Genomic DNA, 144,179 nt, shown 5'->3' with positions numbered 1-144,179 from the left:
TGACCTCGTTGCCTGTGCCTCTGTGTACCCACATGCATTATCCTTTGCTCAAAAGCACTTGTTAGCACACCCGCATCACTGCAGTATGTTCACAGGTGCATCGCGCCTACGCTCTCCCTGTGTTGCTAGTGCTGGGGAGAGGAATGTTTGTTAGCAACCATGAGAAATTTTCCCAAAAGGACCCTTTTGAAAGGAAAGCTTGAGAAACTGAGAGCTGCTTAACTCCTGTCTTGTAGGAGAGGTGCAACGCTGCCATTAACAAGTGGTCAGCTTCAAGGCTTGGGGTTCTCAGACCTTGTCCATTTGCTTTTGCACTCTGGACCCTGGCATTTTAATGGTATCTGTGTCATCTAAATTGCTACATCCTGAGTGTGAATCCTCATCACATCAGTGTTCTGACAGTCACACTTGCCAGGTCTTAGGTGTGTTCATCAAATAGTCTGTGTCAGAAGAATCATTATTGGATACAGCTACAAATAGGATACTGAGTAAGTATGAGAACTTAATGGGATTTTTTTTTCCCTGTGTATCTGGTTGCAAAATCTTGGTAGCTCCTCACTGTCTGTGCTTTCAGCCTGGTTTCCAGATTGTGCAGCTTGACTGCCTGCTCCCTCTTCCCCTCAGAAAAAAGCTTTTGGCCAAATTTCAGCTGGACTCATGAAATCACAAAGAGAATAAAATTCCTACAGATTTTATGAAAACTGATGACTAGATAGCAGAGAAAGTCCAAAATTAGTCCCCTAGTGAGAGCAAAATAGGCAGAATTTAGTAATTGGCCACTGTTGGTAGCTCCCAGCCAGCCAGCAAGCCAGCCAAGTTCATAGTTGTGACCCAGCTATTGCTTCTGCTCTATCTTGGTGTGCCAAGCAGAATTGAGATGTGGGAAGGAGATGCTGTCTTTTGGGATAGGGAGGGGACATTGTGCTGGGAAAAAAACGTTTTCAGGGACAACGACTCAAAGCTGTAGAGAGCCAGGCTTCGTTCCTTCTGGTGAGCGTGGAATAACTTGTTTCCATAAGTTGTTCAGAGGCCTTAAAAAAATAAACTAGTAATAGTAACCAGTGCTCCCTAGCAACCCTGCAAACACAAAGCAGTCTGAGCAGCTTGGTTTTCATGAGCAACAGTATCTGCTTCATTACAGATTTCAGCTTGAGACTTGCAAGGGGTTCCCAGTAAGCAGAGAGATTGGGAAGGATCCTGGCCGGGTCCTGTGTGATGGTGTCCAATCGCACACTCCTTGCATAGAGAAGTTAATGGAAGAATTGGGTGTACAGAGAGTTCTGACTTAGGGTTTGTGTTTTATTTAAGGACTGAGCAGCAGCAGCGGTCATGTGTGTGGACATGAGACAATTAAAAAGCTCCTCTGTTTCCTTGCCTTGCCTTGTGCTTTGTCTGTGGAGTACAAAGGATACAGGAACTTTATCTCATATTAAACTGTTTCTTATATAATAATTACCACGAATGTGCCCATGGGATGTTCTAGTTAGGATTCAGTTCAGGTTGCTTGTCTGAGCACAGTGCTCTCAAAATCCTTCTCCTAAGGCTGAACCTTTCTCAATGGCATTTACTTGGAGACAGATTTATCACTTTTAGGAAAATAGTGAGTCAAAGCAGCAGGGTTTGATGATGGACCCCATGCAGTGCAGAAGGGAGAAGGGCAGAATCTCTTCTGCAGGATTTGGTTTGTACCCACGTAGAAGCAGCAGCAGTTTGTGCATCCTGCAGGGCTGGGGTACTCTGACATCTGTACTGTAAACAGTCCTCATGCTTTCTGTGACTTGGCATCTGTGCCCATCCTACATATGGGTGAGGTTAATGCCAGTTTGTTTCTAATACAATGACACCCGGTAGAGAAGCGTCAGCCTCCTCCCTTCCATCCTCCTGAGCTCAGGTCAGTGCTGGCTGACTGAAGAGGCACCCCTTCCCTTTCCCAAGAAGTAAACTGCCAGCTTTCAGCTCCTTTCTGGATGAAAATGAAATGAAATGAAAGCAGTGTGCGCCACAGCAAGGAACTCCTGCATGAAGGCCTGGCCTGTGACACAGAGAAAGGAGCTGCAACAAGTGCTGAGCCTGAATTTCCCCTGGCCTGCCCCCCTGGAGGGTTCTCATGGCATTTGGGAACATGAGGCAAAAGGCAGAGCCCTTGGAGGGGAAGCACTGAGATTGCAGAACAAGAGATTTGCTTGTGCTTGTGTGGCAAAGGTAGCAAATACACATGGGTCTTCACTCCTCTGCCTTGCTTGGAGATAGGGTTAAGATGTTACTGCACAGGACGGACCTGTTGATGTTCCCACAGCATGTGTGTGACTCGCATGGTTGGCTCCTGTCTTGCCTTCCCCTTGCTAGCACTGCCTCTTGCAGCTCACGCAACAACTCTCCCCTTCCATGACCCCACACTCAAGACACTGCCCAGCTGCCTCTGGCATGTGGGGATCTGCAGAAACAGAGTCAAGTGCGTTGTGCTGCAAATAGCTGGAGAGCTGTTTGGCACCCTCAGATCTCAGTGGGACACAGTCCTACTCCAGCTCACCCCTGGGGTCCCCTGCCACATCTCAGCATTGACTTAGAAACACAGCCCCTGTCTTTGTGTGTTGGAGAAGAAGAAACTTCCCTGGTCTGACACACTGATCGTACACACTGTCTTGAAAGAGAGTTTGTTAATATTACTAACTTTTGTAATGACCTCTGGGATCTCTGAACATATTTTGGCAAACCATATGAGGCTTCTTTTTTGGCTGAGATTTATTGTACACAGAGCAGATTCAAATCCCAGCTCAAGAGAGTTTGCAGAGTGGGGTATAATTGAGCAACACACAAGGAGACTCTCCAGTCCTTTGCAGAAGGAAACAGCTGAATTTCACATGCAGTGAGTGGCTACCGTTGTGGGCTGCGAAGGGTCCCTTGAGTTGTAAAACCTGCAAATCCCATCCCTTTGCCCCAGCATGACTTTTCAGTGCCATATAAAGATGCTGCGTCACAGCATGCCTATGTGCCGCTGTCACACTACAACATAAGCATTGCCAGGCTCTGGCTTCGTAACCTTCTTCCAGCAGGCGAACTCCCAAGAGGAGGCATCCCCAGAACACACTCCAAAACAGGCAGCCGGGAACAGAAAGTTCAGCGCAAGCGTTGAGAGCCTGCAAGTTCTGCTGCAGTGTCCTTGAGTGCCCTCCCTCTGCCCCGAGCCTTTGCCTCTAATGCTTTCGGCTCCTACAGCTTAATCCATTTTGCAAGACGTTCCCTTCTTGTTTCTCTCCACCTTGTCAGCTCTTCAGCTCTGCTCCAGCCCCATCTCATACAGCTTTCCCCTTCTGCTTTGCCTGTGCCTTTTGAGATCGTTCTTTCCTATGAGGACTTTGGATCCAAAGCACAAATCTATTCCTTGCGTTGCAGCTCTGCATCACAGTTTTCTCTCATTTTGCTCCCTTGATTGCTTTGACATGCAAAGCATTTGGGACAGTGTGGTTGTAAGATGTGATTAAAAATAGTGTTTGATCTATCTCAATAGGCACATAGGACTATCAATCCTCACTGAAGCTTGGAGCTGTGTGTAGGTTTGAAGGTGAGGATATTCCTGTTCAAATGTACATGAAGCCAATTGCATTTTAAACTGTTTTTCCCTAATGCCTTCCCCCTGGAGTAATAGGGTGCTGTTTGCTTGAGTACTTCCTGCAGTATTTATATTTCCCATTGTTAGTGGTCACTGTATCAGGTCCTCACAGCCTGAGACAGAAACTTAGAGCCTGGGAGCTGATTTTATCAAAAGGCAGTGCAAAATGAGCAGTAGCAGATATTGGGGAATGCTGCTCACTGAAGTGTTTAAAATGGGCAAAGAGGAACCTCTGTACTGCAGTGTTCAGGAGCTCTCTGTGTACTTTTTAGGGAATACTGGGTTCTGGGGGCTGCATGCAATACAAATGGAAGCAGTGTGACCTGGAACAGTGTCCTTTCAAAAGTTCCCCAAAGTTGTAACTAGGAAACGTCATAGTTGGAGCTTTTCCATGAAGGTGGAGGTGTGCCAAGCTCTTATTGATTTTCCTCTCTTCTCTGTATTAAAATTAAGCCAGACTCTGATTGTATTTGCACCAGTGGAAGTAATGAGAGCTGTTAATTCTGCATACTTAGAAAGTTTTCAAATAGCAAGTTGGCAGTTCTATAAATTAATACTATTAAGAACTTAATTCCAGTGCAGTTACTCCACATTGACACAGGTACAAGCAACAAAAGATTTGGCCCTTACTCAGGCAACATTGTTATGGCTTTGTAGTACACATGGAGAGAAGAATCAATTTAGTGGCTTGGAAATCATTCTTTTCCAGGGCTTCCCTAGGTGGGTTTCAGCAAACGCACCCCAATCCAGTTGCACCTGAAGTGGGAGTAGTGGAGATGAATGGTGTTATGGCAAGAGGAGGAGTGAGAATATCAATATGACATTTTCTCTTTTATTGCACCTTAAGCATCTGATCCACAGCTGCCATCCGGACACATAAACTCTGAGGAACTTCAGTGTGACTGCCTTGTGCTATGCAGACCCTGGGCATTGCAGGCTTGGAGAATTCCCGTCATAGGAATGTTCCCTACCTCCCCTCCTGCCTCACCAATGCTGCAACCAAGAATGCTGTAGCTGCTTGGGAGGGGTGCCAAAAAGAACCCCTACAGTATATGGGGAGCTGACCTTGGGCTGTTTGGCTGTGTGCCACAGGCCAAGACACCATCTTCCTGTAAAATAAACACCTCCTTGTCCTTAGCACAGCAACATCTGTGAAGGATAGAGGCCAACCTGACTGCTGATGCTGCCAAACTGTCACCCCATTACGGCGCTGGGGGAATCTCAGCCACTCATCCCAGGCCTGAATGATGTCTCCCAGCCTGGGTAATGAGATGCACAGGCTTTGATTTGCATGCCTGCAGCAGACAGCCCCGTCCCAGTGGAGCAGCCATATGTGCAAACTTCAGGTGTCCTCGCCTGGGCTGCATATGCTTTAATGTGATTTATGCTTTTGGAACTCTGTTGCCTTTGCTGCCAGACCATATAATGTCTTTTCAGATTGTCCCCTGGCATACCTAGATTCTATTTTAATGGAGTTTATCTAGTTGCCCTATAAAATGGGATGTCAGTGGATGTCTCCTCACTTCTGTTAATGGAACAGATAGTGACTTCCCTCACCAGCCTGCAGAATGTCCTGGCAAGGCTGGCTGTAGGTTTCTAGGGTGGTAGGTGGGATTCAGCTTCTAAAACATGGTCCTGCTGGTTTGGATTGAGGAAACACCTGTATCTTGATTTGATTCAGATTGCCTTCAAAAGCTGTACTGGGTGCCTGTAACCCCTTAGAATGGGCATGGGGGGCAGTTCAGGGTGAAGTGACACTGTGTGAAAGTGGCTGTACCATGATTTCTTGGTGAATAGAAGATTTCATTAAAGCCGGTAACATCTGAGGAATCTTCAGTCCTTACGGTTTGAGGAAGGTCTTCTACAGTTGAACCAGTGAAGGGTGGTGGTGTTAATCTAACTAAAGCAACAGCTTGAACTGGCCCTTCTGCAACGGCAGGGTATGTGTCCTGCAACTACTCTGGCTTTTGTGTGCATGCATGTGTGGCAGGACTCGGGCGCTCTGGAGCTGCTGGGTTTGCTGGAACAGGGACCGGGAGGCACGTGGCACTCAGCATTCCCAGGCGATAGTGAAAGGTCACAGGTTGGAGAAGGGACAGATTGTGCGTAACCACTCCAAACCTGGGCACGGGGCCTGGATACTGAATGCCTTTTCCTCAGGTCCTCTAAGACAAATCTTCCATGTGATACCCATGTATTTTCTGGTTTTACGAGACAGCTTTAATATCATGACATGTGACAGCAGCATTGAAATTGCGGTAGGTTCACTGCCACCGATCCTCCTTTCATGTGGCTGTTCTTTGAATAAAGGGTGTTTTATGAATGGTGATGTAAAATGGCAATCACTGGTGACATTACAGAATGTTACGTCTTTTTGAAGAGTAAAACTTGTGACCTGGTGATCTTTCCACAAATTTCAGTTTACCATTTTGTGTGGGTTGCTGTATCCTTTAAGTAGGTGTTTTGTGAAAGGCGCTGCTATTTTGGAGGACAAAAGAGTCACGTATAAAATTAGCATATTTATAGATTATGTAAATATTAATATAATTTATTCCAAAGCATTGTGCTGCACAAATATAATCTCTGCTCCCCTATCACGCCCCATGTAACCCCTATGCACTTCACAAATTACCTGAGGCTTTACTGTGCCCTCAGATATTCCAATCGATCACAAAAAGGATTTGGAGTGCAAAAGAAGACACTGAGCATCAATCAGAAAAACCCCACATTTCCCGTCTTGTGTTTTTCCTAAACAAAAACCTCCCCAAACTTGTAAACTGTGTCAAAATAACACCCATAGAAATGTTTTCTGTATGTGGGTATGTTCATGTGAAGTTTCTATCTGCCTGACATCCATTTATGAAATTAATACAGGGGCTTGTATAGCCATAAAGGGCACAGAAAACATATGCCTTATATGTGCGTGCACACCATTTACACCCCGTTCATTTCCAGCTGTTGTATTTGCAGGGCAGGATGCCGAGGAAGGCAAGTACAAAAAGTGCCAGCCATGCAACATGTGGCTGGACACGTCTTTGGGCTTATTTTCTGCTGTGCTGGGGCTGTTGGCTTTGCTCTTCTCAGCTATGTCTGTGCAAGCTTAAACTATGCTCCTGGCCAGTTAATTTAGCTCCACTAGCCCCAGCCTGGGCTTTGACTTCTGACTGGGGAGCTGTTTGAGCAGACCTGGGGTCTGTTTAGTGGAGCTGCTGTTATCCACTTCCCCGGGATAGAATAAGTGTGAGTGATGCATGTTTTGGGCAATCGCGGGAACTTTTAAGTCTGTTGATAGACTGTGGATGGTACAGTTCTGCTTCAGATAAGTGAGGGTCATCAAGTAAGTACTATGTGATCAAATGTATAAACAACTCACATGTTTGATGGGCTTAAATTAAGGGCACATCATCTTTGAGAGGGACTACTCTGTGGGATGTCTGGACATAGAGGGCTTTCTGTCCTGGCTTGTTTAATTAGGTGGAATAAAACTAGTTAATGAATCTGACTGCATATTTAAATCACCCCTTAAATCGCACATTCTGCTGCCATCTGAAACTGTGGATACTAATCTCGCTGGAACTAGGCAGGCTGGTTTCCTACTATCTGCTGTTACTGCAGTTGACAGCAGTAATGTATGGAGTAGGGAGCAGCCTACAATTTGATTGTATTTTTCAGGGAATTGGGCTCTTATGGCTGGCAGCCGAACACACAGGCCTTCAGATGTGCCAAGACATGTGACAGGCCAGTCACACAGGCAGAAAACTATTTGTTGCCGTGTTTCCATGCTTCCAAGGTACAAGGGATCAAATTCATGGAGGCTTTTTTAAAAGCCGGGTTACCCGAGGGATGCATTTGGCCCAGGGAGGAGGCTATAAAGTGACAAGAAACAACACAGAGGGGGGAAATGAGAGCAATTAAAAAAATGAACCTGCTTGACCCTAATTTTGCAAATCTCTAGCTGTCAAAGAACGTACCTCAACTAATTATGTTTGGATGTGAAATTATGGAATCATTATAGCTCTGATTACACAGGTCCCCCAGCTCTTGCCTGTCATGGTGTGTGGGCTGTGTGTGCTTTCTAATGCACTCTTTCATTTTATGTTTGCTCGCTTCTTTTAGCTGTCCACTTCTCCAGCAGCATCCAGAAATAGGCCTCCAAGAAAGAAAGAACTGTATCCCACATCTGAAATGTGCTATCCTCAACTGTCCTCCCACCTCCTTCCTTTCTCTTTCTCCTTTTAGCCTTTGGAGACCGAAGTCACTGCTGTAGTTGGGCAATTATGCTTCAAAGCTGAGAACTGCACCGAGCTTTGCCAAAACCTGCTCAAGCAAGTGAAGCACTCTGGCTTTGAATGTGTGGTGTGGAAGTGCACTCGCTTCCCAGAGAGATGCTCTTGGGGTAAAAGCAGGGCAGCTAAATCTGAAATAGCAAGCTAATATGAATGCTGGGTGGTTGAGAAACTTTGAAATCTGGTAGAAAATGAAGTTCAGTCTCTCTGACGCAAAATGCGCCTTTGGTTCCAGGGTAAGGTTTGAGGTATACAGATTTGGGATTTCTGGGTGGTTTTGAAAAAAGCATTTTCAAATTTTGCCAGCTCAAAATATACTCCCTGTTTTATTTTTATTTTACTTTCCCATTCTCTAACACTGCTGCTGGCAAAGTCCAGGCTCTTTTTCCTTTAATAGTCAGACTGCCAAGATGCTCATGCATAGTATAAGAATAATCCAAAGGTTTATCAAGGACCTTGCTCTAAGAAATCAATATGACCTGCCATCCCTAAGCAACTCTGAAAACAAATCCTTGCCCACAGCTCTGATAATCAGCAGCAACTCTGCAGCAACAAATTAATGGGCATAGCCTTGCACTTGTCGTTCTGAGCCTCTGCGTCCCTGTTCCAGAAAGGACACTTGAGCAAGGTGAGACTGTCAGGGCACAGGATCTGTAACCCTGTCCTTGACGACAACTTTATGATAATGAATCAACTTTCTGTGCCTGCAACAGAACAGTTGGGAAAAGCAATCAAAACAACCCTCTGCTGCAAAACACCACTCCTGAAATAGATTTTGGAGAGATTATTATATGAAACAGCACAGAGAGGAAAGGATGATTTGGAAAATAGCTTGCAACAGTCCTTTAAGCAGCTTGGGATTGTATGGTAAATAATGCAGGAAGGAAGGGAAACTGCAGACTCTAAATGGATGTGCTGGAAGGTCTCATCAGCACCTGAAATATCTTTGGAGATCTTCCAAACACAGCACAGACACAACTTATTTTTCTAACACCCCCCCTTGGCCTCCTTGGCTCCTTGGGAAAGCTGAGTTTCTGAGCATTTGGGGGGGAGTAGGGCTGAGCCACAAGTTGAGGGAAACCCTGAGCTTCAGTTCAGTGAACCCACTGGCCACAAGTACAAATGCAAAGGGAAAGTTTGGATATCTGTGCAATTCCCACTGCAGATAGCAGAGGTGCACAGAGAGGAGCAGAGGACAGGATTTGGTCATTCGAGACTCAGAGGTGAGAAGTTCAAATGCTTCCCTGTTCACACAGACCAGGATCCTGTATAGCTCTCCTATACTTCCTGACCTTTACAGCACTCTCAGGAATACCCTTTGCAGGTCGGCTGCAAAGGGTATTCCTGAGATTGCTATTAGCTTTCCAGGATTTTGCCTTCTTGGCCTCCCCAGCTGAGTGATCATATCTGTGTCCCAAAATGATGTGATCTGGCAGCACAGTTAATTGAGTTAAGTGAACTGATATAGAACAGGTACCCTGTAGCGTAACCACCCCCTCCAAGACATTGCTGTTTCTAGCTCTTGTTTGTTGGCTGTTTTAGACTTTTTTTTCCTCTTTTAATTTTATGGCTGTGAATTTTTAAAAAAAGGGAATTTTGATCAGGAAGGAGACGAAGACCCAGAGGTTGAGTGTTGCATGCTAAGAACTTAACAGAGTTAGGAACCATATGCCCCTGACCTCTTGCCACCTAGTGTGATGACACTGTAACGTGAAAGCAGCCCTTCACTTGCAATGACAAGATGTCTGAAAAGGAGTTAAAACTTTTCTTTCAAGGCCTCTTTGTCCTTCATTTGCCCCCTTCTAGAAGGTGGTTTTAAAGCAGTGCCTGCATGAGCCTGGAGACCTGCTGTGTTCCTTTCCAGAAAGAATTCGTGCTCATTACAGAAATGGGCAGCAGATTATTTCATGTATATATTTTCTGCATACTGAAAAGTGTTGGTGGGGGCAGGGTGTGTGCTTCATCATCGTTCCAAACAGACACTTGCAAATGCATCCTCACTGAGACATTTATGTGTGTCAGTGCGCGTGTATAAGCAGCAGCGTTTGCATGCTTAGTCGGGCACGTGGCCTTTGTTAATTAGACAGTCAGTTAATGCTTTATGTCTGTGGGTTTGCATGTGCAATCACTTGCCCAGAACCTCATTAATTTTACTGGCTGCCCCTCCTGTTGGAGTTCACAAATCAAGCTGAGAATGCACACAAATCCCTTTGAGTAGGTTTCTTTAATAAAGCAAATCAGGCATCAGAGGAAACTCTCAAAGAATATTGAAAACAACAAAGCTGTAAGGGCTGACCTGATGATTTTTCAAAGTGGCTTTGTGCTACCAAATGAGAGCTGCAAAGATCAGTTGAGAATTCCCCTTAGCAGCTTGGGGCAAGCAGGACTCTTCTGTCTCCTAGTTACTTGCTGTGCGTGTTTATGTATATACACCTATACACAAACATGCAGTCATTGTCCCTGTGAATCTTTTGTGCACTCAGTGTAGATATCCTCGCTAAGATCTCTGCCTGTAGGACGAAGCATCTGACAATTACCACATCTAAAGAAATGGCCTCAGTTAACAATAACCTAGGTAGCACAGACTTGATGTACTACTGTGGATGTGGATTGTGTATATACAAGGGCAAATTGCTTCCACATGCTCATTCGCAGCCCAGAAGAAAGGAGAGCAGGCAAGGGGCTTTCTTGAAAATGGGATTAGAGAAATGACATTATCACTCTCTGTTCTAGACTATGGCCAAATGCAGCAATGAGGCCCCTGGGACTCATGGTGGCTCTGGACATTTGCAAGGGGTGATTTTCCTTCTTAGTGATCGACAGATCAGTAGAATGGAGGTGTAGGAAATTCTTGCTTGCTTTTCTCCATGTGTTCTCTCAACTACAAAGCAAGAAGCACCACTGAAACACAGCCTAGCACTGATCATGCAGTGAAACCCTCATTCCTGCAGACTGCAGCACAGACAGTATTTCACTTAGCGTGTTCTGGACATCATTCCATGTTGCTGTTACCCCAGATAGCCTCTTCTATAGATAGAAAGGTGAAAATGCTTCAGGAATAGCAACGTCTCTTCCTTTCCTCACTGATGGTGAGTTATGCTTCTCTGAGGTGCTCTGCTTGCATCATATACCTCTATTGGTGAAGGCACAGCACGAGTTGTGACTGTGCTTTTGCTGTCTGCACTGCAGTCCCCATTACGGATGCAGAACTGAGCAGCTTATTTCACAACTGACTGAAGACAAGAGTGTAAACCTGTGCGTGCGGGTGAGGTTATGACTTTAATAATTCAAAACTGATTTGGAGGTTGGCAAGGTAGAAGGTTCAAACTGGGAAAAGCTGCTCACGTAAATGTTCTCTGCAAAAATAAAAGGAGTAGTTATTGTTTCTGAAGGACCAACCTTCAGCACAGATATGGACATGATTAAAAGAAGGGTTAGACCTGCACCGTGTAAAAGCCCAGGTGCATGTTTTAGCCACATTCCTAAATTGAACTGTTTGTCTGAACTAACCCTGTGCTGTGGGAATGTTATTTCAGTACTGCAAATACACAAGAATATATGTGGAAGTGTGGTAATCCATGGCTCCGTTCCACCTGTATCTCCAAACCGGACTGTGTTATTACTGTGCTAAGTGATAACTGTGATGTAGCAAGGGAGAAGTGACAGTGAAACTGAGATCTTAAAATAGAGGAGCTATTTTGATTTCCCCCCTGCCCCCAGCTGTGCTTGCATAAATCCAGATTTAGTTCAGATGCTACAGGAGTTCCAATTCCTTTAGAAAAAAAAATCAGTTGTTGTGAAATACATGTCTGTGCCCTGGTCGGGTGGCTGGGGTGAGCAAGAGAGGCTGCTATGTCTTTAGCTGCCCTGAAACTGCTCCAGAAGTAATGTTTAATCAAAGCAAGCTGACATTTGTCTATTGAATTGTTATCAGAATTGCTTAGTCATTCATGTGCCATTGTATTTCAGAATGGAGAGCAAGGGATTTACTCAGCTTGACACGAGCTGCTCCCAGCCATTAGCATTTCCCCAACATCTGACTGCTATCTTCATTGCACACTGCTAAACAAGTCACCTTGAGGCCAAGGTACTGCTGACCCCCTCTGCATGAGGTTTCTTGTTAGAGCATTCCTGGGAGATAGTTTCTCCTTTATTGTCACTCAGCAAGCCAGCTCTCCAGCCTCTTGTGAGCAGCCTGGGGGACGAAAGGGTCTGCCTGCTCTTTGCATGCTGCTTTGGTTTCATGTCACCATAAATAACACTAAAGATCTTCAGTAAACACTACTGGCTCCACCTTTGCTGTAAAAGGAGAGGCTTGGAGGCTCATGAGCCTGGCTGTGGGATTGCTGGCATTTGAAAACAGTCTGGATCAGAAGTGTTTGCCCCCTCTTCTGCTGGGTCTCCAGAAACAGCCACCCTGAATTGTTAGGCTGTGTGAGGGAGGAAGGGCAGAGGTGTTATTTGGAGTGGAGAAGGGATGGCTGAGTGAGGAAAGAAGGATGTCTAGTTTGTGTGCGTGTACGTGCAAGGGAGAGACAGACAGACAAAGTGAATGTGTTGCTGAATGCTGGAGTGAAAGCCAGGGAAGGTGTAGCCATAGAAACACTGTGTGCTCAGTAGTGATGGTTCAGAGCAATACAGCCCATTTCTTCAGCCTGGGGGAACCAGAATATTTCAGTGATATTTAGGTTCGTGCTTGCATGCATCTGCCCTGGGCATGCACATGCATAACTTACACGTGTCTGTGGCTGCTGAGTGTCCCAGTGCATGAATGTCCATGAGGACAGAAAGTACCTGGGTAAGTGGCAAGGTACTGCTTAAAAACCAGATATACTGATATGAGAGGAAGGCTGGAGTAGAGCCCAGGGCTTTACCAAATGCTGAGGAGAAGGGGCAGCAGAGCAGTGGCAAGGGACATGCAAGTGGAGCAGGTAGAGCTGGTAGGTGGTGTCTCAGCGCTACCCGAAACATGTCTGTTCCCCTCTGGAGCTGAACAGTACTGTGGAAAAAGGCTCCTTCCTTCTCAGACAAAGGATCTTTGCATGGGTGGGTACAGGGTGGGTCATGGGTGTTCTCTGCAGGCCTAGGTTTATGCTTGGTTTTAGCTGATCTAAATCCATGCTGCAGGGTGATGTGCTCTCTCTGGTGCCAAAACCAGCTCTCGAGTGATCTGCCAGATTAGGAATCTGATCCCTCTGAAAACTAACCCAGCAGAAAGGGAAAAGACAAACAGATAGGTTCCAGCTGGATCAGTTCCCTGGCTCGGCCGATGCTCATGCCAGCAAAAGTACAAAGGTAGGGACAGGAGTGGGGAGAAAGTGAAAATACCCCTTTCCTTGGCAGTTTGAGCTAAAATCCGCTTAGTTACAAAACCACTGCTCTCTGAGTCTCTTCTGCCTGCACCAAAACAGCCGGGAGCTGGGGTGAGGAGCTTAGGGAGCTAACTTTCCACCTGCTGAAATATTGCTGCGTTTGCTGGGAGCTTAGTGGTGATGCTGGAAAGGAAAGCCAGCCAGCAATGGTGCAATCCCTTACCTCTGATTTTAGGCATGGTTTGCATGAAGCTTATTAGTTAAGGGGTCAAAGTCTATGAGTCTCCACTGATTGCTCCATAGCCCTGCATTCCCAGTGAGTCTGGGAAAGAAGCAGGGTAGTGGTGAATGTCTGTACATTGGGTGAAAAAACATAAAGCTTAATCTGGACAAGAGAGAAAGAAATGATAGCATCTCTCACACAGCACACAACATGCTCCAGGTTGCATCATTTATATTTAAATGGCAAGATGAGAATTCAGGGTCTTCTTGGGTGTGCCTTTCCAGGGAGGAAAAATATATTGGAGTTTGCTCTTTTTAATACAATTCCTGTTTAGACATTGCTGTGTCTCTCTGCTCTCTAGTGACCATGCAGAATTGATAGGTGCCTGTGCAAATCAAATGATCTTGCGTGAACGTGTCACAAACATCAGTGTCTCACGAATGGTTGTGATGGTACAGCTGAGCTAAAGGGGCAATGAGGAGCAATGAAGGGTGAGAGAATAGCTGCAGAGAGCATCACTGCTTCGTGCCTTGCATCCTGAAACCACGGCCTGTGGTTGGGCAGAGGCTCCTGTGGCCGTGCCTGCTTTCGGCTTCTTTCCCGCACCCTCTGTGTTTTTTGTTCCTCCCCTCCCTGCACACTGCAGCCCAAACCCAAAACAATAACTAGAGGAAACCTCTGGCTGCATAGTTCTCATTCCTGAGCTGAGTTGCATATGGCTTTGCTTCGGGTGGAGACGTGCTTGGTTCAAGCTTGGTTTTACTCCTATTGTTTCTAACCTGAGTGAAGCATAACTGTCATACTCCTGCGCCCCACTGAGTCCTGACCCTAACAGCAGCACTGGTGCCAGTGGTGGTAAAATGCTCCCAGCCCTGAAATCTGTGAGGCTGTGTGCTGGCCTCCAAACACAAGCCCCAGCGCCTGTGAGACGGGAGCGTGGGCTGCATTCAGCCTCAGATGTGTCTGTACAGACAGAGAGGTAGATAGGTAACATCAGTACCTCTGTTTTAATAAGTTATTAGCTGACCCCAGTGCACGCACTTGTGCAGTAATATCTGTTATGAGAAGATATGCTTGTATATAAGGATTAAGCGTATATAATGTCAAAGCCTTTTGCATCTGTGCTCAAGATGTCACATTGGAGAGCCTGCTTGGTTTAATGGTATGTATGAGAAAATAATGGACGTGACCCGGCAACTCCGACTTAGGCAAAACTGCTGTTGGGGAATGAATATAATCAGAGATAGGATCTGTGATTCCAGCCTCCGGTATTTAATGGCAGGTTTTCTTTTGCATGGCCTTGCTTTGAAATAATTTGTGTCTTTGTGCTTCTGTGAAATCAGATTTACTTTTTTAAATGCCACAAGCTCAGGAGGCTCTTTCTGAGGGAAAGTGCATAGACAGGACCTTAATTTCTCCTGAGCAAGAATACAGCAAATGTGCTGCTTTGAAATGTCACTGGTTCACCTATCAGGGAAAAAAAATGAACAGAACCAGAGTGGATGACCAAAAAAAACCCAAACTTCAAACTCTGGTCTTCTCTTAATAAAAAATAAGAGTGCCCGCAGAAGCTAGTGTAAGGGATAATAAAGCTGTGCTTGACACAGCCAGGCAAGAAACACTGATGATTTAGTGGGCAACAGGAAATCCTTTTTCCTGCTGCTGGGAAAAAATGTGGAGTGTGAAGCAGATAACTTTGCTGTGTTCACCTCTCTCTAATTGGGATGTTGCAGGAACTTCACATCCTCTTTCTGGCAATGGGATTTACCCAGATTTAATCCCCCTCATTGTGTGCTCCCTGGTAATAGCAATGGGCAGAGAGCAGAGGAAGCAATCCTGCTCCACCAGCTACAGCTGGGCCTTATGGGAGGTTCAGTGTGGGAAATGAGAGGCTCTGACCCACCAACCCCTTCCCTTGGTGCCAGCGTGACCTGGCCAAAACCACTCCTGCCTTCACCCCTGCCCTTCTTGGAGATGTCCAGCCTGCTGAGAGGAGGTCTGTGCAGCCAATTCCTACACTGTGAGGGTTTGTGGCATTTTGAGGCAAACTGTCATCTAATTTAGGTTAATCTTTGAATGCTGGCTGTAAACTGCTCATCAGACACAGCTCCCAAGGGCAGACTGGATGGGCCCAGGTTTATCCTGCTCATTCTCCATCTGCCTAAATGAGGCTGGCTGTGAGATTGGCCTTACAGGCACAACAGTGTGGCAAGATCATAACTGTGACTATAACTGAGATACTGCCTGTATTTTCCAGTGCTGCCATGCCATAGAAGAAACATCAATACATTTTCTATTGCTTTGTTTGTTGTATTTATTTCAGCTCTAAGCCTTTACCACAAATTACTGTATTATATGCCTTGTCCCTGCAGCAGTGTGGCAATATCCAGATCCCATGCAGTCCTGGGCTTCTGCAATCCCAGGAAAAATCATCCCTGCACACTTAATTCAGCTGGATGTCAGACTGGTGTAGGGGAGGGCTCAAAGGGGAGGTGCTGGGGTAGGAGATGTACACCCAGAGAGGAGCCCAGCCTTCCCTCTGAGGCCCATGAGCTGCTCAAGGATGCTCACTTTCAAAATCCCCTGGAAGGGGAAGGTATCACGTGGCACTGTGGCTGGGTTATTCCTCACAGATACGCTGCTTGTTGTCAGTGGGCTTGCAACAAATCATGCCCTGCCTGAAGGCACAGGAAGCCAAAGAAAGGTTTTGTTATCTCACAAGCCTGATGGCTGGAGTCTGGGTCGGATCCTATCATGTGGGCCCTCTGGCAGCTCTTGGGGTGGAAGATAGTTGGGATGTGCTGTTGCACAAGGAATAAAAAACAACCATACTTTTCCCCCCCTCAAACAAGTAAAAAAAACCCCACCAGTGCATGTATTCTCAGAATTGGGGAACAAGTCCCTTGTTTTATGTCTCTTAGGGGAAAAATCTATATGGGAAAGGCAGCTCTCTTCTGCTCCCCCTTAAAGCCTGTACTTGATCATGAGCTTGTTGTGTACAGAGGGTCACAAAGGACAGGGTTTCTGCGTGCGCAGCAAAGAGCAGCAAATGCTGCCAGAAGTTCTGCATCTACAAATTGAGATGTTCCCTTGCTTTTTCATTGAATTACCCAGACTGTGTGGGTCCGGGAGGCTTGGGCTGGATGCTCGATGGGAACAGATGTTCTTCCAAAATTTCCAGTACGCTTTGTTTCCGATCAAATCAGACACAAAAACAATCTTTTGTAGTAGCTGGCACCTCCTGGCCCTGGCCCCTGCCACAGTGCAGGCATACTGAGGCTGATGCTGCAGTGAAACATGCTGAATGGAGCATGCTGGAATCTTCTGGACCTTGAAAATAAGGCTTTAAACCACATGCCAGAGCTTGTACTGGTTCTACCAGTAATTCTCCATCCCGGCTTTTAGCGTTCCAGTTGGGGTGTGTTTTTTAAGAAGACACTGGTTACTAGTGATAGGTCTGGCTCAGGATGGGTATTCTGTCTTGGACTGAGATCTTGGTGTATATTTTCCGATTGGGCTCATCTGAATGTAATGTGTTGAATGCACCCCTTTATTCCAAGTGCGCCTTCATGCTCTAAATAAATATCGTTGCTGGTTTTGCCACTTGAGTCCAGCTTTTCCCCAGTTCTGATTTCCTCCAATCCTTTTCTGCATCAAGACGTGCAGCAATTTTCTCTCCATCTTCTTGTTCACATCTGATGTTGGCAGCATGTAGATGTCTTGTGGAACTGTTTCAGGTCAGTAGGTAGCTAACAGCACTGGTTAGATACTGCTGAAAGAAATTCCCCTTTAGGAGGAAGGTGGTTATTTAAAATCCAGCACAAGTGGAAAAAAAACCCCAAACCCTAAATGCAAACAACAGACCTCCTCTAGAGAAAGCTGCTAAGCACTGAACCATCCGGTTCATTTGTGTGGTCCACCACAGCTGACAGCTACTTAGGACAGTCTGTATCTTCAAATCCTCTGGTTTCTGAGCTCATTCCCCAGGCACAGCTCAGTCTTTTGGAAATGCTTGAAGCTAAATCCAACGATAATCACCATAACTGAGGGAATGCAACAAACCAAAAATCTGAAGTGACCCTGCATTCCTGTGTACGTAAGCTTTAAGCTGGCAGCCTAAGGTACCTCCATACTTTGTACTCTAAGCAGTATGCCTAGTTGCAGCAAGGTGAAAGCCAAGTTGGGCTGCCAGGTCCTTGGAAACTTGGAAACTCTCATGTTCCTTGTTCACTTTAGCTTCTACATGACTGCAAATCAGCTTTAAAACCCAGCTAAAAGTTATATTATTGGCATGAGCTGTAATGTCTGCCATGTAGATATGCCCACATTTAAGCCTTTTCTTCGCAAGATTTTGATGGCCCCAGCAAACACGGGTTACCTTTATGTATGCAAGGTGCAATACAATATTTCTCCTGCTCTCCAGACTCTGGATTTTGCCTCAGAGTGGGGTGGGATATCATTATTGCATCAGGATATGGTCCATAACAGCCAGGCATTAACAGCCTACCAAAAGCCATCAAGACTGAAACATCACAGTTGGTCTTTTTCCCATGTTTTTGCAATTTTATATATATATATATATACACATATATGGCTGAGCCAGATTCATGCTGGCAGGTGGAGGGAGGTACATTCATTTCTCTAAGCCACAGAAGCTACTTCCCTTGCTAAGGGAGAAGCTGGCTGTGTTTCCATCCACCTTCTCCCTCGGGCCCCTGGCAGAGCAGTTCATGGGATAGTCCTTCCGCTCTGGCCATGCCCACTCCAGTCTGCTCCATCTGCTCGGGGAACACGCGCATGGCTGGTCCTCACCAGAGGGCAGGTTAAGACTGCCACGTACTGTTATTTTTGGCATCTTTTCTCCCCCTCCCCTTTGTTAGTGCCATGAGCCCTGCACCCTGCTCCCATTAGCAGAAGCTGGCACAGATTAAAAACAAATTTAGCCTTGGTGTCTGTGCTCTCAGTGAATTTCACCTCGGCTGCTTATTTTTATGGCTTGTTGACAAAATGGTACGTGTGCGCGGGGAGCCTATTGCAGGTCCCTGGAAAATGCCAAATGAGTCACTTTGGGAATGCTAAAAGACATCCCTCCACATGGAACACGCACATGTGCCTGCGTTTGGGAGACAGCGGGGTGAGAACAGGGCATCCACCGCAATTATTTGTGTCAGTAAATGATTTTTTCCTTTTTCTGGTGCGTGTGCTGTAGCTGCTTTGTCATGATAACTGCATCTGCTGTTTAAGGCTCATCATAATCAAACCTCCCCCCTCTCCCCCGTCTCCGAGTTGCCAGGCAGCGGACTGATGGCTTCAACGCCCATTGGGAACCCATTACTCAACTCATCTTGTGCTCGGGATTATTCACATTCTGCTGGTGATATTTACGGTCACAGCTGCTAAAACGGTGTTTGCAAATTTATGCTGATTTGATTAGCTAGTTTAGTCATCATAGCTTCTAAGAGCAGGATCTGGCCATAAAATTGCTTTCTGCTGCATGTGACTCACTAATGGTGTGTCACATGAGAGCACGAGCCTCGGCGCAGTGCAAGGGCTGGAAGAGACCATATGGTGCATCGAGAGTCCCCTCCACCATCTCCACAAAATGTTATACCCTCTGCAACTGCACTGTGGGCAAAGGATTATCAGCTCTGTTGAATTATGTAGCCATTCATACACCTTAATGATATACCAGTAAGTTAACAGGGTTTGTGATAAAACTAGCTCTAAATCAGCCTTGCCACTGAAAGCACTTGGTTTCCCTACTCTGTGTCACCTTTTGTCCCATAGGCTGGTCAGAGGCTTCTCTGCCACTTGCAGAGCTGCAGGGAGTACATGGCAGCAGCCTGTGAATTTGTGCTACCATGGTTATAGCCAACCTACTCTGCTTTCATTTCCGTTGGCTGCCCCTTGAATGAGAGATGCAATCCTCAGTTATACTTTGAACCTCTTCTTGAGGCCTCTGCCTGATGGATTTGGGCACGGCTCACCATCTGGCATTATCTGTGGGTGATGTAGCTTTCTCTGCAGCAGCCACAACAGAAATAAACTCACTCCACCTTAAAATCCAGCTCACTGCCATTTAGAAGAAAAAAAGGCTAAAACCTTGTTTTACCCCAGAGAGATTTCTAAATTACTATCACTACTATAGATATGTTTTAACCATCTGTGTAATTCTGAAGTCTCTCTGGATGAAAAGGAAGCATTCGTTTAATAGAATAAGTACTACATAAGAAATGGTGTGCTTTTAATATTTTTAGGTTTACTTTTGCATTGGTAACGTGTCAATTCAACCTTTCCTTGTAGTGGTTTGTGCAGCCTTGGCAGCACTGTGGTAAATCTGCAGACATATCCTCCAGCTGAACTCCCTCCTTTTAACAGTGTCGGGTCTGTAGCCTGCCATTTACTGTTTCCCTGCCATTGCTACCATTTCAAATTCCTCATTTCCTTCAAAATTACCTTTTTTTTAGGTCTTCTCAGACAGGATCTGCCATGCCTCGGTTTTTTTCCTTGGTTTCTTTGAGCTGGTCCTCTTCTTTCCCTGATCCCCCAGGCCTTTCAATTACTTTTTAATGTTCTTCTGGACTTCTTCCTGAACAGTGCTGCATGCATTTCCCCGCCTGTGGCCCTATCTAGACAGGCTCAGAGCAGGTTATAAAGCAGTTGCTCATCCAGGATGTCAAAATCGGAGTCTCTCTGGCTGTAAGACATCAGTAACGCCATCCTACTCCTCCCATGTGGACTGTAAATGTGAGGGGACTAAATTCAACAGCTGGTTATGCTGTAGGTAAAGTTGGCTTCCTTTACTGTCATTGCAAAGGGGGAAATGGCCCCTGCGAAATGGTTCTGTGATGGGTAGAGGTGAGGTGGTAGCTGGGTGAAGCTGGTCCCAGCTCTCTGTTAAGGAGATATGGGAGGATTGAGGAATGGTGGAGATTGAGGAGAACAAGTGCCTGATAAAATTTTGGGAGAAGTCAGCAGATGAAAGTGAAACCAGCATTTGTAGTGGACATGAGTTCATTTGCAGTTGATGTTTGATTTTAGGAGGACTGTTCTGAAGAGAATGAGGCTGTTGTAATAAATCTGTATTTCTTTAAATGCCAAATTATTTATTTTTAAAAAGTTTAATATACTGATGTGGTTATTCAACTTGTGAAAATTAGGAATTTCTCAGAGTTTTAGGAAATTATTTAACCCTGATGGTTGTCATTTCATTAATATGACAACTGTTGTCTTCATCCCTACAATACGGTGAGGACATCAGTGCTGCTGATTCAGCCCTGGTCCTGGAGGTCCCGTGGAGCAGTGTCCCCGCTGTACCCAGCCAGGGTTCCCTCTGCCAAGGCTCTCCAGTCCTGAAAATGGTGGAATGGCTGAAGGAGACGGCTTGGAGGAAGGAAAGGTTTGATAGAATCAGATTAAGTAGGAGGAAATGCAAAGTGAAGTTTAGGTGAAATCCAGGCACCCAGGTGCTCCTGCTTTGGAAAACGTTGGCAGCTTTAATGAGAAAAAACCCAACAGGCAGTATGGTAGCTTCTGCACTTGTTCAGCTCCTCGACCGTGTATCAACATGGAGGTCAAACCCCAAACCACTTACTCCAAGCTACAGTTTCCCCTCCTGGGATCTGTGTGGCGGTGGCTTAGCTGTTTCTAGAAAAGCCCTGTTGGATGCTTTCATTTTGTTTCATTCCAAGAAACTGTTTTGTTGGTTTTTTGCCATATGGATTTAACACCTTAATCAGGGCTTTGCGTTTTCTATCTTGAACCTCAAACTGAGGGCAGAGGGCAGATTTTGGAGAAGCATGCCCAGATTTGTACCAGGTTTTGATTGCGCTTATCCCTTCTGCACAGATTGCTTGCCTATATGAAGCAATTCCCCACCTTGCCCACATTAACATTTCCTGATGAGCCAGTGTGTTAATTTTGTGTTCCATGGTTCTCTGCTCACAGGCTTCTGCTGGCAGAGCTGCTGGCTTCCCTTCTGTTAAACCACCCCGCACTACCGTGCCCTCAGCTCTCATCGGGCTCTGTTGGGTTTGTGAATCCATCCCCCCTTTCCCTTCAAATCAGGTAGCATGTTTCCTCCCCCAGATTTTATCCAAGAGGAGCCTTTTGTATTATCATCTCTTTCATTAAATAGACATGCTGATTTGAGACATAAAAAGCATCATACAGAAGCTTGCTGGCACACCATCAAGCAGTGTCCCCCATTTGAGCTGATAAACTCAAGGAGAAGCTGCCCTTTCAAGCCTCTGGAAGACTAAATACCAAGCCAAAATGTGATACTGCAAGGCCATGATAAGAAGGGACTAAACCACAAATGCTGATTGCATGGGAAGAATAAAGACAGAAGGGAAGTCCTGCGCTCCAGCAGTAGTGATGCCCCGTGTGCACCTTTTATATAGAAATCCTTGCAGGGAATCAGGTGGGACCACAAGTCTTTACACATCCCAGTATGAGCACTGCTTCCCCTCTAATATCCATCATAAGAGTGGGGATACTGAAGCCAGCAGAGGGAAATGACAGGGAAGATGCACTCAATTAAAAATAGAGAGAAAGTCCCTAAAGCTCTGACATGGTTTTGTCAGACAGGACTTGCAACAGATGATTCTTGTGAGGATTTCTCACTCTTGGGAAATGCTTCACGGTTTGTCATCACTGGGGAGCAGGCAGCAGGAAAGAACAGAACAGGCCCAGGAGGAGTGGGCATCAACAGAGCCATAGTTGAAAAATCAACATGGAAACTGTATTAAAAGTGTTTGCTCTTGATGTTCACAACCCGGACATTGCAGCAGTTGGATGTGGGAAGTGGAAACTGTCTCAGTGCAGCTAATTCCATGAGCTTGAATCTTGTGACTCAGCCCTTCTTCCCCTCAAAATCAGGGGAACAGTGCTAGAACCTCCTCCCTCCCCTCAAACAAGGACACTCTGGGTTTCCTGAGCTTTCGAGCTTTGCTCTGCAACCAGGGGGGCTGTATGCATTGTATAAGAAAAAGGTGAAGTGCAACATTTGCCCTCCCTTGATTCCAGGATCTGGTGCTTTAAGAAACATCTCTCCCACCCACTTGCCCCCTTCACCGCACCTAAAATGTCAGGAGTGTTTCAGTAAACCCACGGGGATTGGCAAAATCGCTGAACAGAAGCGGCACTGTGATACCATGGTGATGGTTGCTACCGAAAATCCTTCACTTAGGTAGGAGCAAGTGTGGAGGGGAGCCTGCTCCGGTGATGGGCTGGGGAGCCATGCCCACAGTGAGCAGCCCAAGTGCTGGCTGCTAAATTTAGACTTTCCAGCTCTTGTTCTCACCCCTGCCCTGGTTTAGGAGAATGTGCTGCTCTGTGATGTGTGCTCACTAATGGCTTTTGTTTCCATATGAACACCTCCAGCAAAGGAGCCAAATGTATTGTCAAAAAGAGCCAAGGAGCCATAATCAATATAGTAGTACATCTGCTCTCTGTGGGGTTAGATTAAGCACTGTGAATGGAAGCCTGAGATTTGTCTGCTGCCTGCTGCAGTGTCCCTCTCACCCCAGCCCTAACCTCCTTATTTCTACGGGGTGAGCCCAGCATTTCCATCCATAAACCATGTGGCCCGGCATGAGGAGCTGATAACACACATTTTAATATGGGTCCTCCTTCCCCATCACCCAGTTACACTGAAGGGCCACATTTGAGTCCTGTAATAAAGGCTGGCTTACCTCCAGCCAGTCACTCCCTCCTCTAGGTGTAGTGTTTTTACTTTGCCTATTGTGCTGCTATGAAAATGCTGAGCTTAAGCAAAATATACTTCTCTATTACTTTATACCACAATTCAGTGAGTTGATGGCTCCATTTTTGGATCACCTCATTCAAGCTGTTTTTCCTCTGCTTCTCAATGCAAATGATGTCTCTTCTCTGGGTAATGACAAGCTTTTAGTGAAAGATGCTATTATGCTACAAATTCTTTGCAGTGCATCAGGACATATTGTTACAGCAGCCTTGTTTCTTATTAACACTTGACTTAAGCCATCCAGACTTCCATGCTGGGGGAAATGAGGGGGCTGTTATTTATTCTGACCTATTTGTCTATTAGTTGCAATGACTATCTGGGAATGCATGGGAAGAAGAGAGCTTCAGATCTTCCTCTGCAAACATGTTGGAGCAATGTGCTGTTATCAGATCAGCGGAGCTCAGATGCTCAGACAGAAAGATAGGGTTGCTTTGCTCTCAGCTTCTTTGCATACCCTAATGAATCTCATTTGCTCAGCCCCGAAGGCAGGTCATCAAAGGAGTCTGTCCCACCGCCCCCAACCTCAGAGGGAGCTGCAGGGTGAGGCTAATAAATGAGCGTGGAGAAGGACTGCTGCACTCCGGCCTCAAGCCGCTGCAGGGTGTGGGATGGTGCAGGCTGGCGTTGGCAGCAAAGGCACCTCACCATGTACAAAGGACGGGCTGGGCACTTGGTGTTAGTAATTACAGTTCTGGTCAGCTTGAGTGAGTGAGCCAAGGCTTGTGTGTACATACGGTTGTGTGTACCTGCCCCAGGAGCAGGGCCTGGGATGAGGAGGGCTGTGCTATGTCTGTCTCCTGGAACAACTGCTTCATTCTTGCAAGCTTTTCTGTAAAATTTGGGGAGTGGGGAAAAAGAAAACAGCCTTCTTCCATTTGCTCATGCCTGCAGGATTTAAAATACAGACAAGATAACAGATCAGACAGGAGGCTTGGCAGGATTTGTGCCACACTTCCAGAGCTTGCACAAGCATTACATTGATCTCTTCAACTTCTGTGCAACGTTAGCAGTGTCCTCACCTCATGTACAGGACAACAGTGGGGAGGATTGTGCTGACCAGAGTAAACAATGCCAAGCAAGCGCTCGCCTTACTCAGAGTTGGGGTCATAGCTTTGGACTTACCTCAACCCGCCTTCTTGTGCTGAACACAGTGAACCCTCAGGCAGTTACTCTGGTCTGTTTGAACACCTCAAAGCTAACTCAGTTTTCCTGGCCTTTGAGACTCCAAGAGCACAAAGGTGATCAGACTCTCTAACTTTGTGGTTGCCCATTTTGTTTACACCTTTGAGAGTCCACCTCTGGACACATATAGAATCATAGAATAGTTAGGGTTGGAAAGGACTTTAAGATCATCAAGTTCCAACCCCCCCGCCATGGGCAGGGACACCTCACACTAAACCATATCACCCAAGGCTTCGTCCAACCTGGCCTTGAACACCGCCAGCAATGGAGCATTCACAACCTCCCTGGGCAACCCATTCCAGCGCCTCATCACCCTAACAGGAAAGAATTTCCTCCTTATATTCAATCTAAACTTCCCCTGTTTAAGTTTTAACCCGTTGCCCCTTGTCCTATCAGTACAGTCCCTAATGAAGAGTCCATCCCTAGCATCCCTGTAGCCCCCCTTCATATACTGGAAGGCTGCTATGAGGTCTCCACGCAGCCTTCTCTTCTCCAGGCTGAACAGCCCCAACTTTCTCAGCCTGAAAGTGGGTGGGGAAGGCTGCAGTTTGGTTTTGAGGGGTCACAGCTTATATCACAGAGCTCTCAAGCTTGTTTTCTGTTTTTAGTCATGCTAAAATTGCATTTGTACCACAGAGCTCATGGGGCGTTTGGGCTATCCACACAACAGGCAATTTGCTGTGCCAGTGCCAGCTCTGTGTGAACTCCGAGCCCAGTCAATTAATGTCATCTCCATAGTGGAGGAAGAAGAGCCACATCTATTGTAGTCTGTCAGCTTCCCTAACCACTCCAAGCCATTAGCTCTGAAGACTTTTCAACTCCATCTATATAAAATGCATCCTGCTGTTCTATTCCTGGTGATATGCTTTAGACTTGTCTTTTTTTTTTTAATGCTGCTTTCAAAGTTCACAGGCAATATAATGATATCAGAGACATACTGTCCATTTATTGGGCACTCTGGGAAATGTCTGAGGACAGCATGTGCCTGATTTCCCCTGTAACTCACCAGAGATTTATGTTCCAGTGTATTGAGAATGAACATTGAGCAGCAAATGGACATCCAAGATGTATAGCTCTGCCTATATTTGAAAGAGTGTGACCTCTGCATCCTTGGGTTGTGCTTTAAATATGTGGATGAGGAGAAAATAACTAGGTAGAAGCAATCTGAAAAGCAACAGCACAGCTCTGAAAGTGAAATAGGAAGTTCAGGTCATTTATAAGACGGGAGGTAACTGATGATGAAGTGGTTTGTGTATATCAGTGCAGCTTCTGGAGCTGACTTTTATGTGAATAAGGAATGATTAGGGGATGTTTCAGCCTGGGACTTCAGTGCTGGCCACCTTGGAGACCCATGGGGTGTGCTGTGAAATGCCAGGAGTGATCAAAATTGCTGTAAGCATGCTAGAGGTGAGGTAAGGCACTTTGGGGAATTTGATAGGAGATTGAGTTATTCAGCTAAACAGAACTTCTTTCTCTCTCCTGATTGTTCTGAGCTTTTGGGTTTGAATCTGGAAGTACTGTCTTTGCTGTATCACTTGCCTTTGTAATGAACTTTCCAGGTGAATACATGTACAGGAGAGAGTAGAGGACTCCTCGTGTATTGTACATTTGTTATAGTGCAGCACAAGCGCTACTCATAGCCCAGAAACCAGTGTCAGCCAAGTGTGAATGATGCCAGGGATAAGCATTAAAGCAAATTCTGCTACAAGGGGAAGCTATTCAACCTGAAATATTTTTTCCATGATATTTAAAGATGGAGCATGTGTGTGCCTTCAGGCATATAATGGAGAACATAATTCCACACTGGACCTTGCTACCACTTACCAAAGCTTTTAAATAGATTTAAAGGTTCCAAAGTGGACCCTAGCTACAGTTAGTTATATTGCCAGCATTGCCAGTACACCCACCACTTGGCATTTGTGCTGCTGCACAGGAGGGACATACACTGGTTCTGTCCTGTGGACTTATACCCCTATTTGAACTTTACTTAAAAAATGCCTTGGGAAACCATTAAATGCAAATCCTGGTCTTCTCACAGCAGTTCTGTGCCTAGGTAGTAGATGCCACAAAGCATCAGCAGATAGGGTATAATTTTAGCTTCCTAAGTTGATTTCCAAGTTGGAAATAGTCTATGAAAAGCCTGTGTGTAATAAGACATCTGGGACTTACTCATCTGTGGTCTTGCATGGGTCCTTTTGGTGCTGTGCTTCCTTTCTAGAGTGATAAAGCAGAAGTCATGGCTATTAATTTAATGGAAAGTCCCAGCACCCTCTTCCAGATGTATAAGCTACGATATACTAAAGGAGGCAAAAACCAGAGCTGTAATATTCAAATGTAGAAACATATGCCATATGTGTACGTTGCTAACTGCAGCCTCCACCAGCCATATCCCGTAGGTAATGGTATACCCCTTGGCATAATTAGCGATTACGGCTTTGTGCATCTCTAACAGATGATGTGGCTATGCATGATTTATGCAGCACGGAGGCAGCTTTGCATGCGGCTGGGATGTGACGTTGGTGGCGCTTTATGTGCCTCAATAGCACAAGGCAGAAGCTTAATGAGGATGTTATTCATGTCTTGTCTGCACTGCTGATTTTTCTGCTGCAGGTATCTGTAGGCCTATAGAAATGTTCCTGGCCCTATGTATGGTGTGAGCTCTCTCTGGGTGTTCCTCTATGAAAGGGAGGATGAAGAGGCAGCCAGTGGTACAGTCTGCACCCTCCATCCTGCCACTTCCAGACATGTTTATTTCTCCTTTCCTACTCAAGGTATTTGCCTCGGGGCTTGGCTTGCCTGTTGCTTGCAAGACATGTCCTTACTACTACATACTGGCTCTATAAAGGTGCAGTGTTCTTCAGAGGGTCCTCATTTAAATGTTCTCCAGTCCTTCCAGGTGTTCAGCACATCTGACTTCTATGCTATTACAGTTATTACAGTGCTGACTGTAGCAGACTGATACAGATAGAATTCACCTTGGCGTATATGTGAGTTCTTCAAAAATCCTCATCACCTGGACTCTGTGGGCAGCCCTCTTCAGCAGCACCATCTGTGACCTCTTTTCCAGCTGTATGGGTCCTGAGCATCCTAGAGAAAATAGGCGACCCAGAAGAGAAAATGTAAAGAAAATGTAGAGATTACATCTATGTATGTATGGATCCCTATTTAGAGGGAAATACAGGGAACAGTGTCTTGGACTCATGGTAAGGGTGGTCAATGTTTTATAAATATTGAGAATGTTATTTTAAACTACAGTTAGGTTATCCTGATGAAAGCTCAATTGGAAACATGCACAGAGACACACAGAAGGTGATACTGGAAGGCATTAGGGCAAATCCTCAGTGAAGACAGTATTTGGTCCAGTAAACTATATCATCCCGTTTTAAAAATGAATGAGGAAATATGGTGCTTGCAGAACTGAGGATGAAATGAGTCTGGTGTGCACCAGATACCACACAGCAACCGGTGGAGTTCATGTCCCAGTAGACACCCCTTTGCCTGAGGACTCAATGGCCAAGCCTCTGGCATGGGATAGTCACTCTCCATAGGATCCAGCATTCACACTCTGTGCCATGGTAACAGGAAAACCTCCAGTAACAGCAAAACTGAGAGAGTCCCAACAAAAACCATTTTGCCCTGTGCTGGAGGAAGGAGGCACCTGGGGCTTTTGGGCAGGTCTTGATGTAGCAGAGGCAATTGAGAGAGCTGCCTTGGCTGCCTGTGGATGAAGGTTTCCATCTCGGGACAGACAGGGATCAGCTGTACTGACACATCCATCACTGCAGCGCAGCACTGCGGGAGAATGGGCCCCTTTGTGCATTGCCAGTGTGTCCTGCCAGAGACACACCGGGGATCAGATCTCATCTCAGCTTCCCCTTCCTGCCATGCCCCCTCCGCGAGGCTCAGACTCTCACCCCCAGCTCTTGCTCGCTCTGTGCCAGCAGTGTCAGGTCTATGCACTTTGTGGCTGGGGAGAGGCTTGAAAAAGCTGGGGTTAGTGACACTGGTGAGCCCCATGGCCAGGTAAGGCTGCTCCTGGTGCTTTGCCTTGCCTGCTCTGCTGTGGGGAGCCAAAAGAGAACCCACCTGGAGTAGGCATAAGCTGTTACCCTAAGGCAGAGAATAGGCTGAGACCACAACAAACTAGGTTTGCATGTTGCTGAGTGCCTTGGTGCCCTTGGCTGCACATGGGCTGGGGAGGGGGCTCTGATGCAGGTAGCCTCACATTTGGTGCAAAGCAGGAGTGATGCTGGAGACCTGGATGGCTGCAAGCGTGTTACCCCAGCTCTCTCCTTTCTGTGTGCCTGCTGAATGAAAGCATTTCCACATCTCCTTTCCCTGTTTTCCTGTTTACTGAGGTCCCAACACAGGTGCTTCACCTCCCCAGCAGCTGTCAGGCTGCCTCCTACACACTTCTCCTTGAGGAATTTCACAAATAGGTGGCTGGGGTGGTCTGGGATTGTGCCCAAGGAGCCAGCAGTGTCTGGTGCCTGGCTGCTGTGCTGGGCTTGTTGTTTTAACCTGCTGATTTCGTTCCTTGGTGTGTGTTTGGGGAGGTTGCTTTGGTTTGGGTTTGGGTTTGGGTTGGGTTTTTTGACACTGCTTAAAAATAAACTCCAATCTGCTGAAAATTTGGCATTTCACTCCCACTGGCTGTGCAGTGATGCGTGCCTCTAAAAGGGTTTTGAATTCAGGAATCTGGGGTTTGGGAAGCAGCTTTTGATCAGGCAAGAGAGCCTGGCTTTGGTTTGTGGCTGCTGGAGGGTGCACTTGGATATTGCACCCCACTCTGTGAGCATCACTCAGAACATCCTTGTTCTGTGGGAGAGCAGGGACCCGCCATGCTGTGGTGCTGGTGCTGGCTGAGGGTGCCTTGCAGAAGGGCTGTTGGGTATACAGCGAATGCTTTTCTACAGGGATAGGAGCAGAGATTAGCCTCCCAAACCTCTGTGAATATCAGATCAGACTGGGTTTCCCCAGCTCTGGGCCACAGGTTGGAACTGCAGAAAAGAAACTCTGTGCCTGCTGGAGGGATGGCAGTGAGAAGCACACGTCCTGTGGACTGAGGATATGTTCATGGATATGCTCAAGGTACAGCTGTGGCAGGAATAAGTGGATCTGGGCTTGCTTTTATCTGCTTAGTGTGACTATCTCTAGAGATGAAGCATCGATATGATCTTGTCTTGCTCTGGTAAATACGCAGAGCCTTGTGATGACCTTTGGGTCAGTGTAGGATACCTGCAGGCTTCATGCTGGGCAGTGAGTCTGCAGCATTACAGGATGGAAAAGCTCTTGGGTGAAATTTTGGCTCCCAGTCATCTAATACCTCCTGGACCATCCAGTGAACCAGGCTTTCACCCCTGCTTCTTCATTTGGCAGCCTGGAATGGAGATGCAGTGACAGTGACAGTGACATTTTGGTCCAGCTGACATGCTTGCTGCCTCTCTGCCACCCTTGCTGCTGGCAGCAGTGGGGCAGCTTGGCTGGTATCTGCCAGGTCCTGTTCTCTCTGGGGTGGAATTGCTGGAAAGGCAACTTTGGTCCAGCTCTTTAACAGCCATTTACGTTTCCTTGTCTCATCTCTGAAGGTGTATTTCACCCTGCCTGTTCCTCCTCACAAGTGATCCCAGGACCATCTGCAAACACCTCTGTGCTTGCTTTTTCTCTCTCATGCTTTCCCTGCTCCCAGCACTGGGCCAAAACAAGCAGTCCCCTGCCTGAATCCCTGGGCCCTGCTCTCACTGCCTTGCTCTGCAGCATGCATGGCACTGAAGCTCCCCATGCTCTTGCTGTGGCACAAATGCAAAATCTATCCCAGATGAGATCATCTCCTCGGGACAGGGCAAACTATCTCCTTATTGATTAACCATTGCATCAACAAAGGGAGCTGACCTGGTACGAGGAATAAATGTGACTCTGGCAATGTGGCCTTTAAACCTTTTCTGTGCAGAAGGAGGTAGTTTCCTGGTGCACATGGAGCAGTGGGATGTGTCAACGGTACGGGCATTGGGGTGGCATTGTCACCCCAAAATCCCATTGGTGATGGAGCAGGAGGAGTGCCAGGGAGGGCTGGATATAGTCAGCAGTTTGAAAGCCATGTTGCCATGGCTATCAGGAGTGCGCCAGGAAAATAACGCTGCTTGGCACAGGAATGCTGCTGTCTGACTGGTTCTATGCAGCTCGGTGTGGAGTGGGGGACAGAGGCAGTAATCTCACACAAGGACTAGGCTTAAAACAATATCGAGTGAATGTGCTGACAGGGTGAGAGTGATTGCAACAAAGGAAATTACTGAATCATATCATGCTAATCTAAGCATTGGGAGAGAGCTTATGGTTTAGCCTTTGTGAACAGACACCTTGTATCAGGAGGAGACTGGTTTGGGCATCGTCGGATAGAGCACAAAGAGGATTTTGCAGTGGAGAGAGGTGCCATATTAACAGCTACAAAACACAAACTCTTCCATCTGTCTTCAAGAGGGAAGTTACATGTGAATAATAACAAAAGGCTCCTCTATACCATCCTACCTCAACACAGATTGGGGACTGAAAAGCAAGGCTGTTCCCCTGACACATTCCATACACGACCCTGGGTAGGAGTGCCAACCAAGATGACAGTAAATGCCAAATGTCACGGTGTTCCTGAGATGGAGACAATTGCCCAATGGAAACTGGATTGGAGCCAAACTCATTTAGCATAAGCCATCAAACAGTCATGAATTAATTGTAATCTTTGACAGGTGCATTAGGAATACTTTTGGAGAGACTGCTCTTTGCCCTGGGTGCATCTGGAGGTCTGTGCCCACAGCGACAGCAAGGAAATGTTATCACACAGTATGCAAAGGCACCTAAACAAACAGAAGTTTCTAGGAAGCGACTCGAATGCTTGAATCCCCTTCTAGCAAGCCATTTGTGCTGCACCTAAATATACATATGCATGCACACATGCAAGATCACTTCCATGGCACCTGTCTTTTGCTGGTCATGGGGTGACTTCCCAGTCTAAACCTCATTCCACAATAGTTGGCTTCATGGCTGAGGGAACTGAGCAAAGTGATTGCAGCAAGGTGACACAGGAAGCCTGTCGAGAGCCAAGTATAAACCCAACCTCTCCCGGTGCTCACAGGAGCTTTAACCACAAGACTCCTTCCTGCTAGATGTGTCAGCTGGCACTGTCAGCAAATGCAGCACTATAATTCTTTGCCCTTTTATGCATGTGCAATATTTATGAATGGTACACATATGAATTGTAAACGCAAGTATTAGCAATATGCAAAAGGTTTTACATTAATATTATTACTGCACATGTCTAAGCAAATGTCTGTGCATTGTGGTTTTGCTTTCTTCGTGTTTTTATACTCAGCTTCTCCTAGGGAGGTGTCTGTTGATGTGTTTGGAAAACTGATGCCTGTTGACAGGCTGTTGATCAGCTTTTGCAGGCAGATCTGAATTGAGCTGGTTTAGTACTTGATGGGAAACAGTGTTTGCATGGCCATACTGGAAAAATATTGACATTGACTGATGGAAGGAGCTGTGTAAGACTGGTGACAGTGGCCCAGCTACAACTTACTGGGTGTTTGCACTGCGGTGGTTGCTAAATCTACCATTTGTGGAATGTGACCACATGTGCCCCAGGTGCTGTAATTACACAGAACATGAAGATGCTTCCTAAACTAGACCCCACACCATATACAGTTAAGCCAAGAAACAACACTTGTGGGCAGAGTGAAGGCTCGCTGGGATCATGCAGCAGCAGAAGGGGATGGATTCAGGGAAGTTTATGCTGCCCTTTCAGGGAGTTCAGCTGCAGTCCTCAAAGCCACTTCGGAGCTGCTCCAATGGCTGGTGGAGTTCAGAGCCAGGATTTGAGGAAAGCAGGCACATTTGCAGGGCCCTCCCCTGGAGCAGACACCTGCTCCTGGGATGGGAGTAGGGCATGCTTGGAAAATGGAGAAGGAAACGGCAGCAAAGGCTGCCAGCACCCGGGCTTGCTCAGCAGCTGCAGACTAAACAGCATCCAGCAACTGCGAGAGAGAAAGGAAGCATGTCAACAGCACTGCCACCGGATCCCCAGCGTTAACTAGAGGAAACTGAAGCCCTATTTCCACTGGGCTCAGACTGATGACTGGAAAAATGTTTCTCTGTTTACAGGAATCTGAAACCTTGTAATTCTCCTCTTTCTCTTCTCCTTGCCCTTGCTCTCTCCCCTGCAGCCAGCCAATTGGACACATTTGGAAAGGAAGGTTTCTTCCAACTTGAAACCTCTGTAATTTAATAAGAAAAAAACAGTTTAGGAACAATAGGAACCACAGAAGCAAGATAAACAAAACACTTAAAAAGTCTGGGGCTAGAAAAGTTTGGAGAAAGCACCCTGAAATCAGAGATGCTGGTCTCCCTGGGGACCTGTAATGAGAGGACAACCATCTGATACCACCAAGGGAAACCAGCATGTAGGAAACCAGCATCTAGAGGACACAGCAGTGCTGGGTGCTTTCCTGCAATTGTCTGTCTTGGATGTGCCAGCAACAGAACCTTCAGATATTCCCTTGATCCTGAAATCTGGTTAATTTCAAAGCCGAAACGTGGGCACCGTGTTGCTCCTGACTACATGGGCTGAAACGCAGCATACCGCTGTTTGCATCTGGATGGTACAGAGGCTGTGACTTTGTGTATACTTTCCCTGTGATGAACACAAGCAGGCAGTGAAACATTCAGGTATTATTAGAACAGAATTCATATGAAATGCAGTCTGGATTCAAGAAAAATTCAGATACTACCAAAAAACCCCATAGGCCTCTTCTTGTCTTTACTAATTAATTTCCCACGTCACTGTTGACTCTCTTGGGTCCTTTCTGTGTTGCCTTCTTTCTCAATTCTTTGGTTTCAGGTAGATGAGTCTCCACTCTGACGAAAGGAAAATTCCTAAAATTGCCATATCAACCAGAGGAACAGCTTGTTCTTTTCTTTGTAGCTGTAAATCTAGCAGTGTTCATGGGGTAGAATAGAAATGTTCAATAAAACAGGAGGAGGATGTTTGGAAAGGCTTCTGCAACTCCATCTTAGACCTGCTGTGCTGTATATTAATTCACCTTGCTTTGAGTTCAGGTAAAGTAGGAGCTGGATTCAAAATTTGGATCCAGGAGGCATTTTGTCTAGACCAGCAAAATCTAGTAGTTCAAATGAAAAGCCTTCAGCTTGCCCCCTCTCTATGTGATGTGCATTATCTTTATTGCTGCTTACCCATCTTGCATCTTAGATGTCATCATTATTTAATGTCTCAATGCAAACATTTCCTTCTTAGTCACATATAGGTTACTATTGTTTCATGTTTTGTACCAAAGTTCGTAGATGCTGAATGCAAAGGTCTGCTACAGAAGTCCAGGTCATGTTCTGATGATTGTTTAAAGTCTTTCCCCGGTGTCTCTGAAGTTATGTTCCTGCAAGGGGAAGTGGATGGGCCAGAAGCGTGGCTGCTGCTGAGTCTGTAGGTCTTGCCCTGTTACTGCCATGGGCCGGGATGAGGCTAAGAGCTGTGGCTCCAGGATAACCCATTGCCCAAAGAACCCAGTTTATTACAGGGTACTTGTGCCAGCAGCAGGACACAACAGCAGACATTCCCCCTTGCAGAAACAAAAGCTCAAAATGCTGAACATTGATGAACCTTTATTTTCCCTTATTTTTATTCCCCCTGCGGAATCCTATTGCGAATTATTTTGTAGGCTAATGCTGAAACCTGTGTGCATATGGCAACTGCAAGAGAGGCCAGAAATTTTAGCACCTAAAGGTAAAGGTGAAAATGGGAAGGACAGAAGGCCCATGCAGCTCAGTAGGAATTTGCCTTCCCCAGACCTCCACCTATTTCAAACCCAGCAGTGTTAAGTCTGTAGTATTAGTTGGAGATCTTGTGTATTTGAACACCAGAGATGCATTATTTACCAGCAGAAAATTCTGGCAGGTCTGAAAATACCCTGAGATGCTAAGTGAAGCAGGAACCTTTTGCATTATTCAGAGCTTGGATAGACAGCAATCATTGCTGCTCTTGTAACAAGTTTATTATTTTGAAGTATTATTTTCTGGTACTCTCTCATGTGCACACCACTCCTTTGGTTTTATGTCTTCTTTCTTTTTACCCCCCTTTATTCAGCAGTGACTTACAAACTTTCGCAGGTGTAAGCATTGTCAGAGCCCCCCCTTTCAGCTAGTTTGCTCATGAGGAGTAACTGGTTTTCATATAATATTTTATTGCCATCTGACTTATGCAATTCCTGGTGGCTGGCATGGGCAAAGTACCAAGAAGTACATGCACCTTCAGACAGGCTGAGCCTCTCCCAGAAGAGCAAGCCGCACCTTTTCAGTTCATTTTGTATATTGAGGTCCAGGTGCTGGAAGTTTTCTTCTAAGAGATTTTCTTTCTTCTTCCCCTTTAAATCTTGTAAATAGGCTCCTCTGCTTCTTGGGTAATTACAGTTATTTTTGGAACAGTGAATTCTCATTAGGCAGACAGTATTTATTGCAAAAAGCATAAATGCAGGTGGAGACGTTCCTGCACTATGGAGAATGTTGCATGGAGAAATGTGCTGTGCCCTGTGGCGCATGTGAAGCTGGCCAGGGTTGTCCCATGCCCATCCATGTGGACATGTGGCTCCTCTGTGCAGTGACAAAGCCTTGGGTACCTTAAAAAAGGGCCATGCTGTTGATTTCTGTGAGCTCTGCTTCAAGGAAAGTCAGTTATAAAGTGCAAGGAGTGGCCAAGGGGATGTTGACTGATATGTGTCCATCACCATATCTTACATTCTTCTGGTGCCAAGGGACCAGAGTTACCCAGGAAACAAGTGTCAGTGGGGGTCAGCGTATCTTCAGAGCTTGGGGGCTTGAAAAGGAGAAACAGTCCTTCCAGGTAACTTTGGCTTTTTCCAAAGCACTGTGATACCACCAATAGCCTGCTCTTCCCTCCCAGCCTCATTATAGAAAGAGATTTACCTTGGTCCTGCTTTTGTACAGAGATATCCCTCCATAATCTCTTGTCTCCATTTCTCATGGCTTTTAAAAAGTGAATTTGACAGGAGGAAATGCTGCTGTTGTGATAGCTCTGCAGACTGAACTCCTACAAGAAAAAAAACCCTATTGTCATTAGAGAAGAGCTGAGGGAGCACTGTTTGGATTGAGTTGGATCAGTCTGGGTGATAGGATTCAGCACTCAGGGCTGAATTGGGGCTGAGCCTCTTTTTTGCAGCCATACAGTCCCATGAGCTGTTCCCCTGAGGATTCAGCTATGGATACCAGACACCTTATCAGGATTGCTATAGCCTCACAAGAGCTGCATTTTCAGCTGAATCTTTCAAAGAAGTGCTTTTAAGATAGCTTCTGTATTTGAGCTTTTTCCAGAAAATCATGGAAAAATTTAGGTTGGAAGAGACCTCTGGAGGTCACCTAGTCCAACCTCCTGTTCAAAGCAAGGGCAGCTTCAAAGTTAGATCCAGTTACTCAGGACTTTGCCTGGTCGTGTTCTGAATATCTCCAAGGATGGAGACTGAACAGACTCTCTGGGCAATGCAAACCCCATTATGATTTTTTTCCTATATCCCGTCTGAATTGTCCTTGCTGCAACTTATGGCCATTGCCTCTCATCTCTTTACTGTGCATCTCTGAGGAGACAGGCTCTGTTTTCCTATGTAGGTTTTAGGAGACTGAAATTAAACACCCCTTGAATGTTAAAAACCTTTGGTTCTCTCAGCCCATGCTTGTGTGTTGTGTGTCCCGGCTCTCTGGTGTCTCAGTGCTCCTGTGCTGCAGTCTCATCTGTCTGTCTGTCTCTTCTCTATCCTGGGGAACCCCAAACTACACCCAGTACCCCAGACACAGCCTCACAAGTACTGAGGAGAGTGGGATAATCCCTTCTTTTAGCTGGCTATGTTCTTGCTAATAGAGCCCAGCAAGGTTAGCCTTTATTGCTGCAAGGGCACACAGCTAATTTATGTTTAACCTGATATCCATCAGGATGCCAAGTCCTCTTCCGCAGAGCTGTCATGTAGCCAGGCTGAAATAACTGCTGAAATAACCCTTTACCAGTGTTAGACTGGTCATGTTCACGCTGTGATGGGATTCTGGATTCAAGGCTGCATGGCCAATATACCTTGGAAGTTCACATTTGAGGGTCCAGCTCCAAGGGTTCATGTGACAACCACATCATGTGGCCAGACCAAGAGATTTTTCTCCACTTCCTGTAAAGTTTGCAGAAGGATACAGTCACTGGAGAAGAAATGGGAAACTTCAGGCTGAAGCCAGATGCACTGTTGTGGCTGCTGCTGTCTGGCTAAGAGGTTGCCGTCCCTTTTGACGTGCCAGCATAACTGCAAGTTTAATTGTTTCTCAGCCCAGTTCTGCCATAACATTTGTGGTTAGTTTAAACACAGGGAGGGAGATGAGGATGTTTGTGGAGAAAAGATAGGAAGGCGACAAACAGACTGCAGTTGGCTTGGGAATGGCAACTTCCCTGGCACTGCAGGCAAGACAAACTGCAGCTTTTTGGGAGTTTCTGGCATGCTTGAGTTGCTGCATTGAGACAGATCTGGAGCTCCCCAAAGGAGCTGCTGACCAGGTACCTTCACACAGCTTCCCCAGTATAATCTGGTCTGATGTTAAATGAAGCAGCCCTCCAGAGCACACCCATGACTATGTGGCACTGTGGGGAGAGGATGCTGGTTCCACACTGGCCCAGAGGGACCTTGAATGGGAGCTTCAGCATGAAGGACCAGGTCAACCCAAAGTCTTTGAGAGCACCAGCCCACAGTCCTGGTGGTGTGGCAGGGCCTTCTGCTTCAAAATATGGCAGCACTGGTAAAGACAGAATGCAAGGCATCGGCAATGCCATGGGAAGGCTCTTGTGCATCCCAGGTATTCATAGGTCCTGCTCCTTCCCACGTGAGTGCTTTGAAGAGGCTAGTCAAAAGCACAGATGGTGGGTGAAGCTGATTCTCACTGATTTTTGAAGGGCACAGAATTCCCCTGGGCATCTGAAAAACGTGCTTAATTAAATTAGACCTTCTCTAGAATTGAGTGGAATGAAAGATTGTTGTGGGTAGATGGTTGGACTCTTTATTGCACAAAAATGGTCATTTTGCTTAGCTATTTCATGTGGACTTGGAGTGGAAGGGGTGCATTTGTGTGTCTGAAACACCAGCTTCCAATCCCTTTATTGGTCTGTGGTTGTTCTGGGATTACAGTGTATTTGGGATGCTGTGAACAGAAGGCAGCTCAGGGCAGTGTTTTATGTAAGGTAGCACTCTGCACTATTTTTAAATTTTTATGATATGGCAGGCTTGTTCTAGTGTTTTAATAAAATGAGACATGCTCGTCCTTTCCTACAACAGCAGCAAAATCTAGTCTAGGGCTGCCCTGCTTGACAGCTTGTGGCAGGATTATAAAAGGGAGTTTATTCTGGGGCTATATATAAATGTTATATGTGGGTGGAGGCTGGAGAGAATTGTCTCATGGGTCAGATTCAGCATGCAGAGCACCCTTTGCCCAACTTTCTTCTATAGATGCTGGCTGTCGATAGCAGGGATTTTTTCTTTGTTTCTTTATTGTTTAATTTCACAAAACCAGGGTTTGTTGCTTTATCTGCCTCGGGGAAGAAGAGCTGGAACAACCTAAAGCCTGGCACCTGGCAGGCGTGCACTGCACACCTTGTGGGGTGGATATCTGTATCTCAGCATCCCTTCTGCCTCACAGCACACGTCAGGTATTTCCTGAGAAAAGCCTGGCTGATTTATTTACCTGACAGAGGTGCAGGCAGATGGAGATAGGTGGTGATGGTTTCTGCCTTCCTGTCCCCACCACTGCTGTCTCCCTCACCCCACACAGACCATGGTGATTACCTGGAGCAGGCTACATGCTCTCCAAACACAAGGAACATTTGTGCTTGAGGCTGAAGCTGTGCTTCATGTGTTACGGGCATCAGTGTTGCCATCTCACTACTTCTGTCCTCAAAATAAACCCAATTTCTTTCCAAAGGAAGCAACCCCCTTCGCTTGAGCTGCTGATGTCAGTGTAGCACATTTTTCCTCTGGCACCTCTCCAAAAACTGTTTTGTTTGTGACATTTTCCCCCCAATTCTGCCTTCATTATGTCTCCATTCGGCATGTTTACAGGCCTGATTCTCCATAGGTTCTAAGTCCAGAGCCACTCTGTTAAAGTTAAAATAAACACGTGCTTGCTTTATTTGAGCTCATGTGTACACGTGTAAACTTCTTAAAAGTTAACTAGGGCTCGCTCAGGTTTTGATAGTTTAACTGTAGTTAAATGGATTTTATCAGATTTCCATGAATGGTTCACCTCTGGGCTAAAAATACAACAGGAGGCACTTCGGGTAATTTACAAAAGAAGCATACATGAAAGCAGGGGTTTGGAATCAAAGCTTCTTCTCTGGCATAGTCACAGTATTGCACGACAGCACTGATAATTCTGTGTAAACAGTCGGATGCGGGAGGAACAGGGAGATGAGAAAAACAATGAGGGGCAAATTTGGCAGATTCATGGGTTTTAGTCTCTATTTTTACCGTAGGAGCTGATGATAAGCATTGAGCCACCAGGGTTTTAAAAATTCAATAATGATTTAAAAAAACCCTCATGATGTAGGGAAGGACAAGGGAAAAAAAAGAAGACCTAAAGACAAGTCATTAGAGATGCAAGGAAATGCTGCTGTTGTCTTCAGGCTAAATCTATCGGAACAGAACACCATAAACTGAAGATTCATTGCTCCCTCTGCTCATTAGCTGTGTGAAACTGTGACTAAGCTTGAAGGTTAGTTGGTGTAGCGCAGTATTATTGTTCTTATTGCCTTGCTCTGAATCAGGCGCGTCGGCAGGCAGCCATGATTCACACATACTGCCTGCCTTGCTAGATGCCAGATTTCCACTATTTTTTTTCCATGAGGGGGAAGATTCTGCAGCCTTGTGTGTCTTCTGGCTTCATTAATTTTTGCCTGGACAAAGGCAAAATTGAGTAGAACCCTTATTTATTAAAGGAGTTGAATTTGTTCACTAGATTAGACTCAGAATGTATCAGGCAGCAATGTAAAGCATGAAGGGTACAAGCCCAGTGGACATTTTTATTTTAACAATGAAAATATGCAATCTGTCTCAGAAAAATACAGCTGCTGAGCAAATTAACTTGTGTTGAATGCTTATTGGGGGCCCACAGCTCATGCTTTTGTTCTTCCTGTTCAGCAAACACGTTTTTCTGACTAAGAAATAATAGATTGTGGCTCTATAGAGCCTTTCATCAGATGATATCAAAGTACTTGGCAAACATTAGTGGTCTGCTTGGGAGAGACTAAACCTTATAGTGTATCCAGTGGATGGTACCTAGAGAGCAGGGTGAAAAGTCCATTGCAGCTACTAGAGAGGGCTGCAAAACGTTAGGCTAATATGACTAACAAATACCAGCTGGTGTTCTCTGACTGGTTGTTTGGTATTCAAGCTGAGGATACTTCTTCTTGTATTTATGACATCATTAAGAGGATATAATAATGAGGTTTTAATTTATTAACTTTTTTTCCCAAGCTAAGGTGCATGTGCTTACCCAAATATCCACATAACTTTATTGTAGTGTCTATGTCCTGGCTCCCATCCAGGTCTTTGTTCCCATTTCCCTGTGCTGCTCCTATGGAAAGTAGCCCATCCCACCTACCAGCTGGGAATTTCCCTGACACATGGGCATTCTCTGGGTAATATGAGATTGGCAAATGGTGGTGTGTTGTGAACCCCCCCTCATTTAAGCAATGGAGTATGTTAGGAGTGCTGAATATTCAGTATCAAAAGACTTTGAGCGGCAACCTCTCTGTGAGCTGTCTCATCTGGATTGCAGTCTGCAGGCATTATAGGAAGTTAATTAGGAAAACCCTGGAGTTTTGGTAATTTGAGGTAGGGACTGGTGTGGTCTCCAGTAAAGTCCAGAATTAGAGCAGAGACAATTTTCTCACGTCTTCTTTTCTGCTCCTGCTTTGCTGTCTTGACTTAAAGACTATAGTGACATTGCCATTCCTTGCAATTGTTAGACTCCCGCTGCTGTTATGCTGTTCTTTCCATCTACCATTCAAACCCAAGTTTACAGAATTTCAGCATGAAATCAAGTATCTGCTCAAATGTATGTGTTGTACACAGGCTTGGACAGAGTTCTGTGTTCGGAGCTAGACTGGAGATAGAGCTGCAAACCTGATGCTCCATATATCCAGCTGTCTGAAATTCACAGAGGGGGAAAATACAGACTTCTGGCTTGAAAAAATTTCTGACATACTCCCTAACTGCTGAGAGCACTCTTTTGATGCAGGAAGTAGAATCCTTAAATAGACAGTAGTGAAAATACCACCAAAGAGTCACTTTGGAAATACGGCCTTACTGAGAACACCTCTGAACTGTGTTAACACTGGACCTACGCATGTGTTCTCTTTTAGACCCAAGCATGAATTCATTCATAATGGAATGTTGTTATGAAGATCTGAGAAATCTGCACACCATCATCTTTGACCCAGCTCCAGACAAACCCTTTTTCTTACATAATTTCATGTGGTGCTAATATAACCCAATGGAGCAGAGTGATGAGAACAGAGTAGGGCTGAGAGGAAGCCACTGAGTGCAGCTCCTGAGAGAAAAAGAAGACTTCAATTCTATGAAGAGATGTACATAAATGTCAGGAAAAGTGATTTAAATGCAAATAGCCTGGCAAGATTGTGAGAAATTTTGCAGTGGCTCTGGCAGCCAGGTGTATCATAAAGAGAATAAGAGCTAAACAAACGTTTCCTTCCCTCTGTGAGTTCATTTATTCACAACCCAGGTTCATTTCTTTGGCAGGTGTATTTTCCCCTTCATCTGAAGAAACCCGAAACAAACAAAAACCCCAAAGAAGTCTGGCTACCCTCCCTTTCCTAAACCCACACCTTTTGCATTATAGCAAAACACCCACCCACCTGCAGGCAGTGAAAGTCCTCTCTAGGTGCTATGTAATACATATATTTATTGAATTTGCCATCAAGTTCTATAAAGTGAGGCAGACACCAGTATTTTAAAACAATTTCTCTTCTACCTCTTTCTTTGTATCATTTGCTAGAGACAAGTTCAGGTATTTGGGGAAATTAACAAATACCTTTTTAACTCTGCCTGTGTTGAAGATTTCACAAACTTTATTATGAACTTGCAGCAGAAGTTCAGGATTTGCCCTTCTGAAATGGCCTTTCAGAAAGCAAACCAAAGCTGTGGCGTGGTCTGCAGGGGAAATGCCCCTTGTGGTCCATGTGTGCAGTCGGGGGATGCAGTAAAAGCCTGAGAGACATCTCAGACTGCTGGTGAATGCTGAAAGCAAAGGGGGCTTTTTGTTTTTCCATTAGCAAACTTCCTGGTGGGATTCTCTCATTGCAAAAAAAAAGAAACTGAATAAGCAGAAGGAAACATTATTTTCCCCATCAGGCTTGTGGGTGCATGTTTTGGATTAGGCATCTTTGCATTTTCAGTGTTCAGCTTTGGAAGAACCTAATGTACTCAGATGGAAAGTAGGGACAATCTGATGCGACACTGCCGATCTTGCAGCTACAGCTTTCTAGAGGTCACAGGTTCACTCTGTTAAGACTTTGGGAAGGTCATTTAAAACTCCTAAGGGTAAGCCTTGGCTGCACTGAGATTCAGAGATCTTTTTACATTGATCAGCACCAGCTAATGTCTTCATGCCTCAATTTCCCTTGCTGTAAAATGAAGATACAAATGATTGCTAGAAGTCTGCAAGGATCTATTTGTTTGCTGCTGGTACAACTGTGATTTGACGATTAATCCCTAAAAAAAACAGGAAAGAAAGAAGGATACTATTTGTATTAATTAGTTACCATTCACTATCAAAGCAGTACTAGGTGTTCTGTTACCTTCATGCTGCAGCTGCTGTAGAGGATGTTTGCAATGGACCCTGTTAGCGGAGAGCTGGTATGAGCCCTACACATCAAACATTTCATCTGCTAGACCACTCTCTTCATAACATTGCTAAATGTGAAGATGTCTGAAGATAGGGAGTTAAACCTCCACCTCACTGATGACTGCATTTACCCTTAACAGTCTTTAGAGCTGCACATCCCTTTCCTCTCCCTTCCTGTAGATCCCAACTAGATTTTTCCCAGTCAGTCCTTACTGCCCCCCTAGGACTAGAAAAAATATCCATGAGATCCGCAGCATAATATGTGAGCACTAATCTAATCTAGCAATTATCTTTACTTGTGAGGGCAGATGAAATTACTCATCATGAGAAAGGTCATAATAACAGAGATCAGCCATCATGTGGTGTTTACACACACTGATCGTTGGCTTATTGCAAGATACTAAGACACAGGAGAAAGAGTTATCACAAAGCTGATGTGATTATAGGTATCTGATTATTGTAATTGGATTTCTCCTGGTTAACAGAAGAGTGTTTGTTAAGGAATCCACATTTGATGCTGCACTTTTGCATGCTCATATAGTCATATACTTGCTTTGATCTCCAATGAAACTATGATATTAAGAGTAGTAGTTTGACCTTTGTTAGCTCTCGAATTGAAATAGATTGAATTAATGATCTCATATAAAATCTTGAGACAAGAAGATCATAAAATCTTGCAGAAAGAAGATCCTAACTTTCCTATTTTTAAGCATTAACATAATTTCTGTCGCTGGGATTTGAGTGCTCAGTAGGATTTTATAGTATTTTATGTGCTTGTGGCTGGATCTGCTCCCTCAGTAATGGAGAAGGGAAGAGGAGTGACATACTTTTCTTGGTAGTAATCTTTATGAATTTTATGTGCTTAAATCTACACAGAGATTATCAAGCAAACTCTAAAACTCCAGGCTACATATTGGAGAATCATCCTGTGTTTAAAAAAAGAAAAGAGGACAAGTAAAAAATTAGTCAGGAGCAAATCATTGAAGAGGTAAGTTATCATCTTAGGAGAAAGGTCTTCCTACCATGCTGAGTGAACTTGTATAGGTATAGTGCTGCTGGCTGAGAATGAACAAAAATACAGTATCTTTAGAAAGCAACAGTCACTCACTCGTAATAAAGGATGTTCTGCTACTCCTAACCCAGATCTTGCTGTCAAATAGGTTCTAAAGCTTTGCTTTCTTTCTTCTCTCTAATTCATTGTTGCTTCCATCAGACGAGTTGATCAATACTCTGAAGTCTATTTTTAGATTCAGTGACAAGTTGACTACACCCTCAAGGCAAAGTGAAAACCTTCCAGATCTCTCTCAGCCCCTGGTTAGCTTTCAGAATGGCTTTGCAGGAGAGGGAAAGTAAGACCTTCCAATAGCACAATACTTTTAATCTTGGTTTGCTACTAATAAGCTGTGCTCCAGCCTGGCTGCCCCTTGGTTGCCCACCTACTGCTGCCCTGCAGCTCCAGCTGCCCACAGGCTCATCCTGGCCCCAGCCTCCTCTGTGCTCTCCAAGCTGACCAGGATGCCTGCTGTGAATCCAGCTCTGATTGGGGCACAACAGGGTACCATTGTGGTTCTCCAAAACCTAACCTATCTGCTATTTTCCCTCCATGGTATCAGAAGATAGGATGCAGGTCCAAAGTGTTGTTGCTCTAAAAGACAGGGGATTACCATGTGGCCGTGCTGCCTGTGCTGTGCCTGTTCAGTATCTGCAGCCACAAGTTTGGCAACTCTGCAGTTTCTTTTGTCTTTAACCTCTACCTGTTTGCTTGGCTGGGATTTGAACAGATCACTGCATCCTTGTGCTAATTACAGTTTAATAATTAGTGCCTATCAAAACACTGCCTTTCAACTGCCATTCATTTAGCTCTTTGCTTGCCAAATGACTTCACCTTTTCCTTGCTGCAGCCACTGTGTTCAAGGGTGGCAGAGTTAGCATTTCTTAATTTCACATCCAGTTCCTTCTCTATTCTGTATTCCAACCCCTCAGTGGTTTCAGTTTTACTGCCCAAGCTAAAATATATAAATCACTTTCAACTTGCTTGTAAAGAGCAGAAAACACGCTGCAAATAAACTGAGCCCACAGTTTGTCTGTATAGCTACAGCAGAACAAAAGCAAAAGAGATGGCAGTCTGGCTCTTCAGTGGCATTTTAGGTTGTAGAGATTCATTCAGGTTTAACCTGGTTTTGTAGGAATTACAGAGAGCCAAATGTGCAAGAGGCTAAAGGGAGCCAGCTCTCTATTCCAAGTATTTTAGATGCACTAAGGTGGAAGAAAGTGGCTAAGGAATTGTAAAGTCAGAGGAAAATTATTTCCTGACCTTTAGCCCAATGAGTAAATTGGTTGGCAAACCCAAGAAGTATTTGGCACATGAGCTAGTAGCTTGGTGACTTTGAAGCATGGGTAACTGTCCATTCCCATCTATTTGAATGTCAGTAGCAAGGTTCCTACGTTGCTGCCTCTGCAGCAAAATGCAGTTGCTGCTGAACAACAGCGTGAGTGTATTGAGGAGGGACTGTGCACCACCAGGAGCTGGAGAGAAAACTGATTTTGCTTGCAGTGTAAGTAATGGATCAGAAAGAAGCTGCAACTGTATTTGTACAGTTCTCAAGGATTTTTATGCTACATCTCATTAGTGTTAATTACAAGCTTATGCCAGTGATTAATCAAACATTAGAAATGCTACAGACCAGAATCTATGTCATGTGAGCTTTGAACACCTTCATCACTTCTTGCTAGGGGATATTTGATCAGTTCCTCCTCATTTTACTTTGTTTTAATCAGCACAATCAGCCCATCACTGACAGTAATGCTGTAAAAACCCCTTTATACTTCCAGCAGTGGATCAACACATGTTCATCTCTCCCTGCTTTCTGCCCATTCACATTTGTCCTCCAGAACTGAAGATGCCAGGACTTCTCCCCAGGGCTGCTGAAGTCACAGCAGCCCAGAGTCGTGTCTGCCCTGTCAGTGATAAACAGCCAGAAGAGCTGCAAATAGTTACTGTGCTGTCACTTTCTGTGCAGTTCTTAGGTTAAAAAAAGATTTAAAAGATGTTCCAGCAGTCATTACAAGAAGACAGCGTCAGTGGTGTTACAGCAGTAATGTGGATGTGTCAGATATAAAGCCAAGAACTGAGTGGGTGCCTGAGGCAGCATCTGCCTCCCCTTCAGGCTTCGAAGGGCAGTGGGGCTGGATAAGCTGGGCATGCCATGCTCTGCCTTTGCTCTGCTGGTCCCATGGGAAAATGAGTCTTGATCCTTCAGATTTGTCTTTCACCAGCACTTGAAGCTACAGAGCTCGGCCACCTTGGTGTAACTTATAGCAGATCTTACCCACAGGGCATGAAAAGGCTAGAAATCAAGGCTGGATTGACCAGGCTTTCTTGCAGCTGAAAAGTAGCACGTGATATAGATGTGGAAGGGGCTGGTGGTTGACCCAAGCTTTGCGACATCTCCTTCCTATCTGAGGCAAGGAGCCGTATAAATTGTTCATGGACCCATCTCTGGGGGCTTGTTTTCTCTTTGCTGCTTTTGCAGTCAAATGAGATTTCCTACTGAAATAGATATAGTTCAGGTTAAAAATGTAATGTCTCCTCAAAAGGTTCATACCTCTGACATACATATGCTAATCTGATCCCTCTGCTCTCTTCAACCACCATTGTGAACATGGGAAACTTAAAAAAAGGAAAAGATGTGTTCAGATCTCAGTCTGAGACAGGGCATTAACCAATTCACCGATTGCTCTTATCAACAGGGGATCGCTCAGCTTCTGCCTGGTCAGCGCTGCTGTCCTAAGTTGGATGCAGAAAGGGCAGGCCTAACAAAATACAAATGATACATATCTAAATAATCACACCAGTAAATACGAAGGTGATAGCTTAAGAAGCTCTCTGCTTCCTGGAGATACCACACTGCATTAACAGAGCAGGACAGATAAGAGCTGTGAAGGGAAGCAGGAAGCTCTCCCAGGGCTGGTACCCCACATCAGCTCACAACTGTGTGACCTGGTGCCTCCATGCACCACATTGGCACCTGACCTGACCCCTTCTCTTTTCCTGCAGCTCTGATGGGGCTCCCTTCTATCTCAGACACTAAAGAGCATGGAGGGACAGAGAGAAGAGAGTCCCCAGCAAAGCCAGGCTGTTCTGCAGAGGGAAACAGGCTTGGGGGCAACACACATGTACTTTTATGATCCTATTTTTTCCTGCAATGTTTGTTCTCACATTAACATCAACAAACAGGCTCTGACCTTGCCTGTTGATGCTTTAAATGCCCTGTTACACAGCAAGCATGGGAATGAGTTAGTCACATGGAAAGTACTTAGTCTCACATGGGCTGTTCATGTGCAAAGAGGAAAAAAAACCCAGTCTCACAAATACAATAATCTCTGCAGGAATCTCTCTCTCCCCCCTCTTTCCCCCTTTCTATAATGATGAAATACAGGCTGGATTTTTGCTTTAAGGCAGAATCAGATCACTGTTTCAAGTCATTATAAAACACAGACAAATCGATACTTTACTCTTCTTAACAACCATGGCATTAACTTTGTCACACAGGCCTGTCTTTTAAGAAGCTACCTTTTTTAAATACACCGTGCTTACAAACCTCAGCTCAGGGTAGGGTGAGAGTCTAAAAGATGAAAAAACCAAAAGACCCTGAAGGGAGGAATGGGTAGAAAACAGCCCCAGTGCATTTCCCCTCCTGGCTGGCTGTTCCCAGGCCAGAGGTGAGCTGCCAATGCATCTGGAATTCATGGAAATGCGAGAAAGAGGTGGGTTTTCTGGCTGTAATGCCTCATTCCCAGAAACACGCACTCAGCACAGACCCAAGCCAAAGCCACTGTAATGTGCTCTGAAACGTGCTCTGCTACGCTCTCAGACCCTTCCCTCACTCATCTTTACCAAAGAGACCTGAATTTTCCCAGAGATGAGGCACTTAACCATAAATCTACCTTAACCATAAAAATCTGCATGAAGCAGATTTGGGTTTGGGTGTAGGTTGCACAGGCGCTCTTGCTGAGCGGATCAGTCTGTAAAGCTCCATCAGTTCTCAAGGATTTCATTCACCTGTGACAGCTCTGCCAGGTAGCAAATTCACTGGTGACACCCAAAAAATTCTTTCCATATTTTGGGGAAGCGGCAGCAGGTGTAGGGACAACATAACCTTTCCCCAACCAGAAACCCTTCACGAGCAACTGCAGAGGTATTTAGTTGTGTCGTGAGAGGATACTCTCTTTTGTTCCACCTCCCAGAATAGCCTCTTGCAGTGGGACTTGGCAGCTGAGGCACACGTGTGGTGTTACCCCTGTGTGATGCTGCACTTCACGGTCGGAGCCATGCCAGCCATCCCTGGGCCTGCCTTTGGTTTTGCTCCTTTACCTCCATGCTTGTGCCTGTCTGAGCAAAGCCATGAGGCTGAATTAGCCTTGGTCTGCTAACAGCCCCTGTGCACAGGGTATGTCCCTGCACCTCCCCTGGTGCCATGTGTCCGTGTGCTTCTGAGTTACAAGAGTCCCACATCATTATTCATTCAGCTGCATGGCTGCAGCCCTCCTGCTGGAGATAGATTAGTTGACCGATCTTCCCTAGCCGGGTTGGAGCCCATAACTCCAGCAGCTCTGGGCACTAGTGATGTAATTGCTCACAGCCAAGCACCAACATCAATTGCCCCTGTGGGATTTCATGGTAACCTTTTGTTTGGCTGCTGTCTCTATGCCTCATTGCTACTGCTGAAGGGACTCCTATTTATGAGCTCTGCATGCGTGTGCCTCTTCCCTCCGCCTTTCCCATTGCTGCACCTCTGAGAAAGCCCCAGTGCTTTCTTCTGCCTGAATATGTACCCACTGCTGCCAGGGAGCTGATGGGGGAAGAGAGAAGCATAAATCCACAGTCCCTACTTTCATTTGATGAGAGTTTTGCAAGATTTCCTGATGTATGTGTCCTTGCAAGGTCTTTGTGTTTTAAATCCCTGGAAGAGTAACTTCCTTGGAAATGTGTAGTTTGAAAGTGCCTTTACCTGCAATTCTTGGTGCTGATTTTTCTTTCTGGAGCACAGAACCACAAAACCGCATTAAGCAGTGCAGTGGCTGACACAGTTCAATGCTGCAGTGCATTAGAGAACTGTCAGTAGCTCTCGGTTTCCTATTCTGTCTAATGCCAGCTGGCCTACAATGTTGATTTTTTTTATGGTGATAGAATATGATTTTATGTGGGTGTAGGGCTTGCTCCTGCTCCTCAGTGCAGATCCTCATTGATGAGATGTGTGTGGAGAGTGCACACAGGCATGCATGCAGGTTTTGGCTCTGTCATGGCTGGGCTCATATCGAAGGCAGCAGAGCTGTGATACCATTATCTGCTAGAGCAGCCTGGTTACTTGCATGTACTTTTTTAGGAGCTGCTGGGTCAGAATTTCAGCCTTGCCTTCACAAGCATTTATTCAGAGATTGTCTCTTTCCACGCCAGCACTTGGAGTGATTACACCATGTAGCAGAAGTGAGGCCTGATCAGTTTTGACAGTCCTCTAAAAGTGGTTCTGACTGTTATTTCCCTTAGCAAAGGATTTTCCCCTACACAGGCTTCTTCAAAGAGGTAGATGGTTTGAAAAAATGAAAAGGGGAATCTAATCCTTTATTAACAATGCTGCTCAAAGGTGACGTGCAACTCCCCTTCCTCAATACGTATTTATATAACATAATAGAGCAAATGCTGAAAATACACCTGGGACCCCATGAAGAAAGCATGACAACTGTTGCTCATTGCATTCTTCTCTTCTCAGGACAGTTGCCATTCAAGCAAAGAGAATCCAAAGGGTACTTTAGGCCCCTTAAAAAAAAAATCTGACATTCTAGTACAATTGTTGTAAAATCAGACTATTTTTTATACTGAACTTGCAGGGTACCACAAAATAATGAGCTCATATAAATGTGTTGCCTTTCATACATGGTGCTCCATGTACTCAGAGAGGATAATCTAAATGTTAACAAAACAGGTATTCACCAAACTGGAAGAAGCAAAAAGCTCTTTTATTCTGGGAACATACAATGCCAATATACTCTACAATGAAACAAATCTTCACTTTTCATTTAAGAAGGAACAGTTTTCTGATTACACATACGAACTGAACCCAGTTTCTGACCCTCTGCCAGCTATCTGTAATCCACAGCATTGTGTCATTCCTTGTTATACTGTTCAGGGCATAGGTGTTGCTTTCTGTGTAATTACTGATGAACATAATGTGAAGCTATACGTGGCTTTCCCTGCTCGTGGACTGCAGAGGTAGCACAGTTCTGCTCACGTGTGCAATGCTGCTCAGTTGCTGTTAGCCAGTCTTGACATTTAGCGTCGCCTTGGTGATTTTCTGGGCTCTGCAAAGTTAGCCTGAGCTTATAAAACATTGCCTTGGAAGTGGAAAAAGAAATTTTGTTGGGAACTACTTGCTAAATAAACCTTCATTCCTTCTTATTGCTTTCTCCTGATCCAAATCTGCTTTCCAGATTCAGCTGCTAGGCAGAAGCGTTTCCTGAATAGCAGCAAATACATTTCAGCCTATGAATTGTTTGCAAATTGGGTGCTTTGATTATCTGTGGTGGGTGATGGGCTGACAGAATCTCAATGCTGCTCCCAGAAAAAGCATCTAGAGGCCTTAAACTGGAGAATCCTATTGGACTATAGTAGGTGACTGATGCAGAGGGTAAGTCTGTCTCAAACATATGAAGGGTATTGGGTTTTGATAGTTATTTGTGTTATATTTTGTGCTATACTAGGTCCCAACAAGCCTAGAGGCTGGAATTTGTGAGTATCAGCACTATATGAGGAAGTAGCTAAAGATAATACCTGTGCTTGAGAAGCAGTGTGGAGTGGAGGATATATATGTATGGTTAGAGAAAGGCGAGGTGCAGCCCAAGAACCAAGTGGTCTAGGTAGTACCTGAAACCCCACCAATAAACTGGAAATTAAGCGTTGGACAGTAAAAAACACCCTAAAAGCTGGTGTTTCAGAGGAGCAAAAGCTCTGTGCTATTTGACTCAGCCCCACAGAAGCCCCTGTGCAGCCAGGAGGTTCTTCTCTGACCAGTGCCTGTCACGGGGACCACCAGGAGGTAAAAGAGCTTCTCTTGGATCTTTTCCTTTTATCCTTCAACCTGTCATGCCCGATTACCAAAACACCTCATTATGCGGACCCTCCAGTTTGCTCTGAGCTGCACTAGCAGCCTCAAAAGGGCCAAGGCAAACACCCTTGAGTGAGCTATAGGGTCAGGAATTAGGGAAGACCGGTGCCCCTGTAGTCATGCCTTAGCTGTGCAGAGCAAAATCTGGTGAATTGCCACATGAAGAAAAAAAACCCCACAGTATTTCTTTGCCTGTTAAATAATATGTATTAATTAAGAAGCTTTTGGTAATGAAATCACCATCCCCATCTTCTTCCCATAAAACAGTTCTCTGTGCCTTGCCCCCCACCAGGCAGAGCTCCCCAACTTGGAGCGCGCTTAATTTCCCAGGGAACCTTTTGTACACATCCTAATCACATGCGTTAGTGGAAGAATAAAAACTGCTGTTAGCCTGTTTCAGAGGCTGTTGGCATCCAGAGCAAACTCCCCAGCATGCTGCAGAACAAACAACAGGGTCCTCAGTAACACTGTTGTGATTCTCTGGCTGTTCAGTGGGGTTTTACCTCAACAGAACGATTCACTTGCTATCTCCTGGCCATGTTTATGTTAAGTGACTGTCCCTCCAGCCCCCTCATCCCTTCTCAGAGAATCTTATTCACTACTTAGGCTTTTCACTTGGAACCATTCAACCTTGCTGCTTTGATTTTGTAACAGGACAAACTCCAAGTCCTAGCAGGATAAACAAGATTGCATGGCTAATGATTTGTGAGCTTAGCCTGAATGCAATTTACTGCAGAAATTCCAGCCTATGAGACTTTGTGACCTGCTAATAAAGCACTTTTGGCAGAGGCTGTACAAATACAAAGGATTTCATAGCCTTTGATTCCGGGTTTGTATCACTCTCCCAACTTGCAGAAATGCTGGTTTAATGTATGGCTTAAAATCTCGTGACAACTGCTGGAATGAGGCAGGGTTTCACCACAGTTTGATTTCACTTCTGAGGTGTAAGGGATGTTCATTTCTTTAGTTTACAAATTGTCTGCTTGTAGCCAGAGTCCATAGATGCCTCACTAGTGAAATGGGATCCTGTCCTTATCAAGCAAAAGGTAATAATAAGCATCATTACATAGTAATGCTGGACTAATCAATGTTAGGAACTGTGACTCAGCTTCATCTCAGTTTGGCTCCCTGGGCAGGGAACACGGGGCACCAGTGCAGTGTGTCACATGAAAGCAATCTGCTGGGGCAGCCCATTGGATTAGGCATTTCCTTGAGTCTGGATTTGTAACTGTGGCTCTGTCCATTTGGATTTGACCTTGGACATGTCAGTATGCATGGAAAGAGGAGATAATCATTCTTCTTTGTGAAGAGGAGAGCCTCGAGAGTCTCCTAGTCATTACTTTAAGTGGCGGTCCGTCTCCTGACCTCCTCGTCTGGTGAAGTTCCCACAGGTGCCAGGATTAAAAAGCGGCCCTACAGCCAAACTGCAAATCATCAGCCTGTCTTCTCTGCTTCCTTATAATGTGAAAATCTGAGGGCTGACCTGGGATCACGGCTTTGTTTATTTGCTGAGATTCAGAGGCCAGCTTCATTTTATTGATTGCAGAGTCTCTCCTTTCATTCATGAATGCCGTCCACTCCCAGATTTTTAGATGGGATGATGAGGAAATGTCTGGTTATCCATTTCTTTGTCAGAGTCAGAAACCTCTTCCAAACACAGCATTAGCTGACACAGGCAGACTGCTAGCTAGACAAACACTGGTCTGTGTGTCGCGTTCGAGTAAATACCTGCATTTGATTCCAAAGGGCTCCATTGATTAAAACTGGCTCCCCCCACAGACCCAGGGAACAATCATTACAATAGGACACTGAGCCATTAAACATTACTACACAAAAATGCTGCTGGATCCTTTCATGTTTGTTGCTGTTCTTATTATTGTTGCGATCTGGAAAATTACCCATCAATCACTTCTTAAGCTGCTTATGGAAGTTTTGCTGAACGCAGGGTCTGAGTTTGCTGCTGAATTTGTTAATACTTGCTTCTGAAAAAGAAATAAAGCCATGGGAAGCCTATTAGGTTGTCTCAATAGCTGTTATTACCAGCCTGTTTCAAATGCACTGATACTGGCGTATAAGGCACATGATTTTGGATTCTTAAAGATTTCCTACAATGCAATTTTTTCAGCACTTTGGGTAGATTTGCATGATGTCAGTATTGGTTAACTTTTTCAGCCTTTTATTGCTAGGTCATATAACAAATACCTTTATAAAAACCTGAGAATAGAGTGCAGTTTGGATCAGACCAGGTGTTTATCTAGCCTAGTATTTTTTCAGCAGTGGTTCAGAATGGGTGTAATGTACAGAGAAAAGTATATGAACAATGTAAAGAGACAGCGATACCTCCCTCGTATATTCTTTTAGCCTCAAGCAATTTGTGGCCTAAATATAAATCCACTGCAGTTGGGATGGTTTTGGACTATAAAATTGAAAACCAGAATAAACTGGAAAGACATCTATCCTTGAAGTAATAAGTTTATTAAAGCTTTTACTTAGCTTGTATCATGCATAGTGTTATAACACCTATGGAACTCAGCAGAAAGTAGTCAGGGAGTCTATCTGGCAAACAAAATGCCGGTGGGATAAGACAGTTAACTTCAGAGCCAGACCTAAGGCACTGGAGTGCTGATCTTTTAGGACTTAATCTTGTAGTGGGTGGCAGGTAAGATAATTATTGGTAATGACAGTTAATGCTAAAGGAGACTCCACCTGCTGATTGCAGAATGATAAACTGGACTGCAGTCCCTGCTGGTGTACAAAACCCAGGGAGGCTATCTTGGAGAGCCAGGGAAAGGAGGGACTGGCCACACAAGCACAACAGTCATGCTCAGGAGAGGATGAATGAAACCGGCCAGAAGAAACTAAAAAAGATTGAAGGGAATAGGGAGACAGTAGCAAAAGGGTTGGCACTCATTTTCCTAGGCAGTTTTATGCACATGGCTCTTCTCACTCCAGCATTCATGATGACCTGAATAGTGCTGGAGCGGCTGAACAGTTAAACCCGGAGATGGAAAAAGCCCTGCAGTTGCTGGAGTTTGGATCAAAGGGAGACATTTGCTTTATAGTCTTGAGATTTGATTTTCTCAGTTCTGGGTTAAATCCCAAAGCAGAAGCTGCTTATTTCCTTGTTTAGTGTGGCCAAAACCTTGTAATAACAGCCACTCCTGCAAGAGTTTTACGTACGATATTGTGGGACTTAGGAGAGCAGTGACTCGTGTGAGATTTCCATCATTCTTTGGAAGGATCTCTTAGATCAACTTTTATGATAATAACAGCGTTGAATCTGAACATGTATTTTATGCTAGATTCAGTTCCAGATCTTTTAGTCATTCTAAAATTAACTTCCCTTTTTAGCTCACATGAACGTGCAGGGAGTAAAGCAGATGAATAAAACCCCATCATAAAATGTTTGCTAATGAAGGGAATGAAGCACCTGTGATCTCACACGTATTATTTCTATTTTCAAAGACGAATGCAAAGTCCACTGGGTGGAATTTAAACCGCTGTCGCTGAGCTAACTGTAGGAACATGGTGTTACTATGGAAAATTCCCGATTAAAGTCTGCAAAGAATTTCCTATGCAGAGGCTGTTTATTAATAGGTGTCTCAGCCTTGCATCTGACATTGACAGTTTTGCCCTTTAAACGCATCATTTTGCAAGCAGCCTGATAAAATGCTGCACTACTGTTTTTTGGGGGATGAAGAGAGAGCCTGTCCCAGCCCTGCTTCTCAGGCCTCTAGCTGTAACTGCTACAGTTTGCTTTGCTAAGCACAGGAACAAAAACTGCAACCATGAAATTATTTTAACAAGACCATAAGAAAAGAAAAAAAAGGAAAAAAAAAAGACAGCAACAACAACAATTTGCCCAAGTGATGCTTGGAAAAAAAATAAACTCCTCTCTCTAAACTAATTAAACTGTACTATGTGTCCTTGTGCAGTTCCTGGCTGTTTTCTGGTTCACTCAGTTTCAATAGATGCACAAGGACCGGAGCCAGAGCTCCTGAGTGACTAGCTCAGAACAAAAGCAGGTCTCCTGAGTATTCTTGAGCAGCCAGCAAATTGAGGGAAAGTTATTTTGGGTTAATCAATGTACTTCAGTTGCAATCACATTTAGCTTCTAACAGAGGAGCCTGCAAACAAGGAATTACTGTTCTGAGCTCAGCTATGGATGGGACTGGAAAGTGTTACTGGCTAGACTGTGTTCTTCTCAATGCCTGGTTTTTTTTTCCTCTCCCCTCCTTTTTCCTTTTGCATCCTGAATTTGGTTTGGCAGTTTTACGTGTCCTCTCCATTTGCATTTCCCCCCCTGTTTATTTATTTATTTATTATTGGCACCAGGAGCATGGGAAATCATTGGCAGTTGCTTAAAAGTCCCTGCAGGGGAGAATTCTTACCGTGTTCTATCCAGACCTACCTTAAGGAGCTAGAGCAATTGTGATCAATGCTCAGCTTCCCAGCAGTAAATCCCTGATTTATGCAGGTTTACGAGGGTTGGCAATCGAAATCACTGAGGTGTGGCGAAGCAGGGGGATGGGAACCTCCAGCATCCTGGAGGACAGGCAGGGTGCAGTAGAAGCTCTTTTGATGAGGCTTCCAGGTGAGTTTAACAGCCTATATTTAGGTGTGTAAATATAAAATTATTTGACAATCATTCTCCTCTGGTGGATCCTGAATGTTGGAAAATGACTCCCTTCCCCTACCTACTTTTGCAAATCTGGATACTGGTTATGAGGTGCGAAGTGTCTGCATGGAGCCGGGTGAGGGTCCCAGCATAAGGTGTGCTGCAGGGCACTGCAATCTCACCTGTCCTCTGCACCAGTTTTGGGGCATCAGTGTACCTGGAGTAGCCCTACTGAGACTTTCTGGCCCTGTGACCAGAAGCTTTCATAGGTATTTACAACCCTGAAAGCCATCGTCTTGTTAAATGGACTCCTGAATTACTGCTCTTGCTGCACTGTTTTATACATTCAGCCACTCCTTACTATTCATGTATGTGCTATTACACTACAAAAATGACAGGAGTCCAGGCACTCAGGCTGTGCTGGAAGAACCAGTTCGATAGATCTGTATCTATCAGTTCAAGCAGAGCCATTGCTCTTGGTGCAATCCCTAAATCCAACTCTTGCTCCTTTTCAGATTCCAGACTCTCATACACTCAATGAGGATCCTGCCTGTTCCCATGCCAGTGAGCTCCCATTATTGATGTTTCATTCACATTCTCAGAACTTGGCTGGTAAAAAGGTTGAGAAGCCCAGACCCCCTGAATTCATGCAGGAGTTTGAGGTTCCTAAAGCATAAGCAAAAGGTCTGCCTGTTACCTCATCTCTTGCTGTTAAAGGTTTACCTGGACAAATTTCCGGGCAGCTTCCCAGACAAGTCTGAATGTTTCACATCCCATCTGTCCTCCTGGTAAGATACACTGCAGTATGTATCACCTTAAAGTATTCACTTCACAAGGCTGCTCTTCAGGTCAACAGAATGCTGTTACTGGGGAGCCTTCTTGAACTAAAACATGTTTTCTTTCTGGTGTGCACAAGCCTGAGCCCTAGTACAGCATTATTGTGCAACAACACAGTGTTCAGACACCTGGCTGTGTCTCTTTCCTAACCTATGCATCCCCAATCAACTCAGTAGGCTGTCTAGTGATGGTCTGGTTCTCTCTGAATGGAAGAGGTGATTTCACCTCCAAATACCAATGAACTCTGGATCTAAATCCCAGTTTTGCAGCTTTATGTACCAGGGTGACAGAGGCACAGTGCGCATAGTCCCACTGACCACGACCATGGTCAGGACAGGATCCCCCATTAGGCATGTGGTCCTACAGAAGACCTTTAATCTGACTGCAGTCAGGTTTACGTGATGTACTGTATCACAACCACAGATCTGCAAACCTGGCAACGCTCAACCCAAGGAGAGTTAAGCCTCCCAGTTTGTGCAATGAGACTCATAGTCTCATAGAGGTAAGCAAGCACAAGCACATCCAGATCTATAAACGCTGCTTTTGTTGTTGCTCGTCCTCCAAAGGATGGGTAGGAACTTCTGTGGGTGAGACCTTCTGTTTCAGAGACTTACAGTCCATCTGCTCTGGAATTACATGTGAACATTTTCTAGTTCAGCTCCTTCTGTTAATTTTTGTTTTGAGGGGCTGTTTAAAAATGTCTTTATCCGGGTTTGCTTGTGCCATGCTTACAGGATTCTTGGGTGTAAGCCATGTGTTGGAATCCCATAACTTTCTCAGGCACGTTTTTCAGTGTTTACCGTGTTCAGTAAGGGTTGTCTCTGCTGCTGTCAAATTTTTGGCTTTGAAATAAGTTTTTTTGTCTTTTTTTTTTCCATCCTTTTCCTTTAGCATCTTTCCTTAGAGCAGGTTTTTTCTAGTGCCCTCAGTTAAATACATACTCAGACGTCCAGCTTTCTGGAGCTGCATCTGAACCAGGAACGTAGACCTGAGCGCTAAGCGTCAGGCTGACACAAAACACTACTTTGTCTTTGGCATTCACATTTTCTGAGACTGTTTTGTTGAGACCACATCAAAATGCGAAACAGAGATCTGGACCTGTAAGTGTGAAAACTTGCTTACTTAATTGCAGGTGGTTTTGAAGGGCTGTTTATAAACACTTGAAAATTGAGTGTTACAAAAGTTGCTCTGATTTGTTGTGCCAAGTAACAACTGAACTTTGAAAAGTCTCAGTGATTGAGAGAAACTAAGGGTTTTGGCATGGAGATCAAGCTTTAGTACCTCTAGGCAACTGTATAAGACCAAATCTGTCTGGCCTGAAATTCACCCCCTTGGTTTGGGTTTTTTTTTTTCACTACTTGCACTGAAATACTTGGTCTGCCAAAGCAGTATCGAGCCTTAAACATTCAAGGCATTTTATGGGGTGTTAACCACACCAGCCCGTTTCTTTTACACAGCAGGAAATAAACACAACCAACCCCAAATACTGTACACACAGATCTGAAAGCAGACTTGAAAGTCTAATTTGAGCTGTGCGATGAGAGGAACTGACTGCAGAGAGCAGTTGCATGTGCTCAAATGCTGCCTCCCAAGCCAGCGCATGTTGTGCTGGCTGCAGCAATGTGCCAGTGTCAGGAGGGACTCTGCTCCCACTTCTGCCAGTGACTCACTGGGTGATGGTGGAACAAGTCACTTCACCTCTTTGAGCTACAGCTTTTCTAACCTTAACGTCCTAGTGTGAACCTTAAATAATCAATGCCAACAAAGCTATCCTAGAGCCTCAATGAAAAATGCTTCCCGAATGTGAGCTGTTATTACTGCTGTGTGGAGTGGTTTTGTGCGTGGTCCAAGAGGCAGGAATAGCGAGCGGAGGTGTCTGTTCTGCCTGTGAACTTGCAGTTTCTCACCTTTAGCACTTTAAGTCAGGTCCCTCTTTTCCTCTTTACATTAGCTTCACACAGTTGTCTGTGAGTCTTACTACAATGGGCATTTATTTTATTCCAGTAAGTAGCTCTAATTTAATTAAGCTGCTTCTATGACCAACAGGTCAAATTTCTCAACTACAATTGACATGTACATTCTTATTGTGTCTTCCTTATTGGATTAAGTGTTGATCAAAGAAAGTCATGTATAGGGGCAGCATCCACTGAGGGGCAAATAAGCATTCTGCAGCCTGTTCACTGCTTGCGTGGTTCGAGAGGCACCACGAACTGTAGAGGGATACAGGGCTGTTTTCTGCAGCCGTTTGCCAACTTGCTGGCCAGTGGTCAACAACGATTTTTCTTGTTGTTAGCTGTTAGCATTCAGGTATATTTATTGGCTTGTGTGTTCTGACTGTGCCATGTTTGTGTATTTGGCTCCTCTGTTCTCTCCCAGAGTGTCCTATTTTGTTGGCAGTTTTCACAGAGGCCAAGGGGAGACCGTGTCTTGACAATAAATTCTCTTCATAAACTAGGAGGGACTTGCAAGGTTGAGCTTAAATATATATTATCTTACGTTGTATTATTTTTACATGCAATACATATATATTGTAAGTGTTGAAAAATCAAGACTTGGTTCTGCAGCCCCCAGCTTCTCCCTGCAAAAAAAAAGGAAGAGTTCTGGCTAAAAAAGATGCCATGAGCTCCTGTTTCTCTTTATTTTTTTTTTTTTTTTTGTCTAATAGGGATGTTTGGGCTGAGTTTAAAAAAGAAATTATTTAACTTCTGATTTATGGGGCTTAAGGGTCATGTTTTTAAGCTTTTCTTTGCAGTCATGAGACCTAGGAAAAAATGAAAGCTAAGACTTTCAGTTAATGAGAAGAGTCCAGGAGTTTGGACTTCATGAAAAATACTAAATTCCACAACGCTTGCAGGAAAATTGCTAGTGTTGTCAAGCCCAGCCATCCCCTGGGGAGGGTTGTTAGGAAACACAGCCTGGGCTTCTACTCATAATAAGTGAGGATCTTTTAGGGGAACAAAGTGAGCAGGCTTCGTAACTCCCAGGGCAGGAATACACCCCAAAGCTTTCTGTCTCTGTAAATGAGGCTGTATTACTCACTGCAGCGTCATTATTCCATCTGAAGGAGAATGCAGGCTCTCAATGAGGTTATAGGCTGGCACCAGTCCAGAGGCAAATCTTTCTTATACCAAGGGTGGAATTTAAAGCTCTCGGCCTTGCTGTGCACATCCACGGTCTCACAAGGTGCATTTATCTGCCAGTCTCCCACAACCCTTCTCTATCCCCTGGTGCTGTGGCAGGAAGCAGGACTGGTGCCCCAGCGCCAGCTCTGAAGCCTGTTTCCTAGATGGCACCTGAGAGATCACTCTTGCTCCTCCACTAAAACTTTTCTGACTGTTATCAGAGTTCAGTATCAGTTCTCCCAAATGGCACCAGGAAATAACTCTGAGCAGATGAACACCTGCACACCCAAAGGCACCACCACCCTCATCAGAGCTCGAGGGCTGAAGCAGCACCCGTGGCAGGGATGCTGATGTGACAAATGATGCCTGCGCAGGCAGCTCTTCATTTCTATGGTAACGCTGTTCCTCCTCCTGCTTATGTTCATCCGCTTGTGCACACACAAGTCTGGGTTGTTTATCCCCATCCACAGCAACAATTGCACCATTCTCAGCCCTTCACCAGTTAGTCCAAGGAGTTAAGTGTGCCCCTCTCTTGCCATGCTTTAAAGTCCTGTAACAAAGGGGAAACATGAACACCTGGGACATGGGACTGCTCTGAATTATTAATCGTGGGAACAAAGGAGCAGGAGGTTTCCTTGCCAGGAGTAGGGCAAGCGGAGCATGGCTTCTCCTTGGGACTATGCAGGAGGAAAAGGTGATGGCTCTGCTACTAATGGACTGGTTTAGCCAGCTTTTGATTGTTTTGGATACACTCAGGGATGCTGCAATGACTCAGACAAAATTGCTGCTTTGTCTGAGAGACACGTTTACTTCTCAGGGTAATGAGTTGATCTCCGCTCTGATTAGATTTCACTGCAGTACTTGTTACCAGTGGGTGTTGGCAGGCATGGGAGTGGTGGAAGGTTTAACTCAAAGGAGAGAATAGAGAGGAACCTGCTCTGCAAAGGGATATTGAAAAAAAAAATAAAAGGGAAAAAAAAGCATTAATTGCAGCATAAGCTGATCATGCACAATAGCAACCGCTTCCCACCTTCGTTCAGCTTCTTCAGCTTGCAGCAGACTGATCTCTGGCAGCTCTGGAGATCGTCAGGAAGCAAAGGTGATTTACAGCCCCACCAACACCTCCTTCTGCCCTCCCACTCCAGCTGTGCCGGGAAGATGCATGGGTCCTACTGGGTGGTGATATTCCCAGCACAGAGGGTGCAGAGAGGCTCTCCCCTTTGCGAAGGCGGCGTGTGGGGTGCCTGCCTGTCTCTGAGCACAAAAAGACCTCGGGAAGCTTAGGACAGGGTCAAGTTGAAGCACATCCAGCTGCAGCTGGGAGAGGAGCCCGGCAGAGCTTGCCCTGAGCTCCAGCCGCTGCAAGCCCCGGTGAATGTCAATGCTGCTCTGTATTCATCTTAAATATTATGATTCATTACAGTACATGGGAGAACTTTGTCTCAGGCAAACATGACATAAGAGTACGGCTGGGTGAATAATACCAGTGACATTTTCTACAGCAATTAATTAAAACTGAAATTCCAGTTTGCTCCGGTCCTCTTCAAAGACCTTCTCCAGGCATTCCCACACAGCTAAGTAGTCCTTGCACTGGTAAGGGTGGAAATACTGAGTTACATACGCAAGTGCTTGTGGAGAAACAAACTTTATATGGACTCACCATGAGTCTTCATGGTGGGAAAACTCTCCAGAAGTTTTATTTTTCATATTACAGAGGAGGAATGACTTCCAGCCGGATACATGAATATCAAATAATGATTAGAGGGTAAAAAATAAATAGCTTGTCAAATGATTTTGAATAATAGGCAAAAACGCTGCCTACTCATGGGCTGTTTCAAACAGAGGGAGAAAAGAACTTTGCTTGACAAGGTCTCTCGCAGCCCATGTGCAACATGCCAGCACTTCTGTGGGTGCTCATAGTTGGGTTTGCTGGCTCCGGAAGAAACTGCCATGGCCTGATCAGACCCTAGCACTGGGGCCAAAATTGTTGGTCAGTGCCAACTCCCATGCAACACCCAAATTACCTCCCCCTTGGCCTACATATATTGCAAGTTCCTCTCCTCTCTCCTGAACCCTTCACACCATAGCTGGGTTGTTCATCCTTCCCTGCCCATGTGCTGTGCTGGGCTGCTATTCCTCACTGTGTGCAGAAGGGCAGAAGATAGGAGTGGAGCAGGAGGGTGCTGAGCTCCATTTGGGGCTGTGGTGGTGCCCATCTCTACCAAGGAGTCCCTCTGGTCCTTCCTCAGGGCTCTGGATTGGAGCTGTGATTTGTTCTAGCAGCAGCATATCCACACGGGCACACAACGTTCCTGCCATCTGTCCCAAACTTGCCAGGTGAATAACTGATCGCAAATGCTCTGCAAAGCAGCCTTGTGCCTCTGGTGCTCCTCACCCTGGCACACATCCCTGAAAAGGGTCCACTTCCCATCCCTTACAGAAAACATCTGGTGGCATCACTTGGTCTTTTCCAGGCCTTGAGGTAACTTTTGGTCAAGGCGGTTGGTGCCTCCTTCTTCACTCCCCACCATTGGCCAGGTCAGCTTTCTGTTCTGTGCTCTATAACACTTTCCACGCCAACCTCCACAGCCCCCGAGAGGTCAGATCTGAGCACAAGTCACATACTGCTGGCCGGTACCATCACTTCACATTGGAAATGACTTTTAGTCTCTTAAGCTTTCTGAGGTGCATGTATTTTAGTGGCAAACCCTGCAAGATACAGGGGTCTGTTTTTTGGCTTATAACCTGGGCTGGAGCATCTCTCACCTGCCCCCCCCCCCGCCCTCCAGGGTATCCCAGAGAAATTACTGCCTTCGTACACTATCCCAGTCCTACCTGTCATATCTGCTGGGCTGTAGAGTGCTTAGATCCCTTCCATGTTTTGCCTTCCTCTTCCATTTTTAAAACATTTCTACCTACACCCCCATCTTCTTTTCCTAGAGCATCTCCTGTGCTGGTGGGTACCTTCAAGGCTGCCCTCTCCCCTTCCACAATTCTTCCTCAAAACCTTCCTCAGCCCAGGAGTGCACTGAAAACCTCAGCAGTGGTTTGGCAGCTGATATGCTGATAACCTGGCTTGTTTCCATGTAGTCTTTGCAGGGCACATGGTGAAATGGTTTGCCTCCAGCTCTGCCATTCCTTCTGGCAAGAACAGAAGATTTGGCAAAAATCTAAAGATCCATTTTGGTTTCATGTTGGAAAAGGCACAGCAATGTCCAAACCCCATTTCACCTGATGTTTCAAACAAGGCATTTTTCTATTTTCGATCCTTCTGATTCAGGCTAACTCTTCATTTAAAAATGTTCTGGAGTTTGGTTATTACAAAGTCCAGTGGGAAGCATTTCTGTCCAGTGCCAAGCTGCCTCTTTTTAACTTCTAGAATCTCGGACAAACAAAATTATTCACGTTCACAGAATTGTCAGCAAACTGAAAGCTCATTTGCCCTCATGCTCCCTTGCCTGGTGGGTCTGTATCCACTTGTTCCTCTCATTTGTACCAGCCACATTTTTGTTGAGAAGTGCTGATACACAGCTTAGTGCAACAGAGCCTTTCATTCTAAGGCCTGTTGGGCACTGCTGTATTGCAATAAGAATATTAAATTGTTTGATCCACTTCCCTCTGAAGACAGTGCATGTCCAGTGTAGGGTTTCTTTCAAGTTACACAATAAAAGACATCAGAAATCCTCTCTTTATTGTGGCTTTTCTACACCTGTGCTGCCCAGTGCTTCAGCACAGAGCTCATTAGCTGCTACCAGAGAGGAATGCTGACCAGGGAAAGGGCTGAGTGCCAACCTGTCAGATGGAAATGGTTTCCAATAATTCTCCAGAGGGTATTTTCTGGGAGCATGTGGTTGTTTGCAGTGGTACACTCATTTCAGCCTGTATCTGGAATAGTACATTACCATGTCAAACCTTGCTACTGGCTCCTCTGGGCCAATGGGGTTTTCTTCTTCTTTAGCATTTATTTAAGAGTGTATCCAGCAAGCTCGACCCTTGAAGCCAATGAGAAAGAAAACAAGAAGTTCTACTAGGGTCAGGGCAGCAGAGATGATCCCTTTCTATCACAAAACATATGTAAGTTAGGGTGTTCCCCCAAGCTCAGTATTGCTATGTGCCTGGGTAAGCTGGATGAGCATAAGATGGGAGAACTGCTGAGGGCATGTTTCTCATGGTAGGGAAAGTGTTTTCTCCGTCTCCTCCTCTCTGCATGTTCTCCCTCAGCAGTGACAAACCCAACCATCAGCCTTTCCCAAGCGAGTTTTGTGTGCTAGCACAGGGGATGTGTTTATTCGCCTGCGGAGTAACAAATCTGTGACTTAATCACGCTTCTATTTCTTTCATTGCCTGAGGAAAACTGCAAACTTTAAATAGCTTTTCTGGTCTTGTTCTTTACATTCTAGAAGGGATTTTTACAAATCACTGAGCATTTTGCTTTGGTGGGCAGGTTAGTTCATGTTGCAGTATTACTGGCTATTACTCTTATGGCAAAGGATCGATAGCATTTTCCACTCTTTCTTCGCTGGCCTCCCCCAGCCTTTCTGACTTTGTGGACTTTGGCTGCAAAGCAAGTGGCTCCCTTCACATTAGGAAGCAGCATCTTCTCCCACATAGAAAATTAACTTAGCTTGGGATTTTCAGTGTAGCCTAAGATATATAGGTGCACAAACCCCAAAATTAGATTAATCTAAATTCCAAAGCAGCTTTGGAAAACCTCTGTCCAGGTCCCTTTTATTACTAAGGGGCTTAAAAGCAAATTAAATTGATGATGACTTCAGATGCCTGGTTTAATGTCTAGAATATTATAGTCGTTTAGTTTTTATGTATTTTGGTGGAGTGGATTGATGATGCCTCAGCTACAACTGGATTAACCACTCAGTCTGCCAAGACAACTGAAAGCAGCGTTCAGACCTATGCGGATGTTGGGACGACAGTGTGAGAATTCGGTGGTACTGGTGTTTGGTGGAGTTGGCATTGAGGGTTGGGTCTGCAAAAAAGAAAAACTGAGAGAGAACGGGCAAAGTGTATCACCTGGTTCTCTTTCACATTACCATGTCCTCAGGCAGATGGGAGACATGTCAGATGCTGCCACTACCCCTCTTCTGCTGGACACAGACAAGAGTGGGTCAGACCTCTGCCAGACAGGCTGCACAGTGGTCTTGTGGGAACCCAAGTTGGATGCAGAAGTGCAAAGCAGCAAGAGATGTTCTATGGAAAGACATAAAAGCTTATTACATGGGTATGGCCAGAGGCAGGTGAGGGAGAGCATTACTGTCCCTAGCAGAAGTGTTTTGGCACTATGGGAGCTGGGAACTGGAAGAGCAGGTAGAGCCAAGCAGGAGCTCAGGGCTGGAGCAGCAGGTACCTCTGCAAGGCTGAGCCAGCCCCTGCTGCCAGCAGTTCTGGGTTTCACTGCCCAGAAAGTCCTACCCAGCACCCTGTCCTCACCCTGCGTCTTTCACCTTCTTTTCCATAAGCACTGCATGCAAAGGGAGGGATGTGAGGGTGTAATCAGTGGGAGGCTGTGGAGCAACAGGAGGAACAGTCTGAGTGGCTTTGAACTGGTAATACCGGCAGCGTTGTGGCAGAAAGGAGAAGTTTGCTACAGGCAAGTCACAAGGCGATTTGTGTTTGGGTTGGTTTTTTCAGTGTGGGAATAGCAGAAAGGCTAAAACTGAACATAGAGCAGAAGAAATTACAGGCCTTTGACATGAAGTTGAGTCAAAGACTGAGTCAAAGAGGAAGCCAAGGCTCAGACTGGTAGAGGAGGGACATTAGTACTTTCTGGAAAAGAGAATGTGAGAAGAGGAGGTCTAGGGGAAAAGACCAAGCACATACTTGGTTGCATGATATATGGACAATTGTCCTGTGCTAAAGCTGTGTGTCACTCAGTGAGGTGAGCCCTGGTCTGGCTCAGGGTAAGAGGTACATGTTGTTGAGATGAGTAAAAACCAGCAATGTCCTAACATGGCGCCCACAGCTCAGAACTGAGAGAGGCAAAACCAAAACCTCACCACTGAGCATCTCCAAACACAGTCACTCACAAAGAGCTTTCCAAGAAGCTCAGAAAGTGATTCCCAAAGGCAATATTCCTCAGGGGACTGTCACAACACACCCTCACTCACCAAGTTTGCTTGCACATAGTAACAGGTAAGGAATGCACAGAGTAATGTTTTCTGAAGATAACTGCGAAAAGGTGAGTTTTTTCAGTGGGGATCCACAGTTTTTCAGCCATACCAACAAAGCCAGCAACAGGACCTGAATCAGGACCATCCTGTTTTGAAAGATGGGCCCTGGGAACAGAAACAGGTACATCACCAAACTGGAAATCATTACAGTACCCAGTTGCATGCGTATGGCTTAAAGAAGGCATTCAGGTCAGTCTCCACCCAGGAGCAATCCAAGCACACTCTGTACTGGGAAGGGAAAAGTCTGAGCCAAGTATGTAATCATTCTCCACCTTATCATTGCCCCAACATGACTAATGAGCTAGGGACAGTCTGAGGGAATGAGGAACATGGAAGCAGCAGCAGCAAAAACAAAGTAGGTGTTTGCAACACCTTGTTCTGAACAAGTGCACTGAAATTATGCAGCAGTCCTTCCTGCAAAGCAGAGAAAATGGCTCTAGATTAGATGACTTTTTAGATGACTTTTTTTAATTTCTCCCCCAAATTAGTAGGTTTGGTTTTGTTTGTTTGCTAGTTTTGGCAAGGGTTTTCTGTTTGGTTGGTTGGTTTTTCTTCAGTTAGAGGAGTGAGAGTGGAGAGTTTTTATTTTCTATTTCCACTTTGATTAGATTTTCCCGTCTCAAGGCTTCATTTCAAATTCTCATAGCAGACCCTAGAAGTCAAAATGAGACTAGTTTTATAACCAGGGTGGCATGTACATCATGTGCTTACTACGTAGACATGGCCCCATTGCTTATTGCTTTGAAGACCAGGTCTGAGCTAGGTAGATTTGTGTGAGCAATCTGCAGGGCAGGGACTGCCAGGCATCAGTACTCATCATCTTTCTTTTCAAGAGGTAGATTCCACAGGTCAGGGGTGAAGATCCTCCTATCCAGTTATTTATGAAGTGTCTTTTGACAGAGCTGTGAGGGAGAACTTGGCTGTATTGTCAGTGACCAAAGCAAAAAAAAAAGCACTTGCTTTCAGGAACACTAAATTAACTGCAAAATAAATAAATAAAATGAAGAGGTTTTTCTCGTTATTGTGCAGCAGGCATCATTTATTAGATGCTGCTGTACTGTGGAGTCCTTATCTCTCCCTCCAGATAGTGTAAATCAGAACAACTGTTGCTGACACCCTGAGAGTGTTCTCATCTGTCAGAGATGTAGCTGCCCTTTTCTTGTATGTTTTCCTAGAGAGTGATTTTTTATTTTTACTTTAACTCTCAGCATACTCATCATTCATGGCTTACACACTCAGGAAATAAAGGGCTAAGGAGAGATGCTCCAAGGTCTTTTGTTGCTGTTGATGAACGTTTCTTTCTGTCCTTAGTGAGAGGATCTCTGTCAAAGGCAGGTGCTTTAGCCATGCTAAATACGTGGTGCTTTGTGCAGTGTTAAGAGTCAGGGCTCACAAGCTGGTTTCTCCCTCTCTTCTCCATCCAGCTGCAGTCACCAGGCTTCACACCCCCCCCTCCCCTTGCACCATTGCTTTCGGTATTATTTCTTTAGTTAGGCTTAATGATTTTTCCGCTTCTGAAACATTAACTGAATATACAAATTACTCTTGAAGCTACTCGGAAAAAGCTGTGATTTTATTTAACTCCAGTGACTTCTCTCAGTGGTCCCTCAGACAGAGGCTGCAGAAGCAGTGGAGGGGTGACCCCTCTCAGCAGGCAGGAGATTTGGTGATTCATCACTGCTTTACCTTGTTTAAATGCACTTTTCATTTGTCCTGATGACTTACTGTGGAGATGGGGCCGAAAAATCTACTTTTAATTAGTTAGCTGCCCTCAGACTACAGTAGGACTCTAGGAAATATGCTGTCTTCCCTGCCCAGTGGATCCCTCCCCAGCATTAAAGGACTGTGCAAAGAAGTCCCTTTCTTAATAGGGCATGGACTTTATGTGGTAACTATGCTTTTTTGGTAATATTATTTGAATACTTGTATGGATATATAACTTTATGACCATTCTCACCCTTCTTCCCTTGTGTCTCTCTAGTTAGTGGGTCTCTTGTGCTTATTAAACTTTATGTCTTTCTCTGAAGTCACTCCAGCACTCATCCCTCCCTTAACCATCATGCTTCTATCATTCATAACTTCTCTGTGAAAACTGTCAACAAGGAAACAGTTGAGTTCTGAGGAAAAAAATAGTGCCTTGTCTCCAATAAGACTGTATGTTAACTGTTTGGGTAACCCTCCCCCCCCCCAGATTTTTGCAGCAAACACATGGGTTTAGTTTTAGTCTTATTTTCAACAAAGGTCCCAACCCGTTTTCAGTCTGTCAGTGAAACAGAGTTGCCCTTAGGTTCTACTGTTCAGTCAGTAGAAGGAAGCTTTCTGAAGGGCTCAAACAAATTAAAGTAAATGTAACATGTTAACAAACAATCTGAGTTGTGGTACAGACATTTAAAAGTGTAAACTGATTGCAGGGTTTTGGGCTGGTGATCAAAGGCTGTGAAAACTTAAGTGGTACCTAGTTCTGTTGCAAGTGTTATGACAGCTAAATGTGCTATATACATTCTGGACTGATATTCTGCTCCAATCTTAGTACAAATGAACAGTATCAAAACCCCCAGGTTTTCATTCTTGAATCTTTCAGAAACAGATTCAAACAGCTGGTTTGTGCCCAGAAAATATTAGTCTCAGGAAACGGAGGGTCACCAAATCCAATTCCCTTTTATGGTGATTTTGATCCAGCTGTACTTAGCTTTCAGAGGTTCTTACAAATCCAAACAAAGCACTTGTCATTTTAGGAGAACTTCAGAAAGCAGCTCTGAAGCCTCCTAGCAACAACTGCTTAATTATCTCTGCAGGTTCATGTTCTTGTTTTACGCATAGGTAAAGCAATCTGTCACCAGCCTGAACACTCAGTGCTGTAATTCCTGGACCAGTTTCTGATGCTCAGCAGGAGTTGACTGTTGCAACACATTTTGTACAGAGAGCAGAGTTTGGCTTGAAGATCTATAGAATCTTGGACGAATTTCAGCCTGCAGCCTACAGTAGCAACTGACTCTGGGAAAAGTCACATACCCCTCAAGAAAACTGCCAGAATTAAGTCAAGGCTGCACAAGTGGAAATAAGCTGGTGGGTTTTTACTTGCTTGATGGTTCAAATCAAGCCAGTAAAAGTACCACTTTTACTATCCTGAAGAACCATTTATTATGATGCCTAAACCATCCCAGCAGAAAGATAGCTTATTATTTCAGGTGCTAGCAGATGACCTGGGGACACCTGAATTGCTTTGCTACAGATTTATTGGGTGAACTGTGTCCAAGTCAATTGGGTCAAGGTACTAAAAGATGTTTAGATGCTTGAAGACTATTGATACCAAGACAAATTAGATTCCCAGCTCTTGTTTAGGTGCCCACCTCATCTGCCTCCACTCCTACTTGTCAAATGTGTCCTGCTCCATTTCCCTGCTCATTTTTCAAACAGTGCCAGGGATAAAAGACTGCAAGGCACCTGCTTCAGTGATAAACAGCCATTTAGAAGATGTATGTACTTTCCCTCATAGGTCTAAATTGATATAGCAGGAGATCACAAAACCACAGGTTAAATTGGGCTGTCTGATAGTAGATTGGTATGTAGCTACCTTTCCTTACTAATTTTGTCTTGTACTGTAGAATCTGTTTTCCTTTTTTTTTAATCTATCTCCTTTTTTTTTTTTTCAAATTATGCCTTTAATGCTATGATTAAAAGATTATTTTCAGAATGTATTACATGTGGTAGGGTTGGCCTGGGTATGTTGAGGACTTGAAAAACATCTCAGAGCCATGCTTATGGAATAGACCAGTATACATAAAGAAAGTATCAGGACACCAACTCTGAGGATGGTGCAAGTACAGTGCAAGAGAAGATCTGCCTCCACTATATAAAATTGTGTTGACACGGAAGCTTAGCAAAGGTATCTGTAAACTTGTCAGCATGGTCTGGCTTGTATGATTAAATACTCGTCGGTGTGTCCTGCTGTCACCCCATTAAACTTCAGCAGTTACTGATAATTGTTGATTTCCAGATGTTGAATTAGGTATATTCTGGAGTTAAAAACATGGATTAAAGTGGAGGAAGGATTCAGATGCAAGAAGTCAGCAGTCAGCTGTCTGTAATATAACCTGGAAACACAATACGGCTTTAGAAATGGGCTTGTGTGGCCTGAAGGATATAGATAGAATCTTTTATCTCTGTCAGATATAGGCCAGAGCAGTAAAGTTCAGATCTAGTTTTGGATCACTGAACTAGTTCAATCACATCCAGCAGGAACCTGACCCCACCACCACCACCCTGTCTGGTTTAGAGGTTTTGGAGATGTGCTTCTCTTGCTCACTTTTACTTCCATTAAACCAAGTTACACCCATGTAAAATGTAGAACTGGGCCTAGATCTACGATCCACAAAACTGGGGAACACAGGAAAACCACAGAGAACATCATCTGCCTTTTTAGTAGGGGGAGTTCAGACTGCAGCAATGTTACTGAAGGATTTAATTACTGTATTTATTGTTATTACTAATGGCTTTTAGGCCACCAATATGCTGTGGGGTACTGTACAAACACAGGGGAAGAAATGGTCAGAAGAAACCAGAAGGAAGTGAAGGGTTAGAATGAGCTGAGAGATCCTCCAAAGTAGAGAGGATATGGAAGTATGCAGGATAGGAGATTAGTTAAATGGAGCAATGCGTGAGGCTGTGGCAGAGGACACTTGAAATTCCAAACTGTAGGACTACAGATACTGGACATTTCACATTGCTGATGGGGTTTCTTTGCTCTCCTCCCTTTACATGGCACCCTTTCTATTTGTTTTTCAGCATTTCAATTGTAAACTTCAAATTCTCCTCCTCATCCTGACTTATTTACATCCAGGAGATTCTGTGCCTCTCTGAGGGCTGGCATCCCCTGGCTTAAACTGCAGCTGCACTGAGGATGATTTTATATTTAGTAGCTTCTTATGAGCTGCTCTAATTTGAAGCAGCTCAGACTGCCCACTGCAATATTTACTGCAGAAATCTTTCTTGCTTCTCCTGATCACAGTGGCTGAGCTTGAAGGGGCCAGGGCCCTACCCACAGTGTGCCTGGGTAGCAGACCCTTGCAGGGCACAGTTTGTAGCCCCTTTTTTGACATCAGAGTAACCCACATGGTCTGTGGTAAGGAATGAAATTCTGTCCCACAAAATCTGTTGTCAGGAGAGCACAGTTATAGGCTTGTATTATTCAGAACACACCTGCATAAAAGGCCTAATCTCTGACTTTCCTCCCTCATGGTGGGGGGGAATATGAGGGAGGATACGGGAGGAATCCCCCTCATATATGGGGGGGGAGAGGGTGTCTGCATTTATTACAAGTTTGCCCCTTCTTAGAGGGGTATATTGATTTGAAGGGCTTAAGAGAAATTCTTCTGCAGGAGTGATACAAATGCAAAATCACCTGGCTTCTCCCACTCTCTGGGTGCCAGTTTTTTGTCAGGGAGCTTTCAGGAATCCACTTCTCAGTTTTCATACAAAGCTCCCAGCTTTGGTATCCAGGTGCTCTGATATGACCACTGCACCCTATGCCAAGTCCTTGTGATAGCATCAGGGTGAAGCTCTGACCTGCAGCTTTCCTCTTTTCAAAGGAAAAGCCAGCAGTGAAGGTTTGTGGACTGTGAAAGACCCACAGCTCTCCCTCCAAATACCCCAGTGGGCTCCAGCCTGCAGCAGACAGGCCAGTCCCTTTTAAAATGGTCCCTATTTCAAGCCTGTGATGCTTTTAAGTGTGACAGCATGTGGGTGAGAAGTGGTGTATCAGATGGAGCACTGCCTCAGCTCCCAGCATCGTGAGCCTGCAGAATAAAGAAATGGCACAATATTGCCTCTGTGGAGAGCAACCTTTCCTGGAACATGACTGGAGTGGCAACGTGGTAACACAGGCTCTGGTCTCTCTAGATTGTGTTCCTGGAAAAGCTGTTCAATTATTGATAAGGGTCACACTGACATCACCAGAAGACAATGAGGCTCTTGCTTGCCTTTAATAATTTCTTACTCAGCAGATCTTTCACTTACAGCTCAGCAGAATCGGCATTGCAGGCTGAAATACAGTATGTGTGCTGGAAAGACAGGCGACAGCCCAGCTTTTTATTTGCAAACTAGAGAGGAATATAGAGCCCGCACCCCAGGTCGATTCTGCTCTGCAAAATGCTAACTGCCATTATGGAGTTGGCACTAGCAGGATTTCTTTCCTGCTGATAACATTTGGTCCTTGTTCATTGTTCAGAGCTGCTCTTGAGTTCCTCCTCCCCCACTTATCACATATGCTGGAAAGCAGGATTTCCCAATAAAGGTAAAGAGAAGGGACTGATACTAGTGCTCCAGATCTAATTCAATTTAACAAGCACTACTCTAGCTAGTAAAGCTGCTGCTGTTTTGTTCAAAGTATAGTGCTGACAGCTTATGCAGGGAGGAGCATTAACCCTATGTGCTCCTGTTTGAGGTTTAGCATTCCAAGACATTTTTTTAATTAGACAGAAAGCTTCAAGCCTAAATGTCCCTTTGAGGCCTGGACTGTCTTGGGTATTTCTGTAAACATGCCCTAGAGAATCCAGTGGGAAGCAGGACGAAGTTCTGAAGGACCCTCATGAGATTCTGGCACTCTTACACCTGAACCCATAGCCAGTTTGGGCCAGAAGCTGAACTGTCACCTAAAATAAATGCATGTGAAAAGTCCCTTTTTTAGCCTGTTTTACCGTTCATTGACATTTCTGAGTCTCCTGGTAGTGGCTGCCATTCACCTAATAGGATCACTAGCCACTAATGATTGAGACTCATTAGAAAATGGAAGAGAGAGACTCTCGTATCAGCAGATCTGAATGTCAGGCAGGAGGGCTTCCCATCAATTTGAAAACAGGAGACCTTTAACTTCCCAGAAATTCCACTGGTACTGCAAAATCACACCCATGCACCAGTATCACCCCTGGGGAAGGGTCAGCCTGCTATGGAGTTTCACTTTAGCACTTCCATTTCATCTGAGGTTTCTGCAGCTGTCAAACCAACGGCTTTTCCACTTCCATTCAGGTTTAACAGCAAGAGCTGTGTGCTTAAGGAACCTGTTTACTGTGCAAACGTGAACAGCCAGGTTCCATTCTCACAATTACTCCTGTGTTGGAGGTAGATGCAAACATTGGGTTGCCAGCACTACTGTGTCACAGATGCAAACAATTTTCATCAGGGTGAAAGCCCGGATGATACCACCATGGCAACCAATTTTAAATAGAAATAATAGGCCTGCTCCTTTGCTGAAATAAAGGCACAGGATGTGAGGATCTGGTTCCATATTCCTACAGTAGATAATATGATTCTGAGCATTCATATTTCCTGTGTTTTTATTGTTTCTTTCCTAAGACCATCTCAACATGCTGGTTGCAATTTATGGGCAGTAAGTACTAACAGAATGAAGCCATCTCTGGGGTGCTAGCAGCAGTCAGAAAACAGCATGGTGGATAGTTCTTGCCAACTTCTTTATCTTTCCAGTTACAGAATCCTTAAGTCCCATGCAGAGAAGTCAGTCCAGTTTTTCCCTTGCAAATCTCTAAAAAATAAACAACAAATCATTAACATTGGAAAGATGAAGTGCTGAATCATGCCTCCCACGCTTTAGAACTTGTGTCCCACTAAGTCTAATTATTTCACACTTGATACATAAATCCATGATCAGTCTCTTCCAAAAATATTCACGGTGAGGGTTGAAAAACAGGAAGTTCTGATGAACAGTCTAACGCGGGGACAATAGTTCTGGTCAAGCTCACTGGAACGTAATGTTGACGTATCCCATAGGAATGGGATTTTCTTTGGCCCTAAACAACCTCAAGTGAACTTGGAATTGCCATGAGAACAGCACAGTCAATGTGCTGCTGACTGAGCGTATAGAAACTGCAAGAAAAAGTTGAATATTCTTAAGCATTTTAGCCAGTGTCTTTTGTGTATCTGAAACAAGGTGAAAACATGTTTAAATCCTACCAGATCTCTCTCTCCCTTGTTGCAGCCAGCACGAACTTAACAGTGTATATAGAAATAGGAAACTACTTTTTGCTTTTGCTTGGCTGTTGGGGATGGGGACTTACTACTAAAAAGTTACAAACCTACAGCAAGTTCAGGAAAGGAATGTATCAAGTACTCCACAGCTCTTAATTCTGAGAAGGAACTTTAATGCTGTGATTGTTTTCCCCTGTGCCATTCTTATCTGACAGGTAGTATCAGTTGCCAGAAATTATGTGGGTTTATTCTGTACTTTATATTCTAATATAAATGGAGCTGAATACTTGTCATAGTCCTTTGGGCAGGGCTCCTTACTGCTGCAGATTTTAATATTGAGATTGGCAACACTAGGTTAGCTGATGTAATCTGTTCCATTAAAGATATTTACGGCATGCCACATTACAATACAAAGGCAGAGGTTTAGACACTAGAAAGATGTGACAAGCCAAAAAAGCCAACCCATTCAAAACTGAGGCTGACACTGCAGGGGTTTATTCCCCTCACTGTACATCAACAAAAATGCCTTTTAATGCCATTAGGAGCATATGCAAAATTCAGATCAGGCATAAAGCAAACAGCAACTCCACTGATGGCAAACAATGTCACTTATACACACCACATCTGACTGTAGATCTGTCTTTAACATTAGCCAGTGACTCATGATCACCAGCATGTATTGTCCAAAATCACTCCTAGGTTTCCCCATTCTTTGGCGAAACATCACAAGCCTTGGCTTATTGTAATGCAGGGGGAGGGAGCAGCATAGAGGAGTGTTTGTTCCTCTTTCTAGCAGCTTCTTTATACTCCTGCAGTAGCCCAGGAGCTGATACAGTGATCTGTGAGTTATTACAAGTCAGAAAACTATGTGCATCTTACTTATGCTTTCACAGCCCTGGATATTTCCTTCTTGAATTTCTTGCTTCCATCTAAGCCTCATCAAGCCTCATCAAGCAGCTCTTTCAGATGTGAGGGTAGAAGCTGAGTGACTCCCTACCTGTTTAAGAGTCCATTTCTTTCCTACCGCTCTCCTGGAGGATCTGTGGTGTCTGTTGTGCAGAATCAGCATTTTCATTAGTCTTAACACAGCCTCTTCTTGTGGAAGACACTGGAGAGGTTTTGCATGTAACTGAGACATTTCTATTGTAGAGATATACACACCACACTGCCTGGTGCTTGTGATTTGAAGTGAAAAAAATACTGATAACATGTTATAAATGTAGTGCTGTGTTTCTGATACAGATGGGCCCAACCCAAGCTCTTGTTTCCCTGAATTCAAGGGAGGCTGGAGCTAGAGTGCTTAGCTGAACAGTCTTATTTTGTGTTTAGTTTTATTTGTCATGTAAGTGGCAAAATTGGCTTTATGGAACAAATGTTGTTTGCCATTAAATCAGCTTCTTGCCTTTTGCAACGGCTTCTCACTGCTGCTGGTAAAAATAATGTTGTTTTTCCAGTATATCATGTAAAGTGATTTCAGCTGCACTTTTTTCCATTCCTGACCTCTGCAATGGTTGCATTTTAGACAGTTTTATACACTTATTGATTACCTGATGTACTGTTCTAATTTCTAGGAAGTAAGAACATAGCCCTTAAATCATCCACTCTTTGAAATGTTTTAATTTCCTCAAGTAAATAGAGAGTATTTTGCCAGGAATCTTAAATGTACGATACATGGATCTGATTCCACTTTTACACAGGTCTTGTATAACTCCCTTCCCTTCACTGAAATTACTCTTGATTAGCATTGAGAATCAGGTCCAGAATCAGGAGAGGAGAGTGGATTAATGCCATTTTTTCTGACACTGAGTGCTTTAAAAGCACTTTGAGACTGTAAACCATTACCATTCCTCAGTAAGTGCCCTCAGAGAGGATTGGGAAGGATTGAAGAGTTTTTAACCAGTAAGTCGCTTCAGGTCTCCCACATAACATAAAGATTTAGCCATTTCTAGCTCCTGGCTATTTTGTGATTATGTATTGTCGGTAGTCTGGTGGTCTCAGCCACCACTGGACAAGTGTCCATACCACAACTGCTGCTATTGAATTAAATCCCTTGCTGGAAATCTGGAAAGTGGGAGAGTGGAGCATGGGTCTGGTTCTCTTTCCAGGCTTCACAAGTTTTCCTGTCAACCAGGAAGGAAAGTGTTTTATAGAAATGGTTTACAAAAGCGTATTATTTGCTTCATCTAGAATTGTCACGCTCCAGTGCCTAAATACGAAGGCTGATGTTCTCCAACAACCCCGTCAGACTCCCACAACGTGGATGACTGCTCCAAGTTATAAGCACTCCCAAAATAGGGCTGGATTTTCAGAGTAGAGTGATAATTGAAAGCCATAACTTTCCACCAGGGAGGCTGTGTAGGTGGGAGCAACAGCACAGACAGCAGTATCAACAGAGCTGAGGCTTCTTACCACAGTGTTATCTAATTTTATTATATACCATAATCCTATCAGTGTACAGTCTTTCTTTAGTGACTGTGTCCTGTACACAGTCACAGACCCATCTTTTACCAGTGTGAGCAGAACCCTAGGGGAGCTAAGAAAAAGACTTTGTCCTTATGAGTGACCTAAGCTCTGGTTCAGGAAAATGTTCACATTCAGGTTTGTGCTTATGCTTTGTGGACATTGTTGAATAGTGCTGACTTCAGTGAACTGAGAAGTAGAAAAATAATGTTCATGCAGGGCTTTGTTTTCTTTCAAAAGAACTCAAAAGGTTACTTAGAGCTACCACTAATACAGAAAACAACTCATTAGCTCAGTTCTGATGTAAATATCAGAACATTTAAATGCAAGTTAAATAAGGAGAATCTGAACACTGCAATGTTCTCAGTCACTGTAAACAGCAATTGTTCTTTTTGAGTTATATGACCAGAAAGACTGAATCAAAGAACACCATACTCTTATCTGGTACATTGTCACCTCAATCAAGTAACGCCAGAGTTGCACTGCAGCAGTTGTTGTTGAGATAAGAATCTGCCCATAGACATTCTGCCTCTCAAGTTCTAAAAGTACTCTAACATTTCAAGTCAAAGAGAAAAGAGAGAACAAATAACACAATTTATTGCTGCAGATTATTTTTATGCCTGTGCTCCATTTAAGAGAATAATCTGTAAATGACTTATTATCAAAAGTTATTTGTTTGCACTAATCAAGCCTTAAACTTGGAAGCATAATATGAAACTAATTATTTTTAACTAACTAATCAACATGTTTCATTCATAAGTTGGGATTTATCAATATAGCACATGAAAGGAGAGAACATATTATTATTTCAATTTAGATAATATGCAAAAAGCGCTGTGTTTGTAATGACCTGCTTTCACTGAATATAATCAAGCTCCAAAGCTCTATTACAGGCTGGAAATAGCAGCAGCTTACTTTAATGAGATTTCTGGCTCTGGGCCCCAGCTGTTCTACGCAAGGCTCTCCCTTTGCTCTATGACCTACCAATATGTGCTGTCACCAGTAATGAGACAGGACCTATTTCCTAACATGGGGAAAAATTGGAAAGCATGAGTTCATTCTACTCTGTTGCTGGAAACACACCCTCTTTCCCCTGCAAGGCAGAAGGAGGGGAACACTGAATATGCAACAGTCACCCCTCCAGCCCCTTGCCAGTGGAAATATGACATGAAACCCATAAGGTAGGGAACTCAAAGGTAAAACTGAAACTCTTCTTAGCTCATCCCCTTAGCAATAGAAAACCAATATCCATTAGGTATATGCAGAATATGTCCCTCCTCTGTGAAGTATCCCAACAGAGGACTTTACATTACCTGCAAGGCATGGGGAAGGGGGAACAGGGGCAGTCTTGTGCTCTGAATTTTATGGATTTTGTGGAACTATGCTCATCTCAGAGGCGTGTTGGGAACATGCCAGGAGCCAAAGAGCTGCACTTGATTTGCCTAAAATGGAGCAGATTACCACTGCTCTCCTTGTTAATAATGGAGATGCAGCCTGGAGACTACAGATTCCAGCAAGCAAAGCTCCAAAAGGAGCCAAGCAGCCCAGGTGCTGTGCTGGAGGCTGAGCACGGCACACTGGTACCCAGCCCCACAGACCAGGATCTGAAATGCTGCAGTAAGGGGTGCTGTGACCCTCGGGTGGAAAAAAACTCCACAATCTCATTTTGGCCACTCTGAATTAGGCTTTTAATATTGTTCTCTTTGCTCTTTTATTATATCCCAACACTTTCCAGAAATTCTGTTCTGAAAATGTTTGATTAGGTAATATTTAGGGGAGTTCATGCTATTTTTATCCTTAAGCCGTCAGTTGGATTCAGTAATACTTTGCATGTGAATCTGTTTTATTTAGGACAAGAAGACAGTATTTTTTCCCCTGAATAGCATTGTTAAGTATTTCAGGAATCTAAAATCCACAAACTATTTCTGTGCCCTGGATACAAACCTCTTTGGAAAAAGCTGATGAACATTTTAGTCAGAAAATTGGAAGGTGTGTGCTTAATGCACTTTGAAATTAAATGATTTGGTGCTTTTCAATTTGTCTTTTTGCCCTTCCCAAATACCCAAAGGCACTAGCCCACTTTGTAAATGAACAGGCTGTGAAATCTTACTTTGAGAAATGAAGGTGTCAGTGAGTTGTAGTAAAAATTATACTCCGCGCCAGTGTACTTTGTAAGCCCTAACTGGCCCTTGCAGCAGTCCTGATGCATTCTCCCTTCATGAACAGGAATTAAATAACCAGTTACTTTAATTTGGAAGTGGGAAAAAACCTCCCCAAATCCAAGAGATTGAGAAGCTAAATCTCCAAAGCATGAACTCACTGTATGATCACTGCCTTCCAGATGCCTCTTCGACAACTGGTGGGTGCCTGAGGACAGGCTGTCCCAGCACGTTTAGTGCTGGCTCACCCACTGTACTCAGGATCAGCTTCCCAAATACCTGGCAAAGGGTGCCCTGGCTGTGCCCAAGGCCCTGCTTGCAGGCTAACTGCCTTCATGGAAGACAAGTCTGGCTGGAAAGGGGTTTTGGGCAGCCATTAGCATACAGACCAGAAGCCACAGAGGTATCTCCTTTCTGCTTTCCCATGGATGCAATGCTGTTACGTCGTGGTGATCACAATTTAGGAACCTTCAGCTTCAGAAATCCCATCTAAGCATAAAGACAGGCGAGGCTCTCTGCAAAAGCCTGATGTGGGCAAATACCTCTCATGTGCTTTTTTCCGTCTACAATTTCAGAAATAAAATTACAAAATTAGTTTTCAAATTTGCATTTTAAAGCTCCATACCTGTGTGGATTTTTTTTTTTTTTTTTTCCAGATTGAAGAAGCAGAATCCCTAAATGAAAAAAGAAAACCACATTTCCAAAGGCCACATCACCAGATTTTGAAGTACAGTGGTAAGAATACCACCCCCTTTGCAACACTACCTATTTCCTCCTCTAAATTATTTCTGTATTTATTGTATTTTACATGGGCCATGGAAGCTAGAGGCATTTCTGCAGTGTCAGGTCATCCTAAAGTACATTCCATACAAAGAATGGGCTGCAAAATACAGTTGTACATAACATTGTTCATTAATATTACATAATTACTGCACACAAAATAGTTCTCTACGCAATGATAGGGATTATTTTCATAAAGACTAAAGACTCCAAGGCAATGTATCCCATTAAGGAGTGGCTTAACCTATGAGGGTGTATCAGTGTATATTGCCTTCATCCAGCTGCAGAAAAATGACGAAGCCAGCTTAGCCAAATGAAGCCATTAGCATGTATAATGTGTTTTACACAAGAGTTAAATGGTTTACCGGGTTTATAAAATCATACTTTGATATTGCAATGACCAAGCTGAGATATATGATCTAGCAAACAGCACTTGCAGCTGCATCAGCACAAAAATGAACTGTTGGATTTTCTCTGTGGCCTAGAGAATATTTTCTGCAGTCTTTGAAAATTGCTCTGAAATAATAAAGAAAAAAAAAAAGTAATTCTCTACCTGTAGGCTAATATTAGCTACTGACAGCTTGCCTAGAGTTTTATCTCAGCCTTCCTGGAGTAATTGTTTAGGATAAAATGTTGATGCAGCTTTTCAGGCCTGTTAGTTGCCTTTATTACCACTGAACATGTGCAAGTCGTGAATCTAATGTGATACATTAGACCTAAAGTAATGTGGAGGAACATCAGAGTGACTAATAATCACATAAATGATCCCTCTGAATTTTAGTATAACCCAGTGTAAAATTTTTAAGTCCCTGTGCTGTCAGTATAGTGTTAGTTTTGACTTTGATTTACCAAATTGTGTTAATATGCTGTAGACTGATGTATGGACAAGATAAAACAATTATCAGTGTAAAACTGGAGATCTAGATATCTTGATAGGGCTTTCGATATTCGAGAAAACATTAAGAAAACTGTACAGAAAACATACGGAAAACTGTAACGTTCAGGCCTTGTTACAGTTTTTGATACATAAGATGCAGTTGATGATTCAGCTTCTAGAAAAGAGATTCTTATCCTCTTTCTGCTCCTTGTTGATTTTAAGGCAGATGACTTTGAATGTACGACAATGAGCCCTGAATTCTTATTTTCCCCACCAACAGTGCATCAGCCTGATGTTTCTGTAATTGGCAATGTGTGCTGTGCTAACGTTTGAAGTTCGTGTGTTGAGTCACCAAGGGTTCACCTTTCTTTCCAGATGACACCATGACAGCTGCAATCAGCAGATGCATGAGAGCTGACAGTCCTTTGATTTAAAAAAAAAAGAGGGTTGCTGGCAAGGCATTTTCCACAAGGAGTTCCTTCTGAGCTCTGTAAGTCATTTCACTTCATAGCTCAATAGGGCCTTGATTTGATAACACTCAGGGCATATCACAAACCACACATCTGCTCTCCCAGAGTCTCCCAGGATGAGGGGTGTGACTGAGCTGGAGAGGCTTCTTGGGATTCCATTTCCTTCAGGTTTAGCTTAGCTGTGAGCCAACTCTATGAAATTATTGTTAACAATTCACATCTGATGTCTCATATGACCTTACCAAGGCTTTGTGGTCCACTGGACAAAACTGCTCAATTTTGCCCTGAAGATTTTGCCCTTTTCTGTGTTTCATGGGGTGTATAACACTGAAGGGCTTAATGGGCTCTACACCTGACCCAAGCAAACCACAGAGCTCAAGACTGTTTCTGAGTAAAAGTGAGCAAATCGATTTTTCTACACCAGTTCAGTCATCCCAAATTTTTCCTGTGACCTGAGTCACAGTCAAGCACTTACTGGATGACATGTTTTGGTGAGTCTGTGAGAATAAAAGCAGGCTAAGACATCTAATCCTCAGAGGAGAGCAGTATGTTTCCACTTGTGATTCAGTCTCACAGTGAAGAGGTTGTCAAGGGGTTTGTGATCCTGAAGAGTAATTCTGGGGGGGAGCCTGGTTAGTGCACAGTGCAGTCATCAGCTCAAGCTGCCTAATGATGTCAGACGGAACGGCTAGGGGAATCCTCTCCTGTAAGGTAACCAGAAGAGTTAAAGTGCTTCCAGAAATTAATCAGTTTGATGCTGATAGTGATTAGTGGAAGGTACCATGATGACTAAAAGGACTTCAAGTGTAATTCAGTCTCAAATCCCTTTCAGGTGAAAGGTGTTTGATACATCACAACTGAGCTGCAGGTACCTGTTTGGTGGATGTGGCAGCAAATCTGGGCACCGAGTCTCACCACTGTGAGCAAATGCTATTAAGAAAACCTTCCCATCGAAAATATTATTGGATATTTATTTTGGGGTAGAGGGAAATATAGAATGTAATTTCTAAATTAGCTAGATACACATTATTTTGATGCTCAAAGGTTTGGTTGTTTGGTGGGGGTTTTTTTGTTTTGGGTTTTTTTTTTTCATTTATTTGGATAGAATGTTTCAAGTTTTATCCAAAAGTTGGATCACGGCATAAGCTACAAGAAAATCAGTGTACAACTCACTACTTGATAAAGCATTAATTTGACTGTGTAAGGATTTGAGCTTGTAGCTTGAGTGATTTAAAATATCTTCCTTATACTGTTAGCTATTTGTTGAATTAGAGCTGTAAGAAAATTTTTAGGAATGCTTGTACTGATTTTAGTGTGTCTGTAATGAAAAGCAACAATATCTTCATTGCTCCATGGAAACCAGCTTGGTTTTGCGGTGTTAGACAGCTGGGGAAGGAAGATTCTCTCCCATAAAAGAAGGTTTTAAACAAAATTTGACTGCTATTAGAAGTAAGTAATTTTAAAATGTTGGACAATTTTTTAAACTAATCATTTAGTTGATTTGATTATTACTTTCTGCAAAAACTTATCTGGCAAATAAAAGAAAACCTGTTGGATTTCCAAATAGAGCTCAGATACATTACAGAATCACAGAATTGTTTCAGGTCAGAAGGGACCTTAAAGATCATCTAGTTTCAAATCCCTGCCATGGGCAGGGACACCTTCCACTAGAGCAGGTTGCTCCAAGCCCTGTCCAACCTGGCCTTGAGCACTCCAGGGATGGGGCAGCCACAGCTTCTCTGGGCACCCTGTGCCAGTGCCTCAGCACCCTCACAAGGAAGAGCTCCTTCCTAAGAGCTCATCTCAGTCTCCCCTCTGTTAGTTTAAAGCCACTTCCCCTTGGCCTGTCTCTACAGGCCCTTGTCAAAAGCCTCTCTCCAGGTTTCTCGTAGGTCCCCTTTAGGCACTGGAAGCTTCTCTAAGGTCTCCCCGGAGCCTTCTCTTTTCAAGGCTGGACAAGTCCAAGCCTCTCTCGTGTCTTCATAGGAGAGCTGCTCCAGCTCCCTGATCATCCTTGTGGCCCCTTCTGGACTCACTCCAACAGGTCCGTGTCCTTCACATATTGGAGGCCCCAGAGCTGAACACAGTATTCCAGGTGGGGTCACAAGAGAGTGGAGGTAGAGGGGGAGAATCTCCCCTCTAAAACCTGCTTGGCACACTCCTGACGCAAACCAGCGTATGGTTGGCTTTCTGAGCTGCAAGCTGAGGGTGCACTCAATCCTATGGTCCATGTGCTGTCAAAGAATGTTGAACACCATGAGTCTCAATACCAACCCTGAGGAACTCCACTCGTCACTGGTCTTCACTGACATCAGTCATTGATGTCCAACAGACATTGAGCTATTGACTGCAACTCTGAAAGCTACCATTCAGCCAATTCCTTATCCACTGAGTGGACCATCTGTCAAATCCATGTCTCTCCCTTTTAGAGGCAAGGATGTCGTGTGGGACAGTGTTAAATGCTTTTCATTATTTGAGACCCTTTTCACATCATCCAGCCATCCAAGTGGCAACTTCCTCACAGGCTGCTAAGTATAGATTATACTCACTTTCTTCAGAGATTTATTCTCCTTTTGCAACTAATGTAGTAACTGCAATCCGTGCATATTGTTCAGACATTTTTCCTCAATGGGATTTAATACAATGACACAAATCCTGCTGGGCAGTTGATATCATCAAAATGCTAGGTTAAGAAACCTCCATGGTTTCAGCAAACCATGTTTGTCTAGCAAAGTGATTAAAGTCAGATTTTGGAAGTTCTGTTCATACCACTCTAGGTGATCTGCATCTACCCTAATGCACTGCAAGGGTGTGCCAGAAATTAAATTCAGGCCATCTACTCAGTCTTTCCCAAACTATTCATGTAATAGCAATTTATTGCTGGAGCCAGGTTCATAGCTTCATGACAGAAGTGCTTGTTAACCCTGGATCTGATGGTGATAACAGTATGACTAGAAAAATTACAGAGGAAAATAATACTTAGTATCAGATGTACTCACACAGGTTGAACAGTAAACAAAGGGAGAAATTATAACCCAGTAATTACATGTTCACGAAGATGTTTCTCTGTATGTAAACAAGTCCATTTTCACACATGGAAACAAGGTATACATGATTGCAAAGAAAACTGATTTAATAAAATTATTAAGAAATGCTGGGTTTGCTAAAAGAATCTGTATCATCCAAATTTGCCATCAGGTGGCTGCGTACTCTTGGATGAAGAAGTCGTCTTGGACACCCCACTACTAAATAAAAATTATTCAGGAAATGTGTCTGCATGTTTCCTTTTCCACTTGATTGTTCTACTAGTGTATCCACATATAGCTATTTCACAGGGTTTTGTTATTTACTTTTGAACTATAATTTCATTTGCACATTTTAATTAGTAGATGTGCAAAAGGGCACCCATCCCAGAAATGAACTGTTTTACAAAATGGAACTGTAGTAGATAAATGTTCTGATGCTTGCCCTTGAACAAGCCACATTCCTGTGCAAGAATAAATTTTACAGTGAGCATCAAGTTTTGGATCTATGATTGTGCCCATAGACCACATACATAACTGAATATACAAAATCAGATGTGTAATGTGTGGTGTTACCCATCTGGTAACCACAGTTGAAGTAAAACTGGAATTTCACTTTGTATGCCTGGCAGCTGGGGACAACCAAGCCCATCGTTTTTATACAGATTTGCTATGCGTGATGAAGTAATAATCACTAAATGTTTAATAAGTAACAGAGCTATATAAAATACATGCCGAATGAATAGTTTATGCTGTGATATGCATAATCATATCCAGAACATCCTAAAGCATGCCATAAACCTTAATTTTTCGCCATGGCAATCCTGTCCCGAGGTACCACATGCTTGAGACAGTTGTACAAATGCATCTCTGTAATCCCCCTCCCCATAAACACCTCTATTTATAGTGCTTAAAATGTTGTAATGGCCTCATCCATCATCCTGAAAGATGAGACTTGCTGGCTGTCACAGCTCAAACCTCTTGTCCCTTCATTGGCAAATATGCCTGAAAATCAGTGAAAACCTCCCTTTAACCCACGCAATAGGAATCAATTTCCCTCGTGCCGGATGGGGAGTACCTGGCCAGCACAGCGTGGGCCCTGCAGCATAAACCAACCGTGAATAACCTCTATTTCAATTTCCAATATGACAATCTGTCACTGTATCACAGTTCCATGTTTCAAGAGCTAAAACCCAAACAGAAGTCAGGTGCTGCGGTATTTTCTACACAGAAGTTGCCTTCCAAACATTTTGTTACGTTATTTTGCTGACTTTCCACTCCATGAGGAAGATGGCCCTAACGCATTTCCCTCAGGCCCAGAGGAAGGTTCACTAGAGCTCCAGACCTTCGGTGCTAAAGGGTATTACAAACCTACAGTGTTTGGGGTACGATTTTATTTTGAGATATTACCCATGATATTACAGCAACGAACGCCTGCCAAAGGACACTGGCTTGGGGTGCCCCCAACCTGCCCAGCCTCTCAGGGGCCAGCCGCCCCACCAGCCCTGCATTGAGGAGGACGACCTGCCCTCCACAAAGATGGCGGCCCGCAGGGGTAACTGCGCTCCTCAGACCAAGATGGCCGCCCCGCCGGTACTCATCGGACCTCTTGCCCATACTTATGATGGCTGCCAAGCTGCGGGCTACGTGCCAACCACAAAGGTGGCCGCCCCAGCCAGGGTGTTCCCTGCCCTTACCAAACATGGCGGAGCGGAGCAGCAGCCGGCAGGCTGGGCGGGGCGTGCCCGGGGGCGGGACAGGGGCGCGCCCGCCGCCGAACCGGAAGCGCAGCGCTGCCTCCTCCAGCTGGTTGTCATTTCGTGCGGCAGCTTGGTCCTGAGGAGACGGGGCTCGGCAGCGGCCGGGTGGGGAGGAGGAGGGAGGCACCGGCTGCGGCACCGAGGCAGGAAGCGGCGGCCGCTGGGGGGGTGGGGGGAGGGGAAGGAGACAGGAAAAAAGGAGAAAGAAAAAACAACAAAAAGAAGTAAAACAAGGCAGCGGCGGCAGCAGCGGCAGCAGCGGAGGTTCCGCTCGGAGGACCCGTCGCAGCCAGGCTTGCGGCTACCGGAGCACCTCCCGACTCCCCGGAGCCGGTGTTGTGGCAGGCGGCCTCCCCCGCTCTCCGTTCTCCCGTCGCTCTCGCCCGCGGAGCTTCCCCGCTCCTTACATCGCCAGCAGCAGCGACCCCCGCGGCGACCCTCCCGGCGCCCGGCCGGTTTACATGAGGGGGAAGGAATCCCGCCTGGAGCCGAGAAGACGCGCAGCAGGGGAAGGACTGCTCCGAGGAGCCGCCGCCGCCGGACCCCGCGCCCCGGTTAGTCCGCCGGTCCCCCCCTCCGCTGCGCCCAGCTGCCGAGACCCCGTCCCGTAATCTCCGGGAGATTTGGGAGAACCGGTTAAACACCTTCCATGGGGGAGAGAGGAGCCCGGCCCCCCGCCGCCAGTACCTTCCCCTCCCTGCTGGAGGCTGCTCCTCTCCTGAGGTAAAAAATCCCCTCCTGCCTTCCCCGACACCAGGACTCTTGTGAGGGAGGGGGGACACCGCGGGGGCACCCCACAGAGAGCCGGGGCCTGGTGAGCCGAGCCCGCCCGCCCCTGCCCCGCTGGATGCCGAGCCCTTGAGGAGAAGGAGGCACAACACACACACACTCGCACATCCACCGGCCTTTCAGCCCGGGGCTCGCTGTCTGCGGGGAACGCGCGTATCTCGGTGGAAAGAAACGAGCCCCGCACCAGAACCCACCCTTCCAGCAGCAGTGAGAACAAGAAAATCTCCTTCCCCTTCCTCCTGCACAACTCGCTGTCCCCTCCCTTCCCTTTTCCCAAACTGTGAATGCTGATTTCTGAGATGAAAATCTTCCTCATCGGACAGCCAGGACTCATATGAAGGACACGCAAATACTGGATCATAAATAAGAAGCGAGTCTGGCGAGCTCAGAAACCCAGCCCAAAAGGAGCAGCATCAAGAATCCACCCTTCTCCTGCACAGCTCACTCCCCACCCAACACACATAGAATACTAATTTCCTGAGATAAAATCTTGCCCCTTTAAACAACCACACACACGCGCATACACACACAGTGTATATTATTACTAAATATAATAGGCTAAACCCAACAGCACGGGGGAAAAAGCCTCTTCTGCAACTTGCTCCCCCTTTTCACCCTTCTGAATGCTGAGATCCTGAGGTAAAATTTTCCCTTACCCACAGCAAAGACTCTTTTTGAACAGGACACAAATATATATTAGATTATAGAGATGTATTAAATTATTCCAGATTTAAATCTATTTTTTGCTGCCAAGGGGTCAGGGGACCAGACGTCATTGTATTTTCTTTTTTTTTCCCCTTCCCTCTTAACTCATTTATGGGTGAGTCGAGGCTGCTGAGGAGGAAGAAAACAGGATAGTTACAATCCCTTTATTCTTATTCCCCAGAAGCTTTTTCTCTTATTGCTGTGCATTTCCTTTAGAAAAAGGAAACCTCTTATTTTGTGAACCAAAGATTTATTTTTCCCTTCCTCCTGGCCAAAGGAAGGAAACAGACAAAATTGACAACATTTAAATAGTTGGAGAGATCTAGCTTTTGCAAAGAAAAGCAGGTATCTTTATCCAAATCTGAAATAGTGTGGAGGGAGAAACTGGAATATCTAGCTAAAACCAGGATACTAATCTCGCCTCAGAAGAGGACGAGGTAAACACTAAACATCAACTTGTTCTTAAAGGGAGGATTCAAACCCTAAATATAATAAATGGGGGATTACGGGTTTGGAGTGTTAGTGCAAAACAACACTGGAAGTAAGTCAGCTTTTCCAGTCAGATTTCATCCACATCTGCAGCCCCCACACCATCATCAAAATGCAACCCCCAGTCCTGCTGCTTTTATAAATAATAACACAGCTGCCAATGGCAGTAGTGCTGGGTCAGCTTGGCTTTTTCCTGCTCCAGCTGCCCATAATATTCAGGATGAGATTCTGGGGTCAGAAAAATCTAAAACTCAGCAACAGGAAAAGCAAGAGTCCCTAGAAAAACAGCAGCTTTCCCCTGGTCAAAGTCAGGAAGCAGGAATGCTCTCTGAACCTGAGAAAGCTAAAACTGAAGAGAATCAGGGCGATAATTCTTCAGAGAACGGCAATGGAAAGGAGAAAATAAGAATAGAATCACCGGTGTTAACAGGATTCGATTATCAAGAGGCTTCAGGGCTAGGTACTTCGACGCAGCCCTTGACGTCCACTGCATCTTCTCTGACTGGTTTTAGTAACTGGTCTGCAGCTATAGCTCCTTCTTCTTCTACAATAATCAATGAAGATGCAAGTTTTTTTCACCAGGGAGGGGTCCCTACTGCCTCAGCTAATAATGGTGCTCTGCTGTTTCAGAATTTTCCACACCATGTCAGCCCTGGCTTTGGTGGTAGCTTTTCCCCCCAAATTGGACCCCTCTCTCAACACCACCCTCATCACCCCCATTTTCAGCATCATCACAATCAGCATCAGCAACAGAGGAGGTCTCCTGCAAGTCCTCATCCACCTCCATTCACACACAGAAATGCTGCTTTTAATCAGTTGCCTCATTTAGCTAATAATCTTAACAAGCCACCTTCTCCATGGAGCAGCTACCAAAGTCCATCGCCTACACCATCTTCATGGAGCCCTGGTGGAGGTGGATACGGTGGGTGGGGTGGGTCCCAAGGTCGAGACCATCGCAGGGGACTGAACGGAGGGATAACACCCTTGAACTCCATCTCGCCCTTAAAGAAGAATTTTGCAAGTAATCATATCCAGTTGCAGAAATACGCTCGACCCAGCTCAGCCTTTGCTCCAAAATCGTGGATGGAAGACAGTTTGAATAGAGCTGACAACATTTTTCCTTTTCAGGTGAGCACACTCTTATATCCATACAGAAAATAACATGTAAGTGTATTAAAATGCCCCCGAAAGGGTTGGGGGTTTGAATAGCACTAACTGATTGTATGACTTCTGTGCTTGCAACTAAATATATATATAATTTGAAAAGTCATCGTGTGAATTATGCTCTGAACTGTGAGTCATGTGGTTTATTTTTTATTGAGTTTTGTTTTTTTTTAATAGTGGTGATCATATAAGTATCCTTTGCCCACCAGACATATGTATTAGCCAGTTTCCTTCAGTTTAATACTTGCATTCAGAAATAGCTGATAAATTCAGTTGCAAGTAGTGAGTATATTTACCAAAAAGAGAAAGGAATAAAGTGCTGCCAGATGAAGTATGAAGATATGAGGCCTTTTTAAGTACTCAAGAATGTACCACATCTGAGAAAAAGTATGAAGTGTTATTTTCATTTATAGTGTCAGATGGACTTGTAGTGCAACATCATTTTGTAGCAATTTTTGGAAACTCTGCTTTTTTTTGTTACATGATGGTAATCAATGCAGTTTGCTTTCCTCAGTAATAGTGGCAAATTTTACTTACAAGCCATTAAACAGTCATTAAAAATAGATCTAGACAAGTGGTCTCCTATATTTTAATGTGGCTTTATCCTGGCAGGAGCAGGTTGTCTAAGAGTTCGGTCTTTCCTCCAAGCAGACGTTTTATGAATTTGGAAAGAACTGTATAATGTTGAACCTAATTTGCAGTAAAAATGGTCCTAGAAGTACTCTTCCTTTCACCTGACCCGTAGTTAAATCTAGCTTTTATGTTTGTCTGTGCTTTTTGTAAACTCCTTTAGGTGAACCAAAAAACCCAAGAGTTCTTTTACGTTTAGAGGGCTGTTTTTCAGGATCTTCAAAATGAGGGCAAAAGTAAAAATGTCAGAGTGATTGCAGTATTTCTAGCCATGCTGTAAGAACCAGGGTGACCTACTTTAAAACAATTTGAAAGATCTGAAGATAAATACCCATATGTTTCATCTTGTAAACAACCCTAAAGAAACAGAAATCTATTTAATAATGACTTTGTGGATTCGGACCCAGGAACAGTTCAGTTCTGCTTCCTCTACTGTTCAGATTCTGTTTGGTTTGCAGGGTCTGCCTGTGCAGCCTTTTGACAACAGAGCAGCTGCTGGCAATAACTTTCCATTAGAGACCTTTATTCTACTGCAGAGGTACTAGCTGGTTTGGTGTCAGGTAGAGCCCTTGTAAATTTAGAATGCATAGTAATAATTGATTTTAATGTCAGGATTTGTAATTAATATAATGAACCTGTGTTCAGCATACCAAATTTATACACTAAAACCATTAGAAAAAGGGACACAGCTGGAGTTGGTCTTTTTTCAGCCTCACTGCAGCGAGACTTGGCTCACAGTTTAATTCATTCTCTACCCTGACACATAGCTGATGTTCAGAGTGACAGAATGAGATCAAGTGTGTCCTTGCTGCTGTGTATACAGCCCAAATACATACACAGCGATAGAAATGTGCTTGGTTTGACATCAAGGAAATTTCAGGAAATTGGCAAAGTCAACCTTGACTTCTGGGTTGTGTTCCAAACATAAAATAGCAGACCCATGTATTTTGATCATGGTAAAGAAATAGTTTTTGTGTAGCATGTTGGTATCTGTTTACATAAACACTAAGATGAAGCTGTACATGTCAAGACCAAGTCTGACACTCCTTCATGCCAAGAAAAAGGAAAGTGTTGGAGTGAACTGCTTTCCAGTCTGTTACTATCACTTCTGTGAAGAAAAGGGCAGGGCAGCAAAACAGGACTTCAGCACTGCAGACCTACAAAGATGCTGATTGATTTTGAAGCCATCTTGGACAACTGCTTTTTATAACCTTCTTTTTGTATAAAATCTTTAGCTCCTTTGGTCCCTCAGTCATTTGTGTGTCGAAAGCATACTGAATTTTTGAATCGCTGGAAACAAATGATGTAAAATTGGACCTTTGATGTCTTTTTATTTTTTTTTCTTGCTTATGCTGATTGTATGCCTGACTTCAAGCAGAAATAAGGACTTTTGCTCATTGTATATTTGTGTTCACGCATATATATTTGAAGTATCCTTGGTGATGCAATAATGTACTGGATAAGGCTATTTTGTTACTGGAATCTTCTTAGATTCCTGTTTAGGAAATAATTGAAAGCTGTCTTTGCTGCAGCAACATAATGGAGTAATTTGATACAACTATCCCTTTCATTTAATATTTATGTTTTGCTGCTTAAATCATTAACAAGTGTTGCTGCAATCTAGTGAAAATTAGTTTCTTTAGAAGGCAAGATACAAACCAGCAATTGCAAATATTTGGGGATCACTTTCTTTTTTTCCTCAAAGGTTGCCTCTGCTTCAGCGCTTGGTGAAACACAGAACTCTTGTGTTTTGATGAAAATCTTAGGGTAGCCAAGTGTAAGTGCTCGTTTCCTCTTCAGAGAGGACAACATTGCATAATGTCCGTATAAGTCACTAATGTGAACTACTGCTCACTTCAGATATTTCTGCCCATGGCCCTTAGACGCTTGCAATGAAGTGGGCATTCCAAATGGCACAGCTGAAAGGAAAATAATGTGTTGATCTCTTTGATAATCTTGCAATCTGATGATTGCTTGCTCAGTATTCAGAGCTCCATGAAAAACATTGTGCTTTTTGTTCTAAGTGTTTTTCCTTTGGAATCCTGTCTCCTATCATTTCAGAAGTAGCATGTCTGTAGCAACCTCTTGTTGCAGAGATGGAACTGGAAGCAAGGTCAGAGAAGACTGTTACCAGATCTGCTAATGAAATTAAGTTTTGATATTGTGCTTTAGCCACTGGGCAGGCTTCCCCCTTCAGATCTTTTGAAAAGAGAAAAGCCATTGTTCTTTGTGCATTCATTTGAAAAGGAAATGGTCTCCAAAAGAAAAAATGGTTTCTGAATTAAAAAAAAAAAAGTGTCTTTTGGATAGAAGAGCCTTCCCTGAGAATTAATAAATGAAAATGCTTTGACTGTGACTATTGCATCTTAAAAAGTTACTGATTTTTAAAAATAATTCCTTCTACTTCTCTCCCAGCAGCACTGACAAAGTAAGTGCTCAGTAATTGCATTTTACTGCAGCATTGCCCTCAAGATTGTTTGGCTTTCCTTTTGCTATGTACTTGCACTTCCTCATGAGAGTGGAACATCCTGCCTGTTATGCAATGAATAAATCTTGCTTTGATAGGCATTTCCAGGTTTCCAGATCTCATCTTCAAATGCATGATGATGTTTTTCAAGCTGGTCTTTGGAGGCATAAGCAAGTTAAGCAATAGTGTTCAGCTTTCTGTAAAAATGCTTAAAAATAATTTGTGTTTCTTCCTGGAATCAGCCTTGAAAATAACTGCCCGTTTCAAAGGGTTCTGTCCATGAGAGCAGTTCATTATATCCACTTGTTCAAAATGTTTTTTCCTTTCTTCTGCAGTGGCTAGTTTCCAGGTATATCACCCCTTCAAATCCACTGAGGGTCTGTGCCAGGGAGACTTTCTCTTTCCCCAGGCAGATATGGAATGTTTAAGAAAACACATACGTGATTACAGAATGTGTTTGAATTCTGAGCCATACATCATGATTTGTTTGCCCATAGAAATGGGTTGATTTAATAAGTGTGTTAAACAAATTCACAGAGTACTAGAAGTAAAAAATAATCTCTTGAATGCATTTGCCGATCTTTCCTCTTGAAGGAATTTTGCAAATAAATTTCTTTACCATGCCTCTATTTTACTATTTGTTCTTTGTTTCTGAAGAACCTTTTTGGGAATCATGATGGCTGGTTGTATAAAACCAGGCTATTTATTTTGCACTAAGTTTTGCAGAATTTTATTCTAGCAGCAGCAATTGTTCCAAGAAATTTCAAGCTATCATTTTAAAGCAGAATAAACACTTGAAGCTGGATTTTTAGATGTCTGTTCACCCTTTTCTCTGTAACTACATCAGCTGTGTAGTAATTAATGTTTTGTGTGCTGTTCCCCACAGCTACTGATCTATGGAATTAGAAGCAGTCTAATGTGGTATGACATGCACAAGTTAAATACTGTGGAAGTTAACACTGTTCTTGTTTTATAAACTTACTACTGACGTTAATACTTAGGCTTTGGCCCTCCTGTGTGTTTTTGACCTCAGGGTTTCTTTTTAAAAAGAGCTTTTGTTAGAAGCTATTTGAATTATGTTTGTATTTTCCTAAGATTAAAAGGAGTACTCTTATTAAGCATTTTGCTTTGAAAATTGCATACTTAGCAGCCCAGCTAAAGATTCAGAACACAAGATACTGTGGAAAATAAAGATAAATAAGAAACTTAGTACGTGGCTAAAATAGCATCAGACATGTTACTGGAAATTTTTATAAAGGTCTATAATTTCTAACACTTAAAAAAAAAAAAAAAAGTTCAAGTTTACTAAACCAGAAGTGCTCCCTCCCAAAAAAACTCCTATGCTATGCGTCATTTAGCTTTTCCAGCTTTTTCTTATTGTTCCCTGGTGAAGCTATAAAAGATGATCAGGGCAGCATACAGCAACATCCTTTCAGGAAAAACCTGTTTATTCAAAGCCTTTAATTCACTGGATACTGGACTGGAAGCTGGAATACAGCATTTGCAGTGTGGTGGGAAGGAGGAGAAGCTTACCCAGAAGCAGAATCAAGTCCAAATTTGCTTTGCAATTAAAAGAAAAACGTGGAACTTGCATTTAGTACCTACAATACCACCTCTCCCTAAGTGCTTTGCTTTGCCTGAGACACAAGGCTTTTGAATTGTGGGAAAAGTTTACAAAGTTTCAGAAAGTTTCAGGCTTCCCAAGCTATAATGAAGGTAGCAAACATAGTTGTGAGTTTCCTAATTTTCACAAGTATTCTGGTTGGACAAGATTTAAATACATAAAATAAGCCCCAGTTTTACAACTACACCTACTCCATAATGCATATTGCTTAATCACCTGGAATAAATCACTTAACGTGATGGCATGTTTTGCATGATTACTGATGCCTCAGTCTTCAGATAAATCGGATTTTATAAGATCATGCATACCCTTAGCTACCAGCCAGTGTTCATACCTTGCCAGGCTTTACTTGTTGTACAGTTTGGGGTTTTAGCGCTGGGAGGCACGGAATAGAACCTCTTGGGTTCTGGACCTGTAATTATTCAAGTGATGATAATGCTGTGGGTGCAGATTAACTATAATGAATCTGCACTTTAGTACTTAAGTTAGATGTATATTTTTCTAATGTGCAGTAGAATTTAGATGTGTGATTTTTAAGTGCAAAGTACGATCATCCAGTGCATGAAAAATTAATGTTTAATTTCTTCTGTAGATGAGGCTGTCCCTGTATATGCAGTGTATATGCTTAGCAGCAACTGACTTTTTGGAATGACATGTGTTTGGACTTTGAAAAATAAAATTGGAATAGGATTCAGAATTTAGTGATTTCCTATTACAAGTGGCTTCATTGTTTTACAAGAGCTCTGATCTGTCTGGGTGCTAGTGGGGAAACCACTACAGTCCCAGAGGTAAAGTGGTTTGCCTGTGCTGTCTGGATCCAATGACAAAGTTGTGACATAAGTCCTGAGGTCTCCTCTCCATGCTTTAACAATGAGATTGCATTATTATGAGCACTGAACATACTCACAAATGATTTCTATGTGGGAGGAGAATCAGAATAATTTTATTTTTCTATAGACAGGGGTGGCCAGTGTATAGTTCAAAACTTTTGTGCTTGCTGATGTAGAATATTTAGTTTTGACAGCTCTCTCTTAACCAGATGGGCTGTCACTTCTTGTATATTATTACAAAAACAATACTGCTTATTCAACATTATGGTTGATGAATGTCTTTTGAAATGTTGGCTGACATTTTCAACATAGTCATGTATTAAGACTGCAGCCTCGTTTCTTTCTTTTTGGTTTATTTATTTGTTTGTTTTTTGTGGCCTTGTGTTCAACCTGATGTCTTTCTACCTGAGTTCTATTTCCCCAGGATAAATGTGTGTGCCCTTTGAGCCCTCTGATAAAGCAAACTTTGAGATGCTCTAAACAAACTTGCGTAAAGCCAAGTTCTTGTGATTAACCTGGGTAAATAACAGCAGGCTGTAGTTAACCAATTTTGTTCCTGAAGTGTACATACTCTGCTTTAGTCCAGTCTGTCATTACCCCTGTATCTTTATAAATATATCAAAAAGTTTACAGTAAGCAATCCAGCTCCATGCAAAGCACTGCAACTCTGTGAACTGATCCATTAAAAAAGCACCACTATAGTGTTACTAATTCTGTCTACGTGAAGTCTTTTGAAGGAACCATCACTTTTTTCCCCAAGTACAGTGTGGTTTATGTGCTTTACAACTCATAACTAACATCTGTCTCACCTTTAGTTGCCAGTTAATGATCAGTATCTTGATTGTTACAGCTTTTCTGATGTTATGGAATTAAATTTATAGTTACAAGTTTGTTCAACAATATGGCCACCACCACTAGCCTGTCATCAATCTTTATGTTGCTTATATAATACATATATGCATTTCAGATATAAGATGTGCTTCTGATAAAATGTGCAGGTCAATTTGGAAGCTAAGACAGGCACAATATGTGCTACTTTTTTCAAAGCAGTCTCACTATCAAAGGCCTTTAAGTAATATAAAAGACTCTGAAATTCAAACTACCAGTGGTGACTTTCTCCAGCAGCATGAACCCTTTCAGCACTGGGGCAAGTACTCAACTCCATTAATGGAGTTCTTTTAGAAGCAGCACTGCGCAAGCCTCTGAACCAGATAGGCATAGCATTTTGGCTGGTCTTTATTTAGGGTATACACAACTGATATATTTTCATAGGATAGAGGTATTTTGTTTATTTATATACCAAGTTCTTGAATTATGCTGCATTTCCAGACATGTGGATTGCCGCATTCATTTCATATATTAATATATCCAAATTCAATGTAACAGTAAGTGGCTCTTAGTGTTGTGCTCAGCATGATTTGCCAACTTCTAATTGATAAGCAGAGACATAGATGAGCAAACTGTTTCAAATAACCCAGGAAAAAGTGATCTTCCCAAGGGTGCTGAGGCTGGGGCAATTCAGCACCATGAACTGACAAAGATGATTAAATACGCTGTAAGCACAGAGAGCATTTGTTGGAAAGACAGGCAAGAAATGGATAGTAGCATACCAGTGTGTTGAGGATGCTGTAGCCTATGGCAGTCTTCCCCATTGCTGTACAAGTTATGGGAACCACTGGAGGGCCTGATTATGAATGGGGGCCACAGTTTGGCCTTTCACACTCCTTTTCATGTAATTGCTAATAGCTGCAGGTAGGACTATGACCAATTAAACTTCTGAATCAGTGTGGAGGGTTGTGTTTTAAAATGTTTGTAGTACAAGTAGAATCTTAGTGACCTTATACTACAAAAGTAACAACTAGCTGGTACACTCAGAAGGGGAAAACCATAAACTCCTCACCAGAAAAAGCTTCCATTGGAGATGTGGTGTTCCTATCAGCAAACCAGTTCAATTCAAATTTCTTTCTCAAATGTTTGAACTCTCTGTTCTCAAAATCAGAAACTTACCACTGTAGCAAACCTCCCTGTTCATTACTATAGCTCATCTGATATGAGTATTTTACAGAGAAGAGGCTATCTTTGGGCTTATCATACTACAGCATGTATACAGCACAATGAACTAGAAATGACTGGGACTGGGTTTCTTCCTTCACGTCTCCTGCACAACTGAAATGTTAAGTGCCACAAATTCAACAAAGACTTGCGACTACCCAGGTTCTGCACTTTGTGAAATAACAATTTTGTAGCTGTTCATGGCTTGGACTGGAGGTCACTTCCACACAGAGAAACACACTACACTTTTGACAGTCGGAATGGAAGAAGGAGTAGCTACTGAGGGATGTCAGGTTTTCAGAAAATGCTCCTACCTGTGTTTTAGGCTATTTTTGTCATGCTGTGAGGACTGCTAAAAATGTAGAGGTTGTTTTCTAGTACCCATTCCTGAGTTACACAGCTGCTGGACCCTAACGGGCCCAGGATGCAGACCCAAGGATTTTTACTCCATCTTGCTAAGCTATTTAAGTATAAATAGAGTTGGAAATAGTTATGAACTAGTAATATATAAACCAAAACAATAAACTAAGTTTTACTGGGAAAGGAAGAAACCAGTAGGAAATGTGTGAAAGTAAAGCACAGAATTTAAATGCTTGTGGTTAAGTTTCTGTAAGGTGTGGCAAGCGACTTTGTAATATAAATGACCAAGGAAAGAAATGCTGTGCAGAGACAGGGCAGCACTATGCTTTTTATAGCAAATTTGATATTGGGCTGGACTAATAAAGCAAATGGTTCCAAACTCTGGTCTTTGTAATGCTATTTGAAATGCAGCATATCCGGGTAGAAATACTTCACCTGTTCTGTATCAGTAATAAACTGTTCTGAAGAGAGGAAAAGAATGTTAGAAAATGTAACTGAAGAATAGCATTTTTAGAGGTCAGACTGTAACTTACGAATTTGGAAATGGACCAGAACTCAAGAATTAGTGGGTTCCTGTCCTTAAAATTGTATTAGGTGTTTAAAGTCTGAGATGACTGATCAGTGTCTGATATAAAGAATACTTCTTGCAACACTGTGATCAATACTGCTTTAGCACGTCATTACTGGAAGTAAAGGGCATTATAACTTGATGCACAACAGTCTTTGTGTAACACAGTTTTTTACTTCACCACTGGTTTAAAAATGCTCAAAGCTGGGTGTGTGTGCTCTGAAGAAATTTCAGCTTCACAGCTAGAGTTAGGGACAAAAAACATATATTCACTGCTGTAATAACAACAGTTGTAGAGAAACAGTTTAGAGCAAATGCCTGTCTTGAATTGCTCACATTTTGCTTTCTTATTTTGAAAAGATACTTTCCATGCTTGCCCTTAGTTTAGAGATTAATCTGCCAGAACAGGAAGGAAATCTTTGGATGTATTGTTAGAGTTCTTCTTTCAAGGTTGATTAATATAAATGTATCAAATTCTGTCCAAGTGTTCCCACAAATGTCTAAATGTATAAATGTATAAATATGTAGATAACATGGGTAGGTGAATAATTTGGGGAAGGATCTTTTTTTCCTCCGTTAGTGACCTTTTATGATACTGTAAAGGTTTCAAAGTTTATATATGATATCAGTTATTCTGAATTTGCTAATTAAAATAATGCAGTGCTAGGATATTTTACACTGTCTTACACTACATAATGTCAGATTTATAAGACATGGGACTTATTGTTTTAATTGGGAAAGTCTGAACCGTGCATGTGTTAAATGATGGCTTTGGTTAAAACGAAGGAAAATATTTGGTAAGTATACATCAAATGGCTTGAGATAATGAACCAGTAAAGTACATGAGACATCTTGCCTCCCATTTGTTGGGTCCTCCTTCAATTCTAGCAATGTTTGGAATACCAAACTTATGAATTCAATACATTAAAAATGAAAGCAAAGTTATCACCTAGTAAACCAAGCTATTTGGAGCAGTACTAATTGCATGGAATACTTAGAACTGCCTCTGCAAAATTTGATTATTTCAGTTGTTGAAGTAGTAGTTGAGGTGAAGGAGATTCTATGTGTTTCTGGAATTTAGGTTTTTTTTCAATTTGGGCTGAAATACATAATTTATGATGTCTCCTTGCAATTGTGTCTCCTGAGACATAATCTTTACTTCTTAACTGTGAAATTATTTTTAACAAAGTTTAACTGTAAAGCACAGAATCCAAACTAAGAATTGGGGTTCTTGAATGACTGGATATGATAGCTGTAGATCAGATTCGTATTTCAGTATGTTCTAATTTTTAATATTCCTATATCAGACTGACTTCAGTGGTGTGTTTTTACTTATGCCGTAGTAATGTAGAACAAACCTTAAGTTTTCATGTTTGAGATGGTCTTGTTTAACAATGTGTGTTGCCTAAACAACTTTGTCTGTATTTGCTTGCAGGATCGAACACGGACTTTTGACATGCATTCACTGGAGAACTCCCTAATTGACATAATGAGAGCTGAAAACGATTCACTGAAAGGTAAATTTAGAAAGAGACTATTTCCTGCAGTAAATAATTGGGAAGACCTGCTTACTTAGAATAAGAAACTTCAGTTTGGGTTTAGGAAAAGTACAGGTTAGGCCTCCCCTTTTTTTTTCTTTTTTAGTTGTCTCTACATGAAGCTATTGCAACACATGAGCACTTGAGTGTGGTTTGTCTTTATACAAAACAGTGGGAAACAAGCATAAGCTGATCTTTTGTGTAAGTTGCCAGTGTTGTTTGTAATAGATGCAAGGTACACAGCCTGTAAGAATGATCAACTTCAGCCATCTTGAGCAGCAAAGTGAGATGTAACTTCTTGCTTAATAGTGTTTTCCTGCTGAAGTCATAGTTCTTTCTGCCTTGGGGAAGCATGAATTTTGTCTATGTCATTTTGAGAAGAACACAGAGAATTTCATCACTTTCTTCTTTTTTTTTAGTCCTTTGCCTCTCTTTTTATTGTGGCCTTCAATTACAAAATTCTTTATAGCATTGGGAAAGGGAGGTTCAACTGACCTGCAGTTAGGATTTATCCTTTTTTTTTTTTTTTTTTGACAAAGGTAATCTTTCTCTGAAAATATGTCAACTTACAAAATATTCAAAGCATTGTCTACATGTTTTATCCAAACCTGAATAGAAACTGCTTATGGTATAAAATTGAGAAGTCTAGTTTTATATAATGAGTAATCTATTTCAGTTCAGTGGTTACTTGTATAAGTAAATACTTAGGCTCATTATCTAACCATTCAGTTTTGTTACCAGTCATGAGACCACTAAAAAAACAAACCTGCATTTGTGGTTTCTTAAAGTAAATTTATTTTCAAGATACCAAGGCTTGTAGTGTTAATGTAATCTGACTTGTTTTAATAGCAACCAACCTTTGATAAACTGGCAATACCCTGCATTTGTTGCATTCACCATTGTCTGAAATGCAGCTTGCATTTCATATCCTCAGTATACCAAGAAATACACTTTCCTATTGAAACGACAAGGAGAGCCTGGTATAGGTAACAGCAATGCCACACGAAATAAAACCAAAAATACATTCTCTCCTTATGTACTGGGGACCAGGTAATAGCTTTCTTTTGTTTTATGTGCTGTCTGGCAACATCCTATGCCCCAGCATTGTATCTCAAATCAAGAATTGGGTGCCCTTCCTTGACTGCAGCAGCTGGGATTTGCCCTGAGACCTTCTATTCAACCATCAGGCAGGCCCAACCCAGCTTTTAGCTGATGAAATCTGGCAAGATAACAACCCAAGGTGACATGGCTGTAGAGCAAATAAAATTTCCCTTTAGATATTAATTCAGCAGAGTCAGATTCATATGTATTTATACTCAGTAACTAAACAAGGGTAGTTCTGCTCAGTAATCAGACTTTTAGTTTAAATGTTCTGAAAAGATTCTTTGCAGTTGAAATATATTTTACGTGCTTAGCATGTTTAAAGAATGATGGAATAAGTGTGTCAGCAAAGAAGATGTATAGTTGTGATACATGTTAATTCCTGCTTAAGCTTGATTGTTAATCCCCTCTGCAGAGCCACTTAGGGTTTATCTGAAGTTTTGTATGTGTTGTATCCTACTGATCAAAACACAGTAATATCAATCAGGTATTGCTCTGGGAATTATTTCTTAAGTTCTTTATAAATTATTCTGTTTATAGTTAATAGTTATAAAACTATAAAGAAAAATCCTTAAAACTGAGATGAAAATTTTATGTGGTCCTACGTGAAGCACTCTGTTGTGAAGTCTCATTTTTCAAGGATTTCCTTGGCAAAACCATTAAGTTTGCTTATAATGAAATGTGCAGTTTACTGAATTTGCTGCTTATCTGGCATAGCATACAGTAACTTAGTTGCTGCAATACACTTCGGAATGGATCTTTACTCACTAGCATCTGCTGTGTTGTGGTAATGCGGCAGTGATCGTCCGTAAGTAGGGCAGGATTTGGAAGGAGAGGAAATAACTTTAGTTAAAGCAACTTAAAGCTGGAAAAGAATTGTAACTTGGTGGTAGCAAACATATTACAAGTCAAGTCTGAAGAAATGTCTGTGATCACAAACCTATTTGTTTTTATTCATCTGTATTGGTGTATGTCTTAACACAGATTCTCTCCTGTTTTCACTTTTCTTGCCTCATCTTTATTTAAACTGATTGAAAGGAATCTTTAAAAACCTTGGACCTAGAAATATGACAAATTATGGTTGTCATTTCAAATCTTTCATGCCATTTCAAACACCTGCAGCTAAATAAGCTGATCTATAAGATGTTTTTTGTTGTGCTTTTTAAATGGGTTAATCAGTGCATACAGTGCTTTTAAACTAAAGTTGGAAGCTCTCAGAAAGGAAAAGCTTCTGGGTTTGAGACTTTAAAAATAGCCTGGGCAAGACACTAATAAAACATACTGTAGAGAGCAATCTCAGAATGGCATGGATATAATTTAGATGATCTAATAGGTCTCACTCCTATCTTGTGAGTCTCTGAGAGGCTTTAATATTGACTCAACATTAGTTTAGTATGTAACGCTAACACCACCCCCTTTCATATTGTAATAGACTTCAAGAGAGAGGTACAATGTTAAAATACACCTTCAAAACAAAGTATGGATATGATAATAGATACCAGTTACAGTTTGGAACATGCTGTCTCTTGGAAATAATTTCTATCTTTAAATGCTATGTTCAGAGCAGCAGGTTTTGGATCCCGTAATAAAATTTTAAGTAGGAAGTCTTCAAAATTTAACGAAATCCCTTCACAGTGTGTTCTTCTTGACTGAGCTGATTAGGTTCTGCTAGTTTTGATTTGTTTAAGACAGTAATAATTATGGTCTTGAGTTGTCTTCCTATATGAAATAGTGTTTCCTGCTTGAGGTTCAAAGGTGATTCTTAAGTATCATCGATTCAGTACATTCAGTTTTACCTTTTAATGCTTTTGGTAGGCATTTTACCTCCTCCCCCCCTCCTCTTTTTAAGGTGTATTTTTATCCCTGTTCAAATCCTCTTCCTTTGCTGAGCAGCTGCCATTTCAATATGTTATTTTTATCTACACGAGTGAGTGTGCTGCATGCTGCACAGCCAATGACAGCCTGCAGAAGCCTTTCCCTGGAGACTAATTGCATCTTCTTTACAATGTATTCGGCCTTCATGAGCTGAGCCTGGGATCCAGAGACTGATTTCTGAATCTGGGTCTTCTACATGGCAATTTGAGCATAAAACTGTAATAGTAGTAGATTGACTAAATATTTCCTTGTTAAGTGACACTGAACTGTCTTTAAATACTTTATAACCACAGACGGTTTTATTACTGAAATATCCTATGGTTCAGTTCAGAATATAAGGTTATTGCCTGGAAATTATGCAAAGTGAAATGGATTAAAGAACCAGGCCAGTACATCTGCTTCTGGCACTGCAAAGCACTCCTGCAAAATTTGGGTGTGAATAGCTCAGTATTTGCATGAATGCTGTGAAGTGAAATAGTCTCTAAAGAAATGTACTTGCACACAAAAAGGAAGGTTTTGGAAGTAGCATAAGGTTAGAGTATACATGCAAACACTGGGAGAGACAATTGAACAGCAGCTCTAAATTTTATGGCTGCAAAGGTAGAATGATGAGAATTGGCACCATTTAGGATTTCTCTGAGCAAGTGGATCTACTTAACTATTTTTAAAGCAATCATCAGCTTTTTCATATTGATCTGAAAAACTGTCATCTCAGCTGTGAAGAAAGTATGTAAACCTCATAAAGCGTTCTTTGATGAAAGGAACCAAAATAGTTTTGACAGTGTTTTCTGACTATCAGATAAGAAATTGAACAAGTTGTTTCTTTTCTAGCTGTATGGATTATGTAACATGTTTGTGTTAATTGAGTAGAATGGGCCATTTGGTTTCCTATATGAGCCAGAAAATTAATGAAAATCTGGTGAGAATCAGTTCCAATTTTGCCAAGGGCTAAGTAACAAAGGCTGAGTTTCCTTTTAGGGAAGTGGTCCTTTATCTATCAACATGAGCTATTTGCAAGTGTAAAATAATAGATTTTGAGTTTTTTCTTATATTTTAAACCCAGCTTTGTTTTCATAGCAATGAAGAATTGACAGCAAAGTTTCAGGTTGGTGGCTAAGTTCAACCTTTCTTCCCTGCTATTGGTCTGTATGAGGTTATGTGATGTAGTTACTGAGGTCTGAAAGTCAGGCCCCTGGCAAGCATGCACACAGACCTGTACTGGCACTGTCTCATCTTCATGCCTCTGGTGCCTTCTGCACGTGAGTGAGCTTTCACAGGGGAACTGTGCTGATCCCACCTCAATTTCCTGAGAACAGCATTAGTAGGTGATTTCTTTTTGCTGCCTTGTTTCAGAATCATAGAATAGTGAGGGTTGGAAAGGACCTTAACATAATCAAGTTCCAACCCCCCTGCCATGGGCAGGGGCAGCTCACGCTAAACCATGCTACCAAGGCTCTGTTCAGCCTGGCCTTGAACGCCACCGGGGATGGAGCATTCACAACTTCCTTGGGCAACCATTTTACTCATTACTCATTTGTAAGTTTTTAATGTATCCAGCTTAGGGTAAAATGCACAGAAACTCTTGCTTCTGCTGCACCAGGCTGTAGCCAATTTTTTGTAGACAATTCAGATTTGCCCTATTTGTTTTTGGAAGCTGTCGTAAATTACTGTCTTGAATGGTTCCTACTCAGGATCTGCTTGAATTTTACCTTCTATCCAGTAACCAGGAAAGGCTAATGGGATTTACAGACTTGAGTGGATATTAATTAAGAGTAAAACCAATTGTTGTACTATCTCATAATATTGCTGAACTGGGTCTAATAGCAATAAACTACAACTCATGCTGGTGGAGCTGTGATGGGGATAATGAAGTCTATGTGAGGCTTATTTGAAATCAGCAGCTCCCATTCCTTTTGCAATCCACTATTTCCAGTTGGGTTAGAGTACTATTAACAAGTGAGGGCATGCTTTCTTCTAAATGCAGCCAATATTCACCATTTTGGGGTAATGCTCAGTATTTTTAGTCTTTTGGTATGCTTTCCTCCCTAATTCCCCTCTTGGCAGCTGAAGTGTTTGCTGATTTAGCTTTGATGTTTGTGTTTGCCAGAGCCTTTGGAAACAAACAATCCAGTAAGAAAATGGAATCACCTGGGAAGCAGGAAGGAAGAGAAATTTTATATTAATACATACTGCAACCAGATCATTACTTAGAAGTAATCACAACCTTACACAATGTAAGGTTTTACATCCATTGGCAATGATCTGATAAACTCCCAGCTTTCTCTTTTAAATTGACATTTGCTCTTGTGGCTTGAAATAACTGCTTCTTTAAGAGATGCCTAATGTGATGGGGCTTAGGAAGGCAAAACTTGATTTGGAAGGAAAAAACTCCATCCTCCAAACTTGCAAACAGTATGAGGAGGTGAACACAGCCCATGCATAGTGAAAAGACAAAATACGCACAGCAAACGGGCTCTGTTCTGCACAGCCCCGTTCCGGTGCGGCCCTGGCGCCGTCAGCCGTCCCGCTCGGCGCTACCAAATGCTCCCCGCGGAGGTGAGCGCCTTGTGCATCCCTGGCAGGGATGAAGAGGAGTGTTTCTAAGGTGGCAGCCCACTGACATATAGATCAAAGCAATGCAGCTCAACAGCCAGCCCTCTCTGCACTGCCGAGCTCTGGCTTAGACGGGCCCGTGGAACAGAGGGAGATTGGAATTCCCCCTGCAATAGCTGCCTGCGTGGACTATCCCGAATACTGTCTCTGTGCCCCTTCGGCGGAGGTGCAGCTCCTGCGCCTCTTCTTCCTGCTCCTCCTCCTGCTCCTCTTCCTCCTCTTCCTCCTCCCTGGCGCGCCGGGCCCGGGGCGGTGTGCTCTGGCAGATGACGGTTCAGCAGCGCGAGGTATCTTTGCTCTCTTAGCGGGGTTTAGCTGTGCTCAGCGGTAGGCGTTGCTTCGTGATAGCAGCCGAACCTCTGTTGTGTTTTCAAGCTGGTGCGAGTTGACCAGAGTTGTACGGGGCGGGGGGGGGGGGAACACTGCAGAGCATGGCCCGCAGCTGCAGGTTCCAGTGACTGTTTGGAGCGGGCTCTTCCGTGAGCTCAGATTTAAAGGTCATCGTTTGTCTTGTGCTTCCTGGAGGCACTGCTGAAGTCTGCCTGCTCGTCCCTGTTTGTGTAGTACCGGGATTAAACAACAATAGGGGGTTTTAATATTGCTGTGGTCTTAAAGTCACAGGCAGGCTCTCTCTTCCCTCCCACAAGACTCTCCATAATTCAGGATTTTGATTCCTTCCCTACAGACCCCACCAGGCTGTAAGCAGTGGGAATGCCCTCAATCTGGTTGGTTTGTGTAGCAAGAGAAAGAACACTGGTGTATATAGGATGTTTTTGACAGTTAAAGCCTTTAAACTAGACTGATTGCTAACTCATAAAATGCTTGACTGGCTTTGTGGCACTGTGTATCATAAGAAAATGGGGTCAATTAAAAAAATAAGAGGTTTTAAATTTATAGCAGTTGGATTGGCAGCGTTTTGACGGATGTAAATGCAACGAGGACTTGCCCGTTCTGTGGAAAAATGTATGGACTGGAACACAGGTTGCAATGAGGCAGCGTAGGTTATGATTTTTACTTTGGCACCTTCATTTTCTGTTATGAATTGGGAAAAGCCAAGACCCATTTATATTGTCTCAAGAAACATTGTGTATTATTGAGTAATACATTTGGATCCATGTACACTGATGCATATGATTTAAAAAATAAAGCAGTAGTTTCTGCTGTGCATCTTACTGTTTGCTGCAGAAGCTCATATTACAGTGAAAGCTACAAAAATCTCAGGACAGGGATGCAACATTATGATTGAATAATAAACATTTTTGCAATCATCTGGAATAATTTAGGAAATTGTAGCACAGTCCAACTGATGTACCCAAATGTGGCAGTTTTTTGTTTTCAGTGATGGAAAAAAACTCATGGAAGAAGTGAATGACTGTTGTCATTAAATTAATTCCATTGGATTTATTGATATTCTTAATTTTCAGTGTGTGGCAAGTAGTTTTAGGTTAATGATGCTGCTCAGAGTTAGGGGAATATTTCAAAACTTTGACATTTATGTGCCTTTGGAACTGCATTCAGAACTTGAGATTGACTTATGTTAAATATGCATGCTATAGTAGTAGAAGAAAATAAGGTAAGGAAACCGGTACTGTTGGCTACCTCTGCTAGTGCTACTTTGACACAAGAATTACTGACGAGTTTCAACTTTGTAATGATACCTGCGTTTTTATAGAAATACAGGTCTTGACAAAGTAGATACCAAGCAACTGGATGCTTGTTCTTCACTACTGGAGGATTTTGAGGTAGGGTATTAATTCAGCTGAGGAAGAGCAACACCTTGATTTATGCTATCTGTCTAAAACGGAGCCATTGAGCAATGAGCAAGAGTGTATTAATGTAACCACCCTTTGAGGCCAGGAAATTCCTTCCCCTGCCACCACAGAGCAGTACAAATATCCCAGGGTTTTCTGATCCTGGTCCAGCTTTGAAATGAGTTAGGATTCCTGTTCACTTCATTAGAGTATGAGACCTACGTTTTTTTTTGTCCAGTCTTAAAACATTTCTTGCAGCCCCTTGCCATGCTGTCCCATCTCCAGAGCCTGTATGGAAAATTAAATGCCTTTCATACTCCTTAGACAAAATGCTTCTTAGGAATGTATGCTGGAGATTATGTGGCAGAGATTTTTAAAACACAACAAAGCACTGAAATACTGCTAAAAGTTTTGATGTCTAAGTCAGTGATTTGATCTTCAGAAGTATTACAGCCAACAAAGCCATGCTGAATTCCAGGACAGCCACCTGATCTGATTAAAACCTTTCTAAGTTTTTTTGCTTTCCTTTTTTTTTTTTTTTGTCTTTGTTAAAATAATTCTATCCCTTTTTGCAAAAGTGTGTTTAATCTTCTGCTTTGTTTAGTATCACTGTCCACCAAGTGGGTTTGGTTTTGGTGGTTTTTTTTTTCCTTTTCTGAGTTCTTGCTTTGATAATCTCTGGCCATTCTGGATCATCTTCAAAGCACTCTTTAATTTGGAGCTGTATTCCATGAGTAGTGTCTGTTCCTTATTTTAGAAGACAGAGAGCTTGCCAGCCTCCCCTCCCAGACTCTATAAACTACCTGTATTTGGTCTTTTTGCTCACTTTGTTCACTTTTTTCCTTGATGTTAAATTGTTAAGTCTTTGAGTCTTTTGTTAGCCCCGGTTTGCATATTCCCATCGTGTTGATCAGGCTAGAGGTGGCATGAAAGGAGCAGAAGGAAAAGCCTGAAGTGCTTTTCTTAAACTTGGAGATAAAGAAGAAATGTGAGAATGGGGATGAGTTTGGAGAAAAGATAAGGAGGTGACAAATGAGGTGTAAGCATAAGATAACAAACTCCTAGGAAAGTCATACAGAGAGTTTTTAGTAGTGGGCAGTCTTTGCATATGCCGAGGAGTGACTGTGCAGCAGCCTGAAATTTGCATCAGTTACTTAAAGATACTTTGAAATCAAAATGTGATGTATATAGGGTTTGTGTATGCAGTGTCTACTTACTTTAGTTCAGAATTAGGTAGAACGAGTACTATTGATGGGACATATCTGAAAATACACCTTGCAATAGATTTAGCCATACTTGGCTTAATGTATTGTTTGTTGGAATGCAGATTGGTGGTGCTAGTTTTTTGATAGTTGGACTTCCAGGTGAGCGGGACAGCCACTTACTGTCTCTAAATATGTAAATGGCGAGCGTCTTTAGAGGTAGTGGTATCCTTTCAGCTTCAATTAGAAATCCTGTTAACAGGAATCCCAGCTCAGCCATCAGATTGGATAGGTATTAGAAAAAAGTAAATTTTTGTGGGTAGAATGTGGGGATAAATACATAAAACAATTTGTGATACATTAATAAATTCCCAGTAACTTACAGTGGCGTTACATACAATTCTTCATGTTGTCATTAGTGTCATTGCACAAATGCTGAGGGAGGTGTGGATAACTTTCTGAAGGCATTCTAAAAAATGTCTTGGTTGTTCGTGTGTCATTTGAAATTGCTAGAATAAACTGTTGATGTCTGACCCCATATAGCATTTTGAATCTAGGCAGAGGAAATGAAGTGCTGCCTCTTTTAAAACAGTTTTCTGTTTCTCCTCCCATTTGGATTGGGGGTGGGGAAGTGTATAATACTGGGGTTTTTACATATATTACTGGGAAAATTAATGTCTTTTCTGTGTTCTTTTCATGTAAAAATGAAAAATGGGGAAATGCTACCCTGCAGAGACTTGAGCTTGCTTGATATTAATATTTCTTTATTGTTTGGGAGTGAAGCCAGAGGATGCTTAAAAAGGAACAAAGCCCTCATGTTGCATTCCAGGCTGTCTTGTGATCATTCCTTCCACAGACAAAAATAAGTTGCTTTGAACCTATTATTGTACTTAAGGAACTCTGGGTTTAAATCTTGCAGCATGGGAGTATATGCCAGTGTAAATCCAGCTCTTGGAAGTCACGTGCAGGAATTGCATTTTGGGTTATTTCATTAACCATTTCATTATTTGTTAAAGTATGGGCAGAATTCATGGTATAGATATGATGGCATAATCAGATACCAGCATCTCTTGAGGTGAAATAGTGTTTATAAAGAGTCCAGGAGCACAGTGCATATGAACCATGACTGGGAATGGCAGGTTTGTGAAGTTCTTGCTCTTTTTTCAGATGTTTTAAGAAGTTGCTCAGTAAGTTCTGTAATAGGCTCAATAAATTGTTCTTGTCACTTAAAAAGCCCATCTAGGAATATTTAGCAATGACATTCCATTCTTTCCTCTTGTCAGAAGGTCCATCATTAGTATATATTTGGAATTTACTGAAGTTGCTACATTTGAAATAGTTTTGTGGCTGAGCACCTGATTTGCTCTTTGCTTGCAAAGCTGTGTCATGCTTTTCCTTCTCCCAGTTGCAAACTCTGCCTTTCTTTTTCTGTTTTTAAAATTAATACAGTAATAGTTTAAGTGTTCAAAAGATCAATGGTGCCAATTATCCCATGGCATAAACTGGAAAACGTATTGATGGAAAAGACTGAATGTTTTTGTAACTTCTGTCTATTCTCCACTAGTCATACATTAGCGTCAAATAAAACTCCGTGCCCCCAGCAGTAGGGTGCCTGCTTTTCCAAAATACATGTATAATTCCAACTAATATCCGTTCTTCAGCAGAGGGTTGGGCTTCGTTGTATGTTCTTCTGCTTTTGGTTTCTTATCTCTGACCTGTGGGGGTTCCTAGAGGAGGAAAAAGTTATATTCAAATAGGTATGATTTTGAAGGGTTTCACTTCAGTGGATTTGCAGTGAGCCAGTGTAACATCATTGGAATTATAGAAGAAGTATTGATACCTTGTAGATAAAGCTATGGCTATGTTTGGGTTCTATAGCAGCTTTGTTTAGGAGATTTCTCTGTATTCTTCTGTTTGATAGCGAAGAATACTTCAAAGTCAGCTTTGAAGCTTCTGTGTTTTTCAAAGGAGTGAGACTGAGTTTGGTTTGTCACCTTTCCCGGGTAGCTAAGTGGCTGTTGAAATGTATGAAAGAGCGTCTCTTGGGGTTCAGTCTGCCTGGCACTGTATTAGTGTGTCAGGCAGACTACGTGAGAGCATCAGCAGGGAAGGAATAATGATGGCGGTGGTTCTTAAAGCTCTCACACAAACTACACTGCAGTCTTTTCATAGGTAGCCTTTTTTTCTTTTTCCCATTTTTTTCGTTTCCCCTTCAGACTCACACTTAAAACAGCTTCCTGGAAGAGTGTCTGGGACTTTTTGTCTTGGTTTCCCAATCTGGAAGGTTAAGCTTGAGCTTCTCACATATGTGGATTTGAACGCTTGCTGGGCTGGCTGAGCTGGAAGCACGTTTGCCTTTCTGCCCTGGTTGTGCAGTGGTGCCACTACAGTTGGGTTTGTGCAGTGCATTGGAATGAGAGCCATTACTGCATTTTCTGCGTATAACTGCATAGCCTCTTCAGGTAGGCAGTTTTGTTTTGGGCAGGTTAAAGCCCTAAGAACTTGGAGCTCATTGCACAAGCCTTGGAAACAGTAGCTTTCGCTTTCACTGGTTCTCAGCTTCTCTCCCCATCTGTCCTCCCTGGTTGTTTGATGTATGAAGTGAACAATCAAACTATCAGAAGTTGCTATGCTGATAATCCGCTTTGTGCAGTGTGTAGGGTCTACGTTTTTACCATGTGAACCCAATTAATTCAACATAATCGCAGGTAAAACAGAGTTACCATAAGAAGAGCCAGAGCTAAAAGACTTTTGTATGTAGATTCTCCTCAGGGTTTTAGAAGAAAAGAAACCTAATTAGTTTTTTATAGGTTGGCTGTAGTTTGTGGCAGTGACCTAGAATTTAAAATGACAGATTCTAGTCAGACCTGCACTCAAATGCTACAGAATACCAGAAACTGCATTTTGTTAGTGTTCTTGACAGAAGGAATGGGTAAATACTTCTCTTCAGGCATCTGGTTTTATTTGAAAGCATAATGCTTCCATTTACAATAGTACTCTTGTTTTTCAGCATTTGTTTGGACATTTTGAACACAAACTAGCGCTATATTTCTCATAAGTTGACTTTTTTTTTTTTAACATTGTGCTGCTTTTAAAATAGGAGGAAAAATTGCAGGTTTTGGCATCTCTGTGGCTTAATTTTGCAGGATCAGTACTACAAATGTGTTAATCCTTGATTTTACTGTGCAGCCAAATGTAGTCTGCTTTTCTGATTTCATGCTGACTTTGACATTGCTGAAAGTGTGGTAAATACACATTCTCCAGATGTATATATAGATAGAGGTGTTTAATTTTTGTAAGATTATTTTAGATTAAGAAAATACCATCTGAATGCTTTAAATTTTGATCAATTTATTCTGTATTGGCAGAATTTATCCTGGATCAGGTATCACGTGTCTGCCATTCTGCTGTGCAGTGACTGTTGTTCCACAGTCAATGTATCATGTGTGGGGGGTAATTTGGCAGAAGCAGGATTATGTGCTTGAACTGGGCAAGAGTTTTGCACACATGGACGTGTCTTATCTTAGCAATCATGGAACTGTAGCCTGATCCTTTTGTCCTCAGTATTTTAGAACTAAAATCAAGGAATGCATAAAATACTACTTTCTTTGCCTGTCATGCAACATTTTCTGGTGCTATATGCTTTCCTGTGGAAAATGACATATAAGACTTAAGTTTTAAGGCTCTATTAAATAGGAAGTATTTGTGTATACTTCTTATTATACTTAAATAGGAACCTTTGTGTATAATACATATGGGTAAATACAATTTCTGTATTGTAATTTGAGAAAGTATATATACTTCTCTGAAAATACCTGCCATGGTTTCCGAGTTGCTCCTTTATGCACAGATATAATTTAACCAAAGGTAGGTTTGATTATAGATGTTCTGTATCATTTTAATTTTTCTGCTTTTGATTTGGTTAAGGATACAATCAGATTCTTCATTAGTGATGACCTTACAGGACTTCTTGTGAAATGTACTGTTACCTGTGGTAGAAACACTTGGTCCATGCATTCCATTTGCAGTGCATTGTGAAAAATTAAGTGATGATAAAATCAAACTCTGGAGGTACAATCAACCCTGCTGGCCCTCAAGTAATAGCAGGGGGAAAAAGGTAGTATTTTAATGGCCTTGTGCACAGCATTGTCAATCTTGCTACAGTTACAAAATATGGTTTAGTGCAGAATAATTTAGAAATAAGGCTTTGCTGTTTTGAATGGCAAAACCAGATTGTACTTCTATTATTTTTCTGTAACTTATAAATAAAACTCATGAAAGCATACATGTTTGCTATAATAGATTCAGGGATATCTAGCTCACATTTAGAAATAAACCTGTGAAACTTTGGTACTTTGCATCTCTAAAAGTTAAGTTCTTCTAAGTGAAATAGAAGACAGATCAGCACCAAATTACCTCCTGTCTTGTGTTTATGAGAAGAAAATGATTAGCAGGGTAAACAGTTTCTATGTTTGTGTATTGATTGTATTTGCCTTCCACCATAAGAAACTGGCTACTGTGGAGCCTCACTGATGAAGCTGGTTTGGTTTGGTCTTTGAGAGGAAATACATGAGAGCATTTCCATGACTAATATGTAAAATGGCAGTATGTTATTATATTCACCTCTGTGCCAAGGTAGAGGCCAGAATCCCTGTCTTGAGGAGCTCTTGGAGTAAAGACATGAATTAGGTACAGAACTGGACAGGTATTACGTCAATCTAGGCTTTGTGTGCTGAAAAACGATAGTAAGGTAGTGAGAATGAAGGTATAACTGTAATTTAACTTTGAGCATTCTGTTCCTCTGTCCATTCCAGGTTTCTGTGATGTTTCTATTAACTGTGCATGCTTGTATAATTCTCCTAGTTGTAATGTGGTCTTAGAAAGCTGGGATGACATTCACTGGAGATACAGATCTTGCTTGCTGGTCCCTTTAAACAGTCTGCTCTTGAGCTGACCTTTTTATGTAAATCTTCCACAGTTAATGGCACAAAATAAACCTGAAATTGCTGCTACCATCCTGCAAACTGGAAGGCAGCAAGAACAATTAAAGAGCATTTCCAGGACAATCTTCTTGTAAGTTTGGGTTTTGAGTGATTTAGGACTCCTGCATACATTTTTTCTGCTTCTCCAGCAGAGTATCATAGTCATTGGGAACTGTGTACTTTATGGAACAGCACATGTGATTTACACAATGTGCTGACAGTCTTTTTGATGCTTCCTATAGAAGAAGAAAGCTCAACACATTTAATTGGAGCTATGTTAAACACAAAAGATGTCATTTCTTAAAACAGAGAGGAAGATGGCCAGGGGCCCATTATATGTCTCAAATGAAGAGAAGGCACAAGAATTTGAGTGGGTTGCTTATTCACTAAGTTCCTTAAAATGAAAGACAGCAAAAGCAGCAGATTTTTGCAGATCATTAGCTTTCTGTATGGATTTATTTTTTTTACCATAGAAACGAGTGTTGCAGGGAGGGCTGAGGTGACAAAGCAATTGAAGCAGCTGCTAACAGCATTTTAAATTTCAGACTAATTTTATCGGGAAATCTCTCTCCATAGGTTATTAGTGAGCTGTTGAAGTGGTTGCATAAGCGCTTTGTGTTCTTTAGGTTCTGTAACATAGCAGTTACCTTAAGATGACATTTATGTTGCAGCTTAGCTGGGGTACTTCTATAGCAAAGATGTCTCTTAATATGAAAGTATGAAAGCCAGAGACAGGATTGGTAAGTCACAGTTAGCTGTCCTTCTGGCCTGCCAAAAGAACATTCTTTAGTTTCCATGTTGTGTATTACATTGTGTGAAATTAATGGTGTGTGATGAGCTCTGAATTCAGTGAGCAGAGAAAGTTTGTATCTGTGCTGTACTGGGGTAGTTTATAAACTGTGGCTTCTGAGAAATGTTTTGAAATGTCAAATGTTGGTATTTTGTGGGTTAGATGAAGCAAATGCAGAAAAACAAGCAAATTAGGAAGAAAAAAAAAATCGTAGTATTTAGTTCTCAAAACCTCTTCTGTAGTATTTGGCACTCAAAATACTTCCTAGCTGGTGGCTGAGCTTTTTTTGTCATTTTCCGCACTGGTAAAGGAGAAAAATCCTATTGCCTTGGGTGACACAGGTGGCAAAGCAGTGAGGAGCCTGCTGACCTAAATTGTGGTCACAGATCCACAGTGGGAACCGTATCTGTGCTGCATGCTTTGTTGCCAAGAATGGGTGTACCAAGTGAAGGCATTTGTGTGGTTTTGTTAGTAATTTAGAAACCACAAGCAAGTTTTTTATGGCTTTATAGGCAGAGCTGTTTTTGAAAGTGCTTATTCTAAACCATGCCTGCAAAGGCTTCTGAGCTTTGTCAGAAACGCAGTGAGATTTGCTGATGGCTTTCTGTGAGAGACGAGTTCTTTGAAACTTTGTACTTTGAGGACCATATGTGCATCTCAAATTTATAAATCAGAATTACCCTGGAAAAATTATTGTAAAGGCCTTTGGCCTTTAATATTCTCCCATATAGCCAGTGCCTGTGTGAAAACTCAAGAGCATATGCTTCAGTCTGAAGACTAGGGCTTTGTTATTTTGTATTCTTGGTGTTAATTATAAGTATCAGCAAAAGATCAGAGAATAAAATGAATGTACAGATATTAAATAATCATTAAGCAAATTGGATTGATATAATTTTTATTTTGAAAGAGGAAATTACTCCTTTCTTCTTGTGGTTTGCTAATGTTGAAATGCTTAAACCAATTGTCAGTCTCAGTTTTGAATGAGGAAGCAAAATGCACGATGTGCTCAGAGTTTCTCATAGCACTTGCCAGGAGAACCCAAGTTTTGAAAACAGTTGGCCTGCTTTCAGACACAGATTTTAATGAGATTAAAAGAGAAAGAATGTGCAAGGTTGGTTAGAAAGCTTGGACATATTCTGACAATGGGTTATGGAAGCCATCAAAGAAAAATGTGTTTTTCAGTGGTAGAACCCATTTGTTAAACGAAGTCAGAAGCAGTGGGTAACTGTTGAATAGTTAACAGCAAAGTGTACTAAGTTTGTATGAGAGAATCTGTACTGTTGTACACAGATTGCAGGAGGGCTGAAAGGCAGTTTTGGTGGCCCAGACCTTTTCTTCTTGACTTTTAAGTTTTTTGGCTAATTAATTTGCCAGTAATAATTTCACCAAGGGTTTGTGTGTTGTGCAGAGCTTTTATAGCAGCCTAATTTCAAAGCAGAAAGTAAGACAATAGGCCTTCACTTTCCTTGTGTTAGGGCTTTTCCTATGGTTCAGAGGAAGATCAGTGTTAAAGAGTATGCTTGAACTTGGCAAGGTAGAGTGTGGTGCCTTGCAGAATGAGTCAGGAGGCCTGGTGCATGAGAAAAGATCCATTTACTTATCGTCATATGCCCAGCAGAGGGTTAAGGAATAGATTGAAAAATAAATGTGAAAGTTAAGAACTAAAATGTTTTTAAAAAAGTCTCTTTGACTATATGTATATAGTTTGTGATCCACATGTTTTATCAGTAGCAGAGATGGTTCAAGGATGGCATGGTATTGTGGGTGGTGGGGAGGTCAGCTTGTGAACACTATTTTAAATGACCTGAAGTATGAAAAGGCTTGAGAATCACTGAGTTAGTATAAAGGCAATAAAACAAGGTCTTTTGGTCCTTATAACAATGATTGAAAGGCTGTTTTCTTTCTCATTTAACATGCAGCAAGGACATATGGGAGAAGGCGAGGTAACAATATTCCTATTTAATTTTCTAATGTTGACAATGTCTCATGGGAGAAATAACATTAAGTTGTTACTAGAGGGCAAACTCCAAAAGTTTAAGATTATAAAGGATCAGTTTCACATACATTGACATAGTTTGCATGCTATAAATAAACATTTGAACTGAATTAGGTAGTACTCCACAGTAGCACTATTGAGGCTGCAATGATCACAATCCTTACAGTGGACATCATCTATGTGATTTGTTACACTGGAGGGCTGCGTTGTGTTTGTGTGTATGTTATGAATGTCAATGCTGGAGTTTATTTTGGTTCTTTTGGGTGATGTTGGTTTTCTTGATGAAGCGTAGACTCTAGTGGATATATTTCCTGGCCTGCTAGGTTAAAGAACCAGATCCTGCAAGCATGCATGTTGAATCATCTAACAGCAGTGGTAATGCTGGTGAACCTGAAAAGGCTGCTTAGATATGGAGAATTGCTCCCTTCCAACAATACCTGCAGGACTGGGGCCTTAAAGAGATGCAACAAAAGACACGGGCATCAGTTCAGTGGGGGAAACCAAAATGACATTTAAGTCTATATTATGGTATGTTGATCATGGTAGGAACCAGGTTTGCCTTGCTACAGAAATAGGCCCGATTATAGTTGATTTTCATTTTAATTAAAGGTGTATAAAGATCGTTGAAATTTCAAACGAAGCAAGCTGAGCAAGCCTTCCTTTACTTTATTTGCATAAATGCTACGGACTATGGATTTTATTGTTTTGGTGGGGGGGTTTTTTCAACTTGTTAGCTGCTTGATTTGGCTTTTTTTTTTTTTAATGGAAAATGTCTGGATATTGGACTGGATCAAATTTTCTGTTCTCTAGATTTTATTTTATTTTATTATCAATTTATTTCAAAGGAAGGAAGCAAGAGCAGGATAAATTAACCTTACCAATGCGTTACTCTGGTAGATTGTAATGAATGCTGAAAAAGCAAGCATAGTGTATCACATCATAGGCAAAAGGAAATGAATCCTAAAACCTGTAGCACACCTCAGTTACTTGCTTACTTTCCCTATATATATTTATTTATTCCAAAAATGCTTCTTAAATGAGTAGAAGTCTATTCAGTTTGTTGTCTAGATGCTGAATGCTGTAACTAAAGGGTGAATTAATGGAAGAGATCAGCTTGTGTGCTCTTTATTATATTGTACAGTTGCATTTATAAATCAAAAAATTTATTTAAAATATTAGTAAGGAAATGTATGATAAAGGATTATCATAGGAGACTATTGGGTTGTGAGGGGAAGTATGCTTACAACATTTTGGCTTAGGGTGAGTCCATTAACGAAACTCTGTTGTAACATCTAAGTAAACTTGCTTCTAGGAATGACACAGTATTGCCTACTTTTCAGTCTGCATTTGCAGTAAATTACAGCGGATCTTTCTGTTTTTATCAGATTATTTTTGTTAATAGCAAGTGAGTGGTTTATGGTATGTTTTGATACCAGGTAATTTAAATGTGTAATACATTTGGCTGGTAGAGTTCTTGTTTTCCCGTCTTCACTGTGAAATTGTATCTGCCTATTGTGAGAAGCTGTTCACTGGAAAATTACGTATACAGCTTAAGTTCTAGTGATGTCTGCTGTTGGGAAAGTCCCAGGGGAAAAAAAAGGCGTATATTCTCTTCTGTTCTTACACCTTACTAAAATAAATGTAATTGGAAGCATGAAATGTTATAGAAAATGGTCAACTTGAGCAACCAGTAGAAATACTGTTTTGTTTTAAATCTTCATTAGTTGTAGTGCAGTTATGAAGCGGGTAGCGACCTTTTCTCTGAAATAATGCATTTGAGTTACTGAGTGACATTGAAAACTAGAAGGGTCATAAGAAATTGGAAACATAACTGTTCATTGAAAAGGAAGATTGCAAACAGTTCTAATGCATCATCTAGTGCATTTTAAAGTATTACTTAAGCAGTGCGTGCTTTGTTCTGTTAGTATGTTTTTTTCCTTTTTTTTTTTTTTAACCCCCTCTTCAGGTCAGTCATCACTGTTTCCAATGGAAGAGGGGTTCTTGGATGATGGACGTGGGGATCAGACTCTTCACAGTGGTTTAGGATCACCTCACTGCTTCTCCCATCAAAATGGAGAAAGAGTGGAACGGTATTCCCGTAAAGTCTTTGTTGGGGGACTGCCGCCAGATATCGATGAAGGTATGCCAAGAAAATCTTCTGCTGAAAATCTTCTGGCCTCTTGACAACACTGTGGTGTCAAACCTTTTCTTTGTTAACTCCTGAATGATTGTTTTCCAAACTCTGTGGAAAGGTTTTGATATGTAAATGGATCTTCTCATATTAGCACCTTCAGTCCATGGCAAATGTGAGATAGTTCAAGCTAGTTTAGGCTATTGTTCTGCTGTTGAATAACAAAAACATACATTACCACACATTTAACTAACATCTACGGTATATGGTGCAAATATAAACAGCATCACCTCTTGAAGCTTATAGCTATGCTGCAATCACTGTATAGGCACTAGAAGCCTATAGTAGGAAAAGTATTGCTAGCAGTTTTCTGAAGTTTCTGTAGCACAGTAATAAGTCAGTATAGTGGATTGTCAGTTGCTGTTGCATTAGCAATGCCATCAAAGAGTGTAAGCAAACCAAAAAAGGCATACTTAGCAACACCTTTTCAGATTTCTAACTGAATTTGAGGATTGGGAAAGTCTTCTAAATTGTGTATTAGGAACCCCCAACAGCATCCTAGTGTAGAAAGCTCTGTAACACCAGGAGCAGAATACAGCTGAGCACTGTACCAATATAAGTGATACTTCACATTGTGAAGTTTGTTCTTTTGTTTCAATTTCTTAATGAAAAGTTCTTGCCCAGAGAATTTCAGCTAGTGACAGTTCACATGTATTTGTAGAGAAGGAAAAGAATGCTCACTCATTTCCAAGAACAGAATTGCAACTAGGAGACTTCTATGGGACTAGCATACGCAAATTTATACCAGCAATTAGAGGTCAGAGGCACAATTGAAATGGATGCAAGAATTTCTTCTTGATGCAGTAATATGTTCTTGCTGTCTCTCCTAAAAAAATATATAACTGTCCTGCAAGTTTATTCTATTTTAGTTTGAGGTCAAGGTCACATCGTGTTTGAGCATGTGGTACTAGCATGTGATACGAACAGACATGGCTGTGTCTTGTGTTAGTCCATTCTTTTTTTTCCCAGTGTTTCTGCAATTATAAGGCATATTGACGGAGCAGATTGCTTACTAGCAAATCAGCAAATTGTCTCTAGTCTTCTTGTGAGAGAGTAGTTGAAGCTGGGTTTGGCATTAGCTGTAGGAGATACAGTGACTCCATTTCTGTGAATTAGTGGGTTATGAATTATTTATAATAGGTAGAAAGAAAGGCTTGATCTTTGACCTGTTGTGTTTTCTAATTTGTGTTCTGACTTGTCATAAAAATACCCCATCAGCTAGTAAGCATTGCTATGAGCTGCTGAGCATCTGCTGGTCACAAGAGTGTTTATTTGTAGAATGAAGCTACCTGAAATCAGTGTTCTTCAAATGTCTTCCATACAATTTATTTTAATTCAGTTTGTGCCTTTTCCTTCCTCTCTTCCTAACAGATGAGATCACTGCTAGTTTTCGTCGCTTTGGACCTTTGATTGTAGACTGGCCACACAAGGCAGAGAGCAAATCCTATTTTCCTCCTAAAGGTAAATATCTAATAACCAGTAATGTATAAGCATTTTAGAATATTTTTTCTTGATAAGACTTCATTTTAGACAAGCTTTTTGTGACAATGACCCAATGTTCAGGAGAAAAAAAGTTGAATCCTTGGGATTGTTATGAAATGGTGGAATTTAGAATGTTGCTTTGCAGTTGTTCAGCACCACAAGAATAATTCCTTATTCCTTACAAGGTTTTAACCTTATTCTGATATCCTTTGTCTCCCCATGTTGTTCTTAATTTTTGTAATAATAGTCAAGACTAGTCTTTCAAGGGACTAAATTACCTCCATGGAAGTTGGGAAGGATTTGTGCCTTATATTAGCAACCAACATGGCAGGTTTATGTCTACAGCTGTGGCTTTTGTTCACTCCATCCTGCTGGTTTATCCTTTCCAAAGGAAATGGGAGAAAGAGCTAATCAGCAAGCTTTTCTTCATGTCTCTGCAGAGGACTTGCAGGAGGCTGGGTTGGAATGTGTGAGGGCACCTTAAAGCTTGTGCCTTACTGTATGGTAGCATGATGACATGGTGTCAAGCATAATTCTGGATTCAATTATGATCCTACAGGCAATAGACAAAGGAAGTTATTTGCTTGTTTTCGTTTTTGTAGGATACGCATTTTTGCTCTTCCAAGATGAAAGCTCTGTACAGGCACTGATTGATGCATGTATTGAAGAAGATGGAAAGCTCTATCTTTGTGTTTCCAGCCCCACTATCAAAGACAAACCGGTAGGTAGAATTGTCAGGGCCTGCAGAATAATCAGAAATTGTTCCTTTCAAATGCCTTTTTTCCTTCTTTTCTGTCTTCAGATTGCTAATGTTTAATTCCTTTAAGATGTCAAATTAAGTTCTCAAAGAGAAGACCAAGTTATTTTTAAACTAGACATGATGAAATTTTTTAGTCTAATTACAATTCATACCTCTGTTAGAAAAAGGGTTGCTGAATTTTGGCATTGCTGATGTCTGGAAATATATTTATTACAAGTATTTTACGCTTATAATTGATTACAGAATTCATATTGCCTGAGTAATGTATGTAACATGTTTTGACAGAGACAAATCCATCACGTGACATTGAACTGTAAATTATAAGTATGAATGGTTTTGGGGCTGATGCAAGTCTGTTAACAGTTGGAGACCTGCTCTATTCCTGTAGCTTAAATTTGGCCAGCTGTAGGCGAATATAAAGCAGCTAGTTTTGCACAGTAAATAAACACACCACTTCGTGCACTGGAGCCTGTTGCATTGAGATAACGCTAGTCTAGTGCTCACACTTGGCTAGAACAACGCGAGTAGTGTAGATATGAATGCACCAGTGTGGTTCATACAGGACAGTTCAGACATGATTAAGAAAATGTGTAAGTAGAGGGCAAGTTTTTTTTCCCCAGAAATTTGGGTAACAAGGAAGTGGTGAAATTCAGCATGATCAAGTAGTCTGTCTTAACAGAGCTTATTACCATCTCATTTTGGGAAATGATTGCTGAACAAGTAGAAAACAAGTTTAGAAAGCACAGCCGTTTAAGAGGTTTTCTTCTTTGTAGGATACTGTTTTAATTTATATTACTGAGATACTTTGAATTGTGAATGGTTAAAAAAAAAAGGCTTTTTGTCCATAGGTTCAGATCCGGCCTTGGAACCTTAGTGATAGTGATTTTGTTATGGATGGTTCACAGCCTCTTGACCCACGAAAAACCATTTTTGTTGGTGGTGTTCCTCGGCCTTTACGAGCAGGTACACTGCGTGTTCCGCAGCGCTGGGCATGTTGAATATGCAGTCCGATTTGGGGAGCAGTGGGGGAAACAAGTTATTTCAGCAAGGGAAGTATTAAGTGTTCTTGACACTTATAGTGGGGGACATGAATACAACTGGACTGTTAACTTGATGCTTTTACTAAAAATTACGAAGCCTACACCACTGTTTGATTTTCCTTTCTGGTTTAGTGGAACTTGCAATGATAATGGATCGGCTGTATGGAGGGGTGTGCTATGCTGGAATTGACACAGACCCTGAGCTGAAGTACCCAAAAGGAGCTGGGCGGGTTGCGTTCTCTAATCAACAGAGTTACATAGCTGCTATCAGTGCTCGCTTTGTTCAGCTGCAGCATGGAGAGATAGATAAACGGGTAAGGTCTTCAAGCATGTCCTATTTTTGTTCAGTGCTTTCTCTAGAAATGCTTTTCCATGTAAATGTGTGTCATTGTGAAGACTGTAAATGTTATATCAGATTAATTGCATATTTAGGCCTAGATTGTGCCACTTAGATACAGCACAGAATAAAATGAAGGAGTGGTGCTTCTGGAATGTGGGAGGCAACTGTGAAGCAGACTTGCTCAAATTGCTTAGCGTAATGGGAAGCATGTCAGCTGCCTTGCCCTTTTATAAGAATATTGTGCTCATCATATTCTCCTGCTGCAAGTATTTGCACTTGTAGTTTTTGTATAACGTGAGGAAGTAAGGTATCAGCCAAGGATGGAGCAGTTCTTACTCCTGTTCTGCATCTTTTGAGAATGGGCAGAATCTGGCCCCAGTGTTACACATTGTGTGCTGGGTTTTCTTAAAGAGCATCGTAGCAGTGCATCATTAACTCGTTAGTGCACATTACAGCCTCACAGTCATGTTCTGTGGCTTACAAGGCTGTGTCTGGTTATTTTGTTCCTTTATTATCATAAATTAAAGGAATATGCCAAATGGATCTGCAGCTTGCTTGACTCTGCAGTCTCATTTATATAAAATGTGGCTTTGCCAGTAACAGTGATCTTCGGGCCACAATTTGGAGAAACATGGATCCTTAAATCTACCATTGTAATTCATGCTTTGTCTCTGGATTTTTCTTCCGTGATTGTCATTATTAATCTTAATTTTGTAATTACTACAGAGGAAAATCCCAAACCTAGCTGATTATCATTTCACTTCTGCTTTGGCTGTAAAGCTTTGGTAGAAGAACTGTAACAATAATTTGACTGTGGGCCTGTGAATTGGAATGTCTTTGTTCTAATCTTGGCTCTGAAATAAGTTCTGTGCAGCTTTGAACAAATAATTTGGGCCGCCCTTGTGCAACTTGCTTGCATAAGCAGACACTTGGGTGAATAGGTCTATTGAAGCTGGTGGGACTACAAATTTGAGTAAGTACTTGTGAACTGTAGCAAAGATTTTTGCAATCTATTTCCCTTTCCTTCTCTCCTCCCAACTCATTTCCCCATTTTGTGTGAAGTTCAGAAGAAATGTGGGGAGGTAAGTGCTTAGGGGGATTCATTGTAGGAGGGGTTGGGTGCATGAGGGAGTTAAAAGTGGCAATACTACTCTTTATTAATAAGGTACTATTAATAATTTTTCTTATAAAGCTTTTCTGCAAAAATAAAACTAAAAGTAATACCAAGAAGGGATTTCCTGTAAACTTGGGCAAGGGGTGCTGCTGAAGGGTGTGCCCTGCAAAGAGATAATGTAAATTAAATGATCAGCACCCTGCAGCACCCATCACTGCAGAGCTGATGAGTGCTGCCACCCTAAGCATGCCTGATGAAGTTTCTGTAATTTAAGGGTTTTCTCTGTAGCTGGGAAATCCTGCTGTACCTAGCACAAGTAACGGTTGCAGGCCATATTTGGCACATGCACTTCAGCACATGCTGAATAAATGTGCTGAGGACTCTGACTAATACCTTGCACAAAACCCAGTGCTTCAGTAACAGGCTTAAGCAAGCAGAGGTATAATTACCTGTGCTGTAGTTCAGCCTGTAAATATGTCTGAGTAAACATAATAGAGCAGCAGAATTGCCACATTAAGGAGCCCTGCATAGCATTTTTATAGATTCTCCTCTTAGCACTTACAGAAGACAATAAATAGCCAGCCTTAAACTAGATAGAAAACTAGGTGATGAAAGCAGAATGTTAGTGTTAGGAATATATGTCTCCCTCTGCTCATTTACAAATTAATTTCTCTGAGCTGGCATGGAGGAGGGTGTTTGAGAAACACAACTCCAGCAGTGGAAGAGGAGAAAAATCAATTAAAAAAAGTAAAAGGCTGCTCTGCTGTCTCCAAGTAGTTCGTATGTACTGTGAGCATGACATCAAACTACTTCAGTGCTCTGGCTGAACTGTGATAAAATGGGGTAAGTTTAAAATCACAGGAGCCTGTGAGTGTCCTTAGTTGAATGAGCTGGCCTGGCATACCTCTGAGGCTGTGGGATACAGAAGGGAGCATCCCTAAGCCAGATGCAGATTGAACAGTGGAGACACAACTTGCAGTCGGTATTTGGAAATGTCTGTGAAAATGTAATTAAAGGAGCTTCAGAGAAGGCCCATAAACACTTCTAGAAGAGGAACTTGTACCTATGCTTTTTAACATGAAGCTTTGTATTGTGCTTCTGATGTGTGACACAGACCTTCTGTGGAGCTAGGGAATGGAGGTGATTACTGGTTTGGAGGTGAATCTGAGCCTTTAGGGGATAGCAGTGCTGCAGTTGTGATTTAAACATGTAGGCATGTCTAAACGAGCTGTACTGTAGCCAGCTTAGATACTGCAAGCAGTAAGCTTTGCTTTAAAGCTGTCACAGAAAAAGCACTCTGGAGTGCTGTGAGCAGAGGTTGTAGCTGACAGTACAGCAGGCTTGGGTTTGGTATGCAAATTCCTAGATTAAAAGCTAGTATCCTGCAGATGTTGCATTGTAGATGTATGGTTGGAGCACCAGCTGGTAAGTTCCTGTGAGTCATGATCAGTTAAGAACTTGAAGAGATTTTTCCTCTCCTTTCTTGTCTGCTGTACTGAATTACTGCTCATCATCTGGCCATTAATGCCAGCAGCGTAGGTGGGCATTGGTCCCATGTTCAGCTGCTCATTTGATCCTGTCAAGATTAGGTGGGTTTCCTTTTGCTGAGGAGACTAAGCCACATAAAAAGAAACCATAAGTGTGCTGTTTATTAAGATAATAAATGCCTTTTTTTTTTTTTAAAGCTGGAAATTCAGGGATTGAAATTTGCAGACCACATGTATATTTAATCTGCAGTTGGTGTTGTGTAAACCGTTTACATTCCTAACTGAAAGAGTGGGGGCTTAATTGTGCATCACCATACTTGCAAATAGATGTGCAGGGTTTTGATGTGAGTCTGTGTATCAGTTCTGTAACAATAGGTTGATTGGTCCTTTCTGTAAATAAGTGGTGGCCTGGTGGTCAGCATTGGTTTCTGTTTTTTTGTTTTAAGGCTCAGGGAGGACAGTGGGAGCAGGATTATTCTCAAGTGCCTGTAGTTTTGGTTGTTTAATGGTGATGATCATGTGTAATGAGAGGGAAAATTCTCGAGTGTGATATGTCCTCCTACAGAACTGTGATCACAGTCCTGCTAGAACACAGACAGTAAATAGTGTGGAATTGTCATTATCTGCATTGTCATTAAGAATTATAAACTTTCTTCTCATTTTCTGAATACAGGTGGAAGTTAAGCCATATGTCTTGGATGATCAGCTTTGTGATGAATGTCAGGGGGCCCGTTGTGGTGGAAAATTTGCTCCATTTTTCTGTGCTAATGTTACCTGTCTGCAGTATTACTGTGAATATTGCTGGGCTGCTATCCATTCACGTGCTGGCAGGGAATTCCACAAGCCCCTGGTGAAGGAGGGAGGAGATCGCCCAAGACATATTTCATTCCGCTGGAACTAAATGATCACTGCAGTGCTCATATGCAGGCCTCAAATTAAGTGCACTCTTCTGTTATCCTGATTGTCCCTACCCCTCCCTACCCTTTCTCTTATTCAAGATAGCATGCCCTTTTGTAGTAGTCTGTAATTTAACAATAGTATAATGAAAGAATGACCTATAATATGGGTATTTTGTAGAATCTTGTCATTGAAAACTGTATTGGGAACTCCTTTTCGTATTGATAACATGTTGCAATGAGTTGCATTCTCTTGTCTTTACTACCAAGAGAACACTTAATTTCATGCAACATTTTCTTAGAGGAGAGAAAAATATTAAGAAAAGAGAATTGAAACAATAGAGTATTTTGGTTTTTTAATTAAATTATTGTTAATAAAGAACTTAAGAATACTTTTATTAAAATAACCGTGTAACAATAACACTATCAGTCTGTTCTGACACTTTTCCCCCAGGGAAGCCTGTTTTTGCCTCTCTTTTTGTTTCGACTTCAGATTTTTCCAGCAACAGATGAAGTTAGCATTTACCTACCAACAGGAAAGAGCATGTTTAAAGCAACAAAAATGCATGAGCAAAGTTGAAGCAGCATTATAACAATTTTCTTTTTCTTTATTTAATCTGTTAAGGGTTTTGAGGCTGAAAACCTAGCTCAGTAAGTATCTGACTGTGCCTCTGACTACCACCCACATCCAAATTGCTAATGAGATAGGCAGAGCTTACTATATTTTCATCAAAATGATTACATTTTAAGAATTCCTGAATGTAAAAGTTGACTAAAGTTACTACTGAGGGGGGAGTGCACTTTTTTTTCTTTAAGAGAACTCAATTGTCTGGTTACAGCCCTAGAAATCCTACCAAAGCTAGAGTAATGACAACTAGTTAACTGGCATTTCCTCTCCTGAAGGATAAATATATAGATTTTATTTTTGATGGCTATATATAACTCTATATCCTAATCTACTAACATTCATCAGGGGCCAGCCTTTGCTCTCCATTTTGACGTGAAAAAGTAGAAAACCTAAAAATACCTCAAGGATATCACTGATTTTTCTGAAGTTTTGATATTCCGTTGTGTCACACAAATTAAAATTGGCTGCTTATTTGTTTCCCATCTTGGATGTAAAGTTAGTTTTAAATACCCTCTAGCTTAGTTGTAACAGAAGGCATGAACCTAAGTAGTTTCCAAGTCTTGGTTTGCACTATTTTCTGAGTTTGTGGATGAAATGGTGCAAGTGTGCATATGCCTTTCTTACTGTTCCTGTAGAAAGAATCCTAAGATTCCACCTCTTCAGAACTTAATATGGAGAAAAAAAGAAACACAGGTATTTGAAGTGCCAACATTGCTAAGTTAATGCCTGCTTTATTATAAATAAGTTCTACCTTGAGAAGCATTAACACAGTACATGTTAATTGAATGGTCAAGAGTGGGTGCAGGGGTTTAGTTTGAAATAGTTGAATGAAGGAGTAGTTCTGAAAATTTATTTTTTATTACTTTTGAACTAATGCCCTGGCCAACTTCTCAAATGGTTATTTAGCAGTGTGCAAACAAACACATTCAGTGGCAATCTTCTGAAGTGCCCAAGTGGCATGGTACCATCTTGGAATCTCTCAAACCAAAGACTTGCCTCAGCACTGCTTGGAAAACATCTGCTCAGTTAAAAGCCTTTGTCGGCCCCCCTCATCCCCTTCCCCCAGCGCAGATTATCTTTATGAGAAGCAGTTTTTATTTTCAATACAGGCTTTAATGAACTATACCTTACCAAGTTCCAAAGGTCAAAATGGAGACATTTGCTGTCTACTAGTCAAGTATAGAAAGGGAGCTGCTTTTAATGAAATCCCTGAAAATATTGACAACAGTAATGCAAATGCAGAGTGCTCTTGTGTAGATTGTCAGGGACTTTTTTTTCTCTGAAGTACATAATTATAGTTGGAATGTTCCTTTAATTTTTTTAATGCTTGTAGGTGGCTTGGGGTGTGCTATTGTGCCGATCCTACCCAGTAAACAGGTGAGATGGGTTACCATTACAAGAAATAACACTGTTTGAGAACTAGCTTTGAATAATAATTTTCCCTTTGTACATGACCTGCTGAATTTCGGTACAGTGTTTTTGTAGCTAACTTATTTTGTCATGCACATAATGTATATTTGTTATGCACTACTTTTGTATATCTTGTTTTTCCAACAGTGAGCATTTTTAGGCACACTTTTCACTGACGGGATATCTCTTTATGCAATACCTCAATTTTTCATATTGCAAAGAGTAGCTTTTTGTACTTTTATTACTGAGAGATCTTCATATACTTCATTTTTTAATATAAATAATTTTAATAAATTTTATTTTCTTATATTCTGCTTTTTATACATTTCAGTGCTCTGCATACATTTTGAATTATGGATGTTGTGCACTGGCAATGCTATTTTAGAATCTGCAGAGAAAAGAAAGCATGTTGCTTAAACATCTTAGCCCAGCACCAGGTATTTGGTGTACATATAATTTAAGAAAAATAGTATATGTAAAGTTGAGAATTAAAGAAGAAAAAGCATGAAAGTGACAAATGACACTGTCTTTAGACCCATGAAATTTAAATGCATAAATATAGTGTAGAAATTTAAAAGTAAAGAAACATCAGAATTGTCTACCGCTTCTTACTAAGTTTTTAAAGATTATACACAAATGCAGACGTTTTTGGTGAATGTTTAGCCATTTTTATTATTAATAACAAATTGATGTTAGGTGTTTGATGCAGAAATGTGTCTGCTCTTTTAAATTATATTTAAAGAAAAAAAGAGAGCCTGCTAGGTGGCAGGCATGTAATGTTAGTATGCATGACTAATGTAAGAAATTGTTATTCTACTAATATTCACTTGTGATTGTGTGACAAGCGTGTTTACAGATTATTTGGTTACACTTCGATTTACAGGGCATAAACAATTATATACATTACTCTGTACTTAACTAGCGATTACATGTCCTTCTGATTACATGGGATTTGTAGTTGGGGTTACCATGTAGCTCCAAGCATAATTAACATGTAATTAGGTTACCAGTCTTAGGGTATCACTTCAATTTGCAGAGGGGTTAATACGCATGTAGTTTTATCACACTAGCATGGCACTGGCCATGTACTTACAATGTAGTTACAGAGTAATTACATGGTTATTTTTGCAATGTAAAATAAAGTGTTTCTGATTATTTTATATGTAAAGGAACCCCACTGCCCCGTGCTTTTTGGTATAGTATATACTTCTCCATACACAGACCTCTGCAGAATGCAAATTTAAAACTTGCAGTGAATGAATTTAGCGTTTTTCTAAGGATGCTGTTGGAAAGACTTGATAATTCACCCCTTGTGTTTTTGAAGAGTTAAAACCTTCTGTTAAAAGGTGATTTAAAACTTGAATGTGATTAATTGTGGCAAGTTAACTTCAAGTTATGTGCAATACCTATTTCAGACTTCTGGAAGATCTTTGCAGTGTAATTCTTTGTTTTTAATTGCAGACATTTAAAAATGTCATTTTCTACTGTTCTAGTAAATCCTCTTTCTTGCTGGTGTTTCTAAAGAAAAGAATCAGAAATCAATCTTTCTACTAATGTAAATTTGAGATTATTTTTAAAAAAAATGGAATAAAAGGTTTTGGTCATTTGCTTTATTTTATTATCTTATTTTAAAGCTACTGTGATAGCATTGTAAGAATTGGGACAATATTGTATTCAACTGTTTTATTTTTTATATTTTTAAATTTTAAAGTATAATTAGTTTTTATAATTTTCATCAGATTTTTTTGTTATATTTTTTGGAAGTGAAACTTTTAGCAAGTGGGTGTCTAGTTTTTACTAATCCCTAATATGTTTTCCCCCCAATGTATTGCTCATATTATCAGAAGGAAAAGTTATTTAAGTATGTCAGTTAATTGTACTACTTGGCTGAATTTCCATATAGTTTTTACTGTGTATGGGGAGGTTGTAGTATTTATTATAGCATTTTAAATAAGGGTAATTCATTTTTTATTAAAGTCATTTTCACGTTTAAGTTCATATTTTTGTATGTTCTACTCTAAGTTATATAACACAAGTTACTTTTTTTAAAGAGTTCATTTGTTGAAGTGCTAGTGAAAATTAATGTTATTAAATAGTTTGCAAATGACTATTTATACCAGTATGCATATAATTTTTAAATATTTGTAATGTGAGATGTTGAATGAATAAAACTTTTAACTCAATGTTTCTTCTTAAGCTTTTTATTTAAAGCTTGCTGTAGAAACGTGTTCCTTTGTGGCTGAAGCTCATGGGGCTCAGGGAAGTGATTGTGATGAAGTGTATGGCACACCCCTGGCTATATGATGTGTAAAGTGCTTTAGACTAAGTTCTGCCGTCCTGCTCTGGTCCAGACATTGAGCACGGTTTTGTAGGGAGTGTGTGAGGAAGGGTATAACCACTTGAGAGATGCTGAGTACCCTGAACTCTGCATCCAGTTGGTACAAAATCAATGTGCAGTGCTACAGAAATGGACAGGACAATGTTTAGAGGACTGTAGATCTTCTCTGTGTTCAGTCAGGCTGTGAGAGCCACCTTTTTTACTGCTTGTGTCCAGGTGTTGTCCTTAGGGACTGTTGAATGCTAACTACTTAATTCTGTGAATTTGGTTCTTGTTAGAAATCCTGTGTAGCTTTTGAAAAGCCTTTCAGCATTTTCAGCACTACCATTTCTATTTTTTGCACAGCCTTAAGCACATCAGCTTAGCCAAAGAGTTGTAGTTGGATCACTTGTTCCTTCTTGGTGCTCTCTGCAGCTAATTTGTAGGGACAAAGATGAAAACCAATGCACAGCTGTGAAACCAAGTGAACTGGGCAGGTGACATGTTCAGTGAGAAGAATACCACTGAGTGTGCACATGTAAGTCGTGCATCATCTAAGTCAGAAAGCACTGTGCAGCTGGGCCAAGAAGCTAACTAGACTATGGCTAGAGTAGAGCCAAGCAAGGCGTGGACAGACAAGGATTCTTTTCTGATTGTCTCATGGCTGTGATCTGATACTAACAGAAGGAAGAAGTCTGGCGTTTTAAAGAGCTTGGTGGTGTCAGCCTTTAATTCAAAATATTCAAGCTAAAAATGTCTAAAAATTCTTGTGAAGTATTAGAACCTTATGTATCTGCCCTTCAAGGACTATGCAACAGGAACCATGCAGAATTCAGAGTTTTGAATCCTCACTAGGTAGGAATTCATAAACTTTTCATCATTTTGTTACCTTGCTGCAAACAGGTAAGCTTCAGTGAAGTGGAATTTGGATTCATCTGGAAAGTGCTGTGCTAAGTGGAAGTGAGAGCTGGAATATGCACATACACCTTGTGAGAGAAAACTGCTGCCCAAAATACAGTATTGCTGTAGGAATCAGCCTGTGCTCACTGTGCTGACCAGCACTTTGCTGTTGGTGTCTGAGCGCTAACATCTTGTGTCATCATCTAAAGCATGTTGTTGCAAATGTTAAGTGGCTGTAGAGTATCATTCTTTTCTGTGTGTGCTTCAGGAAATGCAGATCAAACGGAACTGAGCTATAATGGGATAAGTTCTGCAGGATGCTAATCAATTGCCTTTGGTTTCAGATGATGCAAATTTAGAAACTGGTGCAAACTTAGAAGCTAATGCCTTTAGAAACTAGTTTTTAAGAAGAATTAAAAGTTTCATGGGTGACTCTATGCAGATAGTTCCAATGCCTTAAAATGGCCGTTTAAAAATAAGCAGAAAATGCTGGTGTGCCTTGGATCAAAAGTACAGAGATGGGTTGTCCGACCAGTGATTAATGAATTGTTCAGTGTTGGGTTTTGTGCCAGCCAAACAGCACCAGGCTGTATTGACCAGTTTTAGCATGTGACTTGGCTGGCAAGGGAAGCCTTATCTCTCTGTCCTCTGCATTGGTATTGTTTGGAAACAGGCATAGTTCAGCCTCTCTCAATGTGCTATTAAGGTCTTGACATCGTTTTCAAGTGCAAATGGCCTTTCTGAAAGCCTGAGCTTATCAGTTGTTTATCTGACAGTGTTTTAACAAGTATGGTAGTTTTGAAATTTGGTTCTGGTACCTGGAGGGTTTAAGTGTTCTCATGCCATGGTGGTGGAATCACTGATGCCCTTCACAAATAAGGCACTCCCTAATCGATTTAAATTTAAAATGCTATGAACTTGGAGTTGTTCATCGGGATACAGAATCTAATTTACAGCTGGGGATGTGGATATTCAGTCTGAAGTTTTCTGGAGATTGCAGAATACTTTGTGAATGTTTAATAAATGACATCTTGTTACAGAGAGTCTAAAAAATTCAGCTCACTAAGATCAAATGCCAGAAGTCTGTACTGTCCAAAACTGAAAATTATCACTCTTGGTAGTGATGGCCTTGGCTGCTTCTGAATTGCTGAGAAGTAACTTTCTAGGAAAGATGATACAACAAATCCCTTTCGGGTTTTAGTTTGTCCTAAAACTATGAAAAAATACTGCAGGCAGACTCCAGAAGATGGAGGTATTCCTGCTGGGTGGAATTTCAGAATTTCCACAGTGTGTGAATCTCAAATATTTTCTTTCAGCACAAACTGTTCATCAAGCACAGTCAGCCACCAGCTTTCTCTTGGGTGCTACTTTCACTAAATGAACTGCTGCATTCCACATCAGTGAAGAAACTCACTTTGGGTGGAGATGGATATAACCCATCCAGTACAGATTTAAAGGCTAAGGTATAGTTGAAAGAGAGTCTCTTAGATGCCAGGTTGTTGTTGGACACCTTCTACTGTCTGTCCTGATGCTCCAGCTGCTGTTTATTCAGTGCTCGGAAAGCCTGCTCAGCCATGGTCCAAAATGAACATTGCATGCCTACAGGAAATCTAGGACAAATAATAGCCTCGGAAAGGATAGATGAGAAAAAAACACTGACATCTCTTCCTCTGTGTAAAATAAGCTGATTCAGTCTGTCAGTATGAAAAACAGCCTCTGGGATAAGAATATACTTGCAGCTGTCTTTACAGTCAGAAATTGAAGGGGGTTGAATCAGAGCTCTAAAGATACTACTGAGCTCCCCATTTAAGATGGGGAGAAAGTCTTTCTGAAACTAGATGCTCTCATTAATGCCATCAGGTATCACCTGTTTTCATGACACAGGAACTGCAATTTGCTGACTTTCTGTAGAGCTTTTCAGAGAGACAGTTTCATACCAAACGTTAATTTATTTGAATGTACCACTAGGGGAATCTCCCTCAGTCACCTTGTATAGGGTGCTGCAGAAACCATAACTATTCTGTTAAGGTTCCTTCGCAAAATTTGCTAGTCAAAAGTTCTCAGTCCTCCTCGTGTATGTACAATATGGAAATACATAAGGTGTGTGTTGGATTATGTTTTTCTTGCTGAAATTTTAATTTTGGTGAGTCATGAAAGCTGAGATTAAACCCACGATGCAGGTAAAGTGTAACATTGAGAGCACATTTTTGGTCTTGCATTAATCTTAATGTTTAAAATGGACTTGTTTTTATCACTCTCAGCTATGTGACATTTTTTTTATTCCAAAACTGTATAGCAGCTGATGTTGCTTAGCTTTTCGTGTGAGTAAAGAACATTGCTTTTACTTAAATACTGAAACAGCAGACTGATGGTGTAGGTGCAGTTGGCACATGCTGAGTGCAGCTCCTAACACAGTTTTGTAACCTGTGGAAGGGCAGCTATTCACACACAGAGCAGTGCATTAAAATAAAGTCTCCAACCTTCTCCAGCCCAATGCCTGAGACAGTGTTTGCTCAACCTAAGTCGCCATCTCACACTGCTGCTGACTCATGAACCAGGGTCAGTTAGCTTAGTGATCATTTATGCCTTGCTATGCATGTGAAAGCATTAAGTTGTCAATTTAGCCAAGTGTCATTTTTCAAGACAGTGCTTGTCGCTTTAAGCACATGCCCAGCACTGGTTTGTGTATGGAGTACATTCATGCCAAGTGTTTCTGAATTTTCTTTCAGTGAGTAAAATGTGATTTTTTAGGGTTCTGAGGAGCGTTCTCATTGTAAGCAGCAGGCAGTAGCCCCCAGCTCTGCTCCAGCAAAGACCAGCTGTTCACAGGCAGATGTTGCTCTGTACACAGTGATGGAATCAGCTCTTCATTCAGTGGCAAGAAAATTTGCTCAAGTGTTGCTTTTACAGGGGGATGTCTTTGGAGGAATGTGATGGAAGAACAAAGCAGTGACTGCTTCCATTTTCCCAGAGGAGCTAGCAATCCTTGGAGACAGAAACCCTGCTCTGTTCCTTTGCTGGCAGCATCCTCGCATCTCTGGGGGCAGGGAGAGGGTAAATACTCAGTATCTGAAACAGTTCTGCAAAGACCCTAGTGCCATTACAAAGTGGGCTTACTGCTGAGGAATGAGTATGTTCAGTGGTATTTATACTGCAGTGGAATGGATTGTCTTGTATATGCAGACAGACTGCGTTGGTGACTATGGTAGCCTGCAGGCACACTTTGGCCTGAGATCGTGTTAGATTTCATAGAGGCTAAGAAAACGTGGGCTTTCCATGCTGGGACAGATGGTCTCAGAAGATCTACATTACTGGTGAATGCTGGGGGTGATGTAGTGATTTTTGCTTTTTATGTTCTGTACTGAACCAGAATTCTTCCAGGATCTGAGAGACAATATCTGGAGGTTTATTGTAGGTAGGACTGAACTTCCTCATCTGTGTTTTCATGTAAGGTCTAACTGCACATTCCCCAGAACAGCCATAGTAACATTAAAGATCACAGTCTCTGCAACCTAAAATTTGATAAAAGTTTTACTATTTCTGATATGGAAACAAGGGATGTCATTATTAAGTACCAGGAACTGGCACATTTGTGTGGAAAAGTGAAATCAGAGAAACTGAAATCCTTGCCTGCCTTTTGCTGTATCCACTTGACTACAAGTCTTTCCAGGAAATAAGGTTGTTTTAATTCCCATTTTATCTTCAGTGCTCATTTTGCCTCTTTGATTTTCCCCCATAGCTTTATTTTGGGTTGTCAATCTCTATTTAAGTACTGTAACATGAAGTCCTTTCAAGGCAAGGGTTTCTCTCTCCTTGGTTTGGGTTTTGATTATGAAGTCTGTGGATCTTCTCAGTGACTTGGAAATCTCTCATGGGGAGGCTCAGGCTTTTATGTCACAAACTTGGTTTTTAGTCTGCTAAATATTTTTAAGGCAGCATGGAAATATGGGAAAATATGCCTCTCCTTACAACTGGTGCGGATAAAGCGATTCCCACAAGTATGGTTTGTAAAACAATCTGAGATATGCAGGTTCATTAATATGAAATGCAGGTGTGTTAAAATGGCAACTGGCCATTTTATCTCTCTGCTGCACTGTGTTATTGCTTACATAATTAACTGTGAGAGCCATTGTAAATGATGAAATTTTACAAGTAAGCAAAAGCTGAAGGCACAATGCATTGCTTCCTTTTACCAGAAATGGTGAGTTTTGTTTTTTTGTAATGATTCCTAATAAATGGTCCCCAGTGTCTTCTGTAAAGTAACCCCATTCTAATAAAATACCTCATTCCAGCGACTCTTATTAAACATTCTGGGAAAAAGGAGATACAGTAATTGTTTGTGCTACTGCTGAGGGTCTAATTAACAAGGTTTGACTGGAGCTGTAGTCAGAATTAGCATGCTTTCCAGGTAAAAATCCCTGTTAACAGTGTTAAGATTCATATTTCAGATGTATTCACAATTTGCAGTTGATCAAGATAATGTAGCACTTAATAAGCAATCTGCCTCACCTTGAATTATGTTGAATCATGCAAGTACTTTGTTTTTTAACTCCACTGCAAAGAATTCTCATAGAAGAACAAATCTCCAGCAGTAGAAGTTTTGTTTTTGCAGGGAATCACTAAATATGCATCCAGCAGTGTCCTGTTGGCTTCTTTCTTCTCCTTGGCATAAGCTGGAGGCTTGCTACCACCAAAACCTACCTTATTTTAAAATAATAGTCAAGGTAAATAGATGGTGGTTCATACTTGGCTAAAGTAAAACTGAAACAAAATTCAGGAAACAATGCAAGTTCTGAGCTGGAGAAGCTGACATTTGAATACAAAACAAACAGCGTGATGAGGCACAGGCTGAAAGCTAGAATCTGGTATATTTTTAACTAGACAGTTGAATATGTGAAAAGCTGAGATGTTTGTTCCAAGTGATAAATACAGAGATAGTGGCTGGCTGGTAATCAGTTCACACATGTGGAAAAGAGGATGAACAGTGTGCAGCTAAAATAGCTGAATTTTCCACATCTGCAGACCACTCATAGGTTTTGGGTGACATTGATTTTTCTTAGTAGATTCTTAAAGGGATCTGAGCTGAATTTGCATTTGAAATCAAAGTCCTGGCAATGTGCTGTTGGGAGAAGTGGAAAAAACTGTGCCACACAAAGCATGTGTATTTGTATTAGCAGGGTGGAAGTCTATTCCATAAATACAGATGCTGAGAAAACCACTGATTTGGCAGCCCTGCTGCCCTGCTGAGGCCATAGGAAGGAAGCAGTCTGCCAGTTGGCAAAAGGAACTCTGGGTCAGGAAGATGCAGCAGCAAGTGTTCACACACAATGGGAAGACAGGCATGGAATGGTAATGGTGCTCTTTAGGTTTGTGTGCATGTGTTCAGTGATGCTTTTTTGTCATGCGGACTGAGACCTCTGTATTTGAGCAAAAGGAGTGCTTTCATTACCAGGGCTTTGTGATTAATATGCATGACAAAGTTTGCACACCGGGATCAGTTTTTAATGAAGCTATTTGGTTGCCTCTCTCTGGGTTTAATATCCCCACGCTGAACTCTCTGGCTGCTGCCTCACTGGGACCATTTGTTAGCTCAGGTCTTTTGCAGAGGAGGAGGGAGTCTCTGGTGTTTGGATGGTTTTGAGATCAGATTCGATCTTAAGCCCAGTGACTCGATGGTTGTATCTTATCTGTGACCTCCTTTTTAGTCCATACACTTTAGGGCCTGCAGTGGATGTCCTTTTATTGGGAAATAGTGATTTCCTCTGGCAAACCGTCAGGCTGTGCCTCTGGAAGCTGTTTTCCTCTTTTTCAGCTGCATACGCGGAATGCCTTTTTCTTTCCTCCCCCCGACAGTGTATAAAATAGCTGGAAATGCTGGGAGATTGCCCAGTGTGGGCCTTCTGCCTGCCCTGAGCGCCGGGTCTGCAGCCAGGGAGCGGGGACACGGGCTGGTTCCGTAGGTAAGGCTGCCACCTCGCGGGGTCCGCCTGTGCAGCACCCGGCCCTGCCAGGGGATCCCGGCGAGGGGACCAGGGGACTGCAGCCCCGACACCTCGCTCAGCCTCCTCACAGGATGGGGGAAGCCTCCGGTTTGCTTCGTGCTCTTCCCACCAGGACGACATCGTTCATATGGCTGGTGCTGCTGAAACAATTAGAAACAGGTCTTTTCATAGCATTTATTCTGACTCTTATTTATTTCCCTCCTCTGAGCAGCGCAGTGTGCTGAAACTCTGTGAAATAATATGGAGCAGTATTTCAGTGCCAAAGCAAAAGCAAATCAATGGGACTTGTGCTCCTAAATGGCTTGAGACATTCCACTTGCCACTGGCCATATCTCATGATCCTGCTGCTGCTATGAGACACGTCTCTGCAGGAAACCATGGGAAGGACTCCTGACTGCAGTGGGCACCCCCTCATAATCACACAATGCCCTGTGTGCCTGCTGATGCTTGAAGGGCTGACAACAGGTACTCGATGTTTCATGAGCATTGTTCAGCGGGTTGCTGGAGCCATCCACCCAGCACAAGCAGGTAAACTGTTCTGAGTATGTGGTGTGAAACTCTGTGTATCAATGCAGCAGCAGTGTTTCAGTGCAGAAGCACCCACACCAGAGAGATGCTGCTTGTTCTCCTTTTGTAAGTCACAGCAAAGACAAACAATGCATCATTACCTTCAGCCTGGAGTCCCCTATATCACTTCATCAATAACTTGCATGAAGTAGATCAATATATGACTTCAGGCCACATACTCTGCACCAAACCCTAATTAATGCTGGCCAAAAGCAACCTTTTGGGGCAGGTTACTATGGGGGTGAGGGAGACACTGGGATGGTGCAAGGCCAGCTCCTGTTCTGCACTTAGCTCGTTGTTCCTGCTCAGAAAACAGTTATTTCTCCCTTTTCCACCACCCAGCTGGGACATGGAAATGGGACAGCAGTGGTCAGACAGGATAGGGCAGGAGAGGAGCTCTGCAGGTCCCCTTTGTGCCTGCACAGAGGAAGGGGCCACTGGCACAGTGCTCCTCACAGTGCAGCAGCCACCACAGGCGCCCCAGAGCCCCTGTCTCCCCTCAGCGCCCTGCCTCAGAGGGGCCTCGCCGCCACCCTGCCCTGCCACACATGGCGCCCGGCCGCGGCCAGAGGAGGCCACCTGTGCCGCTCGTCTATGTCAACAGCTTCGGCTCGCACCGCTGCGGCTCTGTCATCCGCTATGGCAGCAGCTGCCAGGAGGCTAAGGAGGGCCGGGGTGAGCCCCTGTTTTCCCAGCTGAGCCCCAGAGGGAAGGTCAGGAGGCAGAGGGGTGCCCTGGTGCTGGGGCACAAGACCAGCCCTGGGCCTGCTGCAGGTGGCAGAAGGCAGGCGGTGGGGAGCTGTGGTGTGGTGGAGCCTGTCAGCAGCCATCACGGTATGTATAGCTGGACCCTGGAACCTCTGTGCCCCTGGGCGCGGGAGGGCAGAGCCAGCACCATGTCTCCTTTTTGGGCGGGAAATGGTTTATTTCGGTGTGGTGCATGGCTGATGCTGCCTCACTGGGTTCTTCCCTCAGGCAGAGACTGTGCACGCTGAGGGCTGAAGGTGGCACAATGTTTTTCTTGTTATGCCTGGTACACTTAGACTGGTACTGAGGCAGGAGGAGGGACATGGTGTTAAACTTACATGAGTGAAAAATGTTATATTTTGCCCCAAACTCTTCATGCTGTCCAGCCACAGTGTCTCCATCCTGTGAGGTGAGGTGAGGTGAGGTGGGGTGGCTGCCTGCAGTGCAGCCTTCCCTGTCCTTCCCTGTGGAAGCGATAAGGCCAGAAATAAGGTACACCCATCAGGGCTGCTGTATTTCACACTTCACTTTGGGATCTTTCCTGCCTCTCCTCAGGAGATTCCCACCTAACCAGAGAGCCGCTGTGCTGCTGGGCCCCTTGCTGCTGGGACAGCTCGAAGATGTTTCTTAATGTTCTTTCTTTGTGGCTGGAACCAAAGAAAGTTGGGATGGGCACGGGTGTGGGTGCTTTTTTATAACAGCAAACAACAGAAGTAGGCAGTTTTCCACTGTTTGTGAGCTGTTATGAAACAGCTCTGCTGCATGGGATGAAATGGAGTGAAAATGGGGAGCGTGACCTGGCTTCTGGAGAAGAAGCTGAGATGTGAGCTGGAAGTGAAGGGTGAGACTGTTAGGGTGGTCCTGAGTTTTGTTAACATTGCTCTTGAGATGTTTTCATTTTCTTCTATTTTTTTCCTCCTCCTAAAAGCCATTTTTCTGAAGATGGCAAAGTGAAATGTTGCATTAGTCTGCAATTAAAAGTGCCAGTTCTGAGGGTTATTATCTAAGTGATGCCAATCCGTAGCTCGGAGGCAGCCTGTGATTATGGGTGACTCAAATCTCTGTGGCTGCCTTGGACACCTGGTGGTGGGGCTGTGCTGCCCTGGAGGAAGCCTTGCTGTGGCAAGGGATGAGCCCACGGCTGTGACCTTGTTCAACATCCCCACATGGGTCACTCTTTTCTTCAGCTTATGCCATGCCTGTCCAGCAGCTACTTGGGTAGCTGGAACTCACATGAATCCTTCCTCCTTCTATGTCTGTTTTGAGTCCACAAGATCAACCTGTCCTTCTTGCTTCTGTTTTTTAGTGCTCTGTTTGATTTCTTGCCTCAGTCTACTCACCTCCTCTTAAAGCCCAGGCAGAATTTTAGTAGCTGCCATAGGAAGGGGAAAAAGAGGGGATTAAAAGCTAGTTTGTATTTCCCCAAAACCTGTTGTTTTAATTTCTGGTTGCTGTACAGTTTTGAAATCTGTTTTGTGGAGTTTGAGACACCCACTTTCTCCACAGTATAATGGAGAAAATAAGCAAGGTGATAGTTAGCACAATGAAAGTTCTGATATCCTGTAACCTGCTGGGACCAGAAAAAAGTATCTCTCTAGATCTACAGCTTCCTCAGGAATATGTTGCACTCAGAATGCTCTCTAAACTCTCTGCCTAGGTGACCTTCAAGAGGCCAAGGCTGACACCTTCGACTTCCCCCTCCCTTCAAGAAATGTTGATAAAGTAATTAAACGAAAGAAGCAAAAGGTATAAAATGTGAGAGCTGAATTAGGTGCCTTTGCATTTGAGAAAATTGCTTCCTGCTTATTCTGTCTATGTGAGAGCATGAAGGAGATTAAAAGATTGAATTGGTAGTCTGTTACTGAAAACCTTACTTACAGAAAAGAAAAATGGTGTTATTTTCCCTCTCTGGAGGCTTTAAAATTCTGGCTCTCATTCAATAAAGCACTTAAGTGCGTGCTTACCTTGAAAAATGAGAGTGTGCTGTTGACTTAATGCCTGTACTGAAACGCTTTGCTGGATTTGGGCCAGGGTGCTGCACACCTTGCTGGGTCAAACCCAGCTGAGAAAAGCTCTGCAGCTCCTCTTCCTTTTACATTTTAAGCAAAGAATCCCTATAGTTTACAAATAAGTGGAGGCAAGAATAAGAGGTAATAACACCATACTAGTAGCAATTCAAAATTACTTTCTGATTCACAAATGTATTTCTGTTCCTGTTCAGTAGTTCAACAAATGCTTGACATTTTAAGACACCTTTATTAAAATAGTAAGTCATTAGGAGATTTTGCAATGCGTGAAGTACAAGTAATCAGCTAGACAATAATATAGTAATGTCACAGATACTTGATTTAAAAACAGCAAAGTACTACTGACTTCAGGGGTACAACTAATAACATACTGTAATATCACTCTTCTAGTACATTAAATAGTCTTCAAAAAGAATGAGGAATATGTATTATGTTTGAGCAATAAATGTCCATGGGAAAGGAATTATCTTTAGATTTAAACTAGTTTCATGGATGGGGTCTAGTAAAAGTCATAACGTTAGCATATTGTCAGTCATTTACATCTGTTAGCCTGCCTCTCTGTCTGAATGCCTTTGTCAATAGTTCCAATTTAATATTTTCAATGCACAAGTCTGAAATGTACCCACTATAGACAGACCTTTATGCCTCTAAAATAAAGGCCATCAACATCTATAAAACAGATGAATATGGATTTGATATGAAATAGGCAAGGCCATTGCTATTCTGGAATCTGAGCATGGGATCTGAATTACAGTCCTCTTGAAGGATTACATGGAAAGTTTTGCTCCTGGAAAAACAAGCAATCTTCATATTCCCCCCCTTATTCCCCCTTCATTTTGGATGACTTTGAAGAGAGTTTAATGGCTCTACACAGGTTTTTTAAGCTGTTCTTATCTAGAAGGGCACTTCACAAGTCCTGGATAAACAAGAGTTTCAGACAACACAGGAGGAGATCTTGTGGAAAATCATGGAGTAATTTATGTCTTGATTCTGAAATAGAGGTGGTTCTTTCAGTATATCCCCCATATATATCCCTACTCTACAGCTCCCCTTCTCAATCCTCAGCAAAAAAACCAGCTGGACTTCAAAATCATGCTGGAGAGTTCAAAGTTTTGCCCTTTTGCAAACTTTTTGTGTGCTTCACTGAGAAAGTTCAGTTTTATCTTTCAGTCTAAAGTCTGGCCTAAGGTCTGGAAAGTCATTTCAAAAATGCTTGCAGAAAATGAAGAATTCAGAAGCCGGCTCGTGACTTGCAAACAGTTCAATGGAGAAGGTAGGCAATGAACTGATAATGGTTTCCTTTACAAGAGAAGACAAACTATTATCCCAAGCTTGTTGACTTAAGATCCCTAGGTTTAAGGCCCATTCAGCTGCTTGTTTTGAGTAGTAGGTTTTACAGCTCACAAATTATGGGATTCATTGCATACTTCAGACATTTCTAGCCATGTCTGAAAAACCCTTGACCCTTGTGTTTCATTGAGGCTCTTGTATGTATTAATTTGCAGGAAGGATGGCAGGTGTTTTTGCTGCAGAGTAATGTTAAAGAAGACATGAACATAAAATATCTGCTAGTTTTTCTGAACACATGAAAAATGTAATTAAACTACTATTCACACATGTGTCTAAGGCAGTACTTTTATGAATAATAACTCAGGGTTTTTTTTCACATAGGAAAATAGTGGTTGGTTTCATGCAGACAATAAATAATTCAGATGCTCCCCAAAGGTAGCTGTAGCACAATTTAACATAACCATCAAACATGTTCTCACACTGTGCCCTGAATACAGCTATTTCATTACTGGAAAATGACTCAGGAATTAAAACTGATGCTCTGCATTGAGCCAACTTCAATTAGAGACATTGTAGTTGCTGTACAATTGAAGATAATGCAGTATATGCTTACAAATGTAATTGGAATTTCTGGCTTCACTGTCTGGTGAGTTTTTAGGAAGAAGAATATGCTAATCCATGAAGAGTTACCAGGCACGTTAAAAATGGCATATTCACCCACAACACTTCAGATTAGCTTACATTTTTGTTGATGGAAGTTTCCCACGTGTTGGGGTATATGCACAGAAGTATACCCATTGTTGCCAGTATCTTATTTTTTGTTGAATGTTGTATGTGTCACACTGATTAGATTTCCACACGTGTGACAAGAAAATACTCCTTCAAAATGTTTTTTTCATGAGAACAAAAGAAGCACAATTCTGGTTCAAAACAGAAATCTGTCCCTGTGAGTGTCCCCTATGACCTGCAGTGGATGTTACTGGAATACTAAAAGAAATTCCACTGCAGCAACATATTCTGCATATATTCTGCAAATATTCTGCATTATGTGGAAAAGAACTTCTGTTTGTCTTAAAACCAGCTCCTCAGTAATTCTGGTATTATGAGATGCTGCGTATTAATTATGTGCTATTCATATTCTTTAAGCCAATCAAGATTCCTTTGGGCTCTGTCATATTTCTATGCTGAGAAGTTCCAGTCTACTAAATCTCTCCTCATATAGATGTTTTTTGGCTCTGATACTCCTTATTCTCTTATTTTTGCCATCATTTAAAATGCTCTCCGCTTCACTATTGGTGCATGCTTCATCCATGTTACTGCTCATTTGTTTGCAGTAATCACAGAATGGCTTGTGTCAGAGGGACCTTAAAAGACGATCCAGTTCCAATCCCCTTACTATGGGCAGGGATATCTTCCACTAGACCAGGTTGCTCCAAGCCCTGTCCAACCTGGCTATGAACATTTCCAGGAAATGGGACATCCACGATTTCTCTGGGCAACCTGTTCCAGTGCCTCACGACCCTCACAATATCACAATAATGAGAGCGAGTGATTATTTGCCTATATGAGTACCTGTGATATGTAAGAATTCCACAGCATTAGGTGTAGGCACCCTTCCTCCTGACTCACCCTTTCCTGCTAGCCAGGAGGAGTTTGGTGCTGTGGGTGTGTCTTCAAGATTAGTAGTGTTTTAGGGATTTTTCTGCTATAAGCCTGCTGCAGAAGCCACTGTAACACTCTGCTTTTGTATCAAATCTAAAGATTTTGATCTAGCAGCTTCCACATACTTTCTCTTACAGCTTAGATCACTGCAGAAGTTTTTGTGAGTAGCTATTAATGTGTATGTTGTATGTATATGTAAGACATATATATCAATGTGTAGGTAGGAAAAATGAAGAAAAATAAAAGTCTTCCAGGATTTTTGTTTGCTTGCTTTCAAGAAAAAGAGACAAGGAAAAAGAAGTAGAAATCTATAATAAGTGATTGTCTCCAAAATTGCAAGTTATTGTTAAACCTCCCACCCCAATTTTCTGTTGATACAGAATATCCTTGGTAGATTTACCATCTCAGCACAATGGCTGCTAATCTGCTTTCTGTTTGTTATAGATATGCAACAGGCTGCTTTGTCAAGCTTGTATTTGTGGACAAGGCCCGTTCTCTTTTCAAATACTAATTTCTTTTTGTCATCTGGAGGGAGAGCATTATCTTTATATATAATTTCCAGTGACTTAAAGAACCCCAACCCAACCATCCCCTCCTTCCCAACATTTACTCTATGCTCAACTGTAATTGTACCTCACTTTTCAGAAGCTTCAAGAATCTACTATTAAGCTCTATTTAAGTGAAAATCACCAATTCTAATACCTTCTTTCTAATTAGCAGATGTTACAAAACATCAAATCAAGGAGATAAGTCTTCTATTGATCTGAATTTTTCATTCAACAAAAAGCAAATAGAATAATTCTAGCAGGCATTTAGATAAAGATCAACAAATCTGAGTAAACAGGGTTCATTTTTATCTTTTTTTAAAACTAGATTAATAAAGCTAGAAAATTCATTCTGCATTTTATTGCCTCTATAAATACTTTTCTTGAGAAAATGAAGATCTGTTTGAATTATAATGCTACCTATTTACTCCTTGGATTGTTGCAATTAAGGTTAGATTTGGTGTGACTGAAAATGATGATGTCTCCACATAATATTTTCCCACAGGCAATGATATGACCCAAAGTTCACAGAATGAGCCATCCTCCCTGGACAGGGTATGTAGACCATTAGTTGCCAAGCAAGATTAAACAAAATAATCACATTCCAAAGACACACTGATATTGTTGTTTAGTGTTATCAATAAGCACTGCTATTCAGTATTCCTGACATTGGGCTCAAATGTTTTCAAGATTTCAGTCATATTTGGAAAGTAGAGCAGCTCTGTCCTCAGCAGAAAGGGCTGTGGGAATTGCCAAGGCTGGGAGGTGGAGTTTACCTTTTTATTGAGCCAAGTCCTTCTGTGAGGGTCCAAAGTAAAACCTCAGGGATCTGGATAGAGTATTTGTTTGGCATGCTTTATATTTGACTTCTTAGCATTAAAGGGAATGCACCATTTCACTTTTGTCACCTTTTTCCTCTAGGAGGAGTGCATCTTTGGCTGGGTATAGCAAGAAATTAAAGGAAGACTCAATCCAAAAGGAAATATAAAAGTAGTGAAAGTTTTTACTTTGATCTAGTTCTTACTGAAGTCAGCGGCAAGGCTGTGAGAGATTTCAGTGCACACAGGTTCCCTGTTCGTGTGGTGCATGTGCTTCTACTGTTTAAGAGATTTGTTTTTACAGTGGCTTAAACAGTTCTGTTGCAAGATATTTATTTCAAGTCATTAAGTCGAGTGTTTCACTTAGCTATTAGTTTTCAAAATCTTTGCAATAAGAGTAATATTGTGACAGTTTGCTTGCAAAAGAATAGAGATACAATTTAGCATTGACAGTATTTATATCTATTTTTTGCAGCTTGTCAGAATCATAAGCAAACACAAATTCAGTAAGGCAGAACTCCACACAAGATACAAAGAAACACATTTTTTTTTCTTACCAATTTGAATAAATTTGACTTTATTATATTAAAATAATACACAATTACCCTTCTGTTCATTCATCCATTTATACATGAATCTCAGCAACTACTTTGAATATGAAGCCAGGTGAATGTTTTCTGTCTTGCTGTTCATCGTGAAGCACATAATGATATCATCATAATCAGAAAGTATTGTTTATCTAGCTGACTTCAGTAACACAATATAATTTTCATCTGTTATGAAGTTTCATACTTGAACTCTTGGTTGACTGTAAAAGCCTTTTAAACTAGCAAATTGTGTAAATGGAACATGAGCACTGCATAAAAATAGTATGTGTATGGATTTCATCTCTGTAGCTAAAACATTCACCTGTCACAATTAGACATCCTTGGTTTCAATAAAAGGATTGTTTCCTCATTGCATAATGTTCGCAGATATAATGACTGGGATGTCAGAGTGTTGAGCTTTAATAATATGCTAGTGATTGTGTCATTAAGCAGCAAAGCATTTGGTAGGGTTTCATCTCTGTTTTCTCAATAGCAAAACTGCAAGTATATAACTGGAATGTGCCTTTTTGATGACAGCTCTGGCATCAAGGTTTTTTTTCTGGTTTGTGGTTGAGTAATATTCTGATTTTACTTAAAATAGTTGACATTTCAGCTTGGAAAAGGAAGTGAGAAAGCAAAATAATCAATCAAGATGTGATCATTTTTCTGGCATAGCAAAAATGTCATAGTTCTTTGTTATTCTCAAAATACATGTTTGGAGTCACAAGTTTGGTTGGGTTTTTTTTTTGGGGGGGTGGGGTTGGTGCTAAATAAGATGATCTTCCTCTTCCCACAGTTTTGTGAATGAAATGTTTTCATGGGGAATATTTAATTCATAATCCTGGATTGTAAATTGTGGAGTTGTTGCTCTAATGTCTCTTTTCTTGTAAACTGCAGCTGCAGTTGGTACCTTTACTGGCATAGGTAAGGGGCCCTGGAAACCAAGCTTTGCTTCCAGGTGCATAATTGCTACTTTTACAGGATAGATGAGATGCATTAACCAAAATCTCTGAATGGAATTCAGCCAACTCACCAAGATTCCTTGGATAAATATAGACCTTTTTCTGTGGGACTATGCT

General features: G+C 42.4%; 2 protein-coding genes and 1 long non-coding RNA gene across 10 annotated transcripts; all 3 read left to right on the top strand.

The window, feature by feature from the left end:
- The first annotated feature begins 1,080 nt into the window (after positions 1 to 1,080).
- On the top strand, positions 1,081 to 4,769 carry LOC133215956 (uncharacterized). Its single transcript, XR_009726527.1, has 2 exons — positions 1,081 to 1,172; positions 4,458 to 4,769. It is a non-coding gene; the product is annotated as an uncharacterized LOC133215956 (long non-coding RNA).
- Positions 4,770 to 84,851: 80,082 nt separating this feature from the next.
- CPEB4 (cytoplasmic polyadenylation element binding protein 4) lies at positions 84,852 to 127,821 on the top strand. Of its 8 annotated transcripts, none has more exons than XM_061360289.1 (9): positions 84,854 to 87,875; positions 97,878 to 97,959; positions 114,214 to 114,237; positions 116,257 to 116,430; positions 117,853 to 117,942; positions 118,566 to 118,684; positions 119,572 to 119,686; positions 119,896 to 120,077; positions 123,378 to 127,821. In XM_061360289.1, the coding sequence occupies exons 1-9, from the start codon at positions 86,754 to 86,756 to the stop codon at positions 123,603 to 123,605; spliced, it is 2,136 nt and encodes a 711-aa protein (XP_061216273.1). In that variant the 5' UTR covers positions 84,854 to 86,753; the 3' UTR covers positions 123,606 to 127,821. The 8 variants fall into 8 exon arrangements, with proteins under 8 accessions (XP_061216275.1, XP_061216276.1, XP_061216273.1 ...); XM_061360293.1 differs by lacking the exon at positions 84,854 to 87,875 and adding an exon at positions 95,238 to 95,730; XM_061360295.1 differs by lacking the exon at positions 114,214 to 114,237 and having other exon boundaries at positions 84,854 to 85,487.
- A 7,603-nt stretch (positions 127,822 to 135,424) lies between these two features.
- Positions 135,425 to 143,842, top strand: CUNH5orf47 (chromosome unknown C5orf47 homolog). The gene is made up of 5 exons (XM_061360303.1): positions 135,425 to 136,258; positions 137,829 to 137,917; positions 139,369 to 139,471; positions 142,201 to 142,250; positions 142,617 to 143,842. The coding sequence occupies exons 1-5, from the start codon at positions 135,973 to 135,975 to the stop codon at positions 142,641 to 142,643; spliced, it is 555 nt and encodes a 184-aa protein (XP_061216287.1). The 5' UTR covers positions 135,425 to 135,972; the 3' UTR covers positions 142,644 to 143,842.
- Positions 143,843 to 144,179: the final 337 nt, after the last annotated feature.

The sequence above is a fragment of the Neopsephotus bourkii genome, unplaced genomic scaffold (genome assembly GCF_033783945.1).
Source record: "Neopsephotus bourkii isolate Nb327-2 ecotype Australia unplaced genomic scaffold, CSIRO-AGI_Nbou_v1 NB_1016, whole genome shotgun sequence".
NCBI lineage: Eukaryota > Metazoa > Chordata > Aves > Psittaciformes > Psittacidae > Neopsephotus > Neopsephotus bourkii.
The sequence above is the reverse complement of the archived record's forward strand: the minus strand, read 5'-3'. Positions and strand labels throughout refer to the sequence as shown.

What these genes read in the sequence shown, in the direction of transcription:
- CPEB4 (XM_061360289.1), top strand. Translation starts at nt 86,754, where the DNA reads ATGGGGGATTACGGGTTTGGAGTGTTAGTGCAAAACAACACTGGAAGT. An exon ending in TGAAAACGATTCACTGAAAG is followed by an intron (nt 97,960 to 114,213) that starts GTAAATTTAGAA and finishes TTTAACATGCAG; the next exon opens with CAAGGACATATGGGAGAAGG. An exon ending in ATCCTATTTTCCTCCTAAAG is followed by an intron (nt 117,943 to 118,565) that starts GTAAATATCTAA and finishes TCGTTTTTGTAG; the next exon opens with GATACGCATTTTTGCTCTTC.
- CUNH5orf47 (XM_061360303.1), top strand. Translation starts at nt 135,973, where the DNA reads ATGGCGCCCGGCCGCGGCCAGAGGAGGCCACCTGTGCCGCTCGTCTAT. An exon ending in GCCTGTCAGCAGCCATCACG is followed by an intron (nt 136,259 to 137,828) that starts GTATGTATAGCT and finishes CTCTCTGCCTAG; the next exon opens with GTGACCTTCAAGAGGCCAAG. An exon ending in TTAAACGAAAGAAGCAAAAG is followed by an intron (nt 137,918 to 139,368) that starts GTATAAAATGTG and finishes TTTATCTTTCAG; the next exon opens with TCTAAAGTCTGGCCTAAGGT.